Here is a 135,252-nt window from a genome sequence, read left to right as displayed (position 1 = left end):
TCCCTCCCAGTGCAGCGGGCACTGCAGACTGACTTGTCCCCACCACGACCTCACAGCCTATAGCCTGAGACGTGGCAAATGGCCCCAGGTCACCCAGCTGGGAGGTTGGGCCTTTCAGAGCTCCCCGGGATTGTGGAATTGCCCCTCCACCACCTGACTCTCTCCTGGTGTCTCTGTCATGGCTGAGGGGCTGAGCGAGCTTCCCAAACCCTGGGCCTTTGGAGACAGAGCTGTGTGAGCCTGGGTTGGTGACTTAACCTCTCTGATCTTCCATTTTCTCCTCTAAAAATGGAATAAACAACATTCCTTACCATCAAAGCACCATTGGGAGGAAATGGAAGATCAGAGAGGTTCAGGTGGTCAGTACATGGTGGGTGCCTTGGCTGTTCATGTTATGGTTCGGCCACCAGGGGGCTCTGGGTTTCAGGGTTGCTGCCTCCTAGGTCCTGGAGGTGAGCCCCAGAAGTTTCCTCTGGAGACCTGGTGTTCTCAGTCCCATCTTCGGCTTTGCTGGGCTGACTGCTTGTCAGGAATCCCCCACCTTCCCATCATCCTGCTCAAGTCCTCCAGGGTCCTCCTAGAAGCCTTCCCTGATTCCTCCCACCCCACCCAACCCAGGGCACAGTTCTTTCCCAAACCGCCACTTTTCCGTCCTGTCCTCACTGTGTGGACATTCGAATTCTTTGAGTCTCCTTTGTCCTAATTATTAGTAGATTGGGCAGGAGAGCCTGAACCAGATGCCCTGCCTCCCCTGTGGGGTGACGGAGCATCAGGTTAATTATTCGTTCAACAAACGTTTACTGAGAACTTCCTCTGTGTCAAGTACTCCTCTAGGTGCTAGGAACATGGCAGTGAACAGGAGACAAAAGTGAACATGAAGTTCACAGTCTGAGAGAAATGGACAATAAGCAAATAAATATAAATGTCAGGTAGTGTTGAATGCTACAAATTTTTAAGGGTCAGGATAAGGGGAAAGAGGGAGATAGAGACAATTTCCATAGGAACTAGGGAGGGAAGGGCCTCAGAGGAGGCAGCATTGTGCAGAGACCTGCACAGAGCAAAAGAACAAATCAGGAAACCATCTTGGGGAAGAGCTTTCCAGGCGGAGGGACCTGCCAGTGGGAAAAGGCGGAAGTAAGTATGGCAAGCCCAGGGGACAGCACGGAGTCCCGTGTGGCCAGAGCAAAGTGTACAAGAGAAGACTAGAAGGAGATGAAATGAGGCGTGGACAGGGGTGGTCATGCGTGTTCTTGTGGAGGCAAGAAGGGCTTGGATTTTATTGTAGGTGTGATGGTAAGTCTTTGGAGGGCTTTGGTCCCAGGAGTGGATCCAATTTTCATTTTCTGAAATAAAAACTACTCCAGCTGCTGTGAGGAGAATGGGCTGTAGGGGGCGCAAGATGATCTAGGTCGATTGTATGGGATGATGTTTGTGTGGCAAGCACTGTGCCAAGCGCTCCTTCCCCAGTAGCTCAGAGAGGTGAGGAGTGGATTTTTATCCCCAATTTTATGAAGGATAAACTTGTGGCCCAGAGAGGTGAAGTAACATGCCCAAGGGCTCACAGCAACAGATCGGGAAAGGAGCTGGGACCCTTGACCCTTTTGCTCTGCCGTCTGCTGGAAGCCAGGGGACCTGGGTTCTTGTTGCAGATGTGCCACTAAATTCCCATGTGGCTTTGGGCAAGAGACCTTTTCCCTTCTGTTCAATAGTGTCTCCCTCCAAAGGAGGCGGTGGGAGGTTGGTTAGATTTCTGTTGTGGTTTCAAGCAGCACTATCCAATAGAAATAAAACGCAAACTATATGTATGACTTTAAAATTTTTGGTCAGGCACAGTGGCTCATGCCTGTAATTCCAGCACTTTGGGAGGCCAAGGCAGGAGGATCACTTGAGGCCAGGAGTTCAAGGCCAGCCTGGCCAACATAGCAAGACCCACATCTCTTTAATATAAAAAATTTTTTCTAGTAATATTTCTAAAGGAGGGAGACTGGTGAAATTTTAATAATAAATTTTATTTGACCCACTATGTGCAAAATATTATAGTTTTAACATGTAATCAATATTTTAGAACTTTGAGTTTTTTAGGTATCTTTTTTCATATAAAGTTTTCAAAATCCAGTGTAGATGTTACACTCACAGCCCATCTCAATTCAGATTCCCCACAGTTCCGTCCCCACACACGACTCGTGGCTGCTCTACTGGACCGTGCAGGTTTGCAGCGTGCATTACAGAGCCAGACTGCCTGAGTTTAAGACCAAGCTCTGCCCCTTGATCCATGTGACCTTGGGCAGGATGCTCATCTGTACGATGGGGGGAGGATGATACTTCCACCCTGTGGTTACTGTCGGTAAATACAGTACACATGAGCGCCTCGAAGAGCAGCCGGGTCAGTTCAGTGTGCATTCCTTGTGCGCTCACTGCCTTCCTCACCCGGGCCTCTTCAGAGCTGGGCAAGGTGCTGTTCTCAGCTCTGGCCACAAGGGGCCACTGTAACCACACTGCATCAGGTGGCCGTAGCTGGCGAAGCCAGGTCTCTTCTTCCCCGGGCCCAGATAGGGAGTTCAGCTCTCTCCCACCTGCCCCCTGGTCTCTGAGCCAGTCCTCAAGGATGAGAGACAGCGTAGGTCTTAAGGCTCCGTATAAACACTGGATACTCCTTAACCTCAAGACCCCTGTGTTCACTCATTCAATAAATACTTAGGGAGCACATAATTTGTGACAGCAGTGAACAAAACAAAAACCTATTTTCAGCAGGGCGCAGTGGCTCACGCCTGTAATCCTAACACTCTGGGAGGCCGAGGCAGGAGGATCGCTCGAGATTAGGAGTTCGAGACCAGCCTGACCAAAAGTGAGACCCCCGTGTCTACTAAAAATAGAAAGAAATCATCTGGACAACTAAAAATATATAGAAAAAATGAGCCGGGCATGGTGGCACATGCCTGTAGTTCCAGCTACTTGGGAGGCTGAGGCAGGAGGATCGCTTGAGCCCAGGAGTTTGAGGGTGCTGTGAGCTAGGCTGACACCACGGCACTCTAGCCCGGGCAACAGAGTGAGACGCTGTCTCAAAAAAAAAAAAAAAAAAAAAAATCCTATTTTCATAAGAGACAAAAAAAAGAAAGAAATATCAGTTGCATATATAGTATGCCAGATGGTGACAGAGGGCTGGGGAGGGTGTCACATATATTGAAGTAGGGTGGGTAGGGAAGGCCTCGGGGAGAAGGACACATTCATGCGAAGACCTACACAAGGTGAGGCAGAGAGCTCTGTAGATTGGCAGGAAAAGCATTCCTGGCAGGGAACAGCCAGTGCAAACTCTGAGATTGCAGGAAAGGCAGAAGGGGTGCATGAAGGAGAGAGAGAAGAGGTAGGGGTCAAACAGGCTCGGCTTGGTTTTCAGTACTATAGAGCATGGAGGATTTTTGAACAAGAGGAGTGACAACAATCATTCCTTTATTCACGCAGCAAATATTTCCTGACGCCTCCCAGGAGCCGAGGAGCCCTGCGCGGGGCAGTGGGGAAATAGAGCTGAGTCAGCCTAGTCCCTGCCCTCGGTGGGCTCCCTGTCTGCTGGGGGAGGTGGGCAGGGACAGCGGCAAGTCAAGACCCAGCAGGATACGTGTCACCGTGGGGTTAGGAGGGACACAGGGGAGCCAGAGGTGGGGCGTCTAACCATTCCACGGTGTGTCATGGAATGGTTCCTGAGGAGTCAGTGTTCAAACCAAGACCCAAAGGTGAGTAAGAATGAGCACAGGGAAGGGTGACAGGGACAGCAGGCACAAAGGCCTTCGGGCACAGGAGCACCGTGTCCCTGGGAGGAACTGCTGCTCCTAGAGCAGGACGCAGGGCGGGTCCCCGTGAAGGGTCACAGTGCCCTGCTGGGCGGGCATCTGTCTGGGCTGATGGGGCGCTAGGAAGGGCCAGCTCTGGGTGTCAGAAAGATCCCTCCAGGGCCATGTCCAGGAAAGAGTGGAGGGGAAGCTTGAAAGCCAGGAGGCCGGGGAGAAGGCTGGGGTGACATCCAGGCGTGGATCCAATAGCCAAAACTTAAGGCAATGGCAAGGGCATTGAAGGGTGGGAAGAGACCTGAAGGCTACTTAAGAAGCCCTCACTTAGAGCCGGGGGTCCTACTCAACACTAGAATGTGTTGCATAATCCTTAGAAGCTCCTGCAGGAGCTCAAATATGGTGCAAATCCAAGGGAAGTCTGTCCTAAGCAGAGAGACTAACAACAATAAAGATGTTTGTCCCTTAGGCAGGTGGCTGCGGTAAGCCCAGGAGACTCTGGCTGAGAAGGAAGCATAGTAAACATGGGAGGCCGGGGAGGGGGCAGCTGAGGCTGGAGGCCCTGGTCATCGTGGTGGGGGTGGCTTTTGCTGTGGTCTATGGCTTTGGCAAACACAGCCCTGCAGAAACACAAGGGACTTTTTTATTCTTACTGGTTGTGACAGTGGATCTGTGAAATTCCAACATTCCGTCCCCTGGGATCGGAAGCATTTTCTTCCCTGGCCGGAATCTGGAGCTCAGTGTGAGAAAGATGGGCTTCCCGCATCTTCCATCTGTGTGTGCTCTCCAGGGCTGGGTAATTGGAGGTCACTGTCGAGGCTGAAGAAGAGGCGTTGGGTGCAGAGTCTGGACAGAACCGGGCTCCAAGGTAACCTCACTCACTCGGCCTGTTTGCCTAGAGCCCCTGCCAAGTGCCAGGCACCAGACTGGGCACCAGGGATCCAGCAGTGAACGAGATGGACAAGGTCCCTGCCCTCATGGAGCCTCAGTTCTAGTAACAGAGGTGTTTCTTTGTTCCACAAATGTTTACTGAGCACCTACTATGTGCCAAGGCACAGATGCAGGTCAAGCAGGTGAGAATCTCTGCCCTGTTGGAGCTGACAGTCAAGCTGTGGGAGACAGATTACACAGAAGAGTAAGAAAGTCAATAAATAAACGCACGAGGGAGGTCTGACGGTAAGTGCCACAGAGAGAGAAAATAAACAGCAATAATAAACAAGGAGGCAAACACATAAAGCAATTATGGATTGAAATAAGGTGTAGGAAGGAAACCAGCACAGGGCTGAGACAGAAACTAGAAGGGAATGTCAACTCCAGAGAAGGTGATCCGGAGGTGACCTTAAAGCTGAGATTTGCATGATGATCATGGGCAGAGTGGCAGGAAGTGTGTCCCAGGCAGAGGGAACAGCAAAGGCTAAAGCCATGAGGTGGGGAGGCCCCTACCATGTGGAGAAAATCAAAGAAATACAAGAGGCTGAGTCACAGTACATCCAGGGGTTGATGAGGTTGGAAAGATGGACAAAAACAAGACACAGAGTGCCTCCCGGGCATTTGGGTTTTATTATAATTGCACGGGGGACTCACAGATGAGTTTTTAAGCAGGCTTTAACATGATGCTGTTTCACATTTTACGAAGATGTTGGCTGCTGAGTGGAGAATGGATTTGGCATGGGAGGGAGGGAGGGAGGGGTCAGGGGTCGAGCATGGAAGCAGCCAGACCAGTTCCGATGCTGTTGCACCTGTGCAGGCGAGAGATAAAGGTGGCTTGGAAGAGAATGGCTGAGAAGAGATAAGTGGGTGGATTCTTTGCCTTCTATTTTGGAGCTAAGGCCACAAGAACTGCCAAAGTGGGAGATGAGAGCAAGGGAGGGATAAGGAACCCTCCCAGCTTTGACTCAGCAGCTGGGGAGAGGACGCTAACACGGGGAAGAGTGGGGGGATGGTGGGGCAGAGGCATTCCTGGGCTGTCGACCGAGCATCAGGAACCCCGAGGTGTGTACATAGCACGTAGCAGATCTAGGTGCTGACCACAGGTGTCTGGGAGATTACCCAGAGAGCGATTGGATAATCAGAGAGACACTCGAGACCAGCAGCAGAGGGAAATCGAGTCAGGTGGGCTGGGGAATCCCAGCTCTACCACGCGACACTGGACAACTGACCTCATTTGTCTCCATCCCCTCGTCTGCAAATGGGTGTCATTGTGTGCACCCCACAGAATGAAGTGAGACATGGCACACGGTAGGTGCTAGAAAAACTGCCAACCAAGAGCCATCACGACACAAGGGAAGTCAGAGGCGCAGGTCTATTTGCTCATTCCACAAACATTCATTGTGTGCACGCCCGTGCCAGGCTGTGCAGAGTGGTGTGGTGTTTAACAGCCAGATGATCTGGGTTCAAGTCCTGACTCTGCCACTTGCACAAGAAGATACTTCTAAGGCCTGGTTTCCTCACAGGTAAGGTGATGCTAATGAGTCCCTAACCCCTAAGGGCTTTCCTGAGGATTAAATGTGACTTGGCACATTTGGCAGCCTGCCTGATTGTGTTATGCGTGGAGACAGAGCCAGTCATTGGCCGACCCAGGGAGTTGGAGCCGGTGGAGAGAGGACCCCCTCCCCTGCCGCCCCCTCCCCTGCCGCCGCAGCCTCCAAGGGCCATGACCAGCACGTGGCCAGAGACCACCTTCCCCGCCAACCGTTCCCACAGTCGCGCCCGGCCACTATCCCCACGCGGAAGGGCCCCACCTCTGAAACCACAAAACCCCACATCCCACACCCTGGCCACGGCCTCCCATGCTTCCCGGGCTGGGGGTGGCTCCGCCGTTCCTGTTCTTCCACCTCAAACGCACCTGCCCCTCTTCACGCAGCCTCCCCGCGCGAGCCCCGCGTGCCCTCGCCTGCCGCACCCCGCAGCCCGCCCCACGCCGCGGGCTCCGCGCCGTCGCGCCGCCACCAGCCCTGCCTGCGCCCTCCTGGGCCTGCATCCCTCCGCAGTCGCAGGAAAATCAAAGTCACCCTGCCGCCAGACGGTGCCCTTCCAGGCACGATCGCCCACTTCCCCGGACGCCCCCGCCGCCACCCGCGGCTTTCCCAGCCCCGCCCGCCCAGGTGCCCGGGAGAGGAGCCGCCGCGGCCTCCCGGTGGAAACAGAGCCGCGGGACCCACACCCCACCCGCGCCTGGCCCGCCCTTTCCTCCTTCCTCCCTGGAACAATGGCAGAGGCGTCTTTCCCCGAGTCTGGGGCTAATCCCACCGCGCCGCCAGTTGCACCATCCTCCCTTTGTTCCCGAACATTCCGTGCGCTGCGGTTAGCAGCCCTCCGCCTGGGTCCCAGTCGCGGCGCCCCACTTAGCGTTGTGCAAACCCCGGGCGAGGGGCCGGCCTCGGTCCCGGCTTCCTGCTCTGCACGATGGGTATCATAACAGTCCCACGGGTGCGCGAAGTTCTCACGTGACCGGGGAAGCATCAGTGAGTTATGTGAAATGAGTTAAAACACACAACAAATCGTTGCGCAAATGAAATTGGGGTAGCCGCGCGGGCCACGATGGAAGGAACAGTGAAGAGTGTGGAGCCGAGGTTCAGGCAGACCTGAGTCTGTGCGCTGCCTCCTGCGCTTACGAGCTGGGGGACCTTGGACAAGCCACTTCCCCTCGCTCAGCCTCAGCTTCCCAGTCTGTAAAATGGGGACATGATAGTGCCTCTCCTGTGGAGTCCGGACTTTCCATGACCTCGCTGCCGCTATCCATCGTCTCTTCTCCGCGCTCCTTCACTCGCCCCTTCCCACCTCAGGGCCTTTGCACTTGCTGCTCCCTTTCACAGGCCCTCATGACGTGTGATGTCATATATCTGATTTATTTGCTTTTTCTTCCGGAACATGACCATCAGAAGGGCAGCGATTTAGGGGGGAGAGTCTATTTTGTTCCTTACTGCACTCCATTGCCCAGAGCCATGGCAGATCCATAGCAGGTGGGCAGTGAGGATTTGTTGAAAGGAGGGGTGGGCCGCTAACCCACAAGAGGACTCAGCGGGCAAACAGAATGTGATATGGACGAATCTTGAGGACACTAGATTGAATTAAATCAGCCAGACACAAATGGATAAATACCGTATGATCTCATTTATGTGAGGCACCCAGAGTAGTCAAATTCACAAAGACGGTTGGTATATTAGTGGTTGCCAGGCGCTGCGAAGAGGGCAAAATGAGGAGTTGGTGATAATGTGTGCAGAGTTTCAGGTAAGTTCAAAAAAAAGACTTAGCACAGTGCCTGGCTGTGCTGAGCGCTCAATAAACGTGAGCTGTTGTTTTGTTCTAAGTATCATCCAGTTGTTCCTTGCTCATAAACGGCCTTCGCTGGCCAAACAGCCCTTCTCCTCCCCCTCACGCCCAAGCAGTGTCTGCGCCTGTGGTCTCCACCCACGCCTGGCTTCCGCCCCGCCACACCACCAAAAAGCTTTGCCTCCAAGATGGCGTCACCTCTGTCTTCCTCCCAGAGGCATGTGACCACCCTGCCACTCCCTCACCCCCTCACTAAAAAATGCTCTTGATTTCCCTGACGCCACTCTTTCCTGGTGTCCCTCCTCTCTCTTCAATTGTTCTGTCTAATCCCTGGGGTAACCTCTTCTCACCCCCTAAGCTGTGAGTCTTCCATGGGGTCTTCTCTTCCAGTGCCACCTGTGCCAGGGACATCACCTCCCACACAGAGGGGTTCATTCGCCTGGCAGCTATCAAGTCAATAGACACAGCCAAGTTGGCTATAGCACAGGGGGTTTTATTACTTGGCACAACTAAGGAGCACCCTGGGAATAATTCCCAAAGCAGTGTGTCCCCAAACAAGGGGGGTGGGCTGCTTTTATAGCCAGAGGGTCATGAGGCATGACCTGACCGGATCCCGCCAGGGGGCTGGTGCCAGGGGGCAATCTGGTGGGATGCCGGGTCCTGCCATGTGGTGTCCGTCTCTTAATTCAGTCCCCGTGCAGCCTCAGTCTGAGCATTTAGGTTCCGCCCATGGTTGTACACTTGATTCATCTGGGCATGCTCAGGTTGTGTGACCTTCATCCTTCAGGGTCCACAGCAACTGAAAAACAGCTCACAACTGTGTTACTTAAAAGTTAAGCCAGATTGGTCTGGTGCAGTTACAGTAACGCCCCACCACCGTCTCTGCCCGGGCAGCTCGCCTCACCTTCAGAGAGTCACCTGCCAGTGTCCTGAGGACTCCTCTCTCCCCATCTCACTCCGTCTCCCCTGTTCCCTACCCTCCCCTCTTGGGAATCTCTGACCCCCTCTCTAGGTCTGTGCCCTCTCTCTGGGTCTTCATCTCTTTCTCCATCTCTGCAGGGCAGGTGTTAGGGACTGCCAGTTCTGGCACCAAACCCCCTCCCCAGTGGGGTCCCTGCTCCCTCATCTCTCAGGACTATGGGTGTCCCAAAGTGAGAAAGCAAGGTGGACAACACCGCCCCAGCGCCAGGTGCCTCCTGCTCCATCTCCTGCCCATTCTCTGGCCCCATCGCTGCCTCTCCATCTCTTTCTGGTGCTGTCCTCTCTTACTCTACCTCCCTGTCCCCTTTGTCTGTGTCCCCGTCACCTGTTGTATCCACTGCTCCCCTGACTCCCCACTGTCATCCACCTCTTCTCCACCTTCCTCCTTCCCTTCTTCCTGTGCGTCATGTTTCCTTCTAAGGCTGATCTCTGCACCTCATTCCATCCTCCTCATCATCATTGCTTTTATTGTGGGTATGTTTGCAAGTGTGCGGCAGGCTGGGGGGATCTCTGGCTCTTTTCTCTCTCTTCACTGTTTTCTCTTTCTTTGTGTCTGTTTCTATTCTCTCTTCACCTTCCTCCCCCTGTTTTTCTGCTTTTCCACACTCATCTCTCTGTCCCTCTCTCTGTCTTGTTTTTCTATCTGACTCCTGTGTTCCCATCGCATTTGCCTTTCTTCTCTTTCTCCATATCTCTTCTCAATTCCTTCTCCCTTTGACAGATCTCTCTGTGTGCCTGCATTTCTTGGACTCGCTGTCTGTCTGTCCACCTTACTTCTCATCCATTTCCCAATCTCTCTCTCTTTCTCTCTCTCTCTCTTTCTTTCTCTCTCTCTCTCTCTCCCCCCACCCCCTGTCTCTCTTTCCTCCCAATGGCTGCCTCTCTTGGTTCCTCTATTCTTCCCTCTTTCAGCCCCTCCCAGCACCTCCCTCTGACCCCCCCCCCCCAATTTTCTCAATCCACCACCACCGCCTGGGAACCCTCCCCTGCCCACCCTGCCCTGAGGTCCCCCTCCCTGGATTCCTTCCAGATTATAACATCTTCACCAGGCAGGTTTTCATTAACAATTGTGGCTGCTTCTCTGGCCAGAGAGGGGAGGGAGTCCTGGAATGGGAACTAGGCAATAAAAAAAATATATATCAGGAGCAGGGCGGTGGGGGGCAGGGCCAGCTGCCTAGACCAGGGATAAAAGGCTTTGCCAGCATGACTGAGAAGAGAGACACCACCCCTACTTCCTTCACACGCCAAGACATCAAGGACAGATCTGCGCCCTGCTCAGCATCCTCCCTGCTGCCATCTGAGGAGCCCCCAGGTCCCACTCTCTTGCTCTCTGGCCTCTACCTCCCTTTCCTGTCTCCATGTCTCTGAGGGTCTTGGTCTCTGTGTGAGTGGCTCCCGTTGTCTCTGCCTCCCAGCCCCTGGGTCTCTCACAGGTTCCTTCTCTCTCCCGTACTCTTTGCCCTTGCCAGAACCAGCCCCCCAGGATGTTCCTCCTGCTGACAGCACTGCAAGTCTTGGCCATAGGTAAGAGAACAGTGGAGTCTGAGGCAAGGGGGTCCCCTGGAGACTTGGCAGAGAGATGGGGAAGGGTCTTGGGGATGCAGGATGCTCATGGGTGGCCTGGTGAGAAAGAGCAGGGAATAGTTTGGGGGTCGTGGCCGAGGAGCACGCTGGAGGCTTGAGTTCTGAGTTGTGGATTCACTAGGAAACTGTGGGGCTGGGGAGAGAGGCAGTTATAGGAGGTGGGGAGAAATGAGGAAGGGATTGTGGAGAACTATTGGGTCCTGAGTGGGTCACATGAGCAGAAGGGCCACAGGACCCTCCTTGACTGTGCTCGGGGGGAAACAATACAGGGAAGATGGCTTGTCTGAGGGAAGGCGGAGGATGACCAAGGTGGGTACCATGGCAGGTTGGTGTGGTGGACGGAGAGAGTGAGGGTGAGATGGTGGATCCTGGGGGGTCTCACTGGGTGGGGAGGTTGGGGAAGAGACAGGGAGCTCCTTGGCTGTGTTGGGGAAGGACTAACGGAGGACATGTGGGAGTCGAGGGTTGTAGGCAAGGCCTACAAGGCGCCACATGAGGTGGCCATGGGACAAAACAGTAGATACTGTGGAGGTGGCTTGGGGGTCGTCAGAGAACTCCCTGATTGTGTTGGGGCAATAACGGGAGCAATGTTGGACATACCTCACACTGGGCAGGGCAGGCAGCAATGGGTAGTTTGGGGGTTAGACCAAAAGGAAGGTGATTTGTCAGTTCTGGACAGTTGGAGGGTGGAGAGCATTTCCTCCTGTGCTTTCCCCACCCCACCCCACCCCATCTACTCCTAGGCATGACACAGAGCCAAGAAGATGACAACAAGATAATTGGCGGTTATACGTGCATCCAGAACTCACAGCCATGGCAGGTGGCCCTGCTGGCAGGCGCCGGGCGTCGCTTCCTCTGTGGAGGAGCCCTGCTTTCAGACCAGTGGGTCATCACCGCTGCCCACTGTGCCCGCCCGTGAGTGACCCCCACCCCTATTCTTGCGCTAAGTGAGTTCCAGAGTCTAGAGCCCCAGAGCTCAGCTGAGGACCTGGAGCTCCGTGTGGAACCCAGTGTCATAGCTGGATCCTGGTTTGGGGTCTAGAGAAGAGCCTAGACACAGCTCAGGATGTGGAATCTACCCATAAATATTGAACTCAGTTTAGATTCTGAAGTCACATCAGCAGCTTAGAACCCATTGGCCAGCTAAGAACTTAACACGTAACCACAAGACCCATCCAGAGGTCAAGCTTTTCATGGAGCCCAAGATTAGCCCATTCCAGATTGATGATTGACTCAGGGCACAGTCTACATTCCCAAACTCAGAATGCTATCTAGCACCCCAAACCCAGTTCAGAACCTGCAGTGTAGCCATATATCCAGAACCCCACTTACAAGTGGAACATACAGCTGTAAGAATAGAAACAGAACCTGGAGTCCATTTCAAATCAAAGTTTATTCAGAGTCTAGTCTATAGCTACTCTTTGAGTAGCCTAGAACCCAGACCTCAACCCAGAGTTTAAATCTCAGAATTGTAGATCATAATTTAAAGTCATATATAAAATCCAGAGCCCTTTCTAAATTTTAGACATGAATTCCAGCCAAGAAGTCAAAGCTCACACAATACCTTCAAGCCAAATCTAACGCCATGAACTCAAGTTTAATCTAGATCCTAGAGACCACAGCTCAGCCCAGCATCTAGAACCTAAAGCCCAGAATGCAAACCAGCCTATAGAATCTTGGATCTAGGTTGTAAACTAGAGCACCATCCAGAACCCAGAGTCCAACCTGAGGTCAAGGCCTCAAACCAGAGTCTAGAGTGAAGAGTCCAGACTATGCCCTGCAATTCAGTCTGAAACAGAGCCTGGCCTAGAATCAAGAGCTCAGACCAGTTTTTAGAACCCTGACCCTACTTGGAGCACAGAGCTCCAACCATCGTCTAAAAACCAGTTCGTAAACCAGAGCTTAATAAAGAACCCAGAACATAAGCTAGAATGTGGCACTCATAGAAGTGTCCAGAATCCATAGCTCAGGTTGTAGTTCCTTGTTCAAAATAGAGCCTCAAAACCTAAAACAAAAAGCTCACACTAGAATCTAGAAACTATGTCATGTCCAGACTTGATCTAGAATCCTGACCCTAGCCTACAGTCAAGAGATTAAAATGTCTAGAACTCAGAGCCCAGCTAGCAATGGAATGGAACCTACGCCATTACATCCATGCTGATTTAGAGCCTGGAACCATAATCCAGAGTCCCGCTTAGAACCCAAAGCATAGAACCCGGTGCAGATCCTGGAACTGAGCCCTGCCCATCACTTCATACCCACCAGGAGCTGGAACACAGCCCAGGAGAGGAAAGGGAGGAAGGTGGGGCTGGGGCGAGAGGGGCTGTGCAGGAAAGGCACAGGAGGCCAAGACATGCTCAGCCTGCAGCTGGAGGGAAGCAGGTTAGACGCAGGGGAGGAGAACTCGTCACTAGGAAAGGGCACAGGGCTGAGGGTGGGGAGGCGTCTCCTGGACAGACCATGAGCAGTTCTCCTCTTGGGGGTCGTGGCCAGGATCCTCCGGGTAGCCCTGGGCAAGCACAACCTGAGGAGGTGGGAGGCCACCCAGCAGGTGCTCCGCGTGACTCGCCAGGTGGCACACCCCAGCTACAATCCCCGGGCCCATAACAACGACCTGATGCTGCTGAGGCTGGAGCGGCCTGCCCGGCTGGGAAGGGCAGTGAAAACCATCCCCGTCGCCCAGTCCTGTGCCAGCCCTGGGACGCCCTGCCTTGTGTCAGGCTGGGGGACCACATCCAGTCCCATCGGTGAGGGTGCCTGCATCCTGGAAAGGAGGTGCTGGGGGCCTGGACCCTGGACCCTGGAGCTCAGGGAGGGGGGTTGGGGATGGGACCCCTGGGTCTGAGGGAGGAAGGGCTGGGGACATGGACCCCTGGGTCTGAGGGAGGAGGGGCTGGGGCTGGACCCCTGGGTCTGAGGGAGGAGGGGCTGGGGCTGGACCCCTGGGTCTGAGGGAGGAAGGGGCTGGGGACATGGACCCCTGGGTTTGAGGGAGGAGGGGCTGGGGACATGGACCCCTGGGTCTGAGGGAGGAAGGGCTGGGGACATGGACCCCTGGGTCTGAGGGAGGAGGGGCTGGGGCTGGACCCCTGGGTCTGAGGGAGGAAGGGCTAGGGCTGGACCCCTGGGTCTGAGGGAGGAGGGGCTGAGGGACATGGACCCCTGGGTCTGAGGGAGGAGGGGCTGGGGACATGGACCCCTGGGTCTGAGGGAGGAGGGGCTGGGGCTGGACCCCTGGGTCAGAGGGAGGAGGGGCTGGGGCTGGACCCCTGGGTCTGAGGGAGGAAGGGGCTGGGGACATGGACCCCTGGGTCTGAGGGAGGAGGGGCTGGGGATGGGACCCCTGGGTCTGAGGAAGGAGGGGCTGGGGGCCTGGACCCTGGGTTTCATGGGAGGGCAGACCCCAGTTGTAACCCCTCAGTGCCTCCCCAGCCAGGTACCCCAACTCTCTGCAATGTGTGAACATCAACGTCTTCCAGAACCAGACATGCCAGCAGGCCTACCCTGGAGCCATCACTGCTGGCATGGTCTGTGCGGGGGTCCCCCAGGGCGGGAAGGACTCTTGTCAGGTAAGGCCCAGGTGGGAGCTGGATGTGGTTCGGGGTTAGGATTTGGGTACCAAAGGATCTCAGGAGCATGAAAGTCAGCAGAGGTGGTGAGAAGAGAGGGGAACCCCAGGGACTGAGAGAGGTTTTGATAGTCGGGCTGTCCTGCTTCCTAGCCTTCTTCTTCTTGGGTGATGGACTTAACGCCTTTACGCCTCACTTTCCTCATCTGTCAAATGGGGATAACTCCTCTCAGGGTGGTTGGTGCAGTTGGATGAGACGGTCCTTGGAAAGAGCGTGGCGCAGTGTCTGCACATGTGGGGAACTGTGCTGGGGCTTGAGAAACCTTAATCCACCCCCAAGAGAGGGAGATAGAAAAGGAATACACACGGTTTTCCAGAAATAGAGCTAAGACAGAGAAGGGCCCAGTGAAACCAAGGGGCAGAGGCAGGGACAGAGGCAGAGACAGGACCCAGGGAAGAGGGAGAGAAGTGTCCCCTACCAGAGGGCTGAGGTCTCAGAGCTGGGGCAAGACACTGCCTCAGCCTGTCCCCCTGCCCTCCTGTGCCTCTTGGGTTCTCCGTGTCCCTGGCTCTGGCCATCTGTCCATCAGTGTCTCTATCTCTGTCCCTCCCCCTCAGGGTGACTCTGGGGGACCCCTGGTGTGCCGAGGACAGCTTCAGGGCCTGGTATCCTGGGGAATGGAGCGCTGTGCCCTGCCTGGCTACCCCGGCGTCTACACCAACCTGTGCAAGTACCAAAACTGGATCCAGGAAACGATGGAGGGCAGATGGCGGTCCCCATGACTGCGTGTCAGCTGTCCCCGCTGACCTCCCCATGCAGGACCCTGAAGCTCTGTCCCCCAGCACCCTGGTCCTCACTCCTGGCTCTGGCCTCCCCGTTCCCAGAGCAGTGGCTTCAGGTCTTTCTCCCCAGCCATGTCCCCACACAGCATCACCACCATTACTCAAGACCCCCTTAGGACAGAAGCCAGGAGCACAGACACTCTGAAGCTCTGTTATATTCCAAAGAAGGCAATTTTTTAAACTCATGGTGTCTCTAAAAACCAAATAAATAATAACAATAAAAACTGAATAATCCCAAATTTTATTCATCCATTCATTTAATGCATTTGTGATTAGATTAAAGAAAATGTGGTCTGTATGCACAATGGAATGCTAGTCAGCCACAAGAAAGGATGAAATCATGTCTTTCGAAGCAACGTGGATGGAGCGGGAGCCCATCATATGTGAAACAGCCCAGACACAGATACTGCTGGCTGTCACTTATAGGTGGGAGCTAAACAATGTGTCCACACGGCTGCGGAGTGTGGAGTGATGGATGGGCAAGGACACTCAGAAGGGTGAGGCGGTGAAGAGGGGTGGATGATGAGAGATTACTTAATGGATACGACGGACATCATTGGGGGGATGGATACCCTAAAAGCTCTGACTTCACCACTATGCAATCTATGCATGTAACAAAATTACACTTTGTACCCCATAAATGTATACAAATTTTTTAAAAGGAAACATGTACGCAGTGGCCCCATCGTGCCCAGCCAGGAGCCATGTTCCAACAAGTGGCTGTCTCGTTTGTGTTGCTCCTTGGGAGTCTGCCCCTGTCCCCAGCTGTATCTGGAGTCCAGAAGGAAGCGCCCCAGCCCTGCAGTGTGCCCTTGCGCAGGGCAACCCCTCTCCCAGCCCCCTCTCTGGAGCTGCTACCGTCAGGGACAAGGAGCTGCCTTGCTTCTGGAAAATTCTATGCCAATAGAGGGGTTCTCTTTTTCCTAATCAGATCTCAGGTGAGGAGAGTTGAGTTGATCACACTCTTGAGGGTTCAAGTCCAGGCAAAGCCCCTCTCTCATTTTATTTATTTACTTCCACCCTCCATCCCTGCCTCCCTTACCCTCCCTCCCCTACACAAATTGCCTGGAACACCCTGCATCCTTAGAAAACAGGGCATTGCCAACATCGTCATCGTCTTTTTCTAATTTACATGAAATCCTTGTGTTAGGAATCTCATTCTCTCTCTTACCTTCACTCTTCAAACACTATTTATCGCACACCTACTACGAACCAGGCATTGGTTTACTTATCCGGGACCTACTATGCACCAAGCATTGTTCTAGCTGCTGGAGGAAGAGCTGTGAGCAAGCCAGTTGGAATCCCTACCCTCGCAGAGCTTATATTCCAGCAGGAGACGACAGACAAGAAACAATAAATGCGATTTAAAACCAAAGCAGAGTCCCTATGAGTAAAGAGGCCCATGAACTTGGGCTGGGCGGCAGGCCCGGTGTGTGCCAGAGCCAGCTCATACACGCTCACAAGAGTCTACTGGCAAGTTCTCAGGAATTTTGAGAGCCAGCTGCCAAATGAAGCCATTATTAGATATTAAATTACATAAACTTACAATTGAATAATTTATTTAAAGAATAAAGGCAATAAATACTCAAAAACTCATCCATTCCTGATTATTTTAACTAATCCCTGTGCTTTGGGGTTATCCATGTCTGTTGCATTACGTCTGTAAAGCAGAGCTTCTGCACGTCTCTTCCCAACTCTGTCCTGTGACATCACATTTGTAGGTTGACATCAGCCAAAGTGGGAGTATTTACACCACAGACATCGGCAAACAGGACAGATAAGAACTTTTTTTGCCCCCCCCACCCCGAGGGAGCCATTGTTAAACCTTTACCAGAGCATCCCTGAACAGGTCTGCCTGAGAATGAACTAATGATCTTAGCGTCTGTCTTCTTGGAAGTTCTGTTCTTGGATACTAAAGCGTACAGATAAGGTAGAATGTTGTGCTGGCCACATGTTCTGTGGGGGACAGCACAGTATTGGGGAGCTCTTAGGTGGCAGGTCTAGAACCTGCATGACTACAGCAGCACAAAAGATTGCTGAGAAATGGAAGCTGCGCCTTTTTTTTCTCCCTTGACACCACCCTTCAGGCCTTGGCAACCACCATTCTACTCTCTGCTTCTAAGAGTTGGACTTTTTTTAGATGCCACATGTAAGTGAAAGCATGCAGTATTTATCTCTCTGTGTCTGACTTACTTCACTTAACATTACATCCTCCAGGTCCACCCATGTTGTTGCAAATAACAAGATTTTCTTCTTTTATGTGGCTAAATAATATTCCATCATACATACATATTACATTTCCTTTATCCAATCATCCTCAGCAGACACTTAGGTTATTCCCATAGCTTGACTGTTGTGCATAATGCTGCAATGAACATGGGAGTGCAGATACCTCTTAAAGATATCGATTTCATTTCCTTTGGAGACACACCTAGAAATGGGATTGCTAGATTATATGGTAGTTCTGTTTTTAGTTCTTTGAGAAGCCTCCATACTGTTTTCCATAATGGCTGTACCAATTATGCCCCACCAACAGAGAACAAAGATTCCCTTTTCTTTACATCCTTGCCAACATTTGTTATCTCTTGTCTTTTTGATACTGTTCATCCTAACAGGTGTGAGGTGATATCTCATTGTGGTTTTCATTTGCATTTCCCTGATGATTACTGATACAGAGCACCTTTTCAAATATACTTGTTGGTCATTGTATGTGTCCTTTTGAGAAATGTCTATTCAGGTTCTTTGCCAATTTTTTAATTGGGTTTTTTTTTTCCCTTGCTATTGAGTTGTTTTCATTACTCATATATTTTGGATATTAACCTCTTATCAGATATATCGTTTGCAAATATTTTCTCCCATTCTTCAGGTTGTCTTCTCACTCTGTCAATTGTTTCCTTTACTGCACAGAAGATTTTTAGTTTGATATAATTCCATTTGTCTATTTTTACTTTTATTGCCTGTACTTTTGGGATCATATCCAAAAAATCATTGCCCAGACCAATGTCAAGAAGTTTTTCTCTGTCTCTTCTTCTAGCAGTTTTACAGTTTCAGTTCTTATGTTTAAAGTCTTTAATCTATTTTGAGTTTGTTTTTGTATATGGTGTGAGACAGGGGTCCAGTTTCATTATTCCCCATGTGAGTATTCGCTTTTTCCAACAGCACTTGTTACAGAAACCATATTTTTCCTATTGTGTGTTCTTGGCTCTTGTTGAAGATCAGTTGACTGTAAATATGTGGATTTATCTCTGGGCTCTCTATTCTGTTCCATTGGTTTACATGTCTGTTTTTGTGCCAATACCATATTGTTTTGATTACTACAAGTTTGTAGTGTGTTTTGAAATCACACAGTGTGATGCTTCCAGCTTTGTTCTTGCTCAAGATTACTTTGACTATTCAAGGTCTTTTGTGGTTCCATGTGGATCTTTGAATTATTTTTTTCTATTTCTGTGAAAAATGCCATCGGAACTTTGATATGGATTCCATTAAATCTTTAGATTGCTTTGGTTATTATGGAAATTTTGACAATATTAATTCTTCCATCTCATGAACATGCTATACCTTTCCACTTATGTATGTTGCCTTCCATTTATTTCATCAGTGTTTTCATTTTCAGTGCACAGATCTTTTTACCTTCTTGGTTAAATTTATTCCTAAGTATCTTATTTTTTCATGCTATTGTAAATGAAATTGTTTTCTTCATTTTTTTATGGTTGATAATTGCTAATGTGTAGAAATACAACTGATTTTTTTGTATGTTGATTTTATATCCCACAACTTCACTGAATTGTCTTATTAGTTCTAGGAGATTTTTGGGTTCTCTGGAGTTTTAGGGTTCTCTACATATAAGATCATAACATCTGCAGAGATAATTTTATTTTGCCTTTTCTGATTTGAATTTCTTTTATTTCTTTTTCCTGCCTAATTGCTATGGCAAGGACTTTCATTACTATTAAATAGAAGTGGCAAGAATGGGCATCCTTGTCTTGTTCTTGAGCTTAGAGGACAAGTTTTCAACTTTTCACCTTTGGGTATGATATTAGCTGTGAACTTGTCATATACAGCCTTATTATGTTGAGGTACATTTCTTCTATACCTAATTTGTTGACAGTCTTTGTCATGAAAGAATGTTTTATTTTTTGCATCTATTGAAATGATCGTATGATTTTCATCCTTTATTCTGTTAATATAGTATATCACATTTATTGATTTGTATATGTTGAAAAATTCTTGCATCCCAGGGATAAATTCCACTTGATCATGGTGCATGATCCTTTTTATATGCTGTTGAATTCAATTTGCTAGAATTTTGTTGAGGATTTTTGTATCTATGTTCATCAGAGACATTGGCCTGTAATTTTCTTTCCTTATAGTGCCCTCATCTGAGTTTGTGAAGACTGCACCTTCTATGTCAAGGTGATAAACACACATTGTGGCTCTCATATATGGCAGCCATGCAAGCCCTATGGGTGAAAGGAGACAAAAGAAACATGTATTTGGGTAGCTTTGGACCCCCAGTGAGGTGATATAGCCCATGCTCTAATCCTCATCCTGCATCTTTCTGTAAAGCTAAGTAAAAGTAGTTTAGATTAAAGATTACTTTAAATCATATTTCCAGCTCAAATCCCAGCTGTGGTGGTTGAGCACCATATTTTATTAATTCAGAAACATACATTCTTTTCATATTTTTTAACATCTCTGAAATTGGGAAACATCTCACAACTGAGCATCATGTCTTAGCATAATTTCATAATTTAATTGGCATCTTCTTTTTCTTTCTAAGTGATCTACAAAACAACAATGGCGCAAATATGATCAACAGCATTTTCTATTTAATGAAATGGGGCATGAAGGAAGGCAAATATATGTGAGGAGTTAAGTTGTAGTATTAAACAGGTGGTCTGATTTTCCTGGATGATCTTTTAACAGTTTATCTGCCTCACTGTTTGCTATCTAATTTGCTGCTTCTAACTGCCCCAGAGTCTTCTAGACATGTGCTATCCAATATGGCAACCATTAGCCACATGTGGTTACTTAATTTTTGGTTAAAATTAACTAAAATTAGATAAACTTTAAATCCCACTCCTCAGTCATCCTCACAACATTTCAGGTGCTCAAAAACCATATGTGGCTGGTAGTTTCTATATTGGACAGTGAAGACACAAAACATTTCCATCATCACTGAAAGTCCTACTGGACAGCATCACTCTCTAGTCTTCACCCTTGCTTTCCCTGTGGTCCAGGGAACAATAGCATCAGAGTCACTTGGAGCTTATTAGAAGTGCAGAATCTTGGACCTCACTCCAGATCAACTGAATCAGAATCTTCATTATAACAAGAACCCCAGTGAACTCAATGCACATTAAGATTTGAGAAGCACCACTCCACAGTATATATCCACCATGTTTAATGACTCAGTCTCCCAGTGATGGACATCCAGGTTCCCCTCACTACCCAAGCCACAGTGCAATGACTATTTTTTAATATGCCTCTGTGTACCTATAGAAGATTACTGTGGACTAGTCACACAGGAGTGGGACCACTGAACCAAAAGACCTACTCTTAATAAATTTCACCAAATATTGGCAGGTTTTTGTCTAGAAAAGAAAAGATAACAATGTCTCTCTCTCTCTCTCTATCCCCTCAATAATGCCTGCAGTTCATTCATTCATTTAGCAAATATTTAATGCCTGTAGTTCATTCATTTATCCAGCAAATATTCATTCAATCCTACTGTGCACCAGATGTTGTTCAAGTAACAAAACGGTTAAACATCCCTGCCCTCCGGGAGCTCACATTCTAGAGACAAGGCAGATAAGAAACAAATGCGTGAGTGGAACAGATGGGAATAAATGCCAAAAAGAAAAAATAAATAAATCAGAGTAAGAGGATAGGGGATGTCAGAGGAGAGGTGCAATTCTACATTGAGTGCTCGTACAACCCAGCAGGCCTGGGTTAGCCTAAACATTAGAAAGAAAGGTTTGGCCTCTGCCTGGCTTCTCATAGATACCTTCTAAGCCCTGAGAACATCTGCCTGATAACGGTGTCTTTGTCTACCTGGGGGCTTTGAGCCACGGCGGATAATCTACGCTAACAATGTGACTTGCAGTGTGCACCTACGGACACGTGGCATCAGTCAGTTTGACCCATGGAGGATCTGGAGACCAGGGCAGCCACACAGGTGGGCAGTCTGTCTCTGTGACCAACCCTCAATAAGAACCCTTGACACCAAGGCTCAGGCAAGTTTCCCTGGTTGGCAATACTCCATGTGTGTTGTCACACATTGCTGCTGGGAAAATTAAGCACTGTCCCTAAGACTTCACTGGCAGAGGACAAGTTGACTCTTGTGCCTGGTCTCTCCTGGACTGCGCCCTGTACATCTTTTCCCTTGCAGATTTTAATCTGTATCCTTTCACTACAATAAACCAAAACTAGGAGCATGACGGCTTTTCTGGGCCCTGAGTCCGTCTAGTGAATCGCTGAATCTGTCTTGGGGACCCCTTACTATAGTGGTTAACAAAGTCTTCATGGACAGGATGACAGAAATGGAGGGAACCATGCAGACATCTGAGGTAAGAGGTTCCAGGTACAAAAGCCCTGAGACGGGAGCAGGCCTGGCATGAGAGAGGCGAGAGAAGGGGAGAGGGTAGATGATGACATCAAAGCGGTACTGGGGGCCAGTCGGTCCCCAGCCTTGTGTGCCACCATAAGGAAATACCACTCCCACCCTGAGGGGGGTGGGGGCCACTGCAAGGTTTGTGAGAAGAGGAGTGACCTGCTCTGACTTACATTTTAAAAAGGTCACTCTGGTTGCTGCGTTGAGAATAGAGTATAAGAAGACAGGGGCAGTAGCAAAGAGACCAGATAGGAAACTTACCATAATCCAGGTGAGAGACAGTGGTGGCCGCATGGGACCAGGGTGGCAAGGATGGAAGATGGTGAGGAATGGTCAGATTCTGGATCTATTTTGAAGGTAGGACTGACACTGATAGGGTTTGGTTAAAAAAAAAAAAAATGGATGTGTGGTGTGGGAAAAGGAATTCAAGGGCGAGACTATGGTTTTGGCCGAGTAATGAGAAGGATAGCATGGCCTGTAAGGTTTTTCCGCAGCAAAAAGAAAAGACAGACAGAGAGAAAGAGTGGGGCCAAACAACGTGGCTTTATTTAGTGCTCCTGGACGAGGTTCTGGGGCCCCAAGAGAAGGGGGGCCTAGAAGTCGCCTCCGTTTGAAGGGGATAAGCCCTTTGGGCTTGGCTAGGGACTTTTGGCGGGAAGAACTGGAGCGACCTTTGGTGTTCATTGAGAAATAGGAGGGGCTGGCGGCATTTGCGGAATCCAGGAGCTGAAACGTTCTTATCCGGGTGGACATCTGGGTGTGGTTTTCCTCAGCAGGGTCTGGTAGTTTGTCCTTGGCGGGTCTGGTCTCTTGAGCCTTTTCTTTTTGATCTAGGGAGGGGAAGGGGGGCCCGCCACCAGCCTTACGTGACCATCTACCAAGAAAACCAAGACCACAAGAGGAGCGAGTTGGGAACGTGAGAGGGTGGAGAACAGGAGCTTGGCTTTGAACGTGGAAATGTTGAGTAGGCAGATGGATGTTAAGTGGAGAGTTCAAGAGCAAGGTCTGGCTAGAGACATAAATCTGGGAGTCGTCAGCCCGTAGACGGTATTTAAAGCCACGAGACCAGATTAGGTCACCGAGGGAGTGAGTGTAGACAGAAGAGAGAAGAGGGCCAGGGACTGAACCCTCAGGTGTGCCACCATGTAGAGATTGGGGAGATGAGGAGGAACCAGCGCTAGACACGGATGAGGCTCAGCCGGTACCTTAGGAAAACCAGGAGAGCACAGTGCCCCAGACGCTGAGGACAGAAACTGCTTGAAGGAACAGGGAGTGACCCGCTTGTTAAGTGCTGCTGGCGACTCAAGTAAGATGAACCCTGAAGAGCTGGCCCTTGGACTCCACAGCATGGAGGTCACCGGCGCCCTTCCCAGGGGTATGGCTGGTGGAACAGGCGGACAGAAAGCCAGGCGTGAGGGAGGACGGGAGGAGGGGATTGCAGGCAGTGAGCAAAGCCAACTTCTTAGGGAAGGGTTGAAGTCACCAGGAGCAGAAAATGGGCCAGGAGCTGAAGGAGAACGTGAGTGTAGAGCGAAGATATGTCTGTTTGCTTTTTAATGAAAGAGGGGACAAACTGTAGCATGTTTGTATGTAAATGGGACTGCTCATTGAGGAAGGAAAAAAATGGACGTTGCAGGCGAGACAGCTGAGAGCCGCTGTCTGGAGCAATGTCCTCGAGGAGGCGGGGGGCCGGGACAGCAGCAGAGTGGAGGGTCTGTCCCAGCTGCAGGTGCAGGCTGTCCACCTATAGAAACGGGAGAGGAGGCAGAGGATGTGGGCACACAGGTAGGTGGCAAGACTGACCTCGCTAATTTTTGCTGTTCTGATGGGTGAAAAAGATTGTCGCTGCAAGGGACGGGTGATCCCTGAAGCCAACATCCTGAATGACGCGGGTCCAGCTCTAAAGAAGAATCCACGTCTCTCGACTCCTTTTGCATCTTTCTCTCCGAACGTCTGTTTCTCCCTGGACGGACGTCTCTGTCTATCTCTGCACCTTTGTGCCTCTGTCTCTTTGCATTTCCTCTGTCCTCTCCCACCCACCCTGTCTTTCTGTCTCTGTATATTTAGCTCTTTGTGTCTTTCTCTGTGTCCCCCTCCCTTCATGTTTGCATCGGGGCCTCTCCCCCGGGCCTGGGTGTGGGGCCTACTTTCTCATCCTAGCTATAGCAATTCCAACCAGAACTTCTAGTTCCTGCTTGACAAAGAATCCCATTTTGAAGCCAAGCTAGGGTGGGGATTCCAGGAACCTCAACCTGCCTCCATCCCCAGCTTTACTTATTTAACAAGAATATTTGTGCCCTTGGTCTGTGCCAGACTCTCTTCTAAGCACCTTCAAATATTAATTCATTTAACCTTTCTCTATAAGGTAGGGCGTATTGATCGTGCCATTTTACAAATGGGGACACTGAGGCACAGAGCGACCACATCACCTGAACACAGGCAGTTCAGCTCCAGAGTGAGTCTGAAATCTGATCCACTAGGAACACTGTCTCTTTTTCCAGTCCTTTCTTTTTATTGCTCCAGCAGGGCTCTCTCTGGGGAGAAAGATCTTGATCTGTGAGTGAGTGCACTTGGATTTGGTCCAGTTTGTGGGTGACTTTCAGTAGCCCACTGTGTGTGACTTTAAGTCATGGGTTCCTTGTTGCCTTGTTAATTAAGTGAGGAGGTGGAAGGCACCCAGTCCTCTGTGGGTCCATGACCTCATTGCAACCAGAGTCAGCAAATCCAAGTCCCAGCCAATCACAACCCCTAATATCAGCGTTGACCTGGCACTCACCCCTCAGCAAATGCCAAAGCCAGCCACCCCTACTCCAGGCTGCAGCCCTTCCCAAGTGAGAAAGACTTCTCTGGAAGCACAGACCCAGGCCACAAGAGGGCACAGGTACCCTGACTTCCCACACAACCCAGTAACCTCACTTAACCTGGCATCCTCCCTCCAGCCATGTCACCTGAACCCAACTCCTCTCAGAAAGGGTCAACTCAGGCTCTGCCTTGTGAGACGGGGGAAGTTTAGGGTGGAGAAGGGCCGTAGCCTTGCTTTCAACTTGAGAGGAGCTCACAGCCCTGAGCCAGCCCACCCTCAGCAAAGCCTACCTCAGCACAGACACCCAAACTCACATCTAGTCCTCACCACCAATGCCAACCCACAGCCCCAACTCAACCATAGCGCAACACTTCCCCATCCAAAACCTCAATCTCATCCATCTCCAGCCCCAACCCAACAGGACCCTGCGCACCACCTTATCCCCAGATCCCTCCCATCTACAACCCAACCCTATCCTCCAAACCAACTCAACCACCCCCTCCAACCCTATACCCATCCTCATCCAATTTCCATTCTCCTCCGCAAATGCATTGCATTCCTAATGCTGTCATCAGACCCATCCTAGACCTGACCACAAACTTTACTCAATTCCCATATTAACCCATAATAGTGAAAGACCTTGAAATGGACCCAACAGGTGTCCTCAATGGAAGGTTAGATGGGGTATCTGATTTTAGGGGGTCTCCGCATCTTTTGTGGCATTTGAGCTACTTTACAACTCTGTAACATGTAAATAGCTGAGAGCAATGCAAATATTATAATTTTTGTCCATATGCAAATAAATTTTGTGCAAATACATTTTACCGGGTGGAAGTGCAATTGATTTCCTTCCTCCCCCCAATGTGGAAAGGCCAGTTTTGCATCTATTTGTAAATTCATCTCGGCATTCCTTATTGTCTATAGAGCATGGTTCTTCATAACATCTTACTGGCCCTGTCATTTATTAATGAGTCAAAATAAAATCTTTGACATACGTTCATTTAGTATAGGTCAGAGAGTCACGGTTAGACCATTTTTAAAAAGTTATCTTTTAACACTAGATTTGATCCCTACATCCAAACCTCAACTCCCCTAGTTTGGACCACACCAGTTTTGATGGGAGCCCTCACCCCATTCATCCCTACTTGTTATCCTCACTGGCACACCACCACTCTCTCGCTCTTTCCAAACTTTATCTGGTCCCCATCCCTGGCTTTCTTCCAAATTCTGACTCCACCTCTATCCTTCTTAATCCCTAATCCTGCCCCCTCCACCCCCGGGATTAACTCAGGGCCCCACCCAGTCATAGTTCCTGGAGACACCCACTCATTCCCAAAACACCACCCCTTCCTCCTTCCTCTCCTCCCACCCCCCATCCGGGTCCCCTGCTTTTCCCTGTTGACCTGCGTGATGTCTCCATGGACTCCCTCACCCCATCTGGCCACGCTCCTAAAAGGCCATTTGTCCTAAATATTGCTTTCCCCGGCTTAAGCTCTGCCCCCACCCAAATCCAAGGGCAGTTGATTTTCCATCCACCCAGCGGATAATTCCCTTCTTGTGCCTGATGGTTGGGGTGGGGGGGAAGAAGGACAATGGAAGAAATTTGAGTATCCCTGTGTCTTCCAAAGGAAAAGGGGCTGAAGATGAGGCTGGGAATTGGAACCCAGACGAGCTGGGTTTGCTGCTGAGAGATAAGCTTGGGATAAGGCTGGAGATGGGACTGGGCTTGAGGACAGGCTAAGAGGGTGCAGTCAAGCAAGGGCACAGTACGGAGGTGGGACTGGGGTTGGACACAGGCATCTAGGAGCTGGCTGCATCTTAACAGCGTACATGGGCTTGGAGGGGAGGTTAGAAAATAGGATGGAAAATGGGTTGAAGTTAGGGCTGAGCATGGGGGCTTCCGGGGAGAGGCCGGGAAGGAAATGAGTTTCCCCCTTCCCCTCCTGGGTCCTGTCGCCTCAAAGTTCACAGTGGGTTCAACTGGCTTGGGCGGGGCCAGATCTGGGTCCCAGCAAGTCCTGGACGCCCCGCCCCAAGCAGAGTGCCAAGCCCAGGCTGGGGGGTGCCAGGCGACAGCCTGCTGAGCCATTGGGGGTGGAGAGGGGGAGGCCAGCGACAAGGAAATGCTGAGTGAGCTGGGGGAGGGAGTTCAGGGGTTAAAAGCCATGGGTCGGGGCTGAAGTTCTAAGCAGCTGGCGGCTGAAGCTCCACAAGCGGGCCCCTCACTCAGGTAGGGTCCGCCTGGGGGGGTGGTAATTCGGGACGAGGGTGGGGGTGCAGCGTTCAGGGGAGGGGAGGGCCAGCGGGGAGAGGGAGGAGGACAGCTAAGTCAGGGCGATGGAGAGGGAAGCTAGGGGCTTAGATGGAGAGAGAAACCTGCAGAGATGCAGAGAGATGAAGCGTGCAAAAAACGTACGAAAAGCAGGTTGACACCGAGCGTCGGAGCAGACGCAAGAGGGGGAACATGGGCTCGGGGAGCGGGCGGGCTCCGGAGGAGAGGAGCGAGGGAGTGCACTGACCGCCAGCTCGCGGGACGCAGGGAGGAGCCGCCTGGGGAGAGGGGCTGCCAGCCGGAGCCCCAGGGGGTGCACCTGCCCCTCCCACCTTGCTCCTGGACCCCCGCCGCGGATGGAGAGGGGCGCAGATTCCAGGTCGGGGCTCTCTGCGCGCACGAGGGGAGGGGAGGTCACGGACTGGAAAGCGCAGGGGAGGAGAGATCCCAGACACGCGGTTCCGGGCCGTGCCTCGACACCCCTCCAACTTCTCCTCAGGCCCCGCCGCCCTGCCCCGCCATCCCGGAGCCATGTGGCCCCTGGCCGCAGCGATCGCCTCCCTGACCGTGGCGCTGTCAGGAGGTAAGAATGCGCGGGGGTGGAGGCGCGGCGGCCACGCGGGACAATGGTGGGAGGGGTCAGCCGGGGGGAGGGGGCGTGGGAGCCTCGAGCTCCGCCCCCCGCCCACGCGGGGCCGGCCCGCAGCGCTTCCTGCTTGTCCCTGCGTGACCTGGTTTCCGGGCCGAGGTCGGCCCACTGACCCCAGTTCCTTCGCCCTCTGACCCCGACCCCTCCCTGGGGCGTCCCAGCTCTGCGGCGCCCACCCCTCAGCTCCTAAACTACCCCTGCAGCAGCCCCTCCCACGTGCAAGGCCTCCTGGGCCCCTCCCCCGCCCCCCCAGCACGGGAGTCGGAAGGACTGGGGTTCACATCCTGACGCTGCCACTTTGAGCAAGTAGCTTAGCTTCTTTGTGCCTAAGTTGTTTTCGTCTGTAAAACGTTATGATGTAAGTACTTACCACAGAGGGTCCTTGTGAATATTAAAACAAGGTAATACATGCCAAGGGTGGCAGATAAAAGGGACTTGAAAGTTAGTCTTTACTACTTTATCAACAGTATTTTCTCTTCATTCTTAGCCCTTTCCAGAACCTTCTAATTTGTTCTTCCTTTAATTCTTGGGGTACTCCCAAACTTATGTGACTTCACCCAAAGTTGGTCCCCAAAGAGCCCTCTCCCCACATTTAGGCCCCCTTTTTTCTGCCTTTGCAGTCAGGTTCTCTGGAAACCTCATTCATGCATCATTCATTCATGCATTCATTCATTCAACAAACAGCCATTGATCACCAGGCAGTGTGCTGGCTGCTGTACAAACAGAGACACAGTCCCTGCTCTCAGCACTGAGTCTAGCGGGGACTCACGCAGATGTTATTCAAACAATTACCCAAATAATTAGTTAATAATTAATTACTTTGAATGACGTGAGGTGAAGTCTTCAAGGAGTCAAGCCAGGAGCCTAGAGGTGTAATGAACTTGACTCTTGAGCCAGCCCTGAAGGAGGAGGGGTCCAAGGGCACCTGGCACCTGGCACCATCCTTGGCCTGAAGATGGGGTGGCTCCTCTTCTTTGGTGACACTCCCTGGACTCGTGCCTCTTCTGGGTGCCACACCCTAGGCTAGGAGCTCCACATGCTAAGTCTTGTGCAGTTCTCAACAGCTTGCTGAGGTAGGTGCACTGTAATTATTCCAGTTTCACAACTGAAAAACCCCAGACTTGGAGAAAGAAAGGTTCTGCCCCAAAGACACCGGCAGTGCCTGAGTCAGGACCGTAATGCAGGTTGACCCCTGTGCACCATATCCTGGGCTTGAGGCTCTGCAAACCATTTTCATAATTTTTAACCTAATGTTCTTCTTAAAGTCAGACCATTTTTTTTTCTTTTACTGAAACTAAGGCACGTTCAAAAGTAAAGTGTCACTATCCTGAATAGAAAAAAACATCCTTCGCCATAATTTAAAGGTAAGGTAAGAAATAAGTTCTGCACAATGAAAACAGAACAATATGTTCATTGGGTTGGACCACCCAAAGTTGCCAGTTTTTGACTTCCCCAAAACAGCTGTTGCTGATGGTTCAACTCAGTCAATTTTAGGTTGCCTGCTGAGGTTTCTGTTTCCTCCTGGTTTTAAAACGTGAGCTCAGGCCGGGGCGTGGTGGCTCAGGCCTGTAATCCTAGCACTCCGGGAGGCCAGGGTGGGGGGATCGTTTGAGCTCAGACATTCGAGGCCAGCCTGAGCAAGAGTGAGACATTGTCTCTATCAAAAAATAGGAAAAAATTAGCTGGGCGTGGTGGCACAAGTCTATAGTCCCAGCTACTCTGGAGGCTGAGGCAGGAGGATCGCTTGAGCCCAGGAGTTTGAGGTTGCTGTGAGCTAGGCTGATGCCACGGCACTCTAGTCCAGGCAACAGAGTGAGACTCTGTCTCAAAGAAAAAAAAAAAGTGAGCTCAGTGAGGATTAGAGTGATGTCAAACTCATATTAGCACCATGATGACACTTTATCCTCAACAAAGTTGGGATTAAAAGAGGGCTGCATGCTGACTCAACGTCAGAGTGTGCGACTTAGCGTTACTTAGACCTCATCTCTCCGCCACCTAAAATGGTCCTGTGCCCACCGAGGACTCGTGCCCCTACCTGAGAACCACTGGGCTAGTCCCACTGCTGGCCGTGTAGTCGGGGAAGCTGGCAAGGAAGAGAAGGGACCTCCTGCTGTAGCTAATAATTAATAATAACTGTCCCCACTTACTGAGCCTTTTTTGTGTCACCTGCTGTGCTGCATGTTTGAAATGCAGGATCTTATTGAACTGTACAAAGGCCCGATGAGAGATGAACTATTACTTTTGCTACTTGACTGCTGGGGAAACTGAGGCTGGTGACTTGTATGAGATTGAATAGTCAGAAAGTGGCACGTTCAGGACTGGATTCTCTCTGTCCCACTGCTGATTCCCTCTGCCTGTCCCCATGCTGTGCCTCCAATGACAGACACAGTGCCCGGCATACACAGCATTCGTTTCCTGGGCACCCGTGGCGTGCCAGGCATTGTGAGAGGTCCCAGGAATGCAGCCCTGAGCAAAGCAGTGGAGGTGCCTGTTGTCATGGAGCTTGCGGTCAAGGTGGGAGGTGAAAATGAATAAGTAAATGTAAACAAATTATGAAGAGAAATCAACAGTGACCATTGTTCTGATGACAGTCAATTGGAGAAATGTAACAGGGAATGACTGGGGGCCAGGAAGGGCAACATTAAACCAGGTGGCCAGGGAAGCCCTCTCTGAAGAGGAGACATTGGAACTCTCAGAATCAAGAAGGACCCAGACATGTAACCTATAGATTCTCAGAGCCCTCCCACAGCATATTCCATATATTTATATAAAATGTCCTGTGCCTGCACTGTCCAATATAGTAGACACTGTCCACTTGAGGCTGTTGAGCATTTAAAATGTGGCTGGTGTGAATCGAATTTTTAATTTACTTTTTTTTTTTTTGAGACAGAGTCTCACTCTGTTGCCTGGGCTAGAGTGCCGTGGCATCAGCCTGGCTCACAGCAACCTCAAACTCCTGGGCTCCAGCGATCCTCCTGCCTCAGCCTCCCGAGTACCTGGGACTACAGGCATGCACCACCATGCCCGGCCAATTTTTTCTATATAGTTTTAGTTGGCCAGCTAATTTCTTTCTATTTTTTAGTAGAGATGGGGTCTCACTCTTGCTCAGGCTGGTTTCAAACTCCTGACCTTGAGTGATTCTCCCGCCTCTGCCTCCCAGAATACTAGGATTACAGGCGTGAGCCACCGTACCCGGCCTTTTAATTTACTTTTGTTTCATTTTAATAGCCACATGTAGCTAGTAGCTACCATATTGAACAGCATAGGTCTGGAGGAAGAATTGTCCAAAGAGAAAAAAACAGCAAGTACAAAATGTCTGGTGTATTTGAAGAACAGGTTTATGAGGCTTGACTAGAGTGAGGCAAGAGGAGAGAGGCAGAGGATGGGGTCAAAGAGGCTGGCTAGGGCCAGATGGTGCAGAGTCCTGCAAACCTTGGAAAAGTTTGGAGACTTTATTTTAAAGGAAGTCAAGACTCAGAATGACATGTTCTGACTTTCTTTGTTCAAAGAGTCCTCAGGCTGCTTTGCAAAAACTGGATTGAAGGGATCTGAAATCAGCAGGATTTGGGGTGCTGTTGTTGTCATTCAGGCTACACAAGCTGGGACTTGAGCCTAGATAGTGGTGGAGAAACTGGAGAGAACTGGATATTCAGGAGATAAAACGAGCAGGACATGTTCATTGTGAGTGTTTGAAGGAAAGAGGGAAAGCAAAAATGACTCCTAGGTTTGAGGCTGAGCACTGAGGTGGGGAAGACCAGATAGAACAGTTTTGGTTTAGCAAAATCAAAGTGTAAGATACCTGTAAGACATTCAGGTTGACAATGTTTGAGTTTTGAGCTTAAAGAAAGAGCTCAGGGCTAGAAATGTGAATTTGGGAGTGGTTAGCCTATGGGTGGCATTTAATATGTGTTGAAAGTAAATATGTGTTGAAAGTAAATATGTGTTGAAAGGATGGATGGATGGATGGAGGATGGATCCATGAATGAGTGGATGGATCAATGGATGGAGGGATGAGTGGATGGATGGAAGGATGGAGAGATGGATGGATGAGTAGGTGGAAGGAGGGAGGGAGGAATGGATGAATGGATGGAAGGATGAGGAGATGGGTGGATGAGTAGGTGGAAGGAGGGAGGGAGGAATGGATGAATGGATGGAGGATGGATGGAAGGAGAGAGGGAGGGATAGATGGATGAGTGGATGGGGGAAGGATGGATGGATGAGTGGCTACATGGGTAGGTAGATCCATCCACCCATATGAATCATTGGATGCATGGATGGATGAGTGGATGGATGGATGGAAGGATGGATGGATGGAGGAATGAATGGATGAGTGGATGGAGGGAGGGACAGAGAGGTGGAGGGAGGGAGGGATGGGTACTGCCTAGGTGATGGATATATAAGTCAGTCTCACTTCCACTTCTTGAAATCCATCTCTGTGGTGGAATGATAGAGAAAATGCAGGTGAAGAGAAAGTCAGACTTCCACTTACTTATCAGAAGCATTCTCATTCTATGAATTCTTCTCTTAACCCCCAGTGGAGGGTTTGGCACTTTTGTGGAAAATGTCACCTCTTTGCCCTGACTCATCTCTACTTAATAGAGAATGGCAAGTGCCAGAGGTTAAGAAATGAATCGTCAATTCCTGGTCACCCAGAGCAAGATCCTGACCCTTCCCTCAAGCCCCGGGATCACAACTCCAGGGCTCCTCCTCACCCTCGACCCCAATTCTCTAACAGTTTCTCTTCGTCACCAGGCATCTCCCAGGAGTATCCCAAGATCCTCAACGGCACCAACGGGACCAGCGGGTTTCTCCCAGGCGGCTACACCTGCCTCCCCCACTCTCAGCCCTGGCAGGCAGCCCTACTAGTGCGAGGGCGGCTACTCTGCGGGGGGGTCCTGGTCCACCCCAAGTGGGTCCTCACTGCAGCGCACTGTCTGAAGGAGTACGTGGAGGCCAGGGGGCCTGGAGTAGGGAGGAGAATGGGACTGGGGTGGCTGGTGGGCTGGAGTTGGATTTCAGGATGGGACTGGAGTTGAGGATGGGGGAGGGGATGTGTTTGGAGATGAGGAAGGAGGGGAAGAGGCTGGGGCTGGCATTGCAGATGGAGATGGGCTCATCCTCTCCCCTAACCACTCCCTTCCTGCACCCACAGTGGGTACAAAGTTTACCTGGGCAAGCATGCCCTGGGCCGTGTGGAGGCTGGCGAGCAGGTGAGGGAGGTGGTCCGCTCCATCCCCCACCCTGAATACCAGATCAGCTCCACCCACCTGAACCATGACCACGACATCATGCTTCTGGAGCTGGAGTCCCCAGTCCAGCCCACGGGCCACGTCCGCGTCCTGCCTCTTTCCCACCATGACTGCCTACCCCCGGGCACCTGCTGTCGGGTGTCTGGCTGGGGCACCACCACCAGCCCCCAGGGTAAGTACTCACACAGGCAGCCTGAGGTCCCACAGGAGTGGCTGGGGAAACTGAGGCAGAGATGGGAGGGAGAGTTGGAGGAAGATTCCTCTCTCTACAATATTAATAATATAAATGTATGTAAAGTTATATATATGCTGTATATATTTTTCTATATTTACATAAATATAGAAAATATACATTATACTTAATATATTGTATAGAATATGTTATCTAACATATACCATATATTAGATATTATATGATATAATATACATTAGACATTCTAGAGTAATATAATTTATCTATTTTATATATTAATTATATTATATAAATTGAATAAATGTATTTTATAAATTATAAAATAGACAAATATATATTTTAGATATAATGTATCTATAATGTGTATATTATAAATATTATATAATACATAAATTATATTATAAATGTATTTTATAAATATACATTTTTATATATTATATGATATAAATGCATTTTATCATTTATAATATATAAATAAGTATATAATTTCTATATATTATAATTTATAAGATACATTTACTATGTTAATAAGTATGTTTTATTAATATTTTTAATAATCTAGCAATTGGTGCTTGTTAATATTATTTGTTAAATGTGATGAAATATAAATAAATATATCCTTTACATATAAGATACATACATGTGAATGTAAAGTTGGTGTATATACATGCCACCAAGGGCCCCTTGCATGTCCTTAGCAGCCCTGCACCCTCTCCCCGTCTCGTGTCCCTGTCTTTCTCCCCACAGGCCCATCTCTCTGCCCGCCACTCTGTCCAGCTCTCCCACACCTCTTCCCATCACTCCTCCTGCTTCTCCCATCTCCAGTTCTCCATCTCTGCCTTCCTGTTCCTCTCCAGTCTTCTGTCCCCACCACTGGCTCCACCTCTCTCCCCATCAGCCTCCCGGTTCCCGCCCATCCCTCCCCGGCCTCCCCCCACCCCACGTCTCTCCATGTCTCTGTCTCCTCCATCACTCTCCGCAGATACGTGCCCATCCTTCCCCCTCATCTTTCCCTTCCCATCTCTACTTTCTACCAACCCTGCCATCCAACTTTAGACCTAGGTCAGATGTGCTTAGACCTTCTCTCTTTCCTCCGCAGTGAGTTACCCCAAAACCCTACAGTGTGCCAACATCGAGCTCCGCTCAGACGGGGAGTGTCGCCAAGTCTACCCGGGGAAGATCACGCCCAACATGCTGTGTGCTGGCACAAAAGAGGGCGGCAAGGACTCTTGTGAGGTGAGGCCAAGAGGTGGGTGGGTTGCCATGGCGGGATGGGAAGCCCACATGGAGGTGGGGACAGGTATTAGGGGACAGGATTTGCTTCCAGCCTGTGGGAACCAAGGCGGAAGGTCATCTGCACAGAAGGTCCAAAAGGACCCAGGGGCGGCAGACAGAACTCATGTTAAGCCCCAGCTTTGACTAAGAGTCCAGAGCCCTCCGTTGAGATGCATAACGGTGGAGATTCCTTTAGTTTCAAGTGGCAGAAACCGAGTCATACTGGCCTGAGCCAAAAAAGTACCCGGCTTTTGTAACTGACAATTTAGGGGTGTCTGACGTTAGGCACAGGTGGATCCAGGTGTGTGCAAGTGATATGTTTGGAGTATTCTTCTTTCTTCCGTTTTGGCTTCATTCTCAGTTAGGCTCTTCCCGTGGCAAGATGGCCCCAGCAGCTTTGGGCTTGCATCCTACCTTCTAAGCAACGCTACTGGAAAGAGAGAACATCTCTTTTTCATAAGTTCACACACATGTCTTGAGTGCGATTCTCACTGTGCTGACATCAGTCGCGTGTCCTGAGCCATTGCTCTGGCTGGAGCCGTGGAAGCCTCTGATGGACCACGCAGAGTCACGTGGCTAACTGTGGGAGCGGGGGAGGGGCGGGGACAGACTGCATGGATCGAGTAGGGCAGGGCCGTTCCCCAAATGGAAAAATAAGGAGGCCGTTACCAAAACAAGGGGAAATGGATATTATATGAGCAAAAGCCAACCTATGGCTATAGAGAAGGTTCAGGGATTGAGTATTGGTTCAGTGAGAAAGAGTGTGATGCTATGATACTTTAATGATATGTGTCTTAATAGCTCAGTAATGTCTGCCTAGGGCCCAGAGGGAGAATCGGAAATGCATGCGTATTGCACACCCTCCCTGGATTCGGATGGGTTAATGCAATAGTAAGAGGCGCAAAGGAGCCTTAAAGCAGAAGCAGGGGCCAGGCGCAGTGGCTCACGCCTGTGAGCCTAGCATTCTGGGAGGCCGAGGCGGGCAGATCGCTCAAGGTCAGGAGTTCAAAACCAGCCTGAGCAAGAGCCAGACCCTATCTCTACTAAAAATAGAAAGAAATTAGCCAGACAACTAAAAATATAAAGAAAAAATTAGCCGGGCATGGTGGCACATGCCTGTAGTCCCAGCTACTCGGGAGGCTGAGGCAGAAGGATCGCTTGAGCCCAGGAGTCTGAGGTTGCTGTGAGCTAGGCTGATGCCACGGCACTCTAGCCTGGGTAAGAGAGTGAGACTCTGTCTCAAAAAAATAAAAAAGCAGAAGCAGGGTCAGCTGGTGGACGACAGGGAGTGTGAGGTGGCATTCAGTGCCAGGGAACCAAGAATGGGCGTATGAGGTGAGCCGTCACCACTTTAATGAGACTGAGGAGCAGAGAAAAACAGAGACACTTCTCTCTCTCTCTCTCTGTCTCTCTCTCTGTCTCTCTGGCTGTCCATCCCCGTCTTTCTGTCCCTCTTTCCTCACCTCTTGCTCTCTGTCCCTCTGTGTCTGTCTTTTCATCTCTGTTTCTCGCTGTCTCTGTTGCTCTGCGCATGTCTGACTCCGTCTCTCAGTCTGTCTTTGTGTCTCTCCGTCTTTCATTCTCTCCCACATCTTCCTGCCTCTGCCCTTGTTTAGCCCTAGCAAAGACCCCACCTTCTCTTTCTCCCCACTCAGGGCGACTCCGGGGGCCCCCTGGTCTGTAATGGGACACTCCACGGCATCATCTCCTGGGGAGACTTCCCATGTGGACAGCCCAATCGGCCTGGCGTCTACACCCGAGTCTCAAAATACGTTTTGTGGATCCGAGAAACAATCCGAAAACACAACACCCCAGAGCACAAATGGACAAAGGGCCCACAATAAAACCTGTGTTAATTTACCTGCTTCCTTCCTCTCCCCATGACCTCCTCACCTTGTTTGCTCAGCCCTTCTCTGCCCCTTCCTCCCAAAGTGTTCTGTTTGAGCAGTGATCTGCATTCTCAAAAATGCTCAATCCCAGCTGGCATTCCACGTTTCAGAAGCATTCAGGCACTGCCCGCCTTGTGGTCTCCCAGACGTTGTATACCTGAAACATCCTGGCAACCTGAATGTCCCAATCCAGACGACATCCCGGTTCTCCCAAGTGTATCGGCACGACTACTGTAAACCCAGATCACCACCGGAGCGTTCTGTCTGTGGCAGCATTCTTCAATGCCTTCATCTGCCCATCTCAACAATATTATGTGTCCTGTCAACAGACCATCCTTGACATCTTGTAACCCTCCCAACGGGTAGTAGTCTACACCCTTCTGTGTTTTACAAGAAGGCTCAAGACTCCCATGATATTTCATCCTGAAAATATTCTCTTGTCCCCACAATCTTCTGCCCCTACGACATTCTGTGCACCTCTGAGTGATTCATCACAGCTGACCTTGGGTCTTCAGACTGGTTCATTCCCACGCTGTTCTGAGTGTCCCGGATGTTCTGATCCAACATACATCTCACAATCTGGAACGCCTGGCCTCTGCCAACACCCCTCTCTCTGAATCCCCATCCTAACTAATGACCGATGACACTCTAGCCTAGAGTTACGGGGTTCAACATCCCAAAGGGCCTCCATCCCTGAACCGTATCGTCCGCCAAATACCCACCCCTCACGAGCATCCTTATTCAATGTCCCATGCTGTTACATCTTTGTCCGCGACCCCAAAATGTAGTGATTAAGTCCTCAGTCCACTGCTTTTATGCAAGTCCTTGCTGTGGACAAGTCATAAACCTCACAGCTTCTGTGCTTTCTCATCTGTAAAATGGGCTTGTACTTTTCCCTCACAGCATCATTGCAAGGATAAACGTCAAGCATTGACCACTGGTATTATTTGCATGGTTCCCTATAAAATATTACCTTACGATGTTGATAACAACCCCTTAAATCTGCAGAGTGTCCAAAACAAGTGCTGTACTTCCTTATTTTCCTTGGCAGACATTGATTCGGTGCTGATCATGTGCAAGAACTCGCGTGCCTGGGTGTTGGTAAATACAATTTTGTCTATTTATTGAACACATATGGGTACCTATTGTGAGCCAGGCACTGTTGAAGACACAGGAGAGAAGCAGTGAATTAAAGTGACAAAAGTTTCTGTCCTCGTAGAGCGTACATTCTTTTCAGAGAAACACTATATAAAAAGAAGATGAATGAAGAATTAGGTTGTGGGTGGTGATGTAAGCCCTGGGGGAAAATGAAGCAGGGAGGAAGGAGGGAATGTTGGGTTGGGGAGGGGGTGTGGAATTTAGCTGGAACCAAATATACAGAATCTTCCTAGCCTGTGGTAAGGAGGTCGGTCTTCCTTCCTGCGTGGTGGGAGTGTTGAATGGGGGCGGCATCACATGGGAGGTCCGCTCAGCTCATCATTCTGGCTGCTGAGTTGGGGGAGAAGACAAGGTGGGGTCAGGGAGGGAAGGTGGGTGCCAGGAGGCCAGCCTGGAGCCCACCGCGGGAATCAGGCTTGGCCAACAGCCACGAAGAGTTGTGGATGGATCAGAGTGAGAGTTTTGCAGTAACATTGAAGAAACATAGGGATACAGTGGATTCACATTCTTCACAGTAGTTAACGTTTTGTAAAGTCACCTCAAACACTGAATTAGCAAATACTGAAGTATTGCTCCTAGAGGGAAATACAGGATTAGGTTCCTATGAGCCTCTGGTCGCAATGTTTGTTGTTGTTGTTGTTGTTGTTGTTTTGAGACAGTCTCACTCTGTTGCCCTGGCTAGAGTGCCATGGCATCAGCCTAGCTCACAGCAACCTCAACCTCCTGGGCTCAAGCGATCCTCCTGCCTCAGCCTCCTGGGCAGCTGGGACTACAGGCACGTGCCACTATGCCCGGCTAATTTTTCTATATATTTTTAGTTGGCCAATTAATTTCTTACTATTTTTTAGTAATTTCTTTCTATTTTTCCCTGAAGCAGATTTTTTTAAACAAGTTTTTGCTCTGTTGCCCAGGCTAGAGTACAGTGATGTCATCATAGCTCACAGCAACCTCAAACTCCTGAGCTCAAGAGATCCTCCTGCTTCAGCCTCCCAAGTAGCTAGGACTACAGGCCCACACCACCCTGCCTGGCTAATTTTTCTATTTTTAGTAGAGACAGGGTATCGCTCTCGCTTAGGCTGGTCTTGAACTCCCCAAACTCAAGCTATCCTCTCCTCCCACCTCCGCCTCCCAAAGAGCCGGGATTATAGGCGTGAGCCACCACACCCAGCATGGAGTCATTTTAGACAGTGAATCACCAAGAAAAAGCACAAAAATGTGGCAAGTGTGGCACTAAGTAGACCATGAAATGGACTCTTGTTTATAGTACGAGAGCTAAAATCAGAAGGCAGAATGTTGCCTTGGTCAACCTCAGCTGGGAGCGTGCGCATGAGGCTGCTTGAATTTTTCGCCACTCTGTGCGTGTCTGCAAATGGCCACATAAGCCCTGAGACTATTGGTTTGGGGGCTACCTGTAGATTTTATCAAGTAGGCAAATTGGAAAATATGAAATCTGGGAACAATGAGGATCAACTGCATCTGTGGGGAGCGCGTTGAGGATGGTTCCTCCCTCACCCCTGGGTCTCATAGGGGGAGACTGTAGGTTAGTGCTCAAAGGCACAGAGGGTGGAGTAGGAAAGAGCTGGTTTTGCCACTCTATATTTTGGGAGCCTCAGTTCCCTCATCTGGTAATAACAGGCCCTTCTGCTCAGGGCTGTCAGGAGGACTGAGTGAAAGATTGGCATTTAAAGGCTCTGCACGCAGCAGCTTCTGAATCATGGATCCTCGTCAATGGAGAAGCAGGATGACGCAGCAGCTGAGGGACACAGTTTCGGAGGCCAGGCTGCCTCGGTCTGAATCCCAGTTCTGTCACTTACTGAATTGTATAACCTTAGAGTTACTCACCTCCTTTGTGCTTCAGTTTTCCCATCACTCAAGTAGGTATAACAATGGTACGTGTAGCTGGGCGTGGTGGCTCACACCTGTAATCCCAGCCATTCGGCAGGTCTGAGGTGGGAGGATCACTGGAGGCCAGGAGTTGGAGACCAGCCGGGACAACATAGTGAGACCCTGTCTCTGAAAAAGAAAAATCAGCAAAGTGTGGGTGGCGTGCACTTGTATTCCTAGCTACTGGGGCGGTTGAGGCAAGAGGATCGCTTGAGCCCAGGAGTTCAAGGCTGCAGTGAGCTATGATCGGGCCACTGGGCTCTGGCCAGGGCAACAGAGTGAGACCCTAACTTTAGACCCTAAGTTCTAAAAATCGTGCATAATATCAAATGGCTTTAAGACCTACAAGGAAAAAGTCAAACTACAAAGTTAATAGATGGCAGAGAATATTTTTGTGACTTAGGGCTAAGGAAGAACTTTTTAAAACTTCAGAAGGACTAATCTAAAGGCAAAAAAAAAATGTTTGATTACATCAAAGTTAAGGGTTTATTTTTAACAAAAGACACCGTGGACAAAGCAAACTGATGGATGACAGCCTGGGCGATGATGTTCAAAATCTGTGATAGTGACTCGGGATTGTGATCTCAAATATGCGAGGAAATTCCTGCAGATAAATGAGCAAAGGATTTCAACAGGAGATTTCAATAGAAGGAAACCCAAGAAAACTGATACAAAAAGATGCTCAGACTCATTAGTTATCTAAGAAATGCAAGTACAAATAACGTATCACTTTATATTTATTAGATGGATTTTTGAAAAGCTTTGAAAGTTAAATAACCCCAAGTATTAGCAGGGATGTGGAAACACAGCACAGCTGATGTGAATGTGGACTGGTGTAGTTATTTTGGGAAGTAATTCGACGTTCCTTGGTTGAACTAAGTATATATACACCATAGGATCCAGTAGTTCCACTCCTGGATGTCTGCACAAGAGTAATAATTATGCAGGTTACAAAGGGGCAAGGATGAGGTGTCTGTCACAGAGTTATTTGCTGTGGTGGAAATGAAAAGAAACCTGGGAGTCCATTAATGAGGGAGTGGATGGTAGGATGTGGCAGGTACCCACCATGGAGGAATATGCATCAGTTAAAAGCCATAAGCTAGATGTACACACAGCAACACGCATTGAATCTTAAAGGTACAGTGCTACCAACTACAATGGTGGGAATTTTAAAAGACTGACAGTACTAAGTGTTGGCAAAGACGTGGGACAACTGGAACACTTACACACTGCTGGTGGCAATGCAAAATGGTACAACCACTTTAGAAGACATTTGGCGAGTTCTTGTAAAATTAAACAGACACTTACCTTAAGGTCCTAGCAGTCCTACTCCTAGGTGTCTATAGAAATGAAAATGTATGTCCACCCAAAGATTTACACATGAATGCTCACAGAATCCTTACTTGCAATAGACAGAAATGGGAAGCAACCCGAACATACAACTGGTGAATGATTAAAGAAGTTGTGGTATATCCACACTATGGAACACTGCTCAGCAACAGAAGGAAATAAACTATTGACAGATGCAGGCAGTCAAAAGACAAAATTACAACAAGTTTAGTGTAAAGATCAAATTGGCTTTTATTTGCAATTCTGGAAACAGGCAGTGTCTCACTCTATAAAATAGAATGGGTGTTCCCATGAGCTGAGCAGAGGAGTTTGGCTTTACAGGCAGAAAGAGGATGAAGCAGAAATTGTGAACAGAAAGCAGATTGCTCTTTTCACAGTTACTTTCCTTACAGGACTAAACCAGAGGGAACTGTCTTATTGTGTCAGCTCAGGTAAACTGGGCCCCTTCTGATTGGTTGCTGTAAATCTCCTGGTTGTTTTTTGCTTATTTGTTTGTGTTTGAAAACATGCCCACTTCAAAGTCCAGTTTGATTCCCTGGCCATTAGCACACATGACCCCATTCTGGTTTGGTCTGGTCTGCTGGGGCTCAGCTCAGAAGCTTTGTTCAGAATAATGTCCTCCTCTGAGTTTATTTAACAATGCAAAAAATGTGGATGAATCTGAACTGTATTATGCTGGTGAAAGAAGCCAAACACTTACATGAGGTTCTACAAAAAGCAAAACTATAGAGGCAGTGTGAGCAGTGGTTGCTTGGGTGGGAAGGAAGGCTCTTGCAAAAGGAGCACAAGGCAGCTTAAGGATGGGGTGAGGTAGGAAGGGAGGGAGGGAGAGAGGCACTGTCCTATGTTTTGACTATGGAAGTGGTTACATGATTACATAATTGCATCCAATTTCCAAAATGCCTCAAACCGAAATCTTAAAATAGGTGAATTTTCTTTTACGTAAATAATACCTTATTGAAAAGTGAGAAAAGCACAATGCTGAGTGAAACATAATAAGAATAGAATAAGCTACATACCACAGTACCATTGATATAAATCAAAAATACATTCACACAAAACAACACACAATTTATAAGATCATATAATGATAAAAAGATCTGCAACTACAATACCGTGAGTGACTAAAGGCCACTGAATTGTCCACTTTAAATGACTAATTTTACGATTTGTGAATTTCATCTTAATTTTTTTTAAAAGGCTGTGCACTAGTAAATACAATAGCAAAAGATACACAGTAACAAAGATAATAGCTAGGGATACACTAATGAAAACAATAGCAGAGGATACATATAAACAAAGATAATAGCAAAAGATACACAATGATAAAGACAATTAGCAGAAGGGAATGGGATCCAAGAAGAGAAAATAAACAAGCAAAGGGAAAGAGGCCTCTTATCCAAATCACTAATGATAATGTGGCACCAATTAGTTCCCTGCTCTCCACCTGAGGGTCAAGAACTATCTAGACTGATTAACAAACTTTTGAAAACTAAAATTAAAAAAAGCCAGACTTCAGAAGGCTCTTGGGAGGGTTAATTGAGCTGCTACGTGAAAAGCATTCGGAACACCGCGCACGCACGACGTGAGTGCTTAATAAGTGGTAGCTGTCATTATACTCATTATTGTTGCTCTTATTGTTGGTGTAATTGTTATGAGGCTCTGTCTCCAAGGCCCCGGTGCTGGAACAGGCTGTCTTGAGTGACAGCTGGGGATCTGAGAGAGTGGGAGGCGGCCGCCCAGATCCTTCCTGTGGGACAGAAAATAATGACATAGTTGAGCCAGGGATCCTGACTACAACAACACCTCACTTGGGAAGGCCGGCCAGGTGGCAGCCTTCTCAGCGCTCCCTGCCTCCTCCCTCCTCTGGGATTTCTCTGACACTTGCCGTCCTCTTCCTGTTTTTGCCCAGGGGAATTTTAATAACAATGGAAACCTGTGCGGGAAGGAATGCGGAGAGAGGCGGAGATGAAGACGACTTGGGAAAGATGGAGGAAAGCTAGAGAGGGAGAGGAGGGGGGCTTTGTCGGAGGGCTAACCACGCTTGAGGCGTTCGTCCAGCTGGGGACAGCATTGGAAGCCCCTTATTTCATGCTCCCAAGGCCCCAGCTGGGGGAAGCGTCATCCTCCCCATTTTAAGGAAGTGTAGACTCAGACTAAGGAAAACTCACTAGTGACGTAACCTCATCCAAGTCGATGGGAGACACATCCTGGACATCCACAGGGATGTCACCTCTTTCATCTGGCCAAGCCCAGCCACAGCCCCACTGTGAGGCTTTGCGGAAGGGACTTGGATGGACTTCCCAGGCCAGTCGGGGACATGGGGACATGAGCCCACCTTTCCTCTCTGAGAGGTTAAGGGGTAAGAAGAGAGGAGCAGACCAGCTGTAGGAGCACCGAGGGGGCAGGAAACTCAGGTCAGGCTTCCCAAACAGCAGGGAACGTCGGGCTGGATCTAGAAAAGACTGATGCTGCAGCCATCCCCCGGAAACAGGATGGGTACCCCTATTTGAAATTTGGCTCAGATGTCAAGACTGCTGATGTCACACACTCACCAAAGGGCCTGTCCCACCTTTGTGGGGACTGTGAGCACAGTCTAGGTGACAACTGACCACCACCACCCGGGGGCTTTCTCTTCTTGCTTTGTCCTGCTCACCGGCCTGCCGCCTACTGATGGGCAGACTCTTGGGGCTGGACGCTGCATTTGCTGAGACCTACTAAGCCAGGGGTCCTCAAACTTTTTTTTTTTTTTTTTTTTGAGACAGAGTCTCATTTTATTTCCCAGGCTGGAGTGAGTGCCGTGGGGTCAGCCTAGCTCACAGCAACCTCAAACTCCTGGGCTCAAGCGATCCTTCTGCCTCAGCCTCCCGAGTAGCTGGGACTACAGGCATGCGCCACCATGCCCGGCTAATTTTTTCTATATATATTAGTTGGCCAATTAATTTCTTCCTATTTTATAGTAGAGATGGGGTCTCGCTGTTGCTCAGGCTGGTTTCGAACTCCTGACCTCGAGCAATCCGCCCGCCTAGGCCTCCCAGAGTGCTAGGATTACAGGCGTGAGCCACCGGGTCTTCAAACTTTTTAAACAGGGGGCCAGTTCACTGTCCCTCAGACCGTTGGAGAGCCGGACTATAGTTTTTAAAAAAACTATGAACAAATTCCTATGCACACTGCGCATATCTTATTTTGAACTAAAAAAACAAATGGGGGGCCGGGCGGGGTGGCTCACGCCTGTAATCCTAACACTCTGGGAGGCAGAGGCAGGTGGATTGCTTGAGGTCAGGAGTTCGAAACCAGCCTGAGCAAGAGTGAGACCCCCGTCTCTACTATAAATAGAAATAAATTAATTGGCCAACTAATATATATATATAGAAAAAATGAGCCGGGCATGGTGGCACATGCCTGTAGTCCCAGCTACTCGGGAGGCTGAGGCAGGGGGATCGCTTGAGCCCAGGAGTTTGAGGTTGCTGTGAGCTAGGCTGATCCCATGGCACTCACTCTAGCCTGGGCAACAGAGTGAGACTTTGTCTTAAAAAAAAAAAAAACGGGCAAAAACACCCGCATGTGACCCACGGGCCGTGGTTTGAGGACGCCTGTTAAGCCTCTGTTATAGATTTAACCAAGATGAGTGTAAAGTTTTGATAGCTGGGATTTAGGAACAGGAGTATGAGGCTGGGACCCTTTTTCTTTCTTTTTTTTTTTTAATTTTTTAAAATAATTTTCTTATTTATTTACTTATTTTGCCTCAAGTTCCCACATAGGAAAGGGACCCTTTTTCGAGTGGCCCTGGGTCTCATGTCTTGGCCCAGACCTCTCTGTGTGTCTCAGGCTGAATCACTGATGTCCTGGCTGCCATCAGCTCTCAGGAGAACGGTCTTGCCCTGGGGCTATTGGTTGGCCCCAACCAGGTGTTGGCCTGTGTTCTACTGGAGCACTCAGGGGCAAGAGTGACGCCACCGTGATCCTCTGTGCAACACATGGGCTCAGCAGGCTTCGGTAACTGCGGTCACCCGGGCGGAACAGCAGTTAGAATGTCACGAGCTGAGGTCACACTCCCAAAGGAAGATTGGGAGCTCGCTGGGACCCTTTGCTGCTGGGGTGGCTCCTGCTGTCTCTGTCACAACAAAGATCCTCCTTCTCAGGGTTACATGGAAAAACATTCACGGCACAGCCAAGAGGTTCATTTAAACCTGATTTAACCCTGGGGTCCTTAAGCCCAAGGAAGCCACATTGCCATGGGCTACCATCCCATGATAGTAGTGATCTGAGGCTCTCTGGAGGCAAGAAAAAGTAAGAATACAAATAGAGAGGACCTAGTCCCACCCCAAAGTATATCCAGTAACCATCAAAAAATAAAAAAATATGGCCGGGCGCGGTGGCTCACGCCTGTAATCCTAGCACTCTGGGAGGCCGAGGCGGGCGGATTGCTCAAGGTCAGGAGTTCAAAACCAGCCTGAGCGAGACCCCGTCTCTACTATAAAAATAGAAAGAAATCAATTGGCCAACTAATATATATATATATAAAAATTAGCCGGGCATGGTGGCTCGTGCCTGTAGTCCCAGCAACTCGGGAGGCTGAGGCAGTAGGATTGCTTGAGCCCAGGAGTTTGAGGTTGCTGTGAGCTAGGCTGACGCCACGGCACTCACACTAGCCTAGGCAAGAAAGCGAGACTCTGTCTCAAAAAAAAAAAAAAAAAAATAATAAATAAATAAAAAAATAAAAGAGGATGCAAAATTTCAGTGAGACAGGAGGTATAAGTCTAAGGAATCAATTGTACAACACAGTGACTACAGTTAATAACAATATATTACATATAGTGGTCCACCCCTTATCTGTGGTTTTGCTTTCTGTGGTGTCAGTTACTTGTGGTCAACCAAGGTCCCAATATAGGTGAGTACAGGGCAGAACAGTAAGATATTTGGGGGGGGGAGACCACATTCACCCAATTTTATTACCGTGTATTGTTATAATAGATATTGTTATTTATATATAGTGTTATAATTGTTCTGTTTTATTATTAGTTATTGTCGCTAATTTCTTACTGTGCCTAATTTATAAATTAAACTTTCTCATAGGTACTTTGAGAAAGTTTCAGGCATCCACTGGGGGTTTTGGAATGTATCCTCCATGGATAAGAGGGGGTGGGGGCACTGTACTTGGAAATTGCTAAGAAAGTAGATTTTAAGTGTTCTTACCCCCAAAAAATAAGTATGTGAAGCAATAAATATGTGAATTAGCTCAATTTAGCCATTCCATGATGTATATGTATTTCAAAACGTGATGTACTCATTAAGGCCCCGTGCCTAACATTACTCAAATTATACCTTTTGATACAACCAGCAAGTGGCAAATAGGTTACAGTCATAGAAGAGGCTAACGGATCCTGTCCCTTCAGACTCTTCTCAGCCCCTTTGGGCAGCACTCCTTCCTCTGGGTACAGGTCAGGACACTTGTCATATGAGGGTGTTCAGGGGAGAAGGAATTCAAGTGTCGATGACCTGCTTGGAAGGGGAAATGGGGGAAGGAGAAAGGAAGGTGGGAGAAGGTCAGAAAGGACCTCCTGCTCCTGCCCCCCCATATCCTTCAGTTCAAAGTACTTGGCATGCCAAAGCTCCATGCTTTGGGGTACAGCGTTCTGTGACCCTACAAGGTCTTAACTGCATCCAGCTTCCTCCAGAAGCACCGGTGTGACATCATCTTGGTGACATCCAGACATACACCTTGTCCGAGGAGACTCACCTGGCGCACTCATTCGGGTCACAGAGGCCATGGTCCGTGGCCCCACACAGAGCAAGGCCCCCACCTCGACTACATTCCTGCAAACTACTTGGTAAAGTGAGGACCCCTCCCTCTCTGACACTGTCAAGAAACAGCTGTGGAGCCTCTTGGCACCCAGAACATTCGAACAAGCCTATGATGCCTTAGGGCTTAGGGTCTGGCGGCAGCCGGGACAGAGAGATTCCTCACCGACCAATTTTACTGTTTATGCTGGTACTTTCAAATTGGCCCGACCTGAATGAGGCCCCTTCAACAAAAGGCTCTAGAACCTGCCAAGCTGCAACACGAGAGGACAAGGGACAGTCCCATCGTGTCCCCTGCCCCTGCATAGACTCCTTTACGGCAGAGGACTTGGCAACCTCGTATGCCTCTGGAGTCTCCGGGCCGCCCACGATGGCCACAGCTGTCCATGAGCTTCTGATGCGAGAGGCTGTCCTCAGACCCACACTGCAGGCCACTGGAGAGGTAACCGCTGGGGCCATCTGGGCTTTCTTGGAAATGCAAAAGCTCTGCGCCTGTGGCCCTCTGTACTCGGCTGCCCATTATGCCTGGGGTCCTGGAAGCAGCACCCCACAAGCTCAGCAGGGCTACGAGGGTTTCTTAACCCAGGACGGAGCCGAACCTGAGGCCTCCGGGATGTCCCACCTGCAGCAGAGGGCAGCCTCTCCTCGCCTCAGTTTCTTGCTAGATGCCATGGTGCTGGAGGTGGTCAACTGGGCTACCTGGAGAGTCCCTTGGGAGTAACTGAGTGAGCGATGACAGTGCCACCAGCACACAGCTTCCTGCCGAGCAGCTGTTTTTCATTCCTCACCCAGGATGTCCCTGACCAAGAACTGGTCAGCAAAACTGGAACCTGAACTTCAGGAAGTCATCCTAGCACTAGATGCCCAGGCCAACAATTTTTTGCACAATTTTTTGGGGGGTAGAGGGACAGAGTCTTGCTCTGTCACCCCGGGTAGAGTGCTGTGGCATCATCATAGCTCACAGCAACCTCAAACTCCTGGGCTCAAGGGATCCTCCTGCCTCAGCCTCCTCAGTACCTGGGACTACAGGTGTGAGCCACAACACCCGGGTAATTTTTCTATTTTTAGTAGAGGTGGGTCTTGCTCTTGCTCAGGCTGGTCTTGAACTCCTGAGCTCAAGTGATCCTCCCCCCTCGGCCTCCCAAAGTGCTAGGATTACAGGCGGGAGCCATCTGTGCACATTTTCAAAGAATCTTGAGCTATTGCCAATGATCTGGCCATTTGGTCCCTGCCAATGACAGCACCAATAGTTCCTTATCCAGGGTAACCCACTTTGGGGTGAGGAACTCTGGGAATCTCTTGCTTCACAGATACTCCAAATATTAGTCAAGTTCACACATATCTCTAGCCTGACTCCATTTGATGTTCAATAGCCGATAAAGTGGTAGGTCCCTCCCCTCCCTCTCTTCCCCTTCTTCTCCATATCTGGGCAAACTAATAAGAAACCCTAGGCTGAGTGCAGTGGCTCATACCTGTGAATGAAGAGGCTTGGCTCAAGGATCACTTGAGGCCAGGAGTTCAAGACCAGCCTGGGCAACATAGCAAGACCCCCCCCATCTCTGCAAAAACAAAAACAAAAAAACAGCCAGGCACGGTAACATGCTGCTGTAGTCCCAGCTGCTCAGGAGGATCACTTGAGCCCAGGAGTTTGAGGCTGCAGTGAGCTATGATGATACCACTGCAGTCCAGCCTGGGCCACAGTGCAAGACCCTGTCTCAAAAATAAAAAAAAAAAAAAAAGAAAAAAGAAAACCCAGCTGCTCCCTTTTTAAATGCTGGTGAGAAGTTCAAACCACACAAGCCCCAGGCTGTTTATGGCAAACCCTCACCCCAGCCCCACCCTGTGACCACCCCAAGCCAATCTCCTTTCCACTCTCTCTCAAGCCATTTTTGGACCAGCTTGGGCAGCCGCTCTGCTCTCCCCCGGAACCCTCCTTCTGTGAGTAACACGCCTTTTACACTCGCTTGGTAGATGGGGGCATCATTAGTCTCTGCATCCAAACAAAATTTGGGATGGGGGGTCCATCACGCATCTACAGGGCGACCACGACAGGTGAGCAGGACTTTCCTCAGGTGGGGAAGCCCATTGCAGAGATGGGGGGTCGGGCCTGGAGGAGGAATGTAAAGACCGAGACAGAACAAAGAACAGTAACAAACTGTCACTGCTATTTCTTCACATCTGAGGAAGAAAAAGATTCTGTCATCCAAGTCAGCTTTGCAAATTCCTTCTTTGTACAGAAACAAACTGATCAGAGCCATCTTGATGGTGTGTACCCTTAGCTACCCAATATTTCTATCCACCTTCGGTCACCTTGTTTGACCTCCCGAGTGGAAGCAAGGTGCAGACATTTAGCTTCCTAGTCCCATTTTTCAGATGAGTAAACTGAGGTCAGGAAACGAGAGTAGCCTGATGGCCCCCAGTGAATCATGGGATGAGGTACAGTTCCAGCCCAGGTCTAAAGGGTTCCAAATGCTATCCTCTCTTTCAAACCTGTAGAAGCATTCATCCATTCATCCATTCATGTGTACTTTTGTATTCAGTTAGTCATTCATTTGTTCATTCATATATTTGGATAATGATGAAGATATAGGCTTTGGGGGCAGCCGCCTGCATGGTTCAGCCTCTGGCTCTTCCACTTTGGGCAAATGACGTCATTGAGCCATGCCTCAGTTTCCCTATCTCTGAGAGTCTCCATGTTCTGGGCCCTCACCCTGTGTGTTGGGTGGCTGAGCTCTGTCCAGAGAAGACACTTTCGATGGTGCCCGGGAGGTGAGACAGGAGGCGCAGGGGCTGGGGACATCTGGGGGCACTAGCGAGGGGTTCTCAGAGCTTTCTCCCAAAGCAGGAGGGGCGGGGCTGCAGGCCAATCCTGCCCCTTTGGGGGCTTCACTCCAGCTGCAGCAAAAGGGGTTTGTCTTTAGCCAGAAGCCACTAACCCGCAGTCTGTGGGTCAAAAGAGAGCTCTAGGCAGTCACCCTCCCCTCCCCACCCCCCGCCCCGCGGCCCCTGGCAACCACTAACCTACTTTCTGCCTCTGTGAATTTGCCTACTCCGGACATTTCGTATACATGGAGTCATACAGCATGTGGCCCTTTGTGTCTGGCTTCTGTCACTCAGCATCTTGTTTTCAATTCTGTGTCAGACGGAACTTCATTCTCTTTTACGGCTGAATGATATTCCACTGGATGGATGTACTACATTTTATTTATCATCAGTTGACAGACAGCCATTTAACGGGCACAGAGTTTCATCTGAAGGGACTGAGAAGGTTCTGGAATTAGCGGTGGTGGTTGAACAACATTGTGAAACGGCCAATGTGGTGGAAGTCACTGAATTGTAGATTTTAATCTCAAAGTTTTCTGGCTTGGAAAAAAATGGTAGATTTTAAATTATTCAAAGATACTGAATTTTATACTATGTGAACAGTACCCCTCTAAGAAAGATGAAAATGAGAGAGAGAGAGAGAGAGAGAGATCTGTTAAGCCTACAGTTTTGTTTGTTTTTTTCCAATACTTTAAGATCAGAAAATGCCCCACTATAAATCTGAATTTCCAGCTTCTCTTGAAAAATCAGAGGATTTTGCAGCACTACGTTTGCATTCCAGCAAGGCAGCTCCCAACTGAAGCTGAAGGGTGAATTTTTTTAAACAAAAATTATTTATTTTTTTGACAAATATAAGTTGCATATATTTATGATATACAACATAATGCTTTAAAATATGTATACATTGTGGAATGGCTAAATCAAGCTTACTATCATGTGCATTGTTTCACATATTTAACATTTAATCGTGGGGAGAACACTTAAAATGTACTGTGTAATTTTCAAGTATACAATCCATTGTTATTAACCACATATGGTCATTTTAAATTTGCATGAATGCTCCTAAAAATCAAGGACTCTGCCTTATTTTTGTGTATCCCATTTTATTGGATGTAAACTACATGTCAACAAACCTGATTCCTCAAAAATCCACAAAAAGAGAGGAGTTGAGTAGGATAGTCTCTAAGAGCAAATCAAGAGCTGGAGTTTTTGTTTGTTTTTGTTTTTTTTTTGAGACAGAGACTCTTTTGCCCAGGCTAGAGTGCCGAGGCATCAGCCTAGCTCACAGCAACCTCAAATTCGTGGGCTCAAGTGATCCTCCTGCCTCAGCCTCCCGAGTCGCTGGGACTACAAGCATGCACCACCATGCCCAGCTAATTTTTTCTATATATTTTTAGTTGTCCAGCTAATTTCTTTCTATTTTTAGTAGAGATGGGGTCTCGCTCTTGCTCAGGCTGGTCTTGAACTCCTGACCTCCAGCAATCCTCCTGCTTCAGTCTCCCAGAATGCTAGGATTATGGGCCTGAGTGAGAGCTGAAGTTTTGTGATTCTGAAAACAGACAGACACAGAGACCTGAGACCCAAAGAGAAAGTGAAAAACTAAAAGAAGGGTGTGGGGTTGGGGGACCCCTATCCTGTTTCTTTCTGTTTCTTTGTGCTCTCTCTCTCTCTGACCACCTTTCTCTTGGTTTGTTCCGCAATCTCCCTTTCTGAGTCTCAGTCCTTTTTGTTCTCATCCCCCCATCCCCCCACCCCTGCCGCCTCTACCATTTTCCTTCCCTGCCCTCTTTCTCTGTGGGTTTTATTTAAGCAATGGAAGCTCTGGTGCAAAGAAAACTTTCTTGGAATAAAATAAACTATATATACGAAAGATCTGGGCTTCTTTAAGTGGTCAAGGTGAGGGTCCTCCCAGGTGATTAGAGTTGAAAATGCAAGTAAAAAATTCAGTTAGGGCCGGGCGCGGTGGCTCAGGCCTGTAATCCTAGCACTTTGGGAGGCCGAGGCGGGCGGATTGCTCAAGGTCAGGAGTTCGAAACCAGCCTGAGCGAGAGCGAGACCCCGTCTCTACCAAAAATAGAAATAAAATAATTGACCAACTAAAATATATATACAAAAAATTAGCCGGGCATGGTGGTGCATGACTGTAGTCCCAGCTACTCGGGAGGCTGAGGCAGTAGGATCACTGAGCCCCAGAGATTGAGGTTGCTGTGAGCCAGGCTGACGCCACGGCACTCACTCTAGCCTGGGCAACAAAGTGAGACTCTGTCTCAAAAAAAAAAAAAAAAAAAAATTCAGTTAGACTCAGAACCCAACCTGGACACTCTCTTCTGTCTCTCCCTGACCACCTGGGTTTTTTGTCTTTATTTCAGCATATTATGGGGGTACAAACATTTAGGTTGCGTGTGTTGCCTTTCCCCCACTTTCCCCCCCAGAGTCAGAGCTTCAAGTGTGTCCACCCCCCAGACGCTGCGCATCGCACTCATTATGTATGTATATACCCATCCCCTCCTCCCCCTCCCATCTGTCCGACGCCCGATAAATGTTATTCCTATATGTGCACTTAGGTGGTGATCAGTGAAACCAATGTGCTGGTGAGTACATGTGGCGCTTATTTTTCCATTCTTGGGATACTTCACTTAGTAGAATGGGTTCCAGCTCTATCCAGGAAAATACCAGAGGTGCTAGATCACCATTGTTTCTTATAGCTGAGTAGTACTCCATGATATACACATACCACATTGTATTAATCCACTCATGTATTGATGGGCACTTGGGTTGTTTCCACATCTTTGCAATTGTGAATTGTGCTGCTATAAACATTCAAGTGCAGGTGTCTTTTTCATAGAGTGACTTTTGTTCTTTTGGGTAGATGCCCAGTAATGGGATTGCTGGATCAAATGGTAGAGCCACTTGTATCTCTTTAAGGTGTCTCCATATTGCTTTCCACAGAGGTTGCACTGGTTTGCAGTCCAATGACCGCCTATTTTGACATCTGCTCCTTCCTCTGCTCTTCTCTTTCCGGGACTCTCTCTGCTCTCGGTCTTCCCACCCCTCACGTCTACGTCTAAGATCTGGCCTCTGCAGCCACTCCCTCTCCCTAATCCCTCCAGTGTGCTGCAGGGGACAGCCCCAGGTGTCCCCACCCTCCCAGTCACTGCGGAAGGAATTAGAACCCAGCTCCTCAGTCACCTTGAGTCATCTGTCCTGGGGCTGCTGGTGGGTTTGGGGATAAGAAAGGAAGTGGGGTTGGGTCTTCCCACCCTGGGTCCTTTCCTTCCTTTTCTCTCCATTTAGCTGTAAAGCTCAATTATGTGTCATTAGCTGAGGAGAGTTTCTGCCAAATTAGAGAACGCCCCACCCCTGTCTTCCTCATCCCCTTCCTTCAACCAGGAAACTGGATGGGCTGGGACAAGGAGAGTTAAAAGCTTTTATAGTGGCTGGTCTGGGGTGACAGACAGAAGGAAGGGGACAGGTTGGGCAACATGACAAGCGGCTGAGGATCCAGGTGGAGAGTGGGAGAGCTGGCTGGCAGGGTAGCTAGTAGATGAAAGGGCAGACAGGTAGGTGGACAAAGAGATAGCAGAGAGAGAGAGAGACAGGCTGAACCGGTGACAGCACATAGAGGATCCCGCAGACAAAGAGACCAGGTGAGATGGGGCAGGTGGTCACCCATGAGAGGGTGGCCTGTGGGGACAGGTCGAGAGGGCAGGGGTGAGTGCCCTGGGAAAGGGGTGATCTCTGAGATTCCCCACCTCTTCCCCCAGACCTTGGAGGTGGCCTGCCATGGGCACCAGCATCTTTTTGCTCCTGTGTGTTCTTGGTGAGTTCTCCTGGGGCAGGATGGGGCTGGGTCTCCCACCTCCTTTTCTCAGCCCCGGCCCCCAGCCTGGTTGAGGAGGGGAAGGGCTCACTCTGTGCCTTCATTTACCCCAAGCTCTTGGGGTGCTACTTACCTCTGGCTCCTACAACTTTTGATCCAGCTCCTCTTCTGTCTAGTTCCCTCCTACCTTTAAGCATCTCTCTCCCTGAGTCTCTTTGGTGTTTGTGTTTCACTGTCTCTTTCTATCACTGAGTCAGTCTCTCTCTCACCCCCACCCCTGTCTCTCTCTCTCTGTCTCTCCATCTCTGTATCTCCCTTCCTCTCTCTGACCCATGATCCTGTCCCCAGGGCTCAGCCACGCGACCACACTGAAGATTCTGAATGGCACCGAGTGTCAGCGAAACTCACAGCCTTGGCAGGTGGGGCTCTTTGAGGGTACCAACCTGCGCTGTGGGGGTGTCCTCATTGACCGCCGGTGGGTCCTCACAGCTGCTCACTGCAGCGGCAGGTAAGCCCCAGTCTGAGTCCTTTCCTGGGGTGGCCGAAGGGGGAGTCATGGGAAAGCGAGTGCTGGGAGCAGGCTCATGGGGCTGGGGGAGAGCGCCAAGGGGTAAGAAGCTGGCTCTGCCATGAGAGTCTGAGGTTAGACAAGGAGTAGAACTTCCTCAACAGTGGGCCTGGGTGGGGCTGGGTGGGGTAAAGTGTGGTGGGTGGAGGGCCAGAGTGGGTTCTGGAAGCCACCACCTGCCCCTTCCCTTCCTGCATGTCCCCTTCTTTCCTATATGGCATCTGCCACTGGCCCCAGCCACTCCCTGACCCAGCCTGAGCCCCGGGCCCCTGTCTGACCCAGACTCTCGGTGCAGTCTCTGAGACTACGTCTGCTGACACCTCCCAGGGCCTCCGAGGTGCCATTTGTAAATGAGAGGTTGCACTTGCTAGGACTGATGCCCTGACGCTTTTTGTGCAAGGGGAGCTCAGACGCCAAGGGACAGAGAGGCGGGGAGAGGCGGCAGCAGGACGGAGAGGCCACTGGCTCACTTAGTCAGCAGCACTGATGACACCTGCTCCACGCCGGGTGCTGGGATTAAGGCGGTGAACAAGACACACAGATGTCCCTGTCTCTGTGGGCCTCACCGTCCAAGAGGATCAGAAGGGGACACAGAGGCAGTGGCATGAGAGGAAAAATGAGATGGACACTGGAAATGAAAAGGTGGTGACAGAGAGAGCCCGAGAGCCTGGAAGAGAGAGACATAGAGGACAGTTTGCTGCAGAGAGAGGCAGGGGGCCTGGGAGGGCCCGTGGAGGGGGCCGGCGGAGGGCCACCCACCTGCCACTGAGCCGCTGCCACCGCCAGCAGGTACTGGGTGCGCCTGGGGGAGCACAGCCTCAGCCAGCTGGACTGGACGGAGCAGATCCGGCGCAGCGGCTTCTCCGTGACCCACCCCAGCTACCAGGGATCCCTGAAGAGCCACGAGCACGACCTCCGGCTTCTGCGCCTGGGCACACCCGTGCACCTGACCAGAGGCGTCCAGACCCTGCCCTTGCCCAGCACCTGTGCGACCGCCGACACCGAGTGCCACATCTCGGGCTGGGGCACCACCAACCATCCGTGGAGTAAGGGGGCCCCAGGGTCAGGGCCAGGGTGGATAAAAGCCTGGGGTGTAGGGGGGAGGCCTGGATCATGACACCGCAGAGGAAGGACGGGCAAAGGGTTAGGGTGTGAGGTCGAACATCAGGATGGTGGCTTGGGGTCAGAGATCAAGGTGCATCAGGGTCTTGGGAATCAAAGGGGGTAAGGGATTGGTCAGAGATTCAGTTGGAGGTCAGAGTGTGTCGGGGTCAACATACTGGAGCAAAAGGCATAGATAAATAGGATCTGGGCTTCAAGGGTCATCTGGGCATGGGCTGGGGTTAGAGGTCATGGGACCCAGTTCTTGCACAATCTGGTCAGAATCTGAGGGTGGAAATCAGGATTCTATCAGAACTCAGAAATCACATATCAAAGATTGGGAGTCACAGGGTTTGGGGCCAGAGGTTTGGGGTCACGGAGTCCGGGGTCAAATAAACTAGGATCAGAGGATACTTTGGAGTTGGAGCCAATGAAGCGAAGGTTTAGGGGATGCAGAGCTAAGGCTGGGGGTTAAGGAGAAGACAAGGACGTGGGGTCAGGAGGCAGACAGAAGACTTGAGGTCAAGCTGGGATAAGGTAATAAGATTCAAGTTCAAAGGTCACAGCATCTGGGACTGAGGAAGAAGGTGAGGTCTGGATTCATTATATCCAAGGTTAAAGGGACAAGGATGGTCTTGAGTTATGCCGAAGTCAAATGTCAAAGAGACTGGACCAATGACCTAGGGATAACGAGTCACTATGAAATGGAGTTATAGATTGGAAATGTAGAGGTTTAAGATTAAGGTACAGGCTGGTGGGGGGCAGGGATATCGACTTGGATTGGGCTTCCCTGGGAGGAGGGAGGTGGCTTCAAAGTGGGGAGCTGTGGGGGACCCTTCAGCACCCATCTTCCATCTCCAGACCCATTCCCAGACCGGCTGCAGTGCCTCGACCTCCCCCTGGTCTCCGACGACACCTGCCGTGCCGTGTACCCCGGGAGAATCACAGACAACATGGTGTGTGCGGGCGGCATCGCTGGGCAGGATGCCTGCCAGGTGAGCCTGTCACCCAGGACAGGAAGGGAGGGGGACAGACTGAAGCAGGAGGGTGACTGATGGGAGACAGGGAGTCAGGGAGAGACGGCGGAAGAGATAGATGGGGCCCAAAAGGAGAGAGACACGAAACGAGGGAGACAGAGGCAGAGAATAGGAGGGAGGACCAGAAAATGGAGAAGGAGGGGCAGAGAGGATAGAGGGAGGGCGGCAGCAGAGGAGAGGTGGGGCAGGGGGCACAACGAGAGGGAGGGGGGACAAGAACTGGCAGGGACAGGCAGCCACTGTCTCTGGGGCTCTAAGCCTTTCCCATACCAGCCTGCAGCTGGTGCCGCCCCAGCTTGAGAGAGAGATTTGAGGATGGAGTCAGGACAGGGAGCGAGGGGACCCTCTCACCCTCTGAGTCTGCGTCCTTGCCCCTTTGGGTGCCCCGGAGAGGAGGCTGCTCTGCCCAGCTGGCCCCCAGCCACTGTCGCTGAGAGGAGTCACTACTCTTTATGAAGTCCCGCCCTCCGCCCCTGGGATTGGGCATTGGTGATGATGCTCTTTCCTCTCATTGGTCAGAGCCCCAGCCACTGTTTCTGAGAGACCTCTCTACCCTTTATAGAGTCCCGCCCTCCTCCCCTGGGATTGGCCCCTGGAGACGGTGCCTCTTCTCTATTGGTTAGCCATTGCCATTGTCCTCCAGGAATCTGGCTGTGTTCTTTTCTCTGATGACCAGGATTGGAGCCACTGTCCTCAAAGCCCAGGAATGGGTTTGGGGGTCGGGGAGGAAAATGGGGACAGGATTTCTCCCTTATTCAGACAGTGCTGCTTTTCCTCTCCCTTCCAGGGTGACTCTGGGGGTCCCCTGGTGTGTGGGGGAGTCCTTCAGGGTCTGGTGTCCTGGGGTTCTGTGGGGCCTTGTGGACAAAACGGCATCCCAGGAGTCTACACCAGAGTTTGCAAGTACACAGACTGGATCCGGATGGTCATCAGGAACAACTGACCTGCTCCCTCCACCTCCACCCCTCAACTTGGGGGCCACTCTGACCCTCAGAGCACAACACCTCCTCCATCACTACCCCCAGCTCCCACTCTTGTTGGTCTGGGGAACTTCTTGGAACTCCAACTCCTGCCAGCCCTTCTAAGGCCCATGACTGGGGCAGGAGTGTGCAACTGTCTGGAATAAATCTAACAGAACTGAAGGAGGGGCTGTTTATTTATTTGATGTCCTCGTGCTGGTTGAGACAGGAGGAAGGGCTCACTGGGTTCCCCTACCTCACAGGTGGAAAGATAGAACTCAGAGAGGGTGAGAGTCTTCGCTTGGAAGAAACAGAGTAGAAAAAGTTACTTGTAGCAATAAAAATAAGGGCCATTTTTCTCAGTCTTGCATAACAGGAACAGTGCCCAGCACTTATAATCTTTTTAAGGGTCTTTGAATAAACTGAGAAAGGAAAATGAAAATTGCAAGCTCCAAAATACCAAATGAAAACTGCAAAATCGACATTCCTGACCATTTAATTAAATGCCTATGAAACATAACATTCCTTCCACCAGCCAATTGCAGCTCGAGTCTCCTGTAGTGAGCATACATTGTATCTAATGTGGGCGGTGACTTTATTTTAATGTGTCTGCAATGACTGAGGGTGGGGTGCAGCCTTGGAAAGCAAGAGGACACAGCTTCGGCCTTAAAATGGTCCTGCTCACCCCTTGGGGTCTGTCCTCGCTGTGTCTCCCGGATACACAGGGGAGCTGGTGGTGGGAGGGAGGGGTGATCTTAGCAGCAGTAAGGGCATTTGCTGAGCCCTCCTGGAGCCCTTATTCCAACCCCCCCCAAAGCAGGGTTGTCACCCCATCTCTCAGATGAAGAAACTGAGCCTCACAGGGGCGGAGTCCCTTGTCCCACGTCACAATGGTAGTCACAGTGGTAGGAAGAGGAAGAACAGGGGTTGAGGCCAGGGCTGGCTGCCATCAGAACCTAGGCCCTGCCCCGCCTTGCTCCACATCTGGTTAGGAGAGAGAAAGGCCGAGGGATCTAACTGAAAACAAACAAGCTGGGAGAAGTGGGATCCGCACGCACCGCACCGCACCAGGGGTTTGCAGAAGAGGCAGTTGAGGTGGCCGAGGGACTGGAAGTCACTGGGCCCGGGTCACACAGCAGCGTGTAAGTGCCACAGCTGGATTTGGAGGGCCTGGGAGGCGGAGGGGGTCAGAGGTAGGGTCAGCAGGGAAGTGAGGCCCCAGAGAAGCTCTGGGGGAGGACACAGCTCTGGGCTCCTTCGTCTTTCCCGGTCTCAGGTCTCAGCGCCACAGGTCCCAACCTGCCTCCCTACCTTCCTGTCCCGCCCCTGTGAGCTCCAGCCCCACTACTCAGAAAGGAGCAGGGAGGGGACAAGGACGCGGGGGGGGGAGGGGGGGCTACACTGGGGCTATGGGTAGGGAGGGACAAGAGGACAGAGACTGTGATTAGATAGAAGGGGAGAATTTGGGGACAGACTGCAAGACAGACATAGAGTGAAAGAGGCTGACAGCCACAGAGACATAGGATAGGAATTAGGAAGGGGGCACACAGAGACAGAAGAGCGCAAGTGGAGAAAGAGACAAAGATAAAGCTGGACAGACAGAGGGACGGGAACAGAGAAACAGAAAAATCACACACACACGGAATTACAGAAAGACAGAGAATGACAGAGAAAAAGAGACACGGATTCAGAGAGACGGGAAGGAAGGGAAAGTTGCAGACAGACAGGTACAGAGGCACAGACAAGAGGGGCTTGGGCAGGTGACACAGGCGGGCGGGCAGCACCTCCGAGGCCCGGGCTGCCGGCAGGGAGGGCCCCCACACACACCCCGCCCCCAGGGTGATAAGGCAGGGCTTGGAGTTCAGCCATCCCGGCCCGCCCGCCGTGGCCACCCCCCACCCTGCCCGCCTGCCTGCTGCCTCTCGCTTCAGCCCAGCCTGCCGCCGCCACCGCGCCGCCGGCCCCCAGAGCCCCAGCCCCAGAGCCCGTGAGTCCGGGAGGGACGGGAAGGCCCCTCCAGGTGTCTGCCCTCCGTGACGTCGGTCCTCCTCTGCCTCAGCGCCTGTTTCTCCCTCTGCTCTGTCCTCCTCCGCTTGGGTGGGAGCTCTCTGCCTCGCTCACCTCAGACTGGCCGCCCCCAACCTCAGCAACTTCTGCTCCCAGCTTGGGGCCACTGAGCCAGCCCTCCGCTCCCACCCCCGCCGGCCAGGGCAGCTGAGGGCACCGGCCCTCCCCCTGGCCAGCCCCGCCCAGCTCTGTCCAGCGCTGTCCGGCGGCCGTCTCTCCAAGCCCCTACTCCACCCTGGGCAGACCTCAAGGGCCCCCTGCTACTGGGACAATGAAATGGGGCGGTTACCAGCGGGGCCAGCTCCCCTTGTCCCTCCACCCCACCTGCTGCTGGGGCCTAGCCGGGTCTCAGGTGGGAAAGGCTGTGCCTAGGAGGTCCCCGGCTGACCCAACTGCTTGCCCGGCCACCAGGCCTCCCCAAGGCCACACTCCATACTAGAGACTCGTTTCAAGTGTTTGGTGGGGGGTCGGGGTGCTGTGAGAGCCAGGTGACTCCCCAAACCTTGTCTCTCCCTGGGGGAGCGGCCAGGGGTGGAGGAAGCGGGAGCTAGAGCCAGCCCCCAAGTCTCCCCAACAGTGATGTGGCCCTGTGTCCCTTCCTGTTCCCAGAGGAACCTGGGGCCTGCCCTTCCCCCTCCAGGCCATGACGATTCTGCGATTAATCACGCTTGCTCTGGTGACAGGTACAGTGGGGGAGGGTGGGGGCGGGGGTGGGGTGCAGGGGGTCCCCCCAACCCTGTGTCTGGAAATGGAGGGGGCTGACATTGAAAACATAGCACCACCCAAGGGGCATCTGAATGGGCAGCAGCTGTAACAACCTGCTGGTGCCCCTTTAGATGCCAGGAGGAGGTGGGTCTAGGGGGTCCCAGGGGAGGGCCAGGGAAGCTGGGGGCGGGGTCGCACAGAGAGCTCAGGACAGAGGCTACTCACCAGCCAGGGCCAGTGGGGAGTGTTTCCATCCACACTGTGCATCCTGGCAGGACGCCAGGCCAGGGGCCCAGACCCCACCCAGCCCTCATTTCTAGGAGTCCCGCTGGCCCACCTCCTCTTGTCCTGAGCCCCTTCCTTTGCCCCCACTCCTGCAGGGCACGTAGGGGGAGAGACCAGGATCATCAAGGGGTACGAGTGCAAGCCGCACTCCCAGCCCTGGCAGGTGGCCCTGTTCCAGAAGACTCGGTTGCTCTGCGGGGCCACCCTCATCGCCCCCAGATGGCTCCTGACAGCAGCCCACTGCCGCAAGCCGTGGGTGCGGGGGCTGGGGCGGGGCTGGGCGGGGGCTGGGAGGGGAGAGAGTGAAGAGAGGGGCTTGGGGACCCAGAGGAAGTGGGGCAGTGCCAGCAGGGGTGATGGGATCTAGCTGGGACTGCAGGTGGAGGGACAGAGGGTGTTTGGACTGGGAGGGTGTCCGGAATGGAGCTGGGGGCCAGGCTGGGGCTACGGCCTGGGAGGGGGCTTTGGTGGGAGATGGGGGGTGAGGTTGGAAGAAGGGTCATGGTCCTTCATCCCCGAAGGTATCACTCACCTCTCCCCCCCCCCATGTCTCTCTCTGCCTTTCCTGCTCTGACCACGGTCTCTCCACCTCAGCAACTACATAGTTCACCTGGGGGAGCACAACCTCCAGCGGAGGGACGGCTGTGAGCAGACCCGGACGGCCACCGAGTCCTTCCCACACCCGGGCTTCAACGACAGCCTCCCCAACAAAGACCACCGCAACGACATCATGCTAGTGAAAATGGCGGCACCAGCCGCCATCACCTGGGCCGTGCGACCCCTCACCCTGTCCTCACGCTGTGTCACCGCTGGCACCCGCTGCCTCATTTCTGGCTGGGGCACCACGTCCAGCCCCCAGTGTAGGGGCTCCAGAGGGGACCTCGGGCGGGAAGGGGGGAGGGGACGGTCACCACAGTGGCAGGACACGGGACTGGAGGGACTTCAGAGATGGGGTTCACAGTGATGCAAGAGGAGGCTCCCTGGGGGTGTCGGGGGTGGGGTAAGCTGCAAGGAAGAGTGGGAAAAGTCGGGGTGGGGGGGATGGAGACAGATGGGATGAGCAATCCGGATCCACAGCGCGCTGGTTGTAGGACCTCCGGCAAGTGGCTTCACCTCTCTGAACCCTAGCTCTCATCTCTGTAAAATGAGAGTAATCACACCCACCTACCAGGGCTGGATTAGAGACAAAGTATTTAGAGCAGCCAGCACAAAGAATTTACTCGACAGCATTGCTGCTGCTGTCGTGACAAGCAGAGGGATGGGTCGGGGAGAGTGAGGACCGGGATTCTCCCCAGTGCTGGGCCACAGCCAGCGCCACAGCAGGGGGAGGGCCAGGGCGTCACTCCTCACGGCCCCTTGCGCTGTCCCCGCAGTGCTCCTGCCCCACAGCCTGCGATGCGCCAAAATCTCCATCATTGAGCACAGGGAGTGCGAGGACGCCTACCCCGGCAACATCACGGACACCATGGTGTGTGCCAGCGTTAAGGAAGAGGGCAAGGACTCCTGCCAGGTCAGAGGGCAGGGCCGGGGGCTCCAGCCACACCCCCACCCCTTCCCTCCTCCTCCCAGCCCTTTTCTCTGACCGCTGTTCTCTTTCCCGTGCCCAGGGTGACTCCGGGGGCCCTCTGGTCTGCAACAACTCTCTTCAGGGAATTATCTCCTGGGGCCAGGACCCATGTGCTGTCACCAAAAAGCCCGGTGTCTACACAAAAGTCTGCAAATACGTGGACTGGATCCAGGAGACTATGAAGAACAATTAGAGAGAACCTGCTCACCATCGCCCAGCCCCCTCAAGCTGGTGATTGGTTCCTGTTCATTCTAATAAGAGCCCCTATGCCAGGACCCTAGTACCAACTTTCTTTGGGCCGCCTTGACTATAGGCGATGCTGCAGCAGCTTCATAACCAACTTGGGGTTTGAAATTGTTGAGATCTGGATTCAAATCCTGGCTTGGACTAACCTGTGACTCTGGGAATGACGACAGCTGTTTTTGTTCTATTCCATCCCCAGCCCCAAAGACAGTTCCTGGCACCCGTCAAATAAACACCTTCAGAATGAACGAATCTGCTGAGTGCTTGCTCTGTGCCAGACCCTGGTCCAACGGCTTTTAAATCTATCACAAAACCCTATGGGGTCAGTGCTATGATTGTACCCATTTTATAGATGAGGAAACTGAGGCACAGAGAAACGAAGTCACTTGCTCATGGTCACACAGCCAGGAAATAGAAGAGCAAGGACCTGGTGCAAGGTGATGTCTTACCTACCAAGTGATACTGCCCTGATTAAGGTTCAGTTTTATTATCTGTAAAATTGTGCATGCAAAAGTGTGGCAGCACAGCAAGTAAATACATCAGCCTGCACGTACTAAAACCTAACAAAAGGGAGCTATCTTTTTTTTTTTCCAACCTCCATTAATTAGTTGATGGAGACCCGTGTTGGCCAATGTAGTAGCCACTAGCCACAAGTGGCTATTTAAATTAATGTTGCATGAAATCAGGAATGCAATTCCTCCGTCTGACTTGCGACAGTTGGAACGCTGGGTAGCCACATGTGGCTGGTGGCTGCTGTGTTAGATAGCGCATATAGAACATTTCCATCTTTTCAGAAAGTTCGATTAGACGGCACTGAGCTTGACAACTTCGACAGAAGATGCCCCTCAAATAGCCCAGAACTCAGGACCTTTCCTGGCGTCCCACTCACCTTGCAGGGGAGCTGTCAGAGTGAGGAGCAAGAGCCCAGAGCTGGAACTCGGGCCTCCCGGTTTTTAGGTGGACTTGCTGTGTGACTTCCTATGAGTCACTTCCTTCTCTGAGCCTCCCATTCTCCACCTAAAATGAGGGAGTTGGCAGAGGCAGAGTCAATGCCCCTTTCAGCCTTGGCCTCCTGTGATTCATGGGCCCCTGTGTCACCCAGGGGCAGGCAGATGGCCACACGTGGGTAAGATGCGGGGCGACAGACCCCAACATGCACAGGGCTGGTCACCAGGACACTCGTAGCCCACTGCTACAGCGGTGGGCTGGGCTCCAGCCACACAGCAGCAGGTGGCTCAGCCCAGGGACCCCTAGCCGACCTTCCCTTTTAACCCTGAAGAAGTTTCCCCACCCTCCCTCCAGGAATTCACTCCCTCCCTTTCCCTCTGCCTAATTAAACTGTGGGTGGGGCTGGCACCTGACGGGTTCCCAGATTCCTGCCTCCCGCTCCGGTCTCCCCGTTTCCCTCCTTTCCTGTCTCTGTATGTCTTGGCCTTGGCACCCGCCCCCGACTTGGTCAGCCGGCCTCCCTTTCCCAGGCAGTCTCTGTCTCTGTCTCTCCTACTCAGTCTCCCTTATCTCCCTGCCTCCCTTCCCTCTTCCGCATTCCGGCTTCTCTGGTGTAGTCACTCCAGGTATGCATTTCCCGTTTGTTTCCTCTCCCTCCGACACGATAACAATCACCCATCGTCCCGCCACCCCCAGGCTCCCTGGGGACATGTACCTTCTCTCACCACCTAGGAAGTCTTGGAAAAGGGACCCGGGGAATCCCCACGAAATCCAGCCCCAAAAAGGTGTTTCAGGTACAGAGAGAAGCCTGTATTCCAGGGCCTCTCCCAGAGCAGGAATCTGGGACCCGGGTCAGGTGCCAGCCCCACCCACAGCCTAATTAGGCAGAGGGAAAGGGAGGGAGTGAACCCCTGGGGGGAGGGTGGGGAAGCTTCTCCGGGGTTAAAAGGGAAGGTCCGGCCTGGGGTCCCCGGGCAGAGGATCCTGGCGGCCCACACGGCAGGGCAGAGGCACTTCGGGGTCCCCTCCCTCCTTCCGATCGGCGACTCCCAGGTGAAGCGGGGCGCACCCCACCCTGGTTGGGGCGGATTGCGAGAGGATGGGTGCGGCCCTGTTTGAGCCTCGATTTCCCTACCTGCGGGATGTGGAAGTCCCCGGCTGTGAGGGTTTGGAAGAGGCTCCTACTGGCTTCGAGCCTCGATCCCTACTCCACGTGCGAAGGAGGGTGAAACGCCGCGCTCGGCGTGGCGGGCCGAGGTGGGGGGGCCGGGCCCGAGAGGCGTCGGGAGGAGGGGAGGACGCCACGAGGGGCGTCATTAGGGTAATTGCGCCCATTACCGCTGTTCCAGCCCAAACCAACCCTCTGCCCGCCCCTGCGGTTGTCGGCTGCAGGTCAAACGGGTCCCCGAGGGCTGGGGTGGCCCAGGCTGGGCAGATGGGCACAGCCAGGTGGGGGGCTCTGAAAGGACATCTGTTTTAACCCGCCCCCTGCCCCCCAGCCCAGGTCCCGGCCATGAGAGCCCCGCACCGCCACCTCTCCGCCGCCTCTGGCGCTTGGGCCCTGGCGAAGCTGCTGCCGGCGCTGCTGTTGGCGCAACTCTGCGGTGAGGCGGGGGACAGGGGCGGCGACAGGCGCCGGCGGAGAGCGCGCTCTAATCGCCGGCCCCCGCGCTTCTCCTCGGGGTGGGACCCCAGCGACCCGGAGCGGGGCCCGCCCCCCAGTCAGCCGAGCGGCTCTTCCCGCGCGGCCCCTGGCCGTCCCGCCCCACCCTGGCCCGTCCCCTCGGTGCCACCGGACGGCTCTGCGCTCCGCTCCTCGCCCCTCCTTCTCCGCGCCGGTCCGGCCCCGCCCTGCCCACCCCGCGCAGTCCTACCCCAAGTCCTGCCTTAGGGCTTTTGCCCTCGCGCCCTTCCATCCGCTTTGTGTTCCCACCCCCTCTTCTCCCAAACCTACGTCTCGTCCCCGCCCTGTTCCGCACCCGATCGCCGCCTCCGGCCACTTCCCCGCGTTCCCCTCCCACTTCCATTCGGTCCGCGCGAGACACCCCTCCCCGCCCCCTCCCACCCGCAGCCCGGCCCCGCGGCCCAGCCCGACCTCAGACCCAGCCCTCGCCCTGCCTGCCTGATCCCCGTCCCCCTTTCGTTGTCCAGACGCGGAGGCCGTGCTGCTCCCGGGAAACGACACCGGCTCGGACCCCGCAGCCTCCGGCGCCCCGTGCCCGCGCGGCTCGCAGCCCTGGCAGGTCTCCCTCTTCAACGGCCTCTCGTTCCACTGCGCGGGCGTCCTGGTGGACCAGGACTGGGTGCTTACGGCCGCGCACTGCTGGAACAACAGGTAGGAAGCGGTCCTCGAGGAATCCGCGGAGGGGGCCGAGAAGGCAGCCTCCGGGGAGGGGCGGGGAGGACCGGCGCCCTTGGAACTCTCGCAGCTCCCGATGGGGTCAGCCCTGGAGGGCTTCCTGTAGGAGGAGAGACGGGGCTTTGTGCTGTGGCCGCCAGGGGGCGGTGTGGTCCTTCCCTGTATTTCATTCCTGGGCCCATCACTCCTGTGGGCTGATTGATTCTCCAAGGGTTCTATGGAGGAGTCCCTAGTTGTATGCAACAGACAGAAGTCAAGGTCTGGTGTGGTCAGGAATTTAGAACTAAAGGCAAAAGTTCACTCTAGGAGTCCCCATTGAAGGGAGAAGGGCTGGGTGTCATCACAGAGAAAACATAAGGTAGACTTTCCCAGGAGTCCAGGTCCCCAGCCCTCAATTCCTGCAGAACCCAGGGGCCCGCAGCCCCCCTCTCCCCCAACCCCCTCTTCCCTCACGCCCTTCCTGTCTCAGCACCCAGGTGTCTGTCCCCTCCCACTGCCTGTCCCCTCCTCCCCATGGACTCAGAGTCCAGGCCCAGCCCCTAGGAAGGTTTTACTCCCATGTGGCTCTTCCCTCCCCCAGGCCACTGTGGGCTCGAGTTGGGGATGACCACCTGCTGCTTCTCCAGGGCGAGCAGCTCCGCCGGGCGGTTCAGGCTGTTGTCCACCCCAAGTACCTCCAGGGCTCGGGCCCCCTCCTGCCAAGGCGGACTGACGAGCACGACCTCATGCTGCTGAAGCTGGCCAGGTCCGCTGTGCTGGGGCCCGGCGTCCAGACCCTGCAGCTGCCCTACCGCTGTGCCCAGCCCGGAGACCAGTGCCAGGTGGCTGGCTGGGGCACCACGGCCACCCGGAGAGGCAAGAGCAGGGAGCCCTGAAGCCTGTATCTCAGGGGGAGTCGGGCTGGAGGCCCAGACCCGAGGGGCTGGGGGCCTGGGGCCCAGCTAAGAACGGTTTTGTCGCTGGACTGCTGGGTCCCAAAGGATTGGGGTCTGGACCCGGGGATTACCTGGCCTTTTCTCCCACCAGTGAAGTACAACAGGGGCCTGACCTGCTCCAGGGTCACTCTCCTGAGCCCTAAAGCATGTGAGGTCTTCTACCCCGGCGTTGTCACCAACAACATGATATGTGCGGGGCTGGACCAGGGCCAGGACCCTTGCCAGGTAGGGTCTGGCCGGGCTGGGCTCTGACTCATGGGAGGGAAGGCAGGAAGGTTATGGGAAAAGAGCCGCCCCTGGCCCTGCCCCCCAACTCCATTCCCAAGCCCACCCTCAAGCCATCCCCCTCCTCTTCCCCGTCCTCAGCCCCGTTCCCACCCTCAAGCCGTCCCTAACCCTCCCCAGCCCTATGCGCAGGTCGGCTCCGCCCCTCACCTAGCGTGAACTCCAATCTCACTGCCTCTCCATCCTCACCCCCAGCCCAACCCAGAACCCCAAGTCCCCCTCCATTCCCACCCCCACCCTCCCACTTCATACCTAATTCCACCCCAACCTCATCTTTATTCCAGCCCCCCCAACCCCCCTTCCCTGTCACTGCCCCGGACCCCACAGTGGCAGCTCTCACGTTGGCATATTTATTTGATCTCTTCTTCCTCCCACCCCCAGAGTGACTCGGGTGGCCCCCTGGTCTGTGACAAGACCCTCCAGGGCATCCTCTCGTGGGGAGCTTACCCTTGCGGATCTGCACAGCACCCGGCCGTCTACACCCAGATCTGCAAATACAGCGCCTGGATCAAGAAAACCATACGCTCCAGCTGATCCAGGCGGCCAGAGATCCCTTCACCGACTGTCCTCCCACCCTGCGGTGCCCGGACCTCTGCCGCCATCACACCTGTTACCACCTCTCTTCCCCCGCGTCCCCCCCCTTCCCATTCTCTGGCCCACACTGAAGCCAAGGTGCAGCACGTGGTGACACAGTTTCATTCAAGAGAAGCGAGGAAGCCGGTGGTCACCCCGTCTCTGAGAGATGTTATCGGAGTCACTCAACCTGGCTTCCTCTACCGCTCCCTGCTGTGTGACCTTGGGCAAGCCAAGTACCCTCTTTGTGCCTCAGTTTCCTCACCTGCAAAGTGGGGACAATGAAGTGCCTACCTCTTAGACGTGTTGTGAGGCTGTGGTATAACGTGTGTGTGTGTAAATCTTTACGGTAATTATCATGTAAGCCTTAACAGTGGGTGGTGAGCTCTGAATAAATGTTACCTGTTGTCATGATCTGACCACATTTTGGTGACAGCACGTGTCCAGGAGAGAAGTGCACCAGGTAGCCCTCAATCCCACCCCTCATGCCCATCTGCCAGGACTGATGGGAGAATCACGTCGTCCTCTCCCCGAGCTTCCTTCCAAGCCCCAGGAAATACCTTTTCACCACTTCCTTCACCCCTCCCACTGTTTCCTATTTTTGGGTCCACCCAACAGTGGTTTCTCCTGTCCCAGCAGAGCTAAGCTGGCTCTGAGTCACCTGGTACCTTCTCTGCCTTCATGGGGACACTGCGAGTCACCATGGGGACACTGCGAGTCACCTTGCACCCATCCCAGCCTCCAAGACCAGAGGGCTGGGCGGGTAGGGGACTCTTGCCATCTCAAGTGCTGAATTTGTGCCAAGAAGCCCCCTTCTGAAATGTAGGGGAAAATCTTTAGTTTGTTATTAATCAGCTTTGAGATTTTTATGCTGAAAACTTGGGAGGAAGGGTAGTTTTCCTCTCCCCGAAATTGTCTCTGTGTAAATATGTCCATCCTGGGAGGGTGGTGGGGTCTACACGCAGAATCCATGCAAAGCCGATGGGTGTTTGTGTCTCAATGTCTCAGCTTAGCCGGGACTTCGGAGCAGTAACCTAAGCTGAACACAGGAACAGCAGGAATTTTCCATAAAGCATGGGTTGCTTTTGTTTCCCTTTTTTTTTTCTTTTCTTTTTTGAGACAGCGTCTCACTCCGTTGCTCTGGCTAGAGTGCTGTGGCATCAGCCTAGCTCACAGCAACCTCAAACTCCTGGGCTCAAGCCATCCTCCTGCCTCAGCCTCCCGAGTAGCTGGGACTACAGGCATGCGCCACCATGCCCGGCTAATTTTTTCTATATTTTTTTAGTTGGCCAATTAATTTCTTTCTATTTTTAGTAGAGACAGGGTCTCGCTCTTGCTCAGGCTGGTTTCGAACTCCTGACCTTGAGCGATCTTCCCGCCTCAGCCTCCCAGAGTGCTAGGATTACAGGCGTGAGCCATCGGGCTGGGCCATGTTTCCCTTTCTAACATCGACTTAATGAGCATCTGTCGCGTGTGAGGCCCGGTGCTGAGTGTGGGGGAGGGGGACACACACAGTGGTACCCGCCGTGGGCCCTGCAGAACCCACAGGAGACTGGCGTGCAAGGTCCGAGCGCAGAGTCTGGTGTACACACTCTTCCACGGCCTCTTCCACATTCCACCCCATCAGCACGCCCAGGAAATGTCAGTCAGCTGTATCAGCTGGCTTTGTCACCCAATGATCAGAAGCAAGGTAGGTGGGAACTTGCAAACTGGATTCAGTTTTCAAGGCAATGCCTTTGACCCGTTCTTTTAGTCACTCCACAATGTTTATTGACCCACGTCCTAAAGATGAATCAGACCAGGCCCTACCCTCAAGGAGCTGCTAGTCAGGTCAGGAAGACAGGCAAGCCTTACATTCTTGTCATTCTGGTCTCTGCTCAAAAAGTCACCTCCTCGTGGAGGCCTTCCTGGATTGCCCTGGCTAAAAGGGTCCCCTTTTGGTCACCAATCCTGTTGCTCTGTTTATTTTTTTTTTCATAGCACTCGCTAGAGCTGGAATTATCTCATGTGTCTGTTTACTTGATAATGGCCTGTGTCCCTTCTCCCCACAAAGCCCATGAGGGCAAAGATGCAGATATTTGTTCACTGTGCTTTTCTGAGCACCTGTTACAGTGCCTGGCCCTCAGAACCAGCCAACACATTGCTGAGAGAACAAGTGACACAAATGGGTCACTACTGAAACAGAAGGAGGCACAGGGTGTACCATGGTAGGTCCAAGGACTCTGCCTGAAGGGGTCAGGGAAGGCTTCTCACAGGTGGGGACATTTGTATGGGGGTTATAAAGGATAAATAGGAGTTCACCTACTTATCCCAGAGAAGGAAATGCATTTCAATCACTTGCTGTGTGATCCTGAGGAAATTACTTTGATGTTCTCTCTACCCCAATTTTTCACTCTGTGAAATGGAGGTACCTGCTTGATTAGACTCTCATGATGATTTTTTAAAAGTTTTTTATTTTTAGGGCCGGGTGAGGTGGCTCATGCCTGTAATCCTAGCACTCTGGGAGGCCGAGGCGGGAGGATCATTTGAGGTCAGGAGTTCAAGACCAGCCTGAGCAAGAGAAAGACACTGTGTCTACTAAAAATAGAAAAATTAGCTGGGCATCGTGGTGCATGCCTGTAGTCCCAGCCACTCTGGAGGCTGAGGCAAGAGGAGCGCATGAGCCCAGGAGTTGGAGGTTGCTGTGAGCTACACCACTGTACTCTACCCAGGGCAACAGAGCAAGACTCTTGTCTCAAAAAAAAATTGTTTTTAATTATTATGGATACATAATCGTTGTATATATTTATAGGGTACATGTGATGTTTTGATACAGGCATACAATGTGAAATAATCAAATCAGAATAATTGAGGTATCCATCATCTCAGGCATTTATCATTTCTTTGTATTAGGAATGTTTCAATTCCACTCTTAGTTTGCGAGAATTAAATAAGATAATATATATGAAAGCTTTACCTAACTCCAGACATGAGCACTCTGGGAGGCCGAGGTGGGCAGATCGCTCAAGGTCAGGGGTTTGAAACCAGCCTGAGCAAGAGCGAGACCCAGACTCTACTAAAAATAGAAAGAAATTAATTGCCCAACTAAAGATATACAGAAAAAATTAGCCGGGCATGGTGGCGCGTGCCTGTAGTCCCAGCTACTCGGGAGGCTGAGGCAGGAGGATGGCTTGAGCCCAGGATTTTGAGGTTGCTGTGAGCTAGGCTGATGCCATGGCACTCTAGCCTGGGCAACAGAGTGAGACTCTGACTTAAAAAAAAAAAAAAGCAGTTAGCATGGCACTTAGCACATAGTGAGTATCCAGTCTGGGGTCTCAAGGACTTCCAGGTCTAGAGAAGGAATAAGACAATTGCAGGCAGGGGTGAGATGTACGGTGATGAAGGCAGTGCAGGACGCTGTAGGAGGTGGACAGACATATTTACTGCGTGCTTCCCATGTGTTAGAAACTGTTGTAAGTGCTTCCTGTATGTTCGTTCACTTGACCCCCCCGCAACCCTGGTTATCACTGCTGCTTAACAGGCGGAGCAACTTAGATCCGGTGACTTGCCCAAAGTCACACGCTAATCACTGCCGGCGTTGAGATGTGGACACACGTGGTTCAGTTCTAGAGTCCATGTTCCAAATCATGACACCATAGCGAGAGAGCATTCAAGGGGAGCCCCACCCCAGCTTCATAATCAGGCTGAGGGTCAGCCGGAAGTGGAATCGGTTGTGAGTGCCCCCAGGGAGCCGAAGATTGACTCTGCCTGGAGAAATCACAGGATGCTTCCTGGCGGAGGGAGCTCTGAAGTTGAGTCTTTGAAGGATGAGTAGGAGTTCACCAGGAAAAGAAAGATATGGAGAAAGACATTCACTCATTCAATGAACATCTCCTGAGGACTCCTGTGAGCCCAGCCCAGGACGGGGTGATGCTGGGACACAGAGATGAGTCAGATGGGGGCTCCCCAGAGGCTGCCCACCTGGGGAGGGGAGGTGGAGAGGGAGGACCGGGCGATGGCAAGGACAGTGTCGTGGGGGATGGGTGGGGAAAACATAGCCAATATTCTTAGGATTTAGCAAAGTCAGGAGGTGTTGAGACGGTAGGGCGCTTGGTTCCAGGCATGTTGGGCACCTGGGTCCTTGGGGTGGTGGAGCTGTGGGGGCAGGTTTTGACAAGAGTGGCTGCATCCAGATGGGACCAGATTTCTCAACATTCTAGCAGAAGCCTTTGTCCTTGTGGGAAGAGGCCCAAATCCCCAGGGCAGGGAAGGGTCTGCGCAGTGTACAGATCTGTGCAGCTTTCTTTGTGGTTTCTACCTCTCTCCATCTGGGTTTCTCTCAAGCCTTCTCCTGTTCTTCCTCCTCCTCCTCCTCCTCCTCCTCTCACCCTGGTCTTTCTGTGCACCTAGCCTGCTTTCTGGGCAAGGCCCCTGCACACCTGCCCGGGGAGGTTGGTCCCAGCACGCTTTATCCAAAATAAACTTGCTTCCACGCCAGGAGCTCGGCCTTAAACATCTTCCTCCTTCTGCAGGACACAAAAGATTCCGTAGCCTGGAGCCCGAGGTCCTGGGGAATGGGGGCTCCCCACTCTGAAGACCCCAGAGTGGGCTGCGGCGCCCACAGCCTCTCCACACCCCAGCGCCCCACCCGCACTCAGTCAAGCCAGCTCTGGCCTAGCAAGCCGCCAGCTCATCCGAACAGGGGGACCCCGGTACCCACCCCCCTCCCAAGGCCCCTGTCACAGCTCCAGGGCTTCCCCCTCCCGCAGGGATGTTTCCCAACTCTGATTAATCATGGGGGTGGCCCCAGGGAGGAGGAAGGAGATGGCATGGCTTACCATAAAGAAGCGCCCGGCACACTCGAGGACCTAAGTGCCCAAGGTCATGAAGCTGGGATTCATCTGTGCTCTGCTCTCTCTCCTGGCAGGTGAGGTTCCTGCTATCCACCCCGCTGCCGCCCCCATGGCTGCTCTGCCCGCCCCTCTGGCTCTTCCCCTTGCCCTGGGCCTCTGCCCCCCTGTCCTCCAGGCTGCTGAGCACCCTCTCCCGGCCCTCCCAGCCTGCTCCTCGCTCACCCAGTTGCCTCTCACCCCACCCCAGGGCACTGCTGGGCAGGCATACGCGCCATCGGGGCCCAGGAATGCCGCCCCAACTCGCAGCCTTGGCAGGCTGGCCTCTTCTACCTCACCCGGCTCTTCTGCGGGGCGACCCTCATCAGTGACCGCTGGCTGCTCACAGCTGCCCACTGCCGCAAGCCGTGAGTGACTGGGGCTGTGGGACTGGCCACGCAAAGGAGGGGCGGGTTGGGGTCAGGAGAGGGTGAGGGAGGCCATAGGCAGGAAGTACGCGGAGCCTCTATTTCTTATACCTAAAGTTCCACGCTTAGGATTTCAAAGGGTAGCTTCCCAAATCCTAAAATTCTAGAGTGCTATCATATCCGGTTCTAAGAGACTAAGACTTGAAACTTGGACTCTTAGAATCCTAGACTGACCCAGAGACATCTGGAATCTAGAATCCTAAAATCTTGAATCCATGAAATTTTCCAGTAGCCTCAGCAAATTCTAGAATCATAGATTCAGACTATTAGAATCTTAGCAATCTAGATCAGCACTGCCCAATAGAATCATACACCAGCTACATGTGTAGTTTGCATTTTCTAGCAGAGACATTAAAAAAAAGAAACAGGTAAATTACATTTTAATAATGGATTTAACTTGACATACTCACAATATTGTTATTTTAACATGTGATCAATTTTTAAATAACTATGAATGATGTTTACTTTTTTTTGATGCTAAGCATTTGAAATCTGGCTTATATTTTATACATAGAGCATATCTCAATTTGGACTAGCTACATTTCAAGTGCCCAGTAGCAGTATTGGCTAGTGCAATCCTAGGATCTTAGATTCAGAGTTCTCTAGGTTTGTTGAATATTGAAACTCACAGTATCCTAGAATACTGTGATTCAGAGAATGCTAGAGTCTTAAACTATTTTAATCCCAGACTCTCAAATTTCTAAAATTATAGATGTACAGAATACTAGAATGATAAAATTCTAATTTTCTCATCCCAGAGTATTAGAATTCTAGGTTCTTTAAGTCTTAGACTTAATTGAAATCATTTAAAAATCCTGAGAGTTTTCTTTGATCCAGCAAAATCTAGAATGTTGGAGTCTTAGATTCATAAGAATCTAGAACTTCAGCCTCATAGAGTTCTAGAATCATGGATAATAGGGTATCAGAATCTGAGAATTCTAGAATCTTAGATTCTAGGCATTCTAACAGTATCCTAGAACCTACCTGATGCAGGAATCTTCTCTACATTAATCTTGAAAAGTGACCATCCACACTGCTCTAATACTCTGCCCTCCGGGAATAAAGCACAGGTGCTGGTATGAGATGTTTTGTAGGAATTTCCCATCATGCATCACTCCATGATGGGACCTCTTTTAACTCAGGCTGGGAGAACAGTGTTTAGATTTTAGCACAAAGACAAAGCAAGAGAGTTGCAGAGATAAGAAGTCAGAAGAGATTCAGAGGCAGAGACAGGGGCTACCTTCCCAAACCCAGAGCCAAGACAATTAGGGTGACAGAGAGGGACAGAGCTGGAACCCTCATACTCCCCAGACATTGAATTCTCAGTCATCAGCCTGCTGCCTAATGTCGGAGGTCAGAGGCTGGGGCTGGGGCCCCAGCTGTCTCGGACATGGACCAGGAGCAGAACAAGTGGGCTGGGACTGCCCTGAGAGGGCTTCAGCCTGGACCTCAGGGCAAAGTGCATCTAAAGGTGAGGGCTATGATAGGTAGGAAAAGCCTGAAGCCATAGATGACCCCAGTCTGGGGATTTTCCATACTCCATCCCCCCCATACACACACACCAAACACACACACAGAGCCACTCCCGCAGAAGCCACCAGACCTGTGGGAATGGGGGTGGGGCTGTTATTGTGTAGTAGGTGGGGCCCCCAAGTGCCCACACCGTTCCAGGGGACCCAGGTCACCATCAAGGATCCAGGTGGGGTAGGGAGGAAGGTAGCTCACTCAGCACAGGGCTAGGAGGGGATGCAAGCTTTGGGGGGAGGGTTACAACAATGGAAGGGGCAGACAAAAAGTCAGAGTGGGGAGCAGGGACCCAAAGAGGGTGTGTGCCCTGCTTAAGATCACACAATACTCTGGGTTAGACACAGATGATGGAGGCACAGAGAGGGTGTGTAGCTTGCAGAGGGTCACTCAGCACCCTGATGGACAGAGAAAGAGGGCTGGGCTGAGAAGACCCTTACCTTCCCCCAACTTGACCTCTGAGGCGTGTCCCAGCAGGTATCTGTGGGTCCGCCTTGGAGAGCACCACCTCTGGAAATGGGAGGGTCCAGAGCAGCTGTTCCGGGCCACAGACTTCTTCCCCCACCCTGGGTTCAACAGTGACCTCAGCGCCAATGACCACAATGATGACATCATGCTAATCCGTCTGCCCAGGCAGGCACAGCTGAGTTCCGCTGTGCAGCCCCTCAATCTCAGCCAGACCTGCGTCTCCCCAGGCACGCAGTGCCTCATCTCAGGCTGGGGTGCCGTGTCCAGCCCCAAGGGTACGACTTCATCCATGGCTCATGCCCAGGGTCTGACTCCTCTCCTCCCCACTGTCTGTCTGTCTCTCGGTCTCTACCAATCAGTATATCTCATCAAATCTAAGATGCTAGAAATTTTAAGCTGTGTCATTATTTTTCTTTTGAAACAGAGTCTCACTTTTTTCCCAGGGCTAGCTCACACCCACCTCAAACTCGCTCAAGCAATCCTCCTGCCTCAGCCTCTCAAGTAGCTGGGACTACAGGCATGTGCCACCATGCCTGGCTAATTATATATATATATATATATATATATATATATATATAATTTGTTTTTATTTATCGAGCTAATTTCTTTCTATTTTTAGTAGAGACAGGGTCTCGCTCTTGCTCAGGCTGGAACTCCTGAGCTCAAACGATCCTCCCACCTCGGCCACCCAGAGTGCTAGGATCACAGGCATGAGCCACCACACCTGGCCTGCATCATTATTTTATGAATCACTAAGAATGAGAGAGAAAAAAAAGGTCGCATTGATGGTATGACACCATTTACTGGAAGACACATTTTGATTTCAGATATGTTTAAATGCGAAAATACACACATCTTAGAATCTAAATAAGGCCTATGTCTCTGAGAGGCACAAATTGGTCACCCATTAGCCTTGAAAAAACAATCTGAATTTGTTGCTGCCAATAGACAAAACCTGGGAGGTTTTACATAAAAGTCAGGTTTCTGGATTCACTTGAAAAATTCAAAGAACTCACTTACCTATATTCCCCAAATAGCAACCACTGGACAGCGCCAGTGGGCAGTTAGAGGCTGCCCACTCCAGACAAGGTGAGTTCTCTGGTCCGCTCCAGGTGACCCCACCAGCTGGTGCCTCCCTGTCCAGTCCCCTCCCCCACTTCTATTTACTTATCAATTCCCTTGATACATCGGAGTTTGCGCCAGTATCTCATACAGATGCACAAATGTATGTCTGTATTCACATCTCTATTGGCTACGTGGTAGCTATCTCTGCCTATATCTAGTGTCTCTCTGTCTCTGTCTCTGCCAGTGACCACCTTCCTGCAAATGTCTCTTCCCCTTTATCTCACTGCGTTTCCCCACCTTGATGTCTATAGGTCTGTTTCTCCCTATTTTTTTATTACCTCCTATTCGAATCTCTTTCCCCTTAAGAGGTCTCTGTCTCCCTTTACGGTCTCTGTCTTTCTCCGCGTTGCATTATGCGTGTATCTCTTCTTGTCTTGCTCTCTGCATCTTTCTGTTTCTCTTTCTCTCTTTTGATCCTCTCCCCTCCGCATTTCCATCTGCTTCTCTTGCATGCTACGATTCTGTCTCTTGTCTCTATCTTTGAGAGTCCTGTGATTTCGCTCCCTGGGTCTGCCTTTGGAAAGGCTACAGGGAAGGCTCAGGGGGGCGGCGGCTGAGTGCGATGGGGACAATTGCTGATGCCCTTGTGGATCTCCTTCCTCAACAGCGCAGTACCCAGTGACGTTGCAGTGTGCCAACATCAGCATCCTGGAGAACAGACTCTGTCGCTGGGCATATCCGGGCCACATCTCGGACAGCATGCTCTGCGCAGGCCTGTGGGAGGGTGGCCGAGGCTCCTGCCAGGTGAGCTCCTACTCTGGGGAAGACCATGCGGCCCTGCTGATTTTTCTGGGTCTTGGGGAGGAGAGGGGTGGGGGCCCAGGCTTCCTGGGTCAAAGTGAGGAGGGAATGGGACACCTACTTCCTGGGAGAGAATGGGGCCGGGGCCCGGACTCCCGCGTAAAAGGGAAGAGGGCTGGGGGCCCAGACTCCCGGATCTAGAGCAGGAGGGGCTGGGGCCCCGACTCCCGCGTGCTGGGGAGGCGGGGGCTGGGGCCCTCCTGGGAAGGAGGAAGTGGCCAGTGTAGGCGCCGCGAACAGACCGGCCCAGCGGTTCCTCTGCTCTTCTCCGCGCACAGGGTGACTCTGGGGGCCCCCTGGTCTGCGATGGAACGCTGGCGGGCGTGGTGTCCGGGGGTTCGGAGCCCTGCTCCAGGCCCCGGCGCCCCGCGGTCTACACCAGCGTGTGCCACTACGGGGACTGGATCCGAAAAACCATGCAGGACAACTGAGCCTTCAAGCCTCCGACGACCAAGACAGGAGGGCGGGCGCGAGGGGGGGTGCTGCTGCAGGGCTTGACCTCCAGCTGCCCTCCGGACGTGCGAGGTCAACCGCGACGGAGCCACGCCCCCTCCGGCGGAACCCGGACGCGCCTTCGCCCCGCGTGGCCCCATCTCTATGACGTCACCAAGAATTGGCACCGCCCTCCCGGAAGAGCGCGAGCTGTGGCTCCGCCCCTCGGAACTTCGCCCAGTGGGGCTTCCCCCTGGACTCCACCCCTCGCGGCCCCGCCCCTCTGTCGGAGGCCCCGCCCCCTACGATGTCAGGGGCGCCATCGCTCCGCCCACGTGGGACCTGGCCGAGTCGGGTTCCGCCACTCGTGGCCCCGCCCTGGGCGTGACCTGAGTTTGAATCCTGGCGGGGACCCGACTGGGAGGAGTCGGGGGAGGGGCTCGATCCCGTGAGAGCCGATGGATGGTTTTACAATAAACGCGGGGCGCTGCGCCTTGCTTCTGCCTGCGCTGCGGGACGAAAGGAGGGCAATGGCTGGGCGGGGACCGGCAGACGAGGGACCCGCCACCGCGCTGCAATTCCCCCTTGACCCTCCAGGAAGTCCTGCCTCAAGTCTCTCTCCACCAGCCCCATTGCAGCAAGGCTCCCGGGTTCTTCTTGGGCTGGTCCCGCCGCCTCCAGGGGAAGGGGAAACCAGGTCACGGTGCCTCCCAAACCTGCCTTCCCAGATCCCCGACCTTTCAGGGGGCAGCGGGCGGCGCCCGATCCACCCTCAGGTGTTGGAACCAAAAAGATCCGCCTTTCTTCCATTCAGGTTGCTGGCAGCAGCCCCCTCCTCCCACAAAAATCAGGCTCCAAGCCCCTGCTTCCAAAAGGACTTAAAGAATCCAGCCCTAACCCTAACCCTACCTCAGTCCCAGCAATATCAGCTCCCAGTCCCCCTCCCCCCAGACCCAGGGGTCCATGTCCCCAGCCCCTCCTCCCTCACACCCAGGGGTCCGCGCCCCCAGCCCCTCCTTCCTCACACCCAGGGGTCCGCGCCCCCAGCCCCACCTTCCTCACACCCAGGGGTCCGCGCCCCCAGCCCCACCTTCCTCACACCCAGGGGTCCGCGCCCCCAGCCCCACCTTCCTCACACCCAGGGGTCCGCGCCCCCAGCCCCACCTTCCTCACACCCAGGGGTCCGCGCCCCCAGCCCCTCCTTCCTCACACCCAGGGGTCCGCGCCCCCAGCCCCACCTTCCTCACACCCAGGGGTCCGCGCCCCCAGCCCCACCTTCCTCACACCCAGGGGTCCGCGCCCCCAGCCCCTCCTCCCTCAGACCCAGAGGTCCTGTCCCCAGCCCCTCCTCCCTCAGACCCAGGGTCCAGCCCCAGCCCCTCCTCCCTCAGACCCAGGTATCCAGGCCCCCAGCGCCTCCTCCCTCACACCTAGGGGTCCGCCCTCCCAGCCCCTCCTCCCTCAGACCCAGGGTCCAGCCCCAGCCCCTCCTCCCTCAGACCCAGGGGTCCCCGCCCCCAGCCCCTCCTCCCTCAGACCCAGGGGTCCATGTCCCCAGCCCCTCCTCCCTCAGACCCAGGGGCCCCCAGCTCTTTCAGAACCTGGAGTCACAGCACTGAGCCCCAGGAATCCGAGATTCCAGCCCCTCCTTCCTCGAGATTTCACGTTCAGCCCCTCCACACCTCCTCACTCACACCCAGGGTTCCAGTTCCCAGGTGCTCCGGGCCCTGGTGCAGGAGGAGGAGCGGGAGGCGGGGATTCCCAGTTAAAAGGCTCCAGAATCGTGTACTGGGCAGAGAGAACCGAAGTACTGGGGCCTCTTCCATTGGGTCCGAATCAGTAGGTGACCCCGCCCCCTGGATTCCCGCAGGTGAGGTGCAGAGCTACTGGGACACAGGCCTCAGGCCCGGGGACCCCTCCTTCTCTAAGTTCCAGGCCCCGGCCTCGAACCCTCTCCTCCCTAAAGATGCAGCAACCCAGAACCCAGCTTCCTCCTGCCCAAGACTTAGGAGTCCCAGCTCCTAGCTCCCTGTCCCCTCAGACCCAAAGTCCAGGACCCTAACTCCCTCCTCCCTTGGAAGGTAGCACTCCAGTCCCCCAGCCCCCCTTAGGTTCAGGGATCTGGGGTCCCTGTCCCCTTCTTCCTCAGACTCAAGAATTTGGGCCCCCAGCTCCTTGCTCCTGCAGAACCCAGAACAGCTCCGGGTGCTCTCTGTTCCCTCCCCAGTCCGCGAATCTGGACCTGGGACTTCAAGCTCCTCTTTCCTGTCTCTCAGCCCCATCCTCTCCCTCTCACCATGGGACGCCCCCCACCTGGTGCAGTGATGACTTGGCTGTTTTTGTTCTTGCTGTGGGAAGCCTGGACAGGTGAGGGGGTGGGGGGGCTCTGAGAGGGGGTGTCTGGAGGCAGCGGTGGTGCTGGGAGCCTTGGAAGGCCATGGTGGTTATGTGGGGGTGGTGCTGCATGGCAGAGATGAGAAGTGTGTGCTGTAAGTGGAGGCAAGGAGCAGGTGGCAGCAGGGAGGAGTGGGTTCAGTTGTCCTGCAAATTGTGAGGACACAAAGCCTGCGGGGGCTGCTGGCTGGAGGGCACAGATGTCCATGTGGAAGCATGTGGAAGTGTCCTCGGGTGTGTCTGGCGTATGATGATTCATGGACCCAAACGAGTGTACGCCGGGGCTTCCTGCATGAAGGTGCATGCGGAGAACGTGTGGTGTGTCCATTTGAACCCACGGTGGTCTTCCCGGCCCTGCCACTGCCCAAGAGGGCGGCGGTCCAACACTCTCCCTCCCGCTGCAGGACGCGCCAGGGCACAGATGAGCAAGGTGCTGGGGGGTCAGGAGTGCAAGCCCCATTCGCAGCCTTGGCAGACGGCCCTGTTCCAAGGGGAGCAACTGCTCTGCGGAGGTGTCCTTGTAGGTGCCAACTGGGTCCTCACAGCTGCCCATTGTAAAAAACCGTGAGTGGATGGCTGGGGCGGAGGTCGGCCGGGGCCAGAGGAAAGAGGGAGCTGGGGTTTCGACTCAGGAGGGAGAGCACTAAGGACTCCTGGGTCTGAGGGAGGTGGAGGCTGGGGGCTTGGACTCCGGCCAGGGTCCCAAACTACCCCCGCAATTACAGGAAGTATACAGTACGCCTGGGAGACCACAGCCTGCAGAGTAAGGACGGGCCGGAGCAAGAAATGTCTGTGCTTCGGTCGTTCCCACACCCCTGCTACGACAGCAGCAGCAAGGACAACAGCCATGATCTGATGCTGCTTCGACTACGTGGCCGGGCATCCCTGGGGCCCAAAGTGAAGCCCATCAACCTGACAGATCACTGCCCCCAAGCTGGCCAGAAGTGCACCATCTCAGGCTGGGGCACTGTCACCAGTCCCCGAGGTAGTGGGCTTACCCACTCCTGGGAGGGAGAGGAGGAGCTGCTTGGCCCAGTGGACCCCGAGCCATTGGCAAAGCTTGGTTCCCCAGAGGAGACAAGGAAGGGAAAGAGATTATGATGTTGGGATTCACATGGGGCGGCCATGTTAGAAACCTTGAAGGCCAGACTATAAACAGGAGTGGTGAGAGAAAGAGAGCAAACTAACAGATAAGGAAGCAGAGCTTGAGGAAACCCATTTTTATGGTGGAGAGTACCGTTCTATGAGAGCTTTTGTTATATAGGATTTTACATAATCTTCTTAACAAATTTATGATATACGGACTCCTCAGAGGCCCAGGGAAACAGGCTCCTAGACATCTCCCTCTTGACCCCAGGAAACCTAAGACCTGCTCTCTTGTTCTCTCAGACCCAGATATCCAGGCCTTTCCTCCCCCAGGACCCAGAAGTCTAGGTCCCCAGCTCCCTTCTCATTCTAGACCTCCATGGAAGCTGTCCCTTTGGGACTTCAGAATCCAGACAGCCCCTCACCCTACTTCACAGTACAAACACGGGCCGAGCTCAGAGAGGCAATGGGCTTCTTCAGGAAGTGGCAAAACCTGGATTCGTGTCCTGTCTGTCTGACTCCTACTTCGAATGAGAAAGTATGAGGCTATAGAAACACACCTGCTCACGAATCGGGGAGATCGATCCAAACCACAGCTCTTCCCCATGTCCCTGGGCAAGTCCCTTTCCTTCTCTTGGCCTCACTTTCCTCATCTGCAAAATGAGAATCATTATCCAGTAGATTTTTGAGCTCCGTGAGGGCTCAGGTTACATTTATTTTCTTCATTGTGTGTTCTTAGTGCTCAGGATGGTACCTGGTACACAGTAAGTGCTCCATGAATATTTGTGGAACGGATGAATGGATAATGAAATGGGTGAAGGCATCCCGCCTTCAAAGTGCTATTGTGAGGGTTACATGTGATTGTGAGCAAACAGCTGCTGGCATATAGAGGTGCCAGATGGAAGTTTTCCCCCGACAAATCTATTCCTCAGAGGAGGTTAATAAGAAAGATTAATTTTACCTTCAATCATTAATATAACATATCTATTGAGCACCTAGTATGCCCCAGGTGCTGTTGTAGGCACTGGGGATACAGGCATTTACAAACTATAAGAAGTCCCTGTCCTTATGGAATTGCAAGCAAGGTGGGAGAAACAGACAATAAACAAATACATGTAAAATAAAATACTAGGTAGAGTTAAATGCTATAGTGAAATACGGTGGAGGGTAAAAGGATAGTGAGAGATGGAGTGTTTTAGAGTGCTCAGGAAGGTTTCTAGGAGGAGTTAATACTTAGGAGTAGAATTTTGCAGAGATTGAGGACCTGGTAGTCTGAGGGGCAGGAAGACTGGAGTGAGAGGGTCAGAGGTGTCATAAGGGGACAAGTCCCCTCTGCCTCTTGATTTGAAAATGACTCAAGGCAAGGAAAAAAATATGAGATCCAAGGGCCCCTCTCTAGATGGAGAAAGCCAAGTAGCAGGAGACACAGGTTCGTTTAATGTGGTGAGAAGTGGCCAGGCGTGGTGGCTCATGCCTGTAAGCCTAGCACTCTGGGAGGGAGGCCAATGGGGGAGGATCCCTTGAGCTCAGCAGTTTGAGACCAGCCTGAGCAAGAGCGAAACCACGTCTCTACTAAAAATAGAAAAATTGCTCAGGCATCATGGCGCATGCCTGTAGTCCCAGCTACCCGGGAGGCTGAAGCAGGAGGATCACTTGAGCCCAGGAGTTTGAGGTTGCAGTGAGCTAGGCTGATGCCACTGTACTCTACCCAGGGTGCCAAAAAAAGAAACTGTGATGAGAAGTGATGTGCCCCATGAAATGTGTAAGAAAGCTCCCCGTGCAGCTGTGGCTGGACTGTACAGAAGTTAGATCCAGACAGGGATGGAAGCAAACGGTTGCTCTCTCAGGGAACTTACAACCTCTCCCCTCACAGAGAACTTTCCTGACACCCTCAACTGTGCAGACGTAAATATCATTAACAAGAAGAAGTGTGAGGACGCCTACCCAGGGCAGGTCACAGACAGCATGGTCTGTGCTGGCAACAACAATGGGGCTGACACGTGCCAGGTGGGTGACTTCTAAAATCTGCCTCCTCCCTCCTACCCTCTCCCTCCTCCCTCACACCACTCAAGAGGCCGAAGGCTTGGCTGGGGTGGGGGGCGCTGACCTCAAAGAGTTGGTATCTATGGAGGTCACCCTCGTCTCTGCAGAGTGGGAACCAGGTTCAGAGAAGGCCAAACTCTCCCTCAAGGTCACACAGCGTAGGAATCAAAAGCATTGACTTGTCACTCTCATTTTCTTGAGAACTCTTGCCGGCAGGATGAGGTGCAAAGAGAGAGGCTATAGAGGATGAGGGGAGAGGTCCATTAAGTCTAAGGCAGGCTCCCTTTCCCAGTGTTACCTCCTGGAATTTGGGCCAACTTTCCCACTGGCCAGGTAGTCGTCACCCACTTCTCCTCGAGACCTGGCTGTGTTCCCAAGGATGGCTCTCTTCTCCTGTGATTTGTTCCTTGAGGAACAATGCTGGTTTCCCAATTGGCTGCGGAATGGCACCATTGACTTCAGTGTTTCCTCAATGAGATCCCATTCCCTTGTCTTGGGGTTTATAATAGATGTTAACGCTCTTTCCTGTGGGTGCAACTTCAATCTGTTGTCCTTGGGCCCCCCCCCTTTGTCCCCTTCATGTAAGACCCACCCCCTTTGCTAATGATTGGTTCCTGAAGACAATGCTTGCTTCCCCATTGGCCAAGAATGGAGTCATGTCCATCAGTGATACTACCATGAAAGCCAGTCTCCCTGGATTGTTTCATGGAGGCAATGGTCTCCTTCACAAAGATTTCAGCCACTGTCCTTTGTGGATTTGTTGTGTGTGAATGTGTGTGTGTGTGTGTGTGTGTGTGTGTGTGTGTCTGTCTCACCGGAACCATGAGCCTTTCTCCTGTGTTTGGTAACTGGAATCAATGATCTCTTCACCACTGGCCAGAAATTGGAGGCAACATCAGCTCAGTCACCTCCGTGTAATCTCCACTGTCTTCTCAATGGACTGGACCCTTGAGAACTGATTCTTTTCCCTAATTGGTCAGGATTTGGACCATTGCCCTTAGATATCCTGTCTGTCTCTCTTGCATGAAGGATCCAAACCCCCTCAAGGGAGTTTAGAGATCCTAAACTCAAGAGATTAGGGATCCTAATTTCAAGGGACCATGGTCCTATCTCCACTGGCTAGAGGGAGCCAATCTTGCTGAAGAACTGGTATTAAATACTCTGGGTATAGCAGGAAAAGGAACTTTGTGAGCATCTTAGATGAAGCCCCCTTCTCGTTCTTCCCTTCCAGGGTGATTCTGGGGGCCCTCTGGTGTGTGATGGCGTACTCCAGGGCATCACATCCTGGGGCTCAGACCCCTGTGGGTTGCCCCATAAACCTGGTGTCTATTCAAACATCTGCCGCTACCTGGACTGGATCAAGAAGACAATGGGCACCAAGGTCTGATCCTAAGATGAGCCCTGGATCCACCTGAATAAACTCATAACTCTGCTTGGCTCCTTGCCTGTCTGGTTTTGGCCCTGTGGGGAGACGTAGCTGGGGAGAAGGCTTGGTGGGCATCTGGAGAGACTGGGACCCCATGTTTACTCTGGCCATCACCACTGCCTGCAGCAACTCCCCTTTTTTCTAGAAGTATTGTGTGAGTGAGAGGCTTATCTCAGGAGAGAGAAGACATGCAAGAGTTTTCAAACATCCAGTGGGATTGTCTGTGAAAGACCGTTTTGAGAAGATTTTTGTTTAAATTTTCTAAGCAGCTAAAGTATTTACAGAATTTGGAGGGAGATTCCTATCCCTTTTTTTTTTTTTTTTTGAGACAGAGTCTCACTTTGTTGCCCAGGCTAGAGTGAGTGCCATGGCGTCAGCCTAGCTCACAGCAACCTCAAACTCCTGGGCTCAAGTGATCCTCCTGCCTCAGTCTCCCAAGTAGCTGGGACTACAGGCATGCACCACCATGCCCGGCTAATTTTTCTATGTATATTAGTTGGCCAATTAATTTCTTTTTTATTTGTAGTAGAGACGAGGTCTCGCTCTTGCTCAGGCTGGTTTCGAACTCCTGACCTTGAGCAATCCGCCTGCCTTGGCCTACCAGAGTGCTAGGATTACAGGCATGAGCCACCGCGCCCGGCCTCCTGCCCCTTTTTCAAAAAAAAAAAAAACAATGAGGTATGCATAGGGAAGAGTGCAGAAAATATATGAAGAACTTAAATATTAACAAACACCCATGAAACCATCACTCAGGTCAACAATCTTCTTTTTCCCCAAAAAATCTTGACAATCCCCCCAAATCTAGAACTCTTTCTCACAGCTTAGAGCCCTCTGGTGGTGTCTGCTGTGGTAGAAGGAAATGAATCTTGTGCCCAATTTGAAATGGGAAGCAAAGGACATTTGCAGTTTTCATTAATATAAGTAGTTTTAGGCGAAGGCATGTATGGAGGGAGGGAGGGTACTTAGTGTAAGGATATAAATAGTCACTCTCCTGGGATTTCTCAAATTATGTTCTCATGAAAGAGAATCTGATTGGTCCAGCTCATCCTTTCTCCTTCAGCCACATCATAGGTAAGTGGATGGCCTATTGTTTGGCTGCAGTATGTTCAGGTGACCAATCCTATCCAATCAGTGGCTATTTAGAGTCACGTGATATAAAACATGGCCACCTAGGGCTATGGGAAGGCAGTTCTTCACAAAGGGGTGTGGGTGTGTGAGATGCCTTGCATCCTCCATGACAGTCTGCCAACACCAGAAATCCTGAGGAAGTCTTTTAAGACTGATATTAAGGTTCTGAGGCCAGGGATGCATTTGTGGAGGGACTACCTAAGGAACATCTCAACTCCAAGAATTGTTTTATAATTTTTATTATGAAAACTTTCAAACATATGCAAAATAGAATAGCATAATGAATCCTCATCTACCAACATCCAACTTCAACAATTAATACAAAACCAATTCTTGTCTTACCTGTATTCCCACATACTTCCCTAATGCTAGAATATTTTAAAGTACATCTCATTCATCATATCATCTCATTCTTAATTATGCATTTCTAAAATGGGGGTACAAACTACAGCTGGTGGGCCAAATCTCATGAGCCAAAAATAGTTTTACTATTTGATTGACATAGGGAACCCTAATTAAACAAGATGTTATCCCTCGAAAAGAATTTTTTTTTTTTTGAGACAGAGTCTCACTTTGTTGCCCAGGCTAGAGTGAGTGCTGTGGCATCAGCCTAGCTCACAGCAACCTCAAACTCCTGGGCTTAAGCAATCCTGCTGCCTCAGCCTCCCGAGTAGGTGCCACCATGCCCAGCTAATTTTTTCTATATATATTAGTTGGCCAATTAGTTTCTTTCTATTTATAGTAGAGACGGGGTCTCGCTCTTGCTCAGGTTGGTTTCGAACTCCTGAACTCAAACGGATCCGCCCGCCTAGGCCTCCCAGAGAGCTAGGATTACAGGCGTGAGCCACCACGTCCGGCCCCAAGAATTCCACTCTTCTTATTAGTAGACTTGTATGACAAACATTTGTGCTAAATTATTATTACTATATTTTAAATTTCCTCAATTAAAAATTAGGAAAATTTATTTTCTCTCTTATTATTAAATACCTACATAATGTCCTCCATTTTTTTTGTCTCCTGGTCCACACAGCTTAAAATATTTATAGGCTGGCTCTTTATAGAAAAAGTTTGCCAACCATTGCTCCAAAAGATAGATTTTTAAAAACCTAACCAACTTACATTATCACACTTTACAGAGTTGATGATAATTCCTTAATATCATCCAACATCCAGAAGGTATTTTAATGTCTCCAATGGAAGATAAGCCAGAGAAGACTTAAAGATTGATCTAGTTAATCTTGGGTGCTGAGGGACGTGGGCATGTTGGCTGACGTCTGGGAAAGGAAAGGATTTATCCAAGGTCAACTAGCAATTCAGGAATAGAACCATGGACTGTGGAGTCTGGCAAAAGATCAGAACATCAGGAACAGATGAAGGCTGAAAGGACCCACCTTGCCAGGGCCCTCTTGGATATAAGGGTCAGAGCTCCAATTCAAACTGGCTTATACAAAGGAGGGAACTTGTTGGCTTAGGTGACCAGGAGGGCTGCGGAGGTAGCTCATGATGCCGAAAGAAGAGACATGGGTGCCAGAACCTCAAGTACTTACTTGAAATGATGACTTAAATCAATCATATGTCTGCCTCTCTGTGCTGCTTTCTCTCTGTCACTCTGACTGCCTCTCTCTCTCTCTCTCTCTCTCTCTCTCTCTCTCTCTCTCTCTCTCTCATGTGTGTGAGCTGTTTCTCCTCTCAGCATGTCTCTTCTTTTCTCCTGTGAATCTCACTGTAGGCTCTAGAGACAGACTTCTTCACATGGAAGGAACTTAGCAGCTACTGACAGATACAGTGAAGCAAACTCAGCACAAGCACAGGCTTCCTTTCTCCCAGCACCTGGATATTAGCCCCAGGGAAAACTGTAATTGATCCAGCTTGAACTGGGCCCACCCCTTAGATCCATTATTGTTGATGGGGAGAAAGCAGTGACCTTGTTGGCTTGGCCCAATGAATGGGTGTGGTTGAAGAACTATTACTGACAGTTTCACTAAAACTATAGGAAATGAGGGAGCATCTCCCCAAAAGAAGTGGGGTGCTGCTCTGGGAAGAAGGGGGAAGAGAACCCAGGAGGTCAAAAACAATGGGCCATCAGCACCCACGGGCTGAGTCAGGCGTTGCCAGGGTCACAGTGCCCAGGATCCCTCAGGGCAAGGCATAGCTGGCAGGATAGTTAGATGCCAGTTCCCAGGTATGATCATGAGCTGGAAGATGAATCATCAAGCAAAGGTTCAGGACATAGTTCTGAGCGTGAGGAAGGTATGCAGCTGGGCACCTGGGTGGGACTTAGCAACAAGTGCTAGGACTAAATCCAAAGGGCGCAGGCTGGGTCTCACCCATGTGGGGGTACGCAGCATTAATCGGCCCAGGGCTTCCAAGTCTGTTTGAAGACAGATGAGACTCAGAGGGTACGTATGGCTACAACAGGGAAACTTCCTCCTCAGAGTGTGGGTTTGTGCAGTGGTGACAGCAAGGGCTTTTAAATCCCCCAGCATTCACATTCTGATACTTCTGACTCCTTAGCCATGTGACTTTGCTGAAGTAATCTAATCTCTTTTAAACTTCTGTTTTCTCATCTACAAAATGAGGATGATAACCCTCACTTAGACCAATGTGAGGACTAGAGACAAGATCTGAAATGAACCTGGCACACCACACTGTAGGTAAACAAGAAATAGGAGCTCATATTAATTCAGGCTCTGTTATGTGCTCATCAATTTTCCATTCACAATTTTATTTAATCCTCCCATTTGCCTTGAGAAGTAGGTTTTGCTCCTTCCCACTTTAGAAAGGGGCAAAGTGAGACTCAGAAAAATGATGTCACTTATTCAAAGTCACAGAGTGGGCACATGGAATTCACACCTGGGCTGGACTGACTCATGAGGCCAAGTTTCTATCACACCCCATGGCAGTGAACAGCTCAGGGATCAAGGCAGGACCAGTCCAAAGCTGGTGGATCTGTTGATGCCAGAGATTTGCAAACTAGTATTTTTTAAAATACCACTTGTGTTCTCTTCTCTGGTCTGGGCTGGGTGCTGAAGAAAACAACAGTGAACACCAGATGCATTTCCTCTGCATGTGAAGACCAGTATTTAGCAAGAAAATCAGATTAAATAATTAAGAACATAATTTACAGAGTGACAGATAGTGCAAAGCACAGCATAGACATTGTGGTGATTTAGGAGTGAGTAACAGGGCTCCAGAGTAGCATAGCTCCTTCCTCTTTCTAACAGATTGCTGAGAAGGCAGAGGACTGAGGGACGAGATAATCCAGGGATGAAGATTTGGGCAGTAGATAACAAACTGGTTATCTACTACAATTTCTATCTTTGGGAAACCACGAAGGAAAGACATGGGTTGCTGGGTCATGGTGCTGGGAGGTCAAGGCAGCCAGGGGATTCTTCTTCTTGATTTGGGAGCCCCAGTCAGAAAGGTTGACACTCCCCAAGGTCGGGGTCCTGCTGGGGAACTGGCAAGCCTAGGTGTAAAGTTCTGGGATCTGATTTTGGATCTGATGAGAGTAAACATCTCAGAAGTTTTGGGGACTTGGCTTGAATTTAATTAATATGACATCAACATTAGTACGTTATTATCTGGTAGGCTTTATCTTAGAGTTTGTGTGAAATGAAGGCTCAAAATTGAGTGTGGATTTGGAAAAATTAGAATGGAATGAAAGAAAGAGATGGGGATGGAAACACAAATGGGTTTTCAGGTAGCAATTGTGTTGAGGGTTAGAATAGGGTGGGCTTGGGGTCAGAATGCTAGGATTGGTGTTAGATGTGAGATGGGTTTGTGGGGAGGACAGCAGCATGGTCTTCCTGCAATATGAGGGGGATGGAGAGTAATGGCCAAGTGTGCATGGGGCAGGTTTGGGACTGAGGTAATGGCGACATTCAGTGCTTGGGTCAAGGCTGAGTTTGGCTTATGGTTAGAGGTTCAGGGTTCAGGTCAAGAGTCAGGGTCAAGGTTGGTTGAGGTCTGGGTCCTGGCCTGAGTTAAAATTGGGAGTCAGGAACTCAGTCAAGATTTAGCTTTTGGGTTGATGTACACCTTGGGGTTGGTCAAGAATAAAGCAAGGATAAAGGTTTAGGATTGGGTATGAGTTAAAGTTTGGGGTCTGGGTCATGATTGGCATTGGGAGCTTTGTCAATTAAAGGTTAGAGTTCTACTCAAGGGCAGAGTCTGAGGTCTTTCCCACCCTATCAGAAGCAATTGATCATGCCTGACAATGACTTCCCCATGAATGGCACCACCGAATATCCAGCAAAAGACTCTGAAGTCTAATAACATCTCCCTCCACCAGACCACAACCTCCATCCAATCCATTGCCAAGGCCTGTAGCTTCTTTCTCCTAAGCGCATTTCAAATCCATTTACTTAGCATCATCTCTACCTCCCCATCACCCTTATCTAAGTCACCATCATTTCTCATCTGGACAACAGCGAAGACTTCCCCATGGTCTCCCCAAATTCTCACTTTCCCCCAAATCCCTCCTTCATACAGCAGCCAGGGTGATATTTTGAAAACGTGCATCTTATGTTATTCCCCTGACTGAAGACCAGGTGGTTCTCCATTGTTCACAGGATCAAGTGAGACTAACCATGACATATGAGGCTCTTCATGGTCTGGTCCCATCAACCTCTGGTCTCCGCCTTCCATCTCAGGACCTTTGTACATGCTGCTTTCTCTACATGACACAATTTCCATGCTCCACCCATGCTTTTCTAGTTACTGTTTACTATTCTTTCAACACTCAGCTCATTGTCACTTCCTGGGTCAAAACCCTTTGGCAATGCTTTCATAATACCCTGTACCTTTCCTTCAGAGCACACAGTGTAGTTGTATTTTTGCATTTACTTATGAATTACTTTATTATTTTTCTTTTACATGACACTGTCAGCTCCTTGAGGGAAGAGATGCCATGTGGGTTTATGCATCATTGCATCCTCAGCCCCTAGCCCAGCCTGGAATATAGTTGGTACCCAGCACATATTTGTTAAGTGTATAAAGGATTGGGTCTGAAGTGGGACATGGGATGAGTGACAGAGAGAAGGCTACGACTAGAGGCATGATATGGTATTGATGTGACTTCAAGATATGGATTCAGGTTACAATTGGATTTGGAGCTGTGATTTAGGATCAGATTTGGGATCGGAATTGAGATTTGGGTTCAACATTGAGGGCTCTGGAAGGATGATTTTGGCCACAAGGACCAAACAACTGTAAACCAGAAAGGAAACATGAAAAAGTCATGAGATGAAGGGGCTCCACAGTTGGCCAATTTGACTCATCGAAGACATGGCTAAGCCCAGTCTCTGTTTGGGCTTCTCAGTGTTTTGGCTTGGTCCATGATCACATTCCTCCCTGGTGCCAGGAGAACTGCCACAGCTCCAGAATTTGCATCCAGAAGGGGATGCCATCTAGCAGAAGAGAAGGGAACTCTGGAAGTCTCTTTTTGAAAATAAGGAAGTCTTTCCTAGAAGTGCCTCAGTGGTTTTCCGTTCCCCCCCTCATTGGCCAGAACTGCCTCACATGTCCATTTCTAAACCAATCCTGCAAGTGAAATGCTGCTTACAGTCATGATGAATATAAAGCACCACCCAAACAAAACTGAGGCTCTGCTGAAAAGGCAGAAGGCGTGAGTGCTTGTGGAGGTGACAATAACGTCTATTACTGTGGGTCACAGGTAGAACTGGGCTAGGGGTCAGGATTAAGCTAAAGTTTGGGCTCAGGTTTGAGGGATGAATCCTGTTTTGGGGTCTGATTTAGAGACCCAAGTCAATTCTAATTTTAAGAATTTGTCTTGAAGTAATTCAGACAATGGTTCCCGCCTTCAAGGTCCCATGTCATCCTAGTACTATGAGATTTCTGGCCTCATTGCTGCCCTCTCTCCCTTGGTCATTCAGCTCTGGTCACAATGGCTTTCTTGCTGGGGTTCCTTAAGTGAGCTCCTTGCCTAACACAGCTGCCTGCTGGCTTTGCCCAGAACTCACTATCTTCAAGTAGCCGCATGGATCCCTCAAGATTTTGCTCAAATGTCACCTTCACGTGGGATCTCTCCAACCATCATTCCTAATATTATAACCCCAGGGATCCTTGAAGAGGGTGGGCACCAATAACTCCCTAACGCCTGTCTTTGCTTTTACTTTCCTCCATGGTCCTTGCCCCCACCTAACAAATCCTGTATTTTATATATGTATTTTTGTACTGACCGTCTCCACCCCCTAGAACAAGAGTTTCAATGAAGGTAGGGATGTGTTTTGCTACTGCTGTGCCCCCAGAGCCAGAACAGTTTGAGGCTCAGAGTTTATGCTCAAGGGATACTTTTTGAATGCCTACAATGAGCAAAGATAAATGTGGAAATGAGCTCATCCCAGCACTATTGAAATTAAAACTACCCAAGTGTACTTCAGTTAGCGGCATTACATAAATCGTGTTACAACTATAGTGTGGAGTATTCCACAACCATTATAAAGGAAGGAGAAATGATCTAGATGTACTAAGAGGAAAAAGGTTTTCTCTTTCTCTTATAAATTAAATTTTATTGTGCATAATTAAGGTATACAACGTGATGTTATATGATGCATATACATAGTAAAGTGGTTACTTTAGTGGAACGAATTAACATATTCATCATCTTATATACTTACCCATTTTCCTCCCCTGTGGGAAGAGCAGCTGTAATCTACTCACTTACCAAAAACCCTGGATACAATACATTATTGTTAACTATAGTCCTCATGTACAGATCTTTCAACTCACTATCCTACATATTTGCTACTTTGTATCCTTTGACCTACATCTCTCTAATTCTGGGTGGGGGTGGAATTTTTTCAAGACACTTTGTAGAGTAAAAAAAGTTACTTTAGATGATATTTAGTACAGGCATTTTTGTTCTAAATACATAATATATAGAGAGAAACCTATGCATAATATGATTTTAAATGGCTAAAAGAACATATGCATTTGTTCTAAATATGACTAATATGAAATAGGACGGTGTCAACTGCGACTGAATTGATAACAGTAAGCATTCAGTGGTATGGGGTTAGGGAAAGCCTTCTCTTTTTAATTTACACCTCTCTACTAGGGCTGGGCATGAGTTCAGGCTCAAAGATACGGCTGAGACCCGACTTGGGCAGGTTCCCACGGGCTGTTCAGAACGAGGGTGCAGGGTCGAGGCCCCTCCCCCTGACGGGATCAGGGCAAGCAAACGGCCCCAGAGGAGGACCCAGGCCAGAACCTGTACCCTGAGCGCTGCAGCCCTTGAGTCCTGCTCCTGCCCCGCCAAGCCAGCGCGCCCGGGTCCTCCCCCTCGAGCAGCCGGAGGGACCGCGGGGCCAGAATGTGCGGGGGTGCAGTAGCCGGTGCCGCCCGACCGACCGGAGCCGGGGTGGAGAGAGAGTACAGTGGTGCCAATTGCCTAAGGGGATCCAGATAACTATAACAGCAAACGCAGGAAGGGGGCGTCCCAGAGCCGGCTCCGCCTGCGCCCCAGGGCGCTGGGGGCGGGCGCGGGGGTGGTATAAGAGGACCGCCCTGCAGAGGGCAGGAGATACCGGCGCCTGACCGACCGAGCCCGAGCCCCAGTGGAGTGCGGAGCCTAGATCGGAGCCTAGATCAGATCTGACCCTCCGAGGTGAGAAGGGCCCTTTTCCAGGGTGAGCGTGTTGGTGCGGGGGAGGGGGCGTGATGCTGGCCAGACAGCTGACTCCTGGACCCGAGAGGCGAGGGACTGGAGGTCTGCAACTTGGGGTCCCTTAGGGACAAAGGGCCTGGAGATTCAGAAGTGGGGCTTGCCTGGGGAGGAGAGGGATCCTGGATTTCTGATTCTCTAGGGGTCTGAGGGAGGAGGGCTGGGGCTGGACCCCTGGGTCTGAGGGGGGAGGGGCCGAGGCTGGACCCCTGGGTCTGAGGGGGGAGGGCTGGGGCTGGACCCCTGGGTCTGAGGGGGGAGGGGCTGAGGCTGGACCCCTGGGTCTGAGGGAGTTGGGGCTGGGGGCTTCACTCTTGCTACTTGGACTCTTTCTCCTTCCCAGCTCCAGTGGAAGGAACCTTCCTGGTCTGGCAGCCTCTGAGGGGCTCAGCAAGGCACCATGGCGGGGTCCCTACTCCTGCCCCTGCAGATCCTCCTGCTGTGCTTAGCCCTGGGAACTGCCGCACAAGGTAAGGGCCTCCCGGTGTCCCCACTGACCCTCTCCAGGGAGTCCCGGAGTCAGGGCCCCTCCCTCCTCAAACGGCTTCCAACCTCAGACTAGACTGTGGACCGCAGCCCCTCTTCCTGCTCCTGCTGGCTCCAGGGTCTCTGTTCCCTCCAAGCCTCTGCGCTCAGCGTCTCTCCACACCTCTGTGATTGCCCCAGTGGAGATGTTCCTCCTGGGTTTCTGAGTGGGCTCCCCCTGTCTCTATCCATCCCCATCTCTCACTGTCTCTGCCTCTCTCCATCTCCAACTCTGGGAATCCCTGGGTTGTCCCCTCAGCCTTCCCCCATTGCAGGCGACCCACATGTTCCTCCGTGTCTCCATGCAGACGATGGCAACAAGAGCGGGGAGAAGATTATTGGTGGTTCCCCGTGCCCAGGAGGCTCCCACCCGTGGCAGGTGGCCCTGCTCAGTGGCAGTCAGCTCCACTGCGGCGGCGTGCTGGTCAACGAGTGGTGGGTGCTCACCGCCGCCCACTGCAAGATGGAGTAGGTGCCACCCCAGGGCTGTGTGGGGCGCAGGTGCAGCCAGCACCTCCAGCTCTCTACTGGGGCTCTGTTTTTCTGTCTTTGAGTGTCTGCCCCCTCTCTGGGTCTCTGTCCCCCTCTCTGGGTCTCTGTCCCCCTCTCTGGGTCTCTGTCCCCTCTCTGGGTCTCTGTCCCCCTCTCTGAGTCTCTGTCCCCCTCTCTGGGTCTCTGTCCCCCTCTCTGGGTCTCTGTCCCCCTCTTTCAGTCAACAGTGTCTGTCTCTGAAAGTTGCTCTTTCTCCCAGTAAGTACGTTGTGCACCTCGGTGGTGACAAGCTGGGTGACAGAAAATCCCAGAAGATCAAGGCCTCAAGGTCATTCCGACACCCTGGCTACTCCACGGAGACTCACGTGAATGACATCATGCTTGTGAAGCTCAATAGCCGGGCCAGGCTGTCAGCAAGTGTGAAAAAAGTCAACCTGCCCTCCCGGTGCGAGCCCCCTGGGACCATGTGTACCGTCTCTGGCTGGGGCACCACCACGAGCCCCGATGGTAGGTTGCCTCAGTGACCCAGGAGTCCAGGCCCCCAGCCCACTCCTCCCTCAGACCCAAGAGCCTGTCCCCGCAGCCCCTCCGGCACTCAGGCACCATGCTCTCCACACCGGTACCCAGGTGTCGCAGGTTGACGCCTCTCCCCTCTCCTCCCTGCAGTGACCTTTCCCGCGGAGCTCATGTGCACGAACGTCAAGCTCATCTCCTCCCAGGACTGCAAGAAGGTTTACAAGGACTTGCTGGGCAATTCCATGCTGTGCGCTGGCATCCCCAACTCCGAGACCAACGCCTGCAATGTGAGAACCCCCCTCTCCTGGCCCTGGGTGCCCTGTCTGCTTGCTCTGGGCACAGAGACTAACCCAGTGACCAGGCACCACCGAGCCTGCCCTCGCTATCCCCCAGGCCTGGCCTCCTCAGCTTTCTCTGCCTAATTCCCCACCTGGGGCTTGGCAGGAGCTTATCCAGGGGCTGCTGTGGCCCTGGGGCAGGGAGTTGAGTCAGCCTGGGACCAGCAGAGAGCAAAGGAAGTCCTGGCCTCAGACCCCTTAAAACTTTAAGCAGGGACCAAAAAACTCAGATATTGAAATTTATTATATTTTGATGCAATATTTAAAAATAAACTAAAGATTCATGCAAAAAGTCCCCAATGAACAAAATATCACAGTTTTATATACAGAGCAGATAAGTCTTACTGAATTTTCCTTTTGACTGAGGCACCAGTATTTAAAATTGGGATACTGTGCCACCATGGAAGTTTTTAATATTACATTTGATTATTTAAAGTATTTCGTTGAAGTATTATTTATTGCAAGTATTGGGACACTGAGATTTTGGGCCCAAAGCTAATGCCTCACTCTCTGGACCCTGGTCCTCATCCAGATCTTGGAGAAAGCACTGTCTGTCCTCCTGCTCTTTGTTCCCTCTGCCTAGTCTTTTGTCATCACCCCCCTCTATTTCGGAACAAAGTCTTCCCACATCTTTTTTTTTTTTTTTTTTTTTGAGACAGAGTCTTGCTGTCTTGCCTGGTAGAGAGCCCTGGCATCAGCCTAGCTCACAGCAACCTCAAACTCCTGGGCTCAAGCGACCCTCTCGCCTCAGCCTCCTGAGTAGCTGAGACTACAGGTGTGCGCCACCATGCCCGGCTAATTTTTTATATTTTTAGTAGAAACGGGGTCTCGCTCTTGCTTAGGTTGGTCTCAAACTCCTGACCTCAAGCGATCCTTCTGCCTCAGCCTCCCAGAGTGCTAGGATTATAGGCGTGAGCCACCGCGCCTGACCCCACATCTCTCTTTTTGCCGAATTTCATGTCATGCTATTTCACACTTTTTTTTCTCTTTGTTCTTTCTCTCCCTCTCTCTCACCTTCTCTCTCTCTTCCTCTTTCATACCTCTTTTCTCACATCTGCACCCCAAGCAATCAGAGGAGGCGGGATGGTGTGAGTTAGGGATGAGGCGAGGGGAGAGGCATGCTCGTTCTAGAGAATCGAGCGTTCCCATTTCTCCCTTGGGAGGGCGGGCCTCCTGAATGTGCCCGCTCTGCAGTGATGACTCCCAGCCCCACACTCAGAAGGTCCCATGTTTGGTTTAACCCACTCCTGTTGCCATCTTCAAATTCTTTTTCCTTTTTCTTTCCTTTCTTTTTCTTTTTGTGAGATGGAGTGTTGTTATGTTGCCCAGGCTGGTCTCAGAACTCCTGGCCTCAGGTGATCCTCCTGCCTCAGGCTCGGCTGGGATTACAGCTGGGATTATAGGAGCACACCACTGCACTGAGCAGTCTTGAAAGCCTTAATAATTTTTGAACAAAGATCCCTGAATTTTCATTTTGCACGGGGCCCTTTAAATGATGTAATTGGTCCTGCCCTTGGTTTCCAAGACCATGGAGTCCCTCTTTCCTGTGCAAGAGGGCATGCATCTACCACCCTGCACAACCTCGCCCCCCGGAGATAATGTTGCTTTTCCCACTGGCTTGGAGCAAAGTCCTTCACATTGGAAAGTAAACCTGTGCGCTGATAGTGGAAGCCCTGCCCCTTCTCTGGGGTTGGTCCCCTTGGCCAAGGCTCAAGCCAATGTCTTCAGAGAACCTGGTTTATCCCTTGCATGATGCTGTCCCATTGGTCCCCCAGAGACAATGAGTCTTTTCTCATTGGCTGGGATGGAAGTCCATGGTCTGACAGAACAAATACTAATAACTGTGGAATGAACATGAGACCAGGCTCAGGGACTTTGCTCTGAAGCCAAAGCTAATTTCCTGCTCTGCTCCTTCCAGGGAGACTCCGGGGGTCCGTTGATGTGCAAAGGTACCCTGCAAGGCCTGGTGTCCTGGGGAACTTTCCCTTGCGGCCAACCCAATGACCCAGGCGTCTACACTCAAGTTTGCAAGTACACCAAGTGGATAAATGAGACCATGAGACGGCATCGCTAATTCACCAGGGAGAGTTAAGTAATCATGCTCTTCGAACAGAAAATTCACAGAAAATAAGGACGTCGATGACTTATAAAGTCTTATTTGACTTTCCCTTTCCTCAAAGATATACTAAAACCTCAACAATCAATATGCCCTGTTTGCAAACCAATGAAATTAGCAAGGTCCTAAAACCAAAACAAACAAAGAAATACAAAATCCTCAGTGCTGGTGAAGATTCAGTGAAACCAACACTCTCAAATACTGAGACTGGAAATTTGTACAATCTTTATGGAAAACAGCTTGGCAATGTGAACTGAAATCTTCATTCACCGCCTCTGACACAGTAACCTTACGAAGACCCTACTTAAAAAAAAAAAAATCCAAAGTGTGGAGCAAGGTTTGAATTTATCACAACTTTATCACAGCAAAAAAAAAAAAAAAAATGGAAATAATGAACATGTTCCAAAGTATTTGATTGTTTAAATGATAGACCAGTTTGGCACAAGGGTATGATGAACTTATTAAAAATAATACTTAGGCAGAACTGTTAGTGTTATGCAAGAATGTTTACGCTATATGCTGTTAAATGACAAAAAGAAGATACAAAAATGTGTATGTGATGCTAGCCATGTAAAATGAAATAGCCACAGAATAAAATCTGAAAAGCCATGTCCCAGATTGTCCCTGGGGCAGTCATGAGGTGTCTCTTTCCTTCCACGTACTTTACTGTGGATGGGTGTGCTTTTATAACCTAGAAAATGAAAGTGGAGAAGCTCTGAATATCTAGGATCTGAGGGAGGAGACCCTTGAGGGAGGGAGACTAAGAAGGAAAATGTGCCTGGTTTTGAGCTCTGGTCTTGCCTCCCTGCCCAGTGGCACGCCTCTCTCCATTTTCCAGGTCTCAGTTTTCCTCATCTGTAAAATGGGAGAGAGAAGGAAGGAGGGAGAGAGGGATGACATGGCCCGATTACAGGACGGGGGATGACACAGAACACAAAATAACGACACAGACACACAAGAACGTGACAATGACTCGAGTGACCAATGCACTGGTCGCTTTATTTTTATACGCCCCAAGACCCAAGGTTAGTTCCTTGTACGTGAGCATCTGAGCACAGCAGCGATATCAGTCAATTCTGGAGTTGTTTCAAAAGGGAACAATTTCCCATGGTCTCAGACCTTTAATGGTTACTAACGTTAAGGTGCCAGATAGAGCTCAAAAGCCAAGGCCGAGAGAGGCAACACAAAACAATGCAGCCATTTGAAGTGCTTCTTGGTCTCAATCCCAGGCGGCGGCTCCTCCCTGGCCCCCACGGTCGCGTCTGGCTTAGGTCGCCCCACACACGGGGAGTCTTACCCGTCACTGACTACCAACCATCAATCGGGGGCCAGTTCTTGGGAGAGTTCTTCTTGTTCTTGTTCTCGTGGCCTCCAGACTCCCACCACGGGGCCGTCCGTGTGGGAGTTGGGGGCATTTGCTTCTGTGCAACAACTCAGGCCCTTATCAAGTCACGAGGCGGCAACCGCGTCTGAAGGAAACGCTGACTACCGCTGGGTCAGGCAGCACACGGACATCACAGGCTGTAGTGACTGATTGGCATACGGCGTAACGCCAGAATCAGCCCCCGACAGCGGGAAGATAGGAGGGAGGACAGAATCAGCCTACTTCATCAGGGTGGAAAGGGGTGTGAAAGTGTTTCTGAACATCTTGACAGGTGACAAACAGGGAGGGGGGGAGGAGGTTTCCAGAGGGATGGAGGCGTCAGGTAGACAGAACACCTGGGGCCCACAAGGGCTTGCCAAAAATGAACAATCGGCGTCCCGGGTGTCAGAGGAAGGTAGTCACTGACAGCCAGGAAGGTGGGCTCCTGCTCCCCAAGAAGGCAGGGAGGGGGCGTCTGGGAGGGAAAAGAGATGAGGGAGGTGTCCTCTGTGACTCAGAGCCTAGCCACACCCCCAGTCACCTGCCATCAGAGGTTCTCCTGGCAGTCACGCCTCAGATGCTGACAGAGGGATCCCTTTCCAGCCCAAGACTCACCCCTCTACCTGTCTTTCCTGTTTCTCTCCCAGAATTCCCTCCCCACCAACACCCTCCGGATCCTTCCTCTCCTTATCTCATCCCCTCCAAATCTCTCCTAACCTCCCCCCGCCCCGCCCGCCGTCATATTGCAGAAATTCTCCAGCCACTGATTCCGACTCTGCACACAAAAGACTAACACACAAAAAACAGCCCTGGGGGGAGGGGGGAGAGGGCATTATTTGAAACCTTAAAATTTGTACCCCCATAATATGCTGGAAAAAAAATAAGTTAAAAAAGAAAAAAAATATAGCCCTCTGGGCCCCCAGTCCCTCCTCCCTCAGACCCAGGGGTTCATGTCCCCAGCCCTCCTCCCTCAGACCCAGGGGTCCTGTCCCCAGCCCCTCCTCCCTCAGACCCAGGGGTCCAGCCCCAGCCCCTCCCCCCTCAGACCCAGGGGTCCAGGTCCCCAGCCCTCCTCCCTCAGACCCAGGGGTCCATGTCCCCAGCCCCTCCTCCCTCAGACCCTGGGGTCCAGCCCCAGCCCCTCCTCCCTCAGACCCAGGGGTTCATGTCCCCAGCCCTCCTCCCTCAGACCCAGGGGTCCTGTCCCCAGCCCCTCCTCCCTCAGACCCAGGGGTCCATGTCCCCAGCCCCTCCTCCCTCACACCCAGGGGTCCATGTCCCCAGACCCTCCTCCCTCAGACCTAGGGGTCCTGTCCCCAGCCCCTCCTCCCTCAGACCCAGGGGTCCATGTCCCCAGCCCTACCTGTCTCTGGGCCTATGTCAAGTTTAAAGAACATTAAGTATTTTTAGCCACCCCTCCCCATGAGGTTCCATCAACTTCCCCTCTCTCCTGCAAGCCACCCCAAATCAATATTCAATCTAAAACTTAACAAGTATCAAAACATTGCATTGGCACTAAAATCTGCCTGGAGGTCCCTGGCCCCGCCCCCCCTGCTCCTCCTACACGGAAGCCAGAGCCAGATTGGTTTGCAGTGACTGAGATGGGACTCAACGTTGAATTTTTAAAAAGCAACTTCATTCTTCTTTGGGCAGACAGCATAGTGTAGTTGTTAACACACTAGCTCTGGAATCTGGTTTCTTGGGTTCAAATCCCAGTTCTGGCCCCTACAAGCTTTTGAGGGCATTACTGCCCCCATTCCTGTCCCTTCATCCTTCAAATGGGAGAGAGAGCGCACTAGTCACAGCGTCATTATGGAGCTTAATTAAGTGAATGTACAGAATGTGCTGGAACGTTGTCGGGAACAGCGTACACATTCTATAGGTGTTGGTTTTTATCGTTTATGACTTCTAGCCCTTTTTCCTGCCTATGATGGTGTGAGGTTTCCTTATAAAACAATTTCTTCATGGAATGCTTTTGCTGAGCTAGTCGATTTGGAGAAAAATATCACATAAATGAGCATCCCTGGCATGCGAGGATAGCGAAACCATGAAGGTCACCGGAGAAAGGGTAGAGTTAAGGACGGCATCCTCTCCCTTACACATTCCTTCGCTCCCTGCCGCCGCCCCCCTCCTGCCTTTCCCCACACGGCTCCCAACAATTCCTCCCATGTTCACCCCCCAGTATTGTCATAAGCTAGACCCAGTGGCATCACCAAGAGCTGGGCCACATCCGCTGCCACCTTTGAAGTTGAGTTCCAACTCAGGTTCCACCATTGCCCTGGTGTTTGACCTTGAGCAATTAACTCCTCCACTCTGACCCTCAGTTTTCTTATCTGTAAAATGGGAGTGGATATAATTGAGTCATTTAGTCATTTGGTCAACATTTCCTAAGACAAGGGTGGGGAACCTTTTCACGTCTGAAGGCCGCATTAATTTAGCTGTCATCAAATAAGGCCACATGCAAAAGAAACTTCCATTAGATTATACTTTAAAATGTACATTATTTTGTAAAAAAAATCTAACTGCTATGTATTTAACAATTTCAAAAAATGAAAACTATTTGTTAATTTAATTTAATTTTTTTACTTTTACTTAAAAATTTTTTTTATCCAGTTAGCTAGAAGAGAAGTCATTCATATATTTGTTAATTTTAAAGTTAACTAACCTTTCAATGACTTTGTTGTGTCTGCTTTTTGTTGGAAAGCATTCGCACATATGGTTGCAGCATGGAGGTCCACAGTTTCAGCTGGTCCTCCAGATGGGTGTCAGCCATTTGTGGCCTTAAGGGCACCTTGATTTGGGTGAGGGAGGGGAATGTATTAATAGATTCGCAGCAATAAGTGTTTGAAAAGCAAAAAAGCATTTTGGGGGCATGTTGCCAAAGGCGTGGGTATTCTACTGCATTTTCCCATATTTCAATTGGATCTTTCTTATATCATCAAACAATGACTTTAAAATGTCATCTACTGAGAGCTCAATCAATTCCATCTGTACTTCTTTAGGTGCCTTGGTGACATCAACCAGGTGAGGCTGAAATGCTGATTTTGAGTGTGATGTCATGATTCTCAAAGTCAGTGAAACTTTCATTATATTCTCCAATTAATAATCTATAAGAGCTGCATATTCTTCCAGTGATTCGCATATACCATCCTGCTCATCATGATCTTTGCTAACTGGGGAAAATGTTCATCCAAAATTTCCTTTTGAAAAAGCGTTTTGGAAGAAAAGATATCTTTTTTCGAAATGCTTGGATTTTTTGCCACATATTACATCTAGATTTAGTTTTACCTTGCAAAGAAATATTCAAGTTGTTTTGATTTGACATCACACAGAAATGCTGCATTTCTATAGAAATCTTCTTTCCATAATTCATGTTGCTGATTCTGTTCGTCATAAAAGTTAACTATGTAGGCCGGGCGCGGTGGCTCACGCCTGTAATCCTAGCTCTCTGGGAGGCCGAGGCGGGCGGATCGCTTGAGGTCAGGAGTTCAAAACCAGCCTGAGTAAGAGTGAGACCCCATCTCTACTATAAATAGAAAGAAATTAATTGGGCAACTGATATATATATATATATATATATATATATATATATATATATATATATATATATACCATGCCCGGCTAATTTATATATATATATATAAATTAGCCGGGCATGGTGGCACATGCCTGTAGTCCCAGCTACTCGGGAGGCTGAGGCAGGAGGATCGCTTGAGCCCAGGAGTTTGAGGTTGCTGTGAGCTAGGCTGACGCCACGGCACTCACTCTAGCCTGGACAACAAAGCGAGACTCTGTCTCAAAAAAAAAAAAAAAAGTTAACTATGTGTTCTCACAGAGATAAAATTTTGGCTAACACCTGTCCCTGTGATAGCCAATGCACTTTAGAATAATACCGAAAATCCACACTGAATACCTCGTAGTTCAACTTTAGCATGTTGCATTTGCACAAATATTGTTAACAATACTTATAACTTGTTACAAAGTGTCACTTAAAATAATAGCTTTGGCACAGAGATTTTTCAGATGCAAGAGACAATGAAAAGAAATGAGAGCATCTGGATCTGTTAATACTTTTTTCATCTGCAATAAACCCTTCATGTTTTCCTGTCATGGAAGGTGCACCATCTGTATATACACTCACTAAATTTACCAAATTCAGTACAACTTCATGACAAGTATCTTGAAAGTTGTTGAAGATATCTATTCCCTGTGTTCTGTTTGCAAGAGTGCCCAAATTGGGCAACTCTTAATAGCCAAGAAAATCTTCTATTGTGACTTGAATGAAGTATAAAACCTGTGCTGAGTCAGTAGGATCAGTTGATTCATCCCAAGTGATCAAATAATATATATTTTCCTTTTGAAGTATTGCATGAAGTCATGAAGTTGTCCATTAAGTTGAAGGCTAATTCATGTTGCTGATTAGTTAGGGTTCTCCTTGAAAGAGGCAGTTGTTTGTACTTTGAAATGTTATCGGAGTCTAAGCATCCTACAGCTTGACATGCATTCTTTCACAATTTCTGCATCACTGAATGGCTTCCCTTTTTCCCAAGTATATAAGCTACTTTATAAGTTGCTTCGGTGGCATTATTTCCAGGGCTTATTGCTGCTTGAAAGAATCATCTTTGCTTTTGCTTTTCATCTTTTCACTTCTGCAATACAACCTTTCATGCCTCCCTCTCTAATTTAAAATATCTGTGGCCCAATAAGTTGATGAGTATTAAATGTCTTTAATGCTGATACTGCAGTATCACGAAGCAAGCAAATCATCTTTATCCTTAGCAGAAATGTTACAATATTGTAATTCTCAATCCTCATTTTAAAAAATCTGTTTTCTTCCTCAGCATTCTCTTGGTCTTCTTTGACATGATGGGCTGTTGAGCAGACAGAATTAAAAAATACTCTTGAGCTGTGCAACTATTCACAAATTCCACTTCAGAGACACAGTGCACCATTGTCAAAAGCTGATGGCAAACTGGTGTACTTGACCCCCACAGACTCTCACCAACCAGCCTGGTGTGGTAATGGCACCAGTCAGGCAGGGGGAGTTAGAACTAAATCATGAGCGAAGCAGCCATCAGTTTATCCAAGGGCTTACTAATGTTCTAATTGTGCCAGTCAATCTGGGAGGATTATTTGATTGAGACTTATGTTATTCTTTGGTGTTTTACATACATTCCTTTTAAAATATAATAAAAATATAAAAGATGAACAAAAAGATGGAAAAAAAAATAGAAGGTTTAGTTCTGTAAGATTTGGATTCAGTCAAAAGGCTGCACTTAAGGACCTAGAAGGCCACATGTGGCCTTAAGGCTGCAGGTTCCACACCCCTGTCCTGAGACCTCCTCTGGGCCAGGTCCTGTGTGGGTACTGGGGACACAGGAGTGAGCCAGCCCCGGTGCCTGCCCTCAAGGGGCTCACAGTCCAGCAGGAGAGCGGGATGTCAATCGAGGTATCCCTGGTCCAGGGTCAATTACAGGAGGCACCTGCTGCGGGAACCTACGCGAGAGAGTGACTAATCCAACCACGGCAGGTGGAGGTTGTTGGGTGGTGTTCTGGGAAGTCTTCCTGGAGGAGGTGATGTCCAAGCAAGGACTTGAAAGACTAGTTGTTGTTGCCAGGAAAAGGTGTGAAAAGCATTCTAAGAAGAGGGAACAGCATGAGAGAAGGCCCAGAGGCCAGAGGGCATAGCATGGTTCAGGGAAACCTGGCATGATTTCGAAAGCTGGATGGAGCACACAGAGGAGTACTTCTGCAGAGCTACTTCTGCAGAAGGCAGAATTGGGGCTTAAAACAGAACTCACCTTGAATTAGGAAACAACAAACTACATTTTTACACAACTGGCTGTGTGGCTTGAAGTCCTATTTGCCGTGCATTGGTTTTCATCCGGGGCTGGAGATTTTATATGCTGCGCGTGTGTGCTCCGTGACTTCAGTACAAACCTGGAACTAGAATAGTCACTTGAGGGCTGGCTTTATACAGCGAGCAGCATGGTGGCTGCTCAAGGCTCTTGATGGCTCGAACGAGTCTGGACTGAGATGTGCTGTAGGCATGAGCAACACTTGGTACACCAGGACATAAAAAGGCAAACGATCTTGTTACTAATTTTCTCATTTTGATTTCATATGATAATATTTTGGATAGACTGAGTTAAACAAAGTATGAGAACTAACCCCTCTTGTTTCTTTTTTAGATTTTTAAGGGAATTGAATCAAATTGCATGTATTTCTGAGGTACACCAGGATGTTTGACATATGTATGTATATATTGTGGAATGGCTAAACCAACCTATTTGACATATGCTTGCCTCACTTACTTATTTTTTGGTGGTAAGGATAGTTAAAATCTTTTTGCTTTTTTTTTTTTTAAATTGTGGGGGCAGGGCGTGGTGGCTCATGCCTGTAATACTAGCACTCTGGGAGGCCTAGGCGGGCGGATTGCTTGAGGTCAGGAGTTCAAAACCAGCTCTGAGCAAGAGTGAGACCCTGTCTCTACTATAAATAGAAAGAAACTAATTGGCCAACTAATACATATATAGAAAAAATTAGCCGGGCATGGTGGCGCATGCCTGTAGCCCCAGCTACTCGGGAGGCTGAGGCAGGAGGATCACTTGAGCCCAGGAGTTTGAGATTGCTGTGAGCTAGACTGACGACATGACACTCACTCTAGCCTGGGCAACAAAGCGAGACTCTGGCTCAAAAAAAAAAAAAAACTGTGGCTACTAGAAAATGTAAATACACATGCGGGCTGAGGTGGGTGGGTTAAATGTGAAGGGGCTCGGGTGGGGTGGGGAGCAATCAAATATGAGTATGTCAAATGCCAAATTGGTCTTCAGGGGCGGGTGACTGAGCAATCAATGCAAAAAAAGGAAATAGCCCAAGCAGGTGCTGAGGTCAACTTTATTCCCAGCCTTTGTCTCATTACACAACAACTCCAAGCCTCCGTGACCCCCCCAACCCTCCGTCTTCCTTCTCACCCCCATTCCCTGCGTCACTGCGCCCTTCCTCCTATCCCTGCCCTGGCCACACACCCACACCCTCCAGCCCACACCAACCACCGCCCTCCATTTCCCACCAGGGCCAGGCGTTCTCATGCCCTCTCTTCCTGCCCCACACCTGACACGGCTTTCCAGGCCCAAGTTCAAAGGCACCTCCCCAGATCTGCCCGGTCCCTCTGCAGCTTCCCGGCACCCCTGTCCTTCATCATAACCCCGTGTCGCTGCCATGCGCTCTTGGATTCCAGGTTATGTCTGCGTCTCTCCCGGTGCATCCTGCTTCCAGTGGCTTCTGCAGGCTGCCTGCCCTCCTGCGCACACACACACACACACATACACACACACACACACACACACACACACACACACACACACACACACACATGTATTCACCCGGGAAGCCTGGGGGAGACGACAAGACCCAGGAGCAGACAAGCAGAAGGAGTCAGAGCATCAGGGGGAACGAAAGGGAGAGAGACAGGGACATGGAGGCCCCCAAACACATGGAGCGGGAGACCCCAGAGGTGGGCAGACCAGGATGGCAATAGTTCCGAAATATCCAGGCAGGGCAGGTGGGCTGTCAAAGGGCTGCACCAGGGACGAAAGGAAGTTATTGATGCAGCTGCCGCCCCTGGAAGGGAGGTTGGGAAGCGGAGCTGCCGGGAGCATGGCACTGGGTGCCGGGGGCAGACAAAGCCCGATTGTTTCAGGCCCTTTCCCCATAGCGCCCGGCCGCGCCCCGGCCTGGGGCAGGGGTGGGGGCCAGTTTGGTGACAAACGCTCTCGCTAGCTGGCTGGCTTGCTCGCTCCTGGGGACATAGAGGTCGTCAGCACACACAGAGGCCACACGGGCAGGTTTGTGAGTCACCCCAACCCCCCTGAACCTGGGCGGGCTGGTCCCCAGTGCCTGAGCGCTCCCCAGCCAGGAGTGGAGGCCCCCAGTCCCTGCGTGCTCACAGGGGGCGGGGTGCGATGTGGGGAGGCCGGGGCGCCATTAGCTGTCCCCAGGGGCTGGCATTTCAGGCCTGAGACACTTAGTTTCTCAAGGACCTAGCACCTAAGAACTGAGAACAAGCTCTTATCTTCCTCTCCCTCAGCCCCAGGGGTCCATGTCCCCAGCCCCTCCTCCCTCAGACCCAGGGGTCCAGGTCCCCAGCCCCTCTTCCCTCAGACCCAGGGGTCCATGTCCCCAGCCCCTCCTCCCTCAGACCCAGGGGTCCATGTCCCCAGCCCCTCCTCCCTCAGACCCAGGGGTCCAGCCCCAGCCCCTCCTCCCTCAGACCCTGGGGTCCAGGCCCCCAGCCCCTCCTCCCTCAGACCCAGGGGTCCATGTCCCCAGCCCCTCCTCCCTCAAACCCAGGGGTCCATGTCCCCAGCCCCTCCTCCCTCAGACCCAGGGGTCCATGTCCCCAGCCCCTCCTCCCTCAGACCCAGGATCCAGCCCCAGCCCTCCTCCCTCAGACCCAGGGGTCCATGTCCCCAGCCCCTCCTCCCTCACACCCAGGGGTCCATGTTCCCAGCCCCTCCCCCCCAGACCCAGGGGTCCATGTCCCCAGCCCCTCCTCCCTCAGACCCAGGGGTCCTGTCCGCAGCCCTCCTCCCTCAGACCCAGGGGTCCAGGTCCCCAGCCCCTCCTCCCTCAGACCCCGGGGTACAGGTCCCCAGCCCTCCTCCCTCAGACCCCGGGGTCCAGGTCCCCAGCCCCTCCTCCCTCAGACCCAGGGGTCCATGTCCCCAGCCCTCCTCCCTCAGACCCTGGGGTCCAGGTCCCCAGCCCCTCCTCCCTCAGACCCAGGGGTCCAGCCCCAGCCCCTCCTCCCTCAGACCCAGGGGTCCAGATCCCCAGCCCTTCCTCCCTCAGACCCAGGGGTCCAGCCCCAGCCCCTCCTTCCTCAGACCCAGGGGTCCAGGTCCCCAGCCCCTCCTCCCTCAGACCCAGGGGTCCATGTCCCCAGCCCTCCTCCCTCAGACCCAGGGGTCCATGTCCCCAGCCCTCCTCCCTCAGACCCTGGGGTCCAGGTCCCCAGCCCCTCCTCCCTCAGACCCAGGGGTCCATGTCCCCAGCCCTCCTCCCTCAGACCCAGGGGTCCATGTCCCCAGCCCTCCTCCCTCAGACCCAGGGGTCCATGTCCCCAGCCCTCCTCCCTCAGACCCAGGGGTCCATGTCCCCAGCCCTCCTCCCTCAGACCCAGGGGTCCATGTCCCCAGCCCTCCTCCCTCAGACCCAGGGGTCCAGATCCCCAGCCCTTCCTCCCTCAGACCCTGGGGTCCAGTTCCCCAGCCCCTCCTTCCTCAGACCCAGGGGTCCAGGTCCCCAGCCCCTCCTCCCTCAGACCCAGGGGTCCATGTCCCCAGCCCTCCTCCCTCAGACCCAGGGGTCCATGTCCCCAGCCCTCCTCCCTCAGACCCAGGGGTCCATGTCCCCAGCCCTCCTCCCTCAGACCCAGGGGTCCATGTCCCCAGCCCTTCCTCCCTCAGACCCAGGGGTCCATGTCCCCAGCCCCTCCTCCCTCAGACCCAGGGTCCTGTCCCCAGCCCCTGCTCCCTCAGACCCAGGGGTCCATGTCCCCAGCCCCTCCTCCCTCAGATCCAGGGGTCCATGTCCCCAGCCCCTCCTCCCTCAGACCCAGGGGTCCATGTCCCCAGCCCCTCCTCCCTCAGACCCAGGGGTCCATGTCCCCAGCCCTCCTCCCTCAAACCCGGGGGTCTAGGCCCCCACTGCCCTCGGGGACCTGTGCACCCCTCCCTAGGATTCAGGTCAGAGATCATGGGGTGGTGGGGGCAGGAGGAATGTGTGTGGGAGGCCGGAGTGAGGAGGAAAGGGGCGGGGCCAGCCTCCGGGCTCAGGGACCTGGGGACACAGGGGTTAAAAGGAAGGTCCGCGAGCATCTAGGGGCAGAAGCTTCCTCTGCCGAGAGGCCAGGGAGCCGGGCGTCTGTCTGTCAGTCCCTGCAGCCCGGGGTGCGGACGCCCCTTGCCTGCCGCCGGCGCTCTGCTGCTGCTCCCGAGGCCTCCGCTCGCGGTCCCCGCAGCTGCCCGCATTTCTGACTCGGTCTCCCTGGCTCGGAGCTGTCCTCCCCCAACCCCGCCGCAGGCAGCGGCCTTCAGCAGGTGAGATCACTGGCGTCCCAGAGCCTGCAGGTGGGGGTGGGTGACAGACAGGTGCGGAGCCACAGGGCAGAGGAAAAGCCCCGGAGAGAGGAAGGGCATTGCTCCCCCCACCCCGCCCCCTCTTGTTACTGGGGAGGCAAATAGGAAGATTTAATCAGAATCTACTGGGGGTTAGACACAGTTCCGGATTTTCTTTGGTACCAGCCTTCTTGGGACCCTCTGAGGGGATGGGGAAACTAGGACTCAGGAGGCTGGATGGGAAGGGCTGAAGTCAAGGCGAGGGAGGAAGGAGAGGAGGAGGAGGGGGCAGAGTGCGAGGCGCGCTGATGGGCATGTGGCTTCCCTCTCAGGACCGTCATGAGGAGGCTGATCGCTGCGCTGGTGCTGGTGGCTGCAGGTGGGGGAGATGGCATGTCCATGGGGGGGGATCGCGGCTGGGGTTGGGCCAGTCGATGGGGAAGAGGCTGGAATTGGGGAGGGGGCCGCGTGTGGGTAGAAGGTGGGTGGCTTTGAAGGGAGGAAGAGGCTGGGGACCAGGTTAAGAGCTGGGGAGGCAGATGGAGAAGGTGGCCGGAGGTGCATTTGAAGATAAGAGTTTAGGGACAGGTTTGGTTTGGGGATAAGGATCCCGATAGAGAAGAGGTCAGAGGGGTGGGCTTGGAAATTGGGGAGAGGCTGGGGATGGGATTGGGTTTGTGATGGGACGGTGGGGGGGTAAGTTTGGGGGTAAGATGGAGACAATCGATGGTGACTGGCGTCTCTCCCTCAGCCTGGGCTGAGGAGCAGGAAAAGGTGGTGCAGGGCGGCCCGTGCGAGGAGACGTCCCACCCCTACCAGGCTGCCCTCTACACCTCGGGCCACTTGCTCTGTGGCGGGGTCCTCATCCACCCACTGTGGGTGCTCACAGCTGCCCACTGCAAAAAACCGTAAGTCTACACCATGAATGAGAGCGAATGCAACTAGACTCTGAGGCCATCTGACAACCAGGTTCATTTGGGCACTGTTTAATTCAGTACTACATACGTGCCAAGCCCTAAACATAGAGCAGTGGGGGAAAAAAAGCGCAAAATTGCTGTTTTCATGGATTTACCTTCTAATGGGGGAATAGGAGTGTGATGGGAGTGTTTGGGTTTAATTCTCAGTACAGTAGGAAGCCGCTGACGGTTTTGATCAGAAGGAGCATGATCTGATTTGCATTGTCAAGGGCAGGGAGGTTGCCGCTGTCGTCTAATGACATAACAGGGTGGCTTGGACAGGGGAGGTGGCAGTGGGGATGGAGGGACGCTGAACACCCTGGGCGGTATTTTGAGACTGAGCCAGAAGGACTTGGCAACAAGGAACAGGAAGGAAAGAGAAGAAAAGCAGGGGTGACCTCCAGGTATTTGTCCTGGACAACTGGGTGTTTGGTCATGTCTTTCTCTGAGTCGGGGGAGAGGGGACAAGAAAAAGGCTGAGTGTGGGGAGGGAAGCATTTGACATTTCATTTTAGCGACAGTGAGTCTGAGATACCTGGGAGATGTCCAAGCAGGGACGCCGGGAGAGGAGAGGTCAGAGCAGGAGGTAAAAATGAGGGCACCATCAGGAAACACGCAGCATTTAAAGCCATGGGACGCAATGAGGTCATTCAAAAAGCAGGCATGGAGAGAGGAGTGTGGAGGGCCCAGGACTAACATCTGGGGCACCAACAATCGCTAGACTAACGACAGCTGCCATGTGTTCCATGCTACCTTGAGGCCAGGTGCAAAGGGAAACCGTTTATGTGCCTTTTCTGGAATCCCCACAACAAGGGACCCTTGGCACCATGTTGCAGGTGAGGAAACTGAGGCTCAGAAATAGCGAGTGACAACTCAAGGGTTTGGAAACCAGTAGGTACCACACCTTGCTGTGGGGCAATGGGCCTTGTCATGCAGGGTTATGGACTCAAAGAGCCCCCAGGGAGGGGCCCCCAAGCTCAGAGAAACCCAGGATCACTCCCAGCATCATCATTCGCTCATGCACATTGACCGAGCACCAACTGCCAGATTTGAGTGGGGCAGTGGAGGGAGATTCAGCAGCGGATGAGAGACACGCTGGCCCTGCCCTCGGGAACAGAAGGGCAGAAAGGTGCAGACAGACAGTTCTGCAAGAAGCAAACCCTCAAAAGCCCATATAATTACAAACCACTTTAAGTCTATTACAAGTTACCCTAAGGAAAAGAACAGGGGCATCTGCTTTACATGGAGGAGGGGCAGGAAGGACTTTTTGCTGAGATAAATTTCAAGCTGAGGCATGAGAAATGAGAAAGGGCAGCCGAATGGCAGAGGGGAAGAGCACTCAGGGCAGAGGAAATATGAGAACAAAACCTCTGAGGTAGGCTCACGCCTGTAATCCTAGCACTCTGGGAGGCCAAGGCAGGCAGGTTGCTCAAGGTCAGGAGTTTGAAACCAGCCTGAGCAGGAGTGAGACCCTATCTCTACTATAAATATAAAGAAATTAGTCGGACAACTAAAAATATATACAAAAAATTAGCCGGGCATGGTGGTGCATGCCTGTACTCCCAGCTACTTGGGAGGCTGAGGCAGGAGGATCGCTTGAGCCCAGGAGTTTGAGGTTGCTGTGAGTTAGGCTGATGCAATGGCACTCTAGGCTGGGCAACAGTGAGACTCTGTCTCTCTCTCTCACACACACAAAAGGTATATACATACATAATAATTGCAATGTGCACTGTCTTGGGGATGGACACGCTTGAAGCTCTGACTGGAGGCAGGGAAGGCAAGGGCAATGCCCATAACCTTAACATTTGTTAAGGTTTGTTTGAAACATGTGTTTTATATGCTGAAATAATAATAATAATAATAATAATAAAACAACCTCTGAGGTAAGAACAGTCTTGAGTACTCTAAGAAAAGAAAGTTACTGGTTCACTGCAGGGCAGAAGATGGTTGGAGATAAGGCTGGAAAGTGAGTGGGGCTCTGATGTTAGGCTGAGAAGCCTGAGTTTTCCTCTGAGGGCAATGGGTAGCCATGGGAGACTTCTGAGCAAGGGAGTGACCCATTGACTTGTTTCAGAAATATGTATCAAATACCTATCGGATGCTGAGTGGGGCACTGAGGATACTGTATCTTAACAGAACAAAAATCCTCATAGTGAACAGCTGCACTAATTTGATAGCCATCGGCCACTCATGGCTAATTAAATTGAAATTAATAAAGTGAAGAATTTGTGAGTCACATTCCAAATGCTGGGGCTGGTAGCTACCCTATGGGACAGTGCAGATAGAGAACACGCCCTCATGGCAGAGAGTTTCAGTGGACAGCCTGCTGCTATAGAGGGATAAACACTAAAATGAGTACATATTTAATAATAAATATATAGTATGTCAGATGATGATGCGTTCTCTGCTGGGAAAAAAAGCAGAGGAGAGAGATGGGAATTGCCTATTGGGGTGAGTATTTGCATTTTAATTCAGTAGCCAGGGAAGGATTCACTGAGAAGGTGATATTTCAGGGAGGTGAGGAAGTGAGCTATGCAGATACCTGGGGGACAGAGTTGCTGGCAGAGAGAACAGCCGTGCAAAGGCCCTGGGGTGAGAAGACAAGGAAGCCAGTGTGGCCAGAACAGAGGGAGAGAGTGGGAGATGACGTCTGAGAGGTGATGGGGGCAGAGCCTGCAGGACCTCGTGGGCCATGGTGAGAGCATCGCCCTATATTCTGAGTGAGATGGGGGTCGTAGAAAGGGTCTGAGCAGAGGAAGCACAGGACCAACTTATGTTGGTGAAATATCTCTGGCTGCTTTGTGGAGAATAGAGCATAGGGGGGCAGAGGCAGAGCAGGGCGTCCACTGAGGAGGCTACTGCTCTAGTCCAGGCAAGAGCTGATGGCTGCTCAAACCAAGGTGGGGGAAGGTGAGAAGTGGCCAGATTCTGGATAAACTTTGGAGAGCCAAAAGGATTTCTGGAGAGTGTAGATGTGGGCATGAAATAAAGAAGCAAGAACAGCCAAAAGGATTTCTGGAGAGTGTAGATGTGGGCATGAAATAAAGAAGCAAGAACAGCCCCCAGGGTTATTCTGAAAGGAGGGAATTGCCCCTTGCTGACCTGGGGAAGACTGGGAGGAGCAGGCTGGATGACTCCTGAGTATCCTGACCTCTCTGAAGCCTCAGCTGTAGCTCAAGGGCTCCAGGTGAGACCCAGCCCTCCTCCTTCCCAGGAACCTTCAAGTCTACCTGGGAAAGCACAACCTTCAGCAAAGAGAGAGTTCCCAGGAGCAGAGCTCTGTTGTCCGGGCTGTGACCCACCCCAGCTATGATGCGGCCACCCATGACCAGGACATCATGCTGCTCCGCCTGGCACACCGGGCCAAGCTCTCTGAACACATTCAGCCCATTCTCCTGGAGAAGGACTGCTCGGCCAACCACACCAGCTGCCACATCCTGGGCTGGGGCAAGACGGCAGACGGTCAGTAGGGGGAGGATGGAAGGGAAGGTGGACCAGAGGGTGAATGTGGGACACCAGGTGATGGGCCGTGGGATGGGCTAATTGTGAGGACTATGGGGCCAGTGTGTCACTGGGTGAAAAGTCAACACGGAGGGAGGAAAATTCGGGAGTTGAGCCAGTGCGTGAACAGCCGTAGAGAAAGCAGACCGGTGGGTAAATGACGTTGGTCAGGGGGAGGTTAGTGGTCAAAGGGGCCCATCGGGACACACTAGGGAACAAGAAGGGATAATGGGGGAAGAATTAATGGAAGAGGAGAGACCAACAGAGCAGGGAGCCAACTGCAGGACTGGATTGAGAGAGCAAAGGGGGAAGCATTAATGGGAGAGGGACCAAGTGGGAAGGGGTAAGTGGTCAAGAGGAGAAATGGGTCAGAGGAAGAAACGGGTCTAATAGATGAGCTGGAACTATTGGAGGTGGGCCTGTGAGTGAAGGGCCAATAAGACAGATGGACCTTTGGATGAAGGGCCAATAGGAAGGAAGACCAATGGGGGAGGTGGGGTCTGTTAGAAAAGGACCAATGAGGGAGGCAGACCATTGGAAGAAGGGCCAATAGGAAGGGAGACCAATGGGTGAAGGTGGGGCCAGTTAGAAAAGGATCAATGAGGGAGGTGGACCATTGGATGAAGGGCCAACAGGGAGAGCCAATGGAAGAGGGTGGGGTTAGTTAGGAAAGTACCAATGATCAAGGGGTGACCAATCAGGATTATTAATGGGCAAGAAGGGATGGATTAATGAGCAGAAAGGGTACAGCAAAGGAAGGACTCATAGAGGAAGAAAGTCCTAGAGGTCAGCTGGAACTACTGAAGAAGGTGGGACCAGTGGAAGAGAGACAAGTGGAAGCCAGACCTAAGCAAAAGGGGAAACCAATAGGAAATGAGGACTCGTGGAGAAGAGACAATTAATGAGGAAGGCAGGCCAATGGGAAGGAAGAATGATGGGAAGAAGGGCCAATCAGGAGGCAGAGATGGCGGAAATGGGTTCAAAGAATGAGACAGACAGGAAGAGGGAAACCAATGGGAAATAGGAACCAACAGGGGATAGAGGACTTACAGGGATTGGAGGATGGTTGGGGGGGATGTGGGAAGGCTGGTGGGGTGAGCCTGGCCCTCTCTCCCCTGGCAGGTGATTTCCCTGACACCATCCAGTGTGCATACATCCACCTGGTGCCCCGTGAGGAGTGTGAGCGTGCCTACCCCGGCCAGATCACCCAAAACATGGTGTGCGCTGGGGACGAGAAGCACGGGAAGGATTCCTGCCAGGTGAGGCAGCCAGGACCTGCCAGTTCCACAGCCGAGCACAGAGACACAAACACACAGCCAGAGACAGGAAGAGAAATACATAGCTCAAGTGAGAGATTTTCAGAAACAGACAAGCTGGGAGAGAACCAGAGGCAGGAAAAGGGAGAGAGACTCAGTGAACACACAGAGACGCCATAGGGGACATGCAGAAATACAAAGACACAAACTGCAGAGACAAGAACTGCAGAGACAAAGACGGAGATGGGGAGATCCAGAATCAGAGAGATCCAGTGAAGAGGCAGATGGTGTGAGGGGACTGTCCTTCCTCAGACAGAGCCCCCTCGAGTCCTGCTTGGAAATGACCACGTTCTGGAGGAGGGGGACCCTCGCTGGAGAGAGAGCAGGCTCCATTCCCACACCCGAATGCTATTCTTTTTCATATTTTTTCATGTCTAGCATATTTTCCAGTTAGAAAATGTGCTAGACAAATTCTAAAAGAGCTTTCCTACTCCAGATATTTTAGCTTGAGTTTCCCCCACTGTCATCCATCCATCCATCCATCCATCCATCCAGTTTATGCCCAACTGACTTGAAGGCATTGAAGGACATGCAGAAACCAGCCAGGAGGGAGAAAGAGACAGAGACAGAGACAGAGAAAGTGACACACAAAAAGTTGGAAGCAAAGAGGCAGACAAGACTGTCCTCGGGACAAGAGGTGGGAAGGTGTCCCTGAACAGGACAATGGGAGGCACACCTCTCCCTGGGGCTCCCTGCCTTTCTCTGTGCTCCATTTTCTCGTCTCTTCCTCTCTCTCTTTCTCTCTCCATCTGCATCTGCCTCTATCCACACCTCTCAGCCTCTCTCTTTTTTTTTTTAGACATGATCTCACTTTGTCGCCATGCTGGAGTGTAGCTCACTGCAGCCTCAAACTCTTGGGCTCAAGCCATCCTCCTGCTTCAGCCCCCTGAGTAGCTGAGAGCCCTACCACACCCAGCTAATGTTTCTACTTTTTGTAGAGCTGGGGTCTTGCTATGTTGCCCAGGCTGGTCTCGAACTTCTGGCCTCAAGTGATCCTCCTGCTTTGACCTCCCAAAGTGCTAGGATTATAGGCATGAGCCACGCCTCAGTCTCCATTTTTTTTGTAATCCAGAGCAAGCTGGAGTATCAGTCTCCATTGTTAACCTTTACTTTTGCTCTCTCTCTCTCTCTCTCTCTCTCTCTCTCTTTTTCTCTATGCTTCTCTAGATCGTGATGTTCCCATTTCTGTTTCTCCATCTTTTGGTCTCCTTTGGTCTCTCTCCATCTTTCTCTATCTGTGCCTTCATGTGTGTCTCACTGTCTGTATGTATGTCTGTCAGTCTCTTTCTCTGTCTCTGAGTCTTTCACTCCGTCTCTGAATCTGTGTGTCTCTATGTTTACCTCTCTGTGTGTCTCTGTGTCTCTCCCTCTCTCTCTGTGGGTTTCTGTATCTGACTTTCTCCCCCTTTCCTACAGGGTGACTCCGGGGGTCCGCTGGTATGCGGAGACCGCCTCCGAGGCCTTGTATCCTGGGGCAACGTCCCCTGTGGTTCAAAGGAGAAGCCAGGAGTCTACACCAACGTCTGTAGATACAACAATTGGATCCGAAAAGTCATCCAGGCCAACTGACCCTGACTTGTGACATCTGACTCTTGGCCTACGACCCCACTGGCTGGCTCCAGAACATTCCCACCAAGACCTTGCCTTCCCTCCCCACCTGCCCAGATCTGACCCTGATGCTGAATAAAGGCAGTGACACAAGAGCACGAATGCTCCCTGATTTCGCCCCAGCCCCATCCTTGCAGGGCTGGGGTGAGCGAGGACATAGGCCAAGCTCTTCCCCCACCACTAAGAGAACACAGGAAAATCCCTCCTAAGCATCTCCCCTCCCTGATTGTTCCAAGGGTTTGCTTTCTTCCTATAGAGGAGTGGCCACAAGTCTGGAACTCCAGCTCTGCCCCTTGCTATCCTTAGGAAGTGCCTTTAGGAAGTACCTCCCTTCACCGCATAGATTTTCTTATCTATAAAATTAGGATAAGGATAATATTATTCTTCGTAAGGCGGTGGCTGTTGGGAAGATTCCAATTTTCGAACGTGTGAAATATGTAGAACAGTGCCTGGCCCACCAGGTGCTCAATAAAGAGTGAATTTTATTATGAGTGGTGTTTTTCTGCTTTGATCCCAGTTCTGTCTCCCTGAAACCCAGATATTCTCAGTTCTCCTTCAACAGCCCAATTTGATTTTTTTCCCTTCCCTCCAGGAAGTAAGGGCTGGAGCTCTCTCCTAAATTCCCTTTGTAGCAGCCAAAACAGGGAGGTGAGAGAGGAGGGGCGCCACTGTGTGTGGGTAAGAGTGATGGGAGAAGATGGCAGGGGACAGATCCTGACAGTCCTCGGATGTCAACTTGAAAGGCTAGGACTTTCTCTTGAGGGCCACTGGGAGCCATGGAAGGGTTGTGAGCAGGAGCAGCACTGGGGCCAGGTACAGGGTACACCAGAGGGGAAAGACTAGAAGCCGGGGGCCGGAGAGAAGGTTGAGGCCATGGTGCAGGGTTGAGCTGAGGCTGGGACTGGGAGGGCTGGAGAAGGGAGGCTGGATCTGAGTCACCATAGGAAGAAGTTTGGGTGATGGCATTCTCATAGAGGAAATGACAAGTGGAAGAGCCTGGAGGTGTGAGAACACCTGCAAATCGTCCTGGGTGGTGGAGGCTGGGGTTTGAGGCAGGAGAAATGGGTGACGTGGCTGGAAATGTAGGTCAGTGGAAGACTATGCCATTGAGTGCCGGGCACAAGCACTTGGACTTGATCCTGAGGGCCTGGAGAAAAGGAAGGACACCGTTAGGTCTGGGCAGTAGAAAGATCTTAAGAATTAAAGCAATGCAAGAGGACATCACGGAAGGAAGTGAGTAGATGGAAATATGATGTCATGTGAATGGCCTGGGCTCATCTCGACCAACCTCCTCCGGAAGCTATGAATGACAAATAGAGCCAAAAAATTCACCAGGGCCACCAGCAGGAACCCAATCAATGACTGTCCACACCAGAATCAACTTCAGTTCATTGAAAAGAAACTGTCTTCCTTAATGGATAATAAGAACAATGACAGTCACAATAGCAATAATAATAATAATTTTGAAACATTTCTTAGCACATTCCAGGTACTATTCTAAGTACTTTACATATATTAACTCACTTGATCATCCTAGGAAGCCTGTAAGGTCAATACCATTATTTTTCTCATTTTACATATAGGGAAACTGAGGAACAGAGAGGGTCCATGGCATGCTCAAAGTCTACAGCTAGTAGGTGGCTAAGCCAGAATTTAAATACCAGGGGGCTCCTCACTGCTTTCAATTATCTTTCAATGCTGATATGTTTTAGAATTGAGAATAGAAATATTTAAAAGCCCAACCCTCAGTGTGAATTTTTTTAAAGCAGAATCTTCATACATTAGGTATTTAATGTGCTTGTATGTCTAAGAGAATTTTATCTATTATAGGAACAGCCTTGGGACTTCAGCTTGAAATGTTAAATTGGTTTGTGATTTTTAAGAAGGCATTGTGCCAAGTTTATATCCAATATTAGATTATTTGGAAGAATACAATGTCGATCACATTTATAAGTATGATATACTTAGATGTATTATGCAAACTTACTTAAACGCTCTGGAAGTTTTGTCTAAAGCTTGAAGGACTTCCAGAAAAGATGGCATGTGTTGGTTTTGGAAATGTAGCTTAAAATGTTTCAAGGCCTTTAATTAACTTGGTTTGAATATGGGACCAAACATTATTATAAAGCCCTTGTAAGAGCAACTGTTAAGATATATCAATAATAACCAGGGTTATAAGCTAGACTCAAAGACTAAGGAAGTAGGTTGTTGGTTTTATCACTTGAATATGTGAAATGTTAATTTCCATAATCAAAGTAAGCCTTAGAATAGGTTTTTGTTGTTTGGGATTTTTTTTTTTCCTGTGTACTAAAACCAGCCTCAGGGTCTCTAAAACCTCCCATTTAACAGGTGCTGGGTGACAGGTGTGAGCAAGATAGCTCAGCTCTTGCCCTCAAGGAATGAGAGCTCAGCCAGGGCAGCATCTTCAGTGTCTTTGGTCTTTTGTGCCCAGACATATCTGGCACACTGCAGAGGAATATTTAGCTGTCAGCTCCTGGTGGGGACAGAGACATAGGCACAGTCAGAGACAGATGCAGAGAGCTGGAGGTAGACAGAGAGAAGAGGGGGTTGGAGAAGAGATCAGGAGAGGTAGCCTCAGACGACATAAGACTGGGGGAGGGAGAAGCCACCTTTCAGGCTCCCCACCTAAAACCCATTTCCCAAAAGGTCAGGGCCACCCTCCCCTATTCTGGCTCCTTGACCTCTTTTTCCATCAAAAGGTGGCCCTGCCCAGCTCTCTCACCCCCGTCTGGCTATACCAGCTGGGCCACAGCACCTGCTGGGGGGGAGGGGGGCCCAGATGGGAGCCCTGCCCCTTTCTGCCCCATGGCCTGGGCCTCAGGGTGAGGGCAGGAGAGGCTGGGAGATTCCTCTGCAAAGTGGCCTAAGTCTCCCCTGCCCAAAATGCAGGGGAGGGGGAAGGGAGGGAGGAATCAGAGCTACAGAGAAAAGAGGGAAGCATTTGGCATAAGATAAAGCATTTGGGCACAAGATAGAGAGAGAAAGATACAAAGCCACAGAGTTGTAAAGAAAGAGATTTATAGGGAATCTCAGATGCACATAAATGGGCAGGAAGACTCTTTAGGGGTGATTGATGGGTATGTCTATTCCCTTGATAACAGTGATGGTTTGACTGTGTGTGTGTCAAATTGTGCACTTTAAATCTGCACAGTCTATTATACCTCAATCATACCTCCAAAAAGTTATTTTAAAAAGTCAAATAAAGGAAAATAAAAAGCTTAAGCATTGTAAGGTATATCTGACAAATAAATCATTCAGAACAACTTAAAAAGAGAGAATCACAGAGACACAGAGAGACAGGGAGGGACGAGGAGACAGAAACACTTGGGACACGAAAAGAGAGAAACAGGGTTCCTAAGGTGAGGGAGAGCATAAGTGACTAAGTGGGTGCAGATACTGAGATAGAAAGATTGGGGTGGGAGGAACCCCAGAGATGGGAGGAGAGACTGAAAAACAAGAGGCAAAGATGGAAAGATGCGTAAAGAGGGTGCAGAGGGAGGTGGGATGGGTGAAAGGCGCAGAGAAGGAAGAAAGAAGCCCTGGCCCCCAGAAGAGCGCCCCAGAGCTGGCGAGCAGCAGGACCCCCGCGGGGCTGGGGGGGCGGGACGGGCGGGTCTGACTCCCGAGACCCCTCCCCATCCTCCGCAGCCGGCGAGGCCGGGAGTGGCGTGGGGACTGGGTGCTCCAGGGCGGAGGTGAGGGGAGCCGGAGGAGTGATTGCTAAGGCCGGACCGGGCGCCTCACTACCCGGGAATGCGCCCGGGGGACCAGTGGGTGGTTATAACCCAGGCCGGGTGCCCAGAGCCGGGGAGGCGGCGGCGGCAGGAAGGCACTGGCCCCAGAAGTCCGTGGCGGAGCTGAGAGCGGGTCCCCCACCCCTACCTGGGGAAGAGGCAGGTGAGTCCGGGGTGGGGGCAGGCTCAGCGCTCAGCAGGCGGGTGGGGGAGGTGTCTGGCTCTGGTACTCCATCCCTCTCGGTCCTCCCTCCCGCCCCGGCTGGAGGCTGCTAGAGCCTTCTTCAACTTCATAGCGCCTGGGCCTCGACTCAGCCCTGACGGTGGGCAGTGTCCTTGCGGTTCCTCTCTGCCCCAGGGAATGAAGTAAGGGAGGAAGAGGAGGGTTAAGAGCTCGCAGAACCGCCGGGGTCCCGCACTCTCCGACACGCCCCCACCCAGGTGCAGCAGCCATGGCGACCGCAGGACCTGCCTGGACGGGGACGCTGGGTGCTCTGATCGCAGCCCTGCTTCTGGGGGTCGCAGGTAACCAGAACCCCCGTGGGGGGCGGCTGTGGGTATCTGTCTTTGTGGCACTGGAGTGCCCGTCCCCTGGGGGCGCCGTGTAAGGCTGAGTATGATGCCAGGGCTGGGTGAATGTGAGAGCGTGACTGTATTTGTGGTTGTGCCACTGCGTGTGGCCGCGTGACTGCCACCGTGCGTGTTTGGGGTGGGGGAGGGTTACATTTTCCCGTATCAGGTGACTTTGTGTGCCAGGTGGAAGTCACTCTTTGAGGCTGCGTGCGTGATTGGGTGTGTGTGCATTTAAGGTCGCGTGCGGCTCCACCACTCTGTGGGCGAATGTAGGTGGCACTGGGAATGCTTACTCTAAGTCGGCTGCTTGGCTTTGGATATGGCTGCAGGCATCTGGGGTTCCTGTCCCTGTGCCACAGGATTGTGCACGACAAAAGTGGTGTCACCATGAAAATGTGTGGCTGTGCTTGCATGGTCGTGGCTGGGTACAACGTTATGGGTACCTGTATTTGTGCCCGCGTGACCGTTCGTGGCTCTATGGAAGGGTGGCCAGGTGACTGTGTCGGCCTGAGGCTGCGTGGTCGCTACTGGACGTGTGACAGCACAGCCCTGTGTCTGGAGCTCCTGTCCCTGTCCCTGAGCGGAGGAAGTGGCTGTCTCCGTGAGACAGGGCAGAGTGAAGGTGGGTGTCGGATGACCTGCACTGTGGCGCGCAGGGGACCGGCGTGCAAACGTCCTCTGAGCATGACCTTGTCACCATGTCAACGTGCCTGTGTGCAGAAGTGGCAGTCTACATCTGTGCATGCAGGACACCTGTGCATGTCACTGAGACACTGTGGATGGGTGTGCGAGATCCTGCGAGGCTTCCCCCAAATGTCTGTGCCCGGGGAGTGTGCGTATGTGACTAGAAAAAGCTGCACCGTTAGCTGGAGGCGACGCGTGCCTGTGTGCGGAGCTGCAGGTGTGCTCGGCTGTGATGGGCGCTCCGAGCGTGTTCCTTGGAGCGTGTTCGTGAATGAATGACGCGGTGCAAGGACTTCTCTTGTTTGCATCATCAGAACAGGAATATGAACCAGTGAATGGACACGGGGCAGGGGACTCATGACTGGTGACTGATGACGGAACGGGCAATCTGCGTGTTTGTAGGTCCGTAGCGGGAGTTTTGGCAGGATTCGGGAGGCACATTTGCGTCTGAGAATCCAGCAATCCTGCCACGCTCTCCCCCTCCGCGCAGCCCACCAAGCTGGGGCCTTGTTCTCTTACTGCCCTGCAACCCTAGCTCTGCCCAAGAGCTCTGACTCCGCCCCCTTTCCTCAACCACGCCCCCAGGCCAGACTTCACCTAGTCAGCCCTCAGCCACCCCAACCCCGTCAGGCCCCGCCTCCGTGCCCCGCCCCTTTGGGCCAGGCTCCACCCCTTGCTGTGGGCAGCTCCTAGAGCCCAACCCCCACTCCCAAAGTCAGGGCTCTTTATGGGATAGACTGACCCACGTGACTGTGGCTTTGGCCCTGCCCAAACCCCTCCCCCATCTTGGACTCCGCTGTCTACAGCCCTGACCCTGTTCCCTGAAGCCTGACCCCGCTTCGTGAGACCAAGTTCTTCCCTAAAGCCCTGGTCTCCACAGAAGTCCCAGAGCCCACCCTCGCAGCCCTGGCGTTGTCCCTGCGCGTGTCCAGGAATTCTCTACCCAATTTTACCCTCTTCTGGTCCCACTCACTTAGCTCTAGCCAATCCCAGGAATCTGTGAGGTCCAGTCGGAGTCCGGTCACCCCACCCGAGCCTGGGCTCTGCCCTTGAGTCTAAGCCTCCTTCACTGTTCCGCGGTTCCACCCTTATGCTCCAGGCTCCGCCTCTGTGGCCCTGGCCCCGCCCCTAAAGTCCTGGCCCGGCCCGCATTATAGGCCCCCTACCGAGGTCTGGGACTGCTGTTCCCGCCTCTTGAGTCTAAGCTCCACCCCTGACTGCAAGCTCCGCCCCGCGCCCCGCCCACCCACTTTCTATCTCCCCTCCCCCAGAGCCTGTTCTTGCCAACGACGTTTCCTGTGGCAACCCCCCTGCTGCCGGGCACTCTGCGAGCAACCGCGACCTGGGAGCTGGGCCCGAGGAGGGCACTCGGGACGACAGCAGTACCCGCATCATCAACGGGTCCGACTGCGGGAAGCATGCCCAGCCGTGGCAGGCCGCGCTGCTGCTGGGGCCCAACCAGCTCTACTGCGGGGCCGTGTTGGTGCACCCGCAGTGGCTGCTCACGGCCGCCCACTGCAGGAAGCAGTGAGTGGGGCGCCACGCCGGGCTCGACAGGGCGGGGAAGGGCGGACGGGGCGGCGATGGAGGCCAGGGGCTGGGGGCGGGGGCTGGGGGCGGGGAGCGGGAGAGGTGGAGTCGGGGCTGGGATCAAGGATGGAGTTGGGGAGGAGAGCGCGGTGGGTGAGGTTCGACTGGGGAGAGCGTTGTGGGGGGGATGGGAGTCAGGATGGCTTGGATCTGAGGTTAGAGACACAACACATATTGGATGGCTTGGGACGGAGATGAGATTAGGAGTTTAATTTTATAATCGGGGCGAGATGGGGGTGAAGATGGACTCGACATGGGATCAGGGGTGGGGCCGGGATTGGAAATAGATGTGGGATTGGAGACAGGACTGGGGTCAGAGTTAAGAATGAGGTTGGAGGTGGCTGATGAGGAGTTGGGGAATGGCACATGTGGGGGCTGGGAGCGCAAACGTCGATGCTTCGTGAGCGGGGAAAGGATTAGGACTGGGGTTCAGGTTGGGTTTGGGGGTTGAGCATACACATGTTATCAGTTTGGGATGGAGATGGAATTAGGGTCAGCTCTAGAGTTGAAGGTGGGTGAGGATTGGGATGGGGCGGAAATAAAGGTGGAGCTGGGACAGGGTTGGGATTGGGAGCAGTTGTAGCATTGAAGATGGGATTAGAGTTTGGGGTGTGTGGGATGGTTGCGTTTGGGGTTGGGAGTGCATATGTTGATGGTTTCTGGGTGAGAAAAGGATTAGGGTTGGGGTTAAGGTTGGGGATGGGATGGCGATGAGTTTGGAGCTGTGACTGGGGTGGAGTAGGCATGGGGTTGGAGACCTAGATGGACTCGGGGCTGGCGTTGGGGCTGGGGTTAGGGTATAGGAAGACTGGGGTTGGGATTGGCGTTGAGTATGGGGATGGCGATCAGAGTTGGTGCTTATCTGCATCATATTTCTCAGAGGTTTCAGAGTCCGTCTTGGCCACCAATCCCTGTCGCCCGTTTATGAATCTGGGCAGCAGTTGCTCCGGGGGCTCAAGTCCATCCCCCACCCTGGCTACCACCACCCCGCCCACTCCAACGACCTCATGCTAATCAAACTGAACAGAAGGGTCCGGGTCACGCAGGATGTCAAGCCCATCAACGTCTCCTCCCGTTGTGCACCTGCTGGGACCAAGTGCATGGTATCTGGCTGGGGGACGACCAGCAGCCCCACAGGTGAGCGTCCAGGTTCCTGTCGATGCCCAGCTATCTCTGCCCCTCCCTTGTTTCTCCGCCTCTCATCGTGTTCCTGTTTGATAGTGCACTTTCCCAAGGTCCTGCAGTGCTTGAACATCACTGTGCTAAGTCAGGACACGTGCAAGAAGGCCTACCCAGGACAGATAGATCACACCATGTTCTGTGCTGGCGACCAGGCGGGTCGGGACTCCTGCCAGGTGAGGACTTAGGCTTCTGCATTTATTCAGCACACACGTACTGAGTGCCGACTTGGCAGCCTAGGACTTTGCTAAAGGCTGGGGATCTAGCAGTGACCAAAACAGTTAGGAGTCTTGTTCGCACAGAGCTCATACCCTACAGCAGTGACGTCCAGTGGAAATATAACGTGAGCTGCATGTCCGTTGACATTTTCTAGTAGCCACATTTAAAAAAGTCAAAGAGAAACAGGTGAAATTAACTTTAATAGTTCAGATTATTTCACCCAACATGTCCCAAATACAATCATTTCAAAATGTAAATTAGGCCGGGCGCGGTGGCTCACGCCTGTAATCCTAGCACTCTGGGAGGCCGAGGCGGGCGGATTGCTCAAGGTCAGGAGTTCGAAACCAGCCTGAGCAAGAGCGAGACCCCATCTCTATTATAAATAGAAAGAAATTAATTGGCCAACTAATATATATAGAAAAAATTAGCCGGGCATGGTGGCGCATGCCTGTAGTCCCAGCTACTCAGGAGGCTGAGGCAGGAGGATTGCTTGAGCCCAGGAGTTTGAGGTTGCTGTGAGCTAGGCTGACGCCATGGCACTCACTCTAGCCCGGCAACAAAGCGAGACTCTGTCTCAAAAAAAAAAAAAAATGTAAATTAATATAAAACTATTATGAATGAGATATTTTACATTCTTTTCTTTTTTTCATGTTGAGTCTTTGAAAGCCAGTATGTGTTTTACGCTGACAGCCCATCTCCATTTAGACTAGCCATGTTTCACAGCGGCTACTGTGTTAGACAGCACAGGCCTAGGGGGAGAGATCAAGGTTGTTTTATATGGTTGGGCAGGTTGGGCACTGCATAAAGACACTGCATGTTAAGTGAGGGGAACTCTTCACAAAATAGACATCACATAGTCTTGCCTATTTATTTAGGCAATTTTCAAGGATGTGGTAGCGTTATTTTGTTCCAACAAAATATGTAATGTGACAGTTTTCCAACAAATGCTAGTAAAATAGCTTGAAGAAGGAAAAGAGAAACCTATGCTAGGTATTTTAAAAAGAGAATATTTAATACAACAGATAGGTTACAAAGTTGTTGGAAGGGCTGGAGGAATAAAAAGGTTAAAAAAAAAACTCTATGGTCAAGAAACTGCTTAGAGTCATTTCAGAGAATGGTTCTAGAGGGATGTATATTAACAAGTTCTCCAATAGCACGATGTACTTTTCATCAATAGTTTTGGTGTTTGATAAGCTGCAGTCTTAAGTGGCACTTCAGTCCCATGTTAATGGCTGTGAAAAGCCAAGTTTGCAAATTTTGCAAACTGGGAGAACTGCAACAACTTCCCAGGTCTCCCAATGCCATCTCTGTCCCTACTTAACTCTATAAGCACCTGGATGTAGGGGTGGAAGGTGGGGGCATGGAATTTTTATCAGAAAAATAAAGCACATCTAATTCAAATTGAAGCATTTTAAACCATTTGGGCTTTCTGTAGCCAAGGTTAGTACCTTGTGTTTCCAGACCTAAGGCGTGTTTACGTAGCAGTGTGTGGTCTGGACATGACCACTAAAAGCTACAAGCAAGAAATAATAATAACTATAACAACATTAATATTAATAGTATAATAACAATAGTGGCACCTAATCACCGGACACTTTTAAGTAGTTAACAGGCATCAACTCATTACTCATTTAGCCATTTTTATTAGCCTTATTTTACAAAGAGTCAAGGCTCAGAGCAGTTAACTAACAGTCTTCCCCCCCAAAAAATAAAACTCTTCAGGCGTATTAAATAAAAAATAATTAGAAAAGTTAAGTCACGAGAAAGTTGAAATTTAGAAGTCCAAGCAGCTAAGCTCGTTTGCCTTGAAACAGTATTTGCTAATGGGGAAAAAAGGCAAGTCTTAGGCTTCCTTAGAATTGATACTGGGACCCTGTTTATGCAAATTATTCATAATTTGCATAAACACGAATAGGAAATGACAGTGAAGAGGGGTGAGTAGCATTGTAGGAAGGCAATCATAGGGAGCTACAGGGAATTAAGGACAGGCAACGCTAATTAGTCCAAGGGAGCAGTTCTCTGCTGCAGGGCCTTCGGCAATGCCTGGAGACGGAAAATGCATGCCACAACTGGGTGGAGGGGGTGCTATTGGCGTCCAGTGGGTAGAGGCCAGGCGTCTTGCACATCATGGCACCCACCAGAAGGAATTCTCAACAGCGCCAGGTGGAGAGGCCTTCGTCCAGGGGCCGAGGACTGCGTTTCTGCAAAGGGAGGAATAAGTACAGGCTGGATTGGGGGGGAGTGAGGAAAAAGAGCCCAGGAGGAGGAATAAGGGACACACAGCCTGAAGGGGAGAGCAAGAGAGAAATAGGAGGCAGAGAGACACAGGGCGTGGGGAGACAGACCAGGACGAGAAGTAGGGACAAGGACTGAGATGCTGAGAGGAAGGGTCACAGACCCAGCCAAGGGAGATGTTTGGACAGCAGGGAGTTGGGAGAAGAGGCTGGGCGGGGGGAGTGGGCAGAGAAGGACGGATGGGGCTTCTAAAGGTTGGACTTGGGGTGAAATGGCAATAACGCTCTCCCTGTCCCTCTCTCCCTTTTCTCCTGTGTCCCCATCTCTGTCTTCTCTGTGTGTCTGTCTCTCGCTGCCCTGGGCCTTGTCCACCCGTGTGTCTCTGGGCCCCTGTGTCTCCTTCTTCCCATCGCCGCCCCTGCAGGGTGATTCCGGGGGGCCTGTGGTCTGCAATGGCAGGTTGCAGGGACTCGTGTCCTGGGGAGACTACCCCTGTGCCCAGCCCAACAAACCCGGCGTCTACACCGACCTCTGCCAGTTCTCCAAGTGGATCCACAACACCATCCAGGCCAACACCTGAGTCACCCGGGACCCAGCACACCAGCATCCCCTCCCCCCATTCCTTCCTAAGCATGTGGAGGGTGTCAACCCCTTCAGCCCCTGCCCCTGTGTCTCCTGGAATCAGGCTCCACTTACCCACCAGGGGACCCACCCTGTCTCTCTAGTCGTATCCGGGGACCAATTCCCCAGAATGCCCAAGCGGGACGTGCGTCTCAGTCTCCCCAGAGCTTCTGTCCTCAAGCCCAGAGTCCATTCCTTCTCTGCAGCTGTGGCTCAGATTTAGTGCCAGAAATAAACCGTCCAAGGAGAAGTGGACTCTGTGTGTCTCCTGCCTGTTCCCCAGCAAAAGCAAAGGAATCACTTCTCCCCGCTGGGCTCCTGCCTTTTGGTCATTAGGTTCTTCGGGTTGTGAGAAACAGAGATCCACTCAAGCCACCTGATCTAGTGGCTATTTCGTGCCAGGAACAATTCCAGGGACTGGGGGTACCCATCCAACAAAGCAGACAAAAAAATTCCTGCTTCTTGAAGCTCACGTTTCTGTAGTGGAAGATAGACAATAGAGAGATAGATAAATGTGTGCATACTCTAATAATTATGTAAGTAGTATAAATAAAACAAGAGCAGGTATAAATAAAACAAGAGCAAGAGGAATGTTGGAGGGAGGGAATCTCTTTATATTGGATGTTCAAGGACTTTGCTGATGTGATTTAGTTAAGGATCTTGAGATGGGGAGATGACTCTGGCTTATCTGGGTGGACCCGGTGTGATCAGCCCTTATCAGAGGGGGGTGGGAGGGTCAGAGTCAGAGACAGACGATGATGGTGGTGCTACACTGCGGGCTTTGGGGGTGGAGGAAGGGGCCGTGAGTCTGGGGGTGTGGGTGGCCTCCAGCAGCAGGAAGGATGTGGGAACGGACCCTCCCCTGGGGTCTCCAGCCCTGCCGACCTTGACTTCTGGCCAGCGAGACCCATTTTGGACTCCCCACCTTCAGAACGGTAAGAGAATTCATCTGTGTTGTTGTAAGTCCCTGAATTTGTGATACTTTGTTATGGGCAGTCACTGCCACTCATACAGCGGGCTTCTCTGAGGAGGCGGCGTTTGAGTTGAGACTCACAGGCTGCAAAGTGACCAGGCTCAGAGTACCCGGGGCACTGGCGCTCCAGACAGACAGACGGACAAATGCAAAGGCCCTCATGGACATGCTGGGTGTTTTCCAGGAATGGAGAGGAGTCACATCACTAATACAACTGGACTCTTGTCTGCTTGTTTTCCCAAAGAGGTTGGGAATCCTTTGGGGTTTTGTAAGCCAGAGGGCGACAAGGTCTGGTTTATGCACTAAGAAGATCACTCTAGCTCTTTGTGGAGAACAAAATGGAGCCGCTCATTGGCCAGGGTGGGAAAGGGAGGTGGGTTATAAAAGAACATCCATCAGTTTATATCAGACAATGTCAAGGCAGAAGCAGCCGCCTGTGGTATCTCTACCTCTTTTCCCTCTCCTTTCCCCTAGTGGTATTTCTTTCCTCGTCTCTTCCTTCTCATTTTCTCCTGTTTCCTGTCATACTGAGAGGCATATGGCCTCTGAGAGCATCTCCCCTGTAACAGCTCCAGTTATTGGCTTTTCTTAGCTCACAGGCCCTAGAGAGAGAAGATCTGATTGGCTGCTCCAAGGGCCAGGTGCTGATTCTGAGTCCAATCAGCTGTGGCCCACAATGTGGGGCCCCATAGCACGACGCGGATCCCCCAATCACCCCTTCATCAATGGCAGTGGGCATGTCAGGCCCCCCAGGAAGGCTGTGGGCATGGTAGTCAAGGAGTGGGACCACACGTCAAGGGACAGATGTTTAGTCTTCAGCACAGTCTGAGTGAGCTCTATAAAGTGTTGTACTCTTCCTGACCTCACTTTCCCTATCCATAAAATGAGAGTACTGAAATGAAACGATCTGTGTGTGCCAATCTAGCCAGCTCTGAGATTCCACAGTGTACTCAGGGTTGGGTACAGAAAGTCATTCCAGGGAATGCCTTGGAAATCAAACACTCTAGAAAAGGAATCACATTGAGGAATTTTATCAGTAACAAAACATCCAACTACAAGTGGATTAAGTAATAGAACATATATTATTTCACATAACAAGAATCCCAAAAAGGGGGCAGTAATATGGTTGGTGTGATTTCTAAACGATGTCATTATGGACCCCTCTTTCTTCTCTACCGTCCTCTGTATTCATTCATCCATCTATTCAACTATGAGCACCTATGAAAGCCACATAATACTACAGACACTTGGGATAGAGTAATTAACACAACAGACCAAAAACAAAAAACAAAACAAAACCCCTGGCTTCCTTCAACTTATATTCTAGCAGGGGGAAGAAAACACATCAGCTTTCTCCCTTAGGCTTGTAATCTCATGGTTGTAAAATGGCTGCCACAGCTCCAGGCATCACATCCTTACACACCGTGACAAAAGGCAGGAGGGAGAGGATCTGCTGACAAAGCTCTTTTCATTAGGAAAGAAAGTCTTTTCCAGGATCCCTACCTGTCCCCACCCAGACTTACTGTTGGCTCTCAATGACCACTCATTGGAGAGGGTCCCAATGCCTATAATTTGGCTTCAAGAGAACCTGGGAAAATGAGCTTCTGGCATTTCTCTGCCATGTGGTACAGTCTCTGCCAACAAGGAATAGGTGGTAAGTGGCTGTTGGTTAAACAGTCAATCATGTGAGAGAAGAAAACTTTAATAAAAACAATAGAATGATAATTGTCATCCACATCTTTCCCTTTGTGGCCAGCCATTTACAAGTCCTCGCAACAATTTTGGGGGACATTCCACCAAGGCTGGGATACCAGAGTGGGTGGTGTGGTGCAAAAATAGGGTCGAATAGTACCGGCATGATTCCAGGTGACAGATATTCCAAATTCAATTTGAGTTCCAAATTCAAATTTGGAAAATATTTTAAAAACTCTAGATGAAACCAGAATCCTAGTTAAGGGACAATCTTGGGCACATTTTCCAAAATGACGCTGCTAGTTAAGCTGCCTTTGGCAACAAGAGGAGATTCACACTGTCTTAAGCAGTAAGTCAAGTTTTAACCTGACATACCAAGAAATCCAGGTGAGGGTGGCTTCAGGCACAGGACATCAGGGCTCCAGTTCCATTTCTCCTTTCTTTTGGTTCTTATGTGAGGTTTCCGTCTTCAAGATCAATCGCTGCAGCAGGTCTGTGTTTGAGAAAAATGACAATTTCCAGAAAAGCCCTCCCACCCCCCAAAATCCCTTTGTTCTTATTGGGCAGAATCGGGTCACATGTCCTTTTCTAAACCAATCACAGGTGGGGAACGGGATTGACTTTGTTGATTTGAACCAATCAGGATTATACCTCTGGGGTTGAGCTGAGAACCTCCCCTAAAACAGGGAGGGCTGCTCCTTGGTTAAAATCAGGATTCTACTGTCAAGGAAGGAGACACGGAGGAACGGCCAACAGTGTCGGCCATGGGTGACCTTTCATATTTTAAATTAACTTTTTACTGAAGGATGATATGCATACAGAAATGTGCAAGTAAGTATCATAAGCCAAATCTTCTCAGAACAGAACCCACCCTGTGACCAGCACCCAGATAGAGCCACAGCACGTGATCCGCTCCCCGAAGACCCGGTAGGGTCCCCTTGCGGTCACTACCCCCCTCCAAGTGTAGCGACTTTCATAACGTCTGTCACCATAAGTTAGTTTTACCTGTTTATGAGCTAATAAAATATAACGAAATATATTTTACATATGTAAATATAAATTTATTTACATATATTTATGGAAGCATATAATACATTTATATAAATAAAATCATACAACGTACCATATTACTTTATGTTTTGCTTCTTTTGCTCAGTATTGTATATTATGTGGCTCATCCGGATTTTTGTTTATGGCTGTAAGCATGTCACTCTCGTTGCTGCACAGTGTGCTATTGTGTAAATGTATTCCAAGTTATTTATCCATTTTTACTATGCCTAGGCATCTGGGTACTTTCTGGTTTAACAGTTGTAATGAGCTGGTGTAACATTTGCTAAAATCACGGGGGAAATTGCTCGGGTCTCCACTCACCCAAAGATGCAAGAGCTGTCCCCATGCCGAGTCTTGCTGGTGGCAGAGCCAGGATGCATTCCTGATCAGGTTCAGGCTTGAGGGCGAGCAGGAGATCAGAAGACAGATGTGTGATGCAAGAGGCAGAGGTTGGTATTTTGTGAACTTGCCTGTCTTGGCACAGGGCAAGCTGGGTGCAGCTGAGGTGCCCTCGTCATTCTCCCCGTGGAATTACCAGGCAGGCCCAACTATTGCCCGGGTTGGCACGTGACCTGGATACATCTGGGCGGCCGTGTGGGCTTGGATCCAGTTCCAAGCAATGAGATGTCAGCTGAAACCCATGGGCTGGATTTTCCTGGGTAGTTTTTGTTTGGCTGATAAAAGGGAGAGAGTAATATTTGGACCTTCTCTCTTCTCACCTGGAATGTGGGTGCCTGGAGGTAGACAAACCACTTGCACCAGGAGAATAAAAGATCCAGGATAAAGATGGGATTAAGGAGCAAAATGCAGCTCACACTCTTCGTGACTTCCTTAAATGCTCCAGGCATGCACTTCTGGCATCTGGGCTTGGAACAGGGAGAATAAAATCTTGGGTGCCTGGGCTACTGTAGTTGATTTTTTATATGGTGATACAGAGGGCACGGTGGGAGAAATGAAGTTTCTAGAAACTGAAAGCTGAGCTCAGACATTGCACAGATTTTCCTGGGCAATGTTGACTTTTTTTCCTGGATAAGGATGTGTCTTTTCCAACAGGGAGGCTCCAGAACCAGGAGGGGACAGATGTCTGTAGATTGTTCCTTCAAGGGTGGAGAGGATCAGTGTGCTTCCTCCGCGGTGATGTAAACAGTGAGAAAAATAGGGCTGTTGTGGTGCAAGAAACAAGCTTCTTGCCCTACCAGATATTAAGACATACAACAAAACAAAATTAATGTGTTGTGTTTTTTTTTTTTTTAGTGGGATTAGTGCAAGAACAGACAAGTGGGCCAGGGAGGCAGAAGAGAGATCCCAGAAAGAGACCCAAGGGAGAATGACATATCATCATACAATATAGGGAGTTAATATAGGATAAAAATAACAACCCCAATTAATGGGAGCATGATGGTTTGCTCAGAAAATGGCATTGGGAGGACTAGTTCACTGTGCAAGAAAGAATAAACCTAGATTTCTATCCCACACCACACACAAAGGTGGACCCCAGTGGTGTTAAAGACCACTATGTAAAAAACTTAGAAAGTTAGTAGAAGAAAATCAAGGCAAATGTCTTAGAATCTCTGTGACAGAGAATGACTTCTTAAGACTCAAGGCACAAAACATATGAAACATCATCGGTGAGCTTGATTGTATCAAAATTAAGAGTTTTGGTTTAAAGAAAGGTAAAATAGACCAATAATAGGCATTTGCCAGAATGGAAGTAGTTATTTTGTTAATATCCAAAACAAACAAAGGACTAATAACCGTAATAGGCAAGAAGCACCTGTGAATTAATAAGAAAAAAGACACTGTCTGGGAGGCCGAGGCGGGTGGATTGCTCAAGGTCAGGAGTTCGAAACCAGCCTGAGCAAGGGCAAGACCCCGTCTCTACTATAAATAGAAAGAAATTAATTGGCCAACTAATATATATAGAAAAAATTAGCCAGGCATAGTGGTCCCAGGGAGGCTGAGGCAGGAGGATTGCTTGAGCCCAGGAGTTTGAGGTTGCTGTGAGCTAGGCTGACGCCATGGCACTCACTCTAGCCTGGGCAACAAAGCGAGACTCTGTCTGAAAGAAAGAAAGAAAGAAAGAAAGGAAGGAAGGAAGGAAGGAAGGAAGGAAGGAAGGAAGGAAGGAAGGAAGGAAGGAAGGGAGGGAGGGAGGGAGGGAGGGAGGGAGGGAGGGAGGGAGGAAGGAAGGGAAAGAAAAAGAAAGAAAGAAAGAAAGAAAGAAAGAAAGAAAGAAAGAAAGAAAGAAAGAAAGAAAGAAAGAAAGAAAGAAAGAAAGAAAGAAAGAAAGAAAGAAAGAAAGAAAGAAAGAAAGACAACCTTATGGGGAAATGGGTAAAGAATATAAACAGGTAATTTACAGAAGCAGAACTCCAAAAGCGAACTTGCGTATAAGGAGATATTCAAACCCATCAGTTACTGAAACAGCAATGGGATATCGCTTTATACCAATTAGGCTGGGGGAAATGAGATGGATGGATAGTGCCGAGGGCTGTCAGGGCTGTGTGGACATTATAATGCTCAAGTGCAACTGGGATGACTGTGGTGCCTCCAATTATGAAGACGGGTCTGGTGCTGTTTCATCAATTTAAGTATACACACACCCTGTGACTCAGCAATTTCTCTCCTGGCTACACATCCCAAAGAAATTCTTACTTACCCACAAGGGGACACGCACAACCTTGTGCCTTGCAGTGCTCTTTGTGGTGGCCAGAAGTTGGAGTCCCTCTCCAGGGGAATTGTATAAATGCGGTGGACACCCCCCCTTGCAGTCCCTACCCAGCAGTTAGGTGCAACGTGAGCACACAGCCCACACGATGGGCCCTAAAAGCACAGCGCTATTTGAAAAATGACTCACGGTAGAATATGATACACCATCCAATGCTGGTACATAAATTAAAATTACACAGACAGGAATCACATTGGACATTTTGTAAGCCTGAGGAATGGAAGGAAGGGAGGGAGGGAGAAAAAGAGGAAGGAAGGGAAGGAAAATAAAAGAAGGATTCTGTACAAACCAGTGATAATAATGATGTATGTAATACTCGACTTCTTCATCTAAGGTCTCAGGGGAATAAAATGTAAGCTTGTCCAATTGCCAGGCCACACCTTGTGTGGCTGTTGTCCTGGGCTGAGCCCCGCTGTCGGGCTAGAGAAGCTGTGTGTGTGTGTGTGTGTGTGTGTGTACATGGATGTGTATTTTGTAGTTTCTGTTTACTGTGGGACCCCCCCATGCTATTTTATATCCCTGACTTGTTAAATCAGACCCTTAATCTAACCTAACGATGACTGTCCTTGCTTGTAACTCTGAAATGCATGGAATTGGTTCAGGATCTCAGAGAGGCTTCTAGTAAGGGTTACAAGTGTCAGCAGGTGTGGCTCAGAAAGTCAACGCATCCTCCACCCGGCTTCCTGGCTCTCAGGATAGTTGATCCTGGCCAGAAACCGAGGTCAGGGAGTGGCCCCAATTTTATTGGTGGGAGGGTCCTCCCCATGCATTCCACGCAGCAGATAGGCATCTGATTGTTGGCTACCCAGTGGCTGGCTGTGGGTTACCTTTTATTAGTAGTAATAATGATGAGGAAGATGACAACAGCCACCATTCATTGAGTGCCAGACACCTCGGTGCATTCATTGCATGCCTCCCCTGTGCTGGTCCTGACCGTGACCTGGGGAAGGAGGCTGAGGGGCAGGGAGGTTGGGTGAATTTGGCTCCATTTCTGCACGTGGTGCTTGGCAGAGCTGGGACTTAAGCAGAGGGAGTGGGAGTCCTGAGCCCACACCAGTCACCACAACTCTAGCTGGAGCCAACAAAAGCAAACGCGGGCACCAGATGAGACCAGGGCCAAAGCCAGAGGATGTGAAATGATGGCGGTGGGGAGAGAGAAGGAGAGAGACTCTGAGGATGTTAAAAAGAGAGACACTAGAAGAGATTTAAAGACAGATTCAGAGAGATTTAAAGAGGCTCAGAGAAAGAGAGAGACATATTTGGAGGCAGGAGAGAAAGAAGAGAGAGAGACTCAAAATCTACTGGACTAGGTTTAAGGCAGACAGACTCAAAGAGATTTAATCAGAGCGACCCAGAGAGAGACAGATAGATTCAGATTTTTTTTTTTTTTATAAATAGGGTCTTGCTCTGTTGCCCAGGCTGGACTCCAACTCTTGGTCTCAAGGGATCCTCCCACTTCAGTCTCCAGAGTAGCTGGGACTACAGACACCAGCCACAGCTCCAGGCTAGAATCAGATTTAAAGAGACTCAGAGAGGGGGAGGAGAGGGAGAGAAAGGGAGAGACTCAGAAGGAGAAAAAGAGTGAGCTTTGGAGAGCTTTAAGGAGAGAGAGAGACTAAAACATAGACCACAGAGAAAGTGACTGAAGAAGGACACAGAGGGATTTAGGGAGAGCAAGAGGGACTGAGGGAGGAAAGGGAAGGAAGGAAGGAAGGAAGGAAGGAAGGAAGGAAGGAAGGAAGGAAGGAAGGAAGGAAGGAAGGAAGGAAGGAAGGAAGGAAGGAAGGAAGGAAAGAGAGGGGAGGGGAGGAGAGGGGAGGGGAGGGAAGAAGGAAGGAAGGAAGGAAGGAAGGAAGGAAGGAAGGAAGGAAGGAAGGAAGGAAGGAAGGAAGGAAGGAAAGAGAGGGGAGGGGAGGGGAGGAGAGGGGAGGGGAGGAGAGGGGAGGGGAGGGAAGAAGGAAGGAAGGAAGGAAGGAAGGAAGGAAGGAAGGAAGGAAGGAAGGAAGGAAGGAAGGAAGGAAGGAAGAGAGGGAAGAAGGAAGGGACGGAGGGAGGGAGTGAGGGAGGGAGGGAGGGAGGAAGGAAGGAAGGAAGGAAGGAAGGAAGGAAGGAAGGAAGGAGAGGGGAGGGAAGAAGGAAGGAAGGAAGGAAGGAAGGAAGGAAGGAAGGAAGGAAGGGAGGGAGGGAGGGAGGGAGGGAGGGAGGGAGGGAGGGAGGAAGGAAGGGAAGAAGGAAGGGACGGAGGGAGGAAGGAAGGAAGGAGGAAGGAAGGAGGGAGGAAGGAAGGAAGGAAGGAAGGAAGGAAGGAAGGAAGGAAGGAAGGAAGGAAGGAAGGAAGGAAGGAAGGAAAGGAGGGAGGGAGGATTCCTGCCATGAGAATGCTGGAGAGACAACAGGAAGTGGGCTGGCCACATCCTGGGCTTCCTTTGTGGATCCCTAATCTCTCTTTCAACTTGCCCATGTCAGACGGACCCCCCTCCTGCCCCCTTAGCCTTGCAGCCAGTCCCCCAGAGCCCCCACCTCCCTTCCCCCATGCCCAGGGCTGAGTCCCAGGTGGATGGAGCCTGCCCCGCAGTAAAAAGGGGCTGCGTGCAACAGGCTGACTGGGTCCGACTCCACACCTGTTTGCTATTCTGTAAAATGAGGCTACCTCATAGGACAGCCTGAGCCTCAAAGGAGAGAATGCACATAAAGGCAAAAGCGCAGAGGCTGGCACAGACTAAACGTGTACAAGTGATCATTGCGAGCATCCTCGTTATCAGCCCGGAGCTCGCTGAACTGCCCGCGCGGGTGTGGACAGAGCTGATCCCGAGGAAGCCCCGGCCACTCGGAGCTGGAGCAGCGCATGCCCTGGGAGTGCGTTAGAAATGCACATTGTTTTGTGTTGTTTTTTTTTTTTTGAGACAGAGTCTCACTCTGTGGCCTGGGCTAGAGTGCCATGGCGTCAGCCTCGCTCACAGCAACCTCAAACTCCTGGGCTCAAGTGATCCTCCTGCCTCAGCCTCCTGAGTAGCTGGGACTACAGGCATGCGCCATCATGCCCGGCTAATTTTTTCTATTTTTAGTTGTTTGGCTAATTTCTTTCTATTTATAGTAGAGACAGGGGTCTCGCTCTTGCTCAGGCTGGTCTCGAACTCCTGACCTCCAGCAATCCTGCCTTGGCCTCCCAGAGTGCTAGGATTACAGGCGTGAGCCACCGCGCCCTGCACGGCAGAAATGCACATTCTAAATGAACCAGAAGCTGCGTGTTCA

General features: G+C 51.3%; 10 protein-coding genes, 1 long non-coding RNA gene and 1 pseudogene across 18 annotated transcripts; 10 read left to right on the top strand and 2 right to left on the bottom strand.

Annotated features, from left to right (window-relative positions):
• The first annotated feature begins 10,516 nt into the window (after nt 1–10,516).
• On the top strand, nt 10,517–14,967 carry KLK14 (kallikrein related peptidase 14). The gene is made up of 5 exons (XM_020283450.2): nt 10,517–10,556; nt 11,360–11,531; nt 13,110–13,363; nt 14,049–14,185; nt 14,803–14,967. The coding sequence occupies exons 1-5, from the start codon at nt 10,517–10,519 to the stop codon at nt 14,965–14,967; spliced, it is 768 nt and encodes a 255-aa protein (XP_020139039.1).
• An 8,169-nt stretch (nt 14,968–23,136) lies between these two features.
• On the top strand, nt 23,137–37,102 carry LOC105865555 (kallikrein-13). 2 transcript variants are annotated; one of them, XM_075993389.1, is made up of 6 exons: nt 23,137–23,425; nt 27,215–27,298; nt 32,117–32,306; nt 32,517–32,785; nt 33,906–34,042; nt 35,737–37,102. In XM_075993389.1, exons 1-6 carry the CDS (start codon nt 23,308–23,310, stop codon nt 35,923–35,925), a joined length of 987 nt encoding a protein of 328 aa, XP_075849504.1. In that variant the 5' UTR covers nt 23,137–23,307; the 3' UTR covers nt 35,926–37,102. The 2 variants fall into 2 exon arrangements, with proteins under 2 accessions (XP_075849504.1, XP_012609655.1); XM_012754201.3 differs by lacking the exon at nt 23,137–23,425 and adding an exon at nt 26,488–26,673.
• A 12,248-nt stretch (nt 37,103–49,350) lies between these two features.
• LOC109729929 (uncharacterized) lies at nt 49,351–55,959 on the bottom strand. Of its 3 annotated transcripts, none has more exons than XR_012912485.1 (3): nt 55,865–55,959; nt 53,251–53,444; nt 49,351–49,527 (listed from the first exon to the last, which is right to left on the bottom strand). It is a non-coding gene; the product is annotated as an uncharacterized LOC109729929 (long non-coding RNA). The 3 variants fall into 3 exon arrangements; XR_002222447.2 differs by having other exon boundaries at nt 53,251–53,431; XR_012912484.1 differs by having other exon boundaries at nt 53,251–53,397.
• KLK12 (kallikrein related peptidase 12) lies at nt 52,771–56,456 on the top strand. Of its 2 annotated transcripts, XM_020283370.2 has the most exons (5): nt 52,771–52,807; nt 53,156–53,315; nt 54,162–54,421; nt 55,338–55,471; nt 56,301–56,456. In XM_020283370.2, exons 1-5 carry the CDS (start codon nt 52,771–52,773, stop codon nt 56,454–56,456), a joined length of 747 nt encoding a protein of 248 aa, XP_020138959.2. The 2 variants fall into 2 exon arrangements, with proteins under 2 accessions (XP_020138959.2, XP_075849384.1); XM_075993269.1 differs by lacking the exons at nt 52,771–52,807; nt 54,162–54,421 and having other exon boundaries at nt 53,189–53,315.
• An 894-nt stretch (nt 56,457–57,350) lies between these two features.
• KLK11 (kallikrein related peptidase 11) lies at nt 57,351–61,591 on the top strand. 2 transcript variants are annotated; one of them, XM_012754210.2, is made up of 6 exons: nt 57,351–57,614; nt 59,149–59,222; nt 59,625–59,781; nt 60,124–60,389; nt 60,903–61,039; nt 61,137–61,591. In XM_012754210.2, exons 2-6 carry the CDS (start codon nt 59,183–59,185, stop codon nt 61,287–61,289), a joined length of 753 nt encoding a protein of 250 aa, XP_012609664.1. In that variant the 5' UTR covers nt 57,351–57,614; nt 59,149–59,182; the 3' UTR covers nt 61,290–61,591. The 2 variants fall into 2 exon arrangements, with proteins under 2 accessions (XP_012609664.1, XP_012609663.1); XM_012754209.2 differs by lacking the exon at nt 57,351–57,614 and adding an exon at nt 58,389–58,459.
• A 1,641-nt stretch (nt 61,592–63,232) lies between these two features.
• Nucleotides 63,233–66,858, top strand: KLK10 (kallikrein related peptidase 10). Its single transcript, XM_020283369.2, has 6 exons — nt 63,233–63,340; nt 63,787–63,891; nt 64,439–64,622; nt 65,227–65,501; nt 65,673–65,806; nt 66,248–66,858. The coding sequence occupies exons 2-6, from the start codon at nt 63,801–63,803 to the stop codon at nt 66,398–66,400; spliced, it is 837 nt and encodes a 278-aa protein (XP_020138958.1). The 5' UTR covers nt 63,233–63,340; nt 63,787–63,800; the 3' UTR covers nt 66,401–66,858.
• Nucleotides 66,859–71,244: 4,386 nt separating this feature from the next.
• Nucleotides 71,245–76,539, top strand: KLK9 (kallikrein related peptidase 9). Its single transcript, XM_012754138.3, has 5 exons — nt 71,245–71,345; nt 71,519–71,675; nt 73,737–74,002; nt 75,460–75,596; nt 75,932–76,539. The coding sequence occupies exons 1-5, from the start codon at nt 71,303–71,305 to the stop codon at nt 76,082–76,084; spliced, it is 756 nt and encodes a 251-aa protein (XP_012609592.3). The 5' UTR covers nt 71,245–71,302; the 3' UTR covers nt 76,085–76,539.
• A 1,843-nt stretch (nt 76,540–78,382) lies between these two features.
• On the top strand, nt 78,383–82,995 carry LOC105865553 (kallikrein-8). The gene is made up of 5 exons (XM_012754199.2): nt 78,383–78,452; nt 78,884–79,043; nt 79,205–79,464; nt 81,439–81,572; nt 82,840–82,995. Exons 1-5 carry the CDS (start codon nt 78,383–78,385, stop codon nt 82,993–82,995), a joined length of 780 nt encoding a protein of 259 aa, XP_012609653.1.
• Nucleotides 82,996–92,249: 9,254 nt separating this feature from the next.
• On the top strand, nt 92,250–96,131 carry KLK7 (kallikrein related peptidase 7). Its single transcript, XM_075993388.1, has 5 exons — nt 92,250–92,319; nt 92,683–92,842; nt 93,126–93,373; nt 93,533–93,669; nt 95,639–96,131. The coding sequence occupies exons 1-5, from the start codon at nt 92,250–92,252 to the stop codon at nt 95,792–95,794; spliced, it is 771 nt and encodes a 256-aa protein (XP_075849503.1). The 3' UTR covers nt 95,795–96,131.
• Nucleotides 96,132–104,943: 8,812 nt separating this feature from the next.
• KLK6 (kallikrein related peptidase 6) lies at nt 104,944–114,799 on the top strand. 3 transcript variants are annotated; one of them, XM_075993267.1, is made up of 7 exons: nt 104,944–105,046; nt 107,147–107,302; nt 107,653–107,699; nt 108,072–108,228; nt 111,491–111,738; nt 112,900–113,036; nt 114,510–114,799. In XM_075993267.1, exons 3-7 carry the CDS (start codon nt 107,660–107,662, stop codon nt 114,660–114,662), a joined length of 735 nt encoding a protein of 244 aa, XP_075849382.1. In that variant the 5' UTR covers nt 104,944–105,046; nt 107,147–107,302; nt 107,653–107,659; the 3' UTR covers nt 114,663–114,799. The 3 variants fall into 3 exon arrangements, with proteins under 3 accessions (XP_075849382.1, XP_012609667.2, XP_075849383.1); XM_012754213.2 differs by having other exon boundaries at nt 107,138–107,302; XM_075993268.1 differs by having other exon boundaries at nt 104,944–105,050.
• On the bottom strand, nt 113,469–113,526 carry LOC142861491 (uncharacterized; annotated as a pseudogene).
• A 3,729-nt stretch (nt 114,800–118,528) lies between the features above and the next one.
• Nucleotides 118,529–125,798, top strand: KLK5 (kallikrein related peptidase 5). The gene is made up of 6 exons (XM_012754189.3): nt 118,529–118,619; nt 118,898–118,981; nt 120,985–121,240; nt 122,184–122,440; nt 122,525–122,658; nt 125,361–125,798. Exons 2-6 carry the CDS (start codon nt 118,909–118,911, stop codon nt 125,514–125,516), a joined length of 876 nt encoding a protein of 291 aa, XP_012609643.1. The 5' UTR covers nt 118,529–118,619; nt 118,898–118,908; the 3' UTR covers nt 125,517–125,798.
• Nucleotides 125,799–135,252: the final 9,454 nt, after the last annotated feature.

The sequence above is a fragment of the Microcebus murinus genome, chromosome 16, assembly GCF_040939455.1.
Source record: "Microcebus murinus isolate Inina chromosome 16, M.murinus_Inina_mat1.0, whole genome shotgun sequence".
NCBI classification, from domain to species: domain Eukaryota; kingdom Metazoa; phylum Chordata; class Mammalia; order Primates; family Cheirogaleidae; genus Microcebus; species Microcebus murinus.
This window is presented reverse-complemented; position numbering and strand designations above follow the sequence as displayed.

Coding starts and splice junctions, on each gene's coding strand:
- KLK12 (XM_020283370.2), top strand. CDS start 52,771: ATGGGCACCAGCATCTTTTTGCTCCTGTGTGTTCTTG. Junction 53,316..54,161: donor GCTGCTCACTGCAGCGGCAG/GTAAGCCCCAGT, acceptor TGCCACCGCCAG/CAGGTACTGGGTGCGCCTGG. Junction 54,422..55,337: donor CACCACCAACCATCCGTGGA/GTAAGGGGGCCC, acceptor TTCCATCTCCAG/ACCCATTCCCAGACCGGCTG.
- LOC105865553 (XM_012754199.2), top strand. CDS start 78,383: ATGGGACGCCCCCCACCTGGTGCAGTGATGACTTGGCTGTTTTTGTTC. Junction 79,044..79,204: donor GCTGCCCATTGTAAAAAACC/GTGAGTGGATGG, acceptor CCGCAATTACAG/GAAGTATACAGTACGCCTGG. Junction 81,573..82,839: donor ATGGGGCTGACACGTGCCAG/GTGGGTGACTTC, acceptor CTTCCCTTCCAG/GGTGATTCTGGGGGCCCTCT.
- KLK9 (XM_012754138.3), top strand. CDS start 71,303: ATGAAGCTGGGATTCATCTGTGCTCTGCTCTCTCTCCTGGCAG. Junction 71,676..73,736: donor GCTGCCCACTGCCGCAAGCC/GTGAGTGACTGG, acceptor GTGTCCCAGCAG/GTATCTGTGGGTCCGCCTTG. Junction 75,597..75,931: donor GTGGCCGAGGCTCCTGCCAG/GTGAGCTCCTAC, acceptor CTCCGCGCACAG/GGTGACTCTGGGGGCCCCCT.
- KLK7 (XM_075993388.1), top strand. CDS start 92,250: ATGGCGGGGTCCCTACTCCTGCCCCTGCAGATCCTCCTGCTGTGCTTA. Junction 92,843..93,125: donor GCCGCCCACTGCAAGATGGA/GTAGGTGCCACC, acceptor TCTTTCTCCCAG/TAAGTACGTTGTGCACCTCG. Junction 93,670..95,638: donor CCGAGACCAACGCCTGCAAT/GTGAGAACCCCC, acceptor TGCTCCTTCCAG/GGAGACTCCGGGGGTCCGTT.
- LOC105865555 (XM_075993389.1), top strand. CDS start 23,308: ATGTCCTCGAGGAGGCGGGGGGCCGGGACAGCAGCAGAGTGGAGGGTC. Junction 27,299..32,116: donor GACCGTGGCGCTGTCAGGAG/GTAAGAATGCGC, acceptor CTTCGTCACCAG/GCATCTCCCAGGAGTATCCC. Junction 32,307..32,516: donor GCAGCGCACTGTCTGAAGGA/GTACGTGGAGGC, acceptor CTGCACCCACAG/TGGGTACAAAGTTTACCTGG.
- KLK6 (XM_075993267.1), top strand. CDS start 107,660: ATGAGGAGGCTGATCGCTGCGCTGGTGCTGGTGGCTGCAG. Junction 108,229..111,490: donor GCTGCCCACTGCAAAAAACC/GTAAGTCTACAC, acceptor CCTCCTTCCCAG/GAACCTTCAAGTCTACCTGG. Junction 111,739..112,899: donor CTGGGGCAAGACGGCAGACG/GTCAGTAGGGGG, acceptor CTCCCCTGGCAG/GTGATTTCCCTGACACCATC.
- KLK10 (XM_020283369.2), top strand. CDS start 63,801: ATGAGAGCCCCGCACCGCCACCTCTCCGCCGCCTCTGGCGCTTGGGCC. Junction 64,623..65,226: donor GCGCACTGCTGGAACAACAG/GTAGGAAGCGGT, acceptor TCCCTCCCCCAG/GCCACTGTGGGCTCGAGTTG. Junction 65,502..65,672: donor CACCACGGCCACCCGGAGAG/GCAAGAGCAGGG, acceptor TTCTCCCACCAG/TGAAGTACAACAGGGGCCTG.
- KLK5 (XM_012754189.3), top strand. CDS start 118,909: ATGGCGACCGCAGGACCTGCCTGGACGGGGACGCTGGGTGCTCTGATC. Junction 121,241..122,183: donor GCCGCCCACTGCAGGAAGCA/GTGAGTGGGGCG, acceptor CATATTTCTCAG/AGGTTTCAGAGTCCGTCTTG. Junction 122,659..125,360: donor CGGGTCGGGACTCCTGCCAG/GTGAGGACTTAG, acceptor CCGCCCCTGCAG/GGTGATTCCGGGGGGCCTGT.
- KLK14 (XM_020283450.2), top strand. CDS start 10,517: ATGTTCCTCCTGCTGACAGCACTGCAAGTCTTGGCCATAG. Junction 10,557..11,359: donor ACTGCAAGTCTTGGCCATAG/GTAAGAGAACAG, acceptor ATCTACTCCTAG/GCATGACACAGAGCCAAGAA. Junction 13,364..14,048: donor GACCACATCCAGTCCCATCG/GTGAGGGTGCCT, acceptor GTGCCTCCCCAG/CCAGGTACCCCAACTCTCTG.
- KLK11 (XM_012754210.2), top strand. CDS start 59,183: ATGACGATTCTGCGATTAATCACGCTTGCTCTGGTGACAG. Junction 59,223..59,624: donor CACGCTTGCTCTGGTGACAG/GTACAGTGGGGG, acceptor CCACTCCTGCAG/GGCACGTAGGGGGAGAGACC. Junction 61,040..61,136: donor AGGGCAAGGACTCCTGCCAG/GTCAGAGGGCAG, acceptor TCCCGTGCCCAG/GGTGACTCCGGGGGCCCTCT.